The sequence below is a fragment of the Tachysurus fulvidraco genome, chromosome 1 (assembly GCF_022655615.1).
Source record: "Tachysurus fulvidraco isolate hzauxx_2018 chromosome 1, HZAU_PFXX_2.0, whole genome shotgun sequence".
NCBI lineage: Eukaryota > Metazoa > Chordata > Actinopteri > Siluriformes > Bagridae > Tachysurus > Tachysurus fulvidraco.
The window spans coordinates 13,670,077-13,814,255 of NC_062518.1; the positions used below are offsets into that span (position 1 = coordinate 13,670,077).

The 144,179-nt window shown below is 39.0% G+C and overlaps 9 protein-coding genes across 20 annotated transcripts in view; 5 read left to right on the top strand and 4 right to left on the bottom strand.

Moving 5' to 3' along the window:
• Positions 1–15,468: 15,468 nt before the first annotated feature.
• Positions 15,469–34,702, bottom strand: vegfd (vascular endothelial growth factor D). 2 transcript variants are annotated; one of them, XM_027168420.2, is made up of 7 exons: positions 33,798–34,702; positions 26,505–26,724; positions 25,489–25,679; positions 23,002–23,129; positions 22,420–22,526; positions 16,362–16,509; positions 15,469–16,143 (listed from the first exon to the last, which is right to left on the bottom strand). In XM_027168420.2, the coding sequence occupies exons 1-7, from the start codon at positions 33,888–33,890 to the stop codon at positions 16,128–16,130; spliced, it is 903 nt and encodes a 300-aa protein (XP_027024221.1). In that variant the 5' UTR covers positions 33,891–34,702; the 3' UTR covers positions 15,469–16,127. The 2 variants fall into 2 exon arrangements, with proteins under 2 accessions (XP_027024221.1, XP_027024222.1); XM_027168421.2 differs by having other exon boundaries at positions 16,362–16,506; positions 33,798–34,698.
• A 135-nt stretch (positions 34,703–34,837) lies between these two features.
• On the bottom strand, positions 34,838–48,517 carry pir (pirin). Its single transcript, XM_027168681.2, has 9 exons — positions 48,057–48,517; positions 47,867–47,959; positions 45,062–45,142; positions 43,931–44,137; positions 43,238–43,322; positions 37,724–37,768; positions 36,366–36,448; positions 36,170–36,236; positions 34,838–35,343 (listed from the first exon to the last, which is right to left on the bottom strand). Exons 1-9 carry the CDS (start codon positions 48,150–48,152, stop codon positions 35,225–35,227), a joined length of 876 nt encoding a protein of 291 aa, XP_027024482.1. The 5' UTR covers positions 48,153–48,517; the 3' UTR covers positions 34,838–35,224.
• A 187-nt stretch (positions 48,518–48,704) lies between these two features.
• On the bottom strand, positions 48,705–56,651 carry zgc:113276 (uncharacterized protein LOC553748 homolog). Of its 3 annotated transcripts, none has more exons than XM_027168680.2 (10): positions 56,524–56,651; positions 56,048–56,219; positions 55,224–55,396; positions 54,324–54,539; positions 53,684–53,978; positions 53,442–53,575; positions 51,435–51,674; positions 50,732–50,896; positions 49,720–49,809; positions 48,705–49,619 (listed from the first exon to the last, which is right to left on the bottom strand). In XM_027168680.2, the coding sequence occupies exons 2-10, from the start codon at positions 56,217–56,219 to the stop codon at positions 49,449–49,451; spliced, it is 1,656 nt and encodes a 551-aa protein (XP_027024481.2). In that variant the 5' UTR covers positions 56,524–56,651; the 3' UTR covers positions 48,705–49,448. The 3 variants fall into 3 exon arrangements, with proteins under 3 accessions (XP_027024481.2, XP_047674646.1, XP_047674652.1); XM_047818690.1 differs by having other exon boundaries at positions 53,684–53,941; positions 54,317–54,539; XM_047818696.1 differs by lacking the exon at positions 51,435–51,674.
• A 2,847-nt stretch (positions 56,652–59,498) lies between these two features.
• Positions 59,499–71,152, top strand: LOC113657152 (cytoplasmic tyrosine-protein kinase BMX). Of its 4 annotated transcripts, none has more exons than XR_003444091.2 (19): positions 59,499–59,656; positions 60,459–60,621; positions 60,892–60,996; positions 61,423–61,504; positions 61,602–61,721; positions 61,956–61,987; positions 62,096–62,277; positions 62,910–62,963; positions 63,681–63,719; positions 63,916–63,970; positions 64,423–64,502; positions 64,645–64,772; positions 65,033–65,095; positions 66,493–66,664; positions 67,775–67,991; positions 68,634–68,698; positions 68,818–68,925; positions 70,193–70,350; positions 70,603–71,152. XR_003444091.2 is itself a non-coding variant. In XM_027168732.2 (19 exons), the coding sequence occupies exons 2-19, from the start codon at positions 60,481–60,483 to the stop codon at positions 70,666–70,668; spliced, it is 1,878 nt and encodes a 625-aa protein (XP_027024533.2). In that variant the 5' UTR covers positions 59,499–59,656; positions 60,459–60,480; the 3' UTR covers positions 70,669–71,152. The 4 variants fall into 4 exon arrangements, 3 of the variants coding, with proteins under 3 accessions (XP_027024533.2, XP_027024534.2, XP_027024535.2); XM_027168732.2 differs by having other exon boundaries at positions 68,818–68,936; XM_027168733.2 differs by having other exon boundaries at positions 60,895–60,996; positions 68,818–68,936.
• Positions 71,153–71,300: 148 nt separating this feature from the next.
• Positions 71,301–77,481, top strand: LOC113657154. Its single transcript, XM_027168735.2, has 7 exons — positions 71,301–71,448; positions 71,623–71,735; positions 71,876–71,972; positions 73,482–73,845; positions 74,402–74,521; positions 75,001–75,140; positions 76,770–77,481. Exons 1-7 carry the CDS (start codon positions 71,440–71,442, stop codon positions 76,989–76,991), a joined length of 1,065 nt encoding a protein of 354 aa, XP_027024536.1. The 5' UTR covers positions 71,301–71,439; the 3' UTR covers positions 76,992–77,481.
• A 2,850-nt stretch (positions 77,482–80,331) lies between these two features.
• Positions 80,332–86,110, top strand: LOC113656971. Its single transcript, XM_027168456.2, has 5 exons — positions 80,332–80,448; positions 81,439–81,676; positions 83,463–83,552; positions 84,618–84,751; positions 84,939–86,110. Exons 1-5 carry the CDS (start codon positions 80,440–80,442, stop codon positions 85,152–85,154), a joined length of 687 nt encoding a protein of 228 aa, XP_027024257.1. The 5' UTR covers positions 80,332–80,439; the 3' UTR covers positions 85,155–86,110.
• A 12,184-nt stretch (positions 86,111–98,294) lies between these two features.
• LOC113657144 lies at positions 98,295–102,036 on the top strand. 3 transcript variants are annotated; one of them, XM_027168724.2, is made up of 5 exons: positions 98,295–98,447; positions 100,270–100,429; positions 101,026–101,151; positions 101,323–101,459; positions 101,724–102,036. In XM_027168724.2, the coding sequence occupies exons 1-5, from the start codon at positions 98,439–98,441 to the stop codon at positions 101,964–101,966; spliced, it is 675 nt and encodes a 224-aa protein (XP_027024525.1). In that variant the 5' UTR covers positions 98,295–98,438; the 3' UTR covers positions 101,967–102,036. The 3 variants fall into 3 exon arrangements, with proteins under 3 accessions (XP_027024525.1, XP_047656993.1, XP_047656996.1); XM_047801037.1 differs by having other exon boundaries at positions 98,337–98,447; positions 100,275–100,429; XM_047801040.1 differs by having other exon boundaries at positions 98,340–98,447; positions 100,275–100,429; positions 101,032–101,151.
• Positions 102,037–102,746: 710 nt separating this feature from the next.
• Positions 102,747–119,525, bottom strand: ace2 (angiotensin I converting enzyme 2). Its single transcript, XM_027168723.2, has 18 exons — positions 119,325–119,525; positions 118,835–118,993; positions 118,511–118,604; positions 117,935–118,078; positions 117,636–117,748; positions 117,363–117,468; positions 116,283–116,380; positions 115,973–116,145; positions 110,701–110,927; positions 109,308–109,452; positions 108,610–108,708; positions 108,301–108,423; positions 107,332–107,510; positions 105,241–105,299; positions 104,303–104,403; positions 104,090–104,206; positions 103,487–103,681; positions 102,747–103,105 (listed from the first exon to the last, which is right to left on the bottom strand). Exons 1-18 carry the CDS (start codon positions 119,508–119,510, stop codon positions 103,003–103,005), a joined length of 2,421 nt encoding a protein of 806 aa, XP_027024524.2. The 5' UTR covers positions 119,511–119,525; the 3' UTR covers positions 102,747–103,002.
• A 12,590-nt stretch (positions 119,526–132,115) lies between these two features.
• Positions 132,116–144,179, top strand: part of nhsb (Nance-Horan syndrome b (congenital cataracts and dental anomalies)) — a 51,946-nt gene continuing 39,882 nt past the window's right edge. For all 4 annotated transcript variants that reach the window (XM_027168413.2, XM_047801257.1, XM_047801255.1 and 1 more), the window contains exon 1: positions 132,116–132,698. In XM_027168413.2, coding sequence (XP_027024214.1) covers positions 132,290–132,698 — 409 coding nt within the window. In that variant the 5' untranslated portion in view covers positions 132,116–132,289. The remainder of the gene's footprint in view (positions 132,699–144,179) is intronic.

A 144,179-nucleotide genomic window follows, 5' to 3' on the forward strand; every position in this document is an offset into this window, starting at 1 on the left:
GAGTGCTTTAACATAGACATTCGTGCAACTCTAAGATGTAGGCAAAAGAAAACTTTTTAAGGGTAATAGTTATTTGTTGTTTCCTGGAGTCCGAAGCTTTTGCAGTGCACATTGTAGCTTGATATATGATTTCCCTTTTGTCATCAGGTAAATGAAGAATGTTGTCTGCCAGTCCTGAGCAGTGGTTCTGCAGATGTCTTCAAATGTCAGTACTTTGGTGCTTCTGTTGCCTTGGTTGTCGCAGTGCTTTTCAGTCCTTGTATCTGTAACACAAACATAAGAAGGCGAGCAAGAGAGAAGCAGGAGAGCAATATTTCCATACTACAGTTTATATTCAGAATCTATTGTAGGATCGTATAGTTTTTAGTTTTCAGAATCTCTGTGATCGTATAGTTTTTTTTTTTTGTTGTTGTTGTTGTTGTTTACTTTCCCTAATCTGCAGTGTTATGACACCTAAGGACCAGTTAGGTAGGGATAAGCTAATAAAAGGGGAATTCTATAAGGAAGTCTTCACCACCGGGTTGACCCCCGAGGCCTACTGCCTTCGGTTCCTCCCTGGGCTCCTTACTGGTCTGTGTGTCCTAGTCTATCCCTGCAGGTGATGAAATTACTTTACAGTATGAGACATGAATCCACCTTTTTCTTTTACATAGTAGCATTCTGGCAACTTTCTTCACTACTTCTCCTGTAAAATACGTCCTGTTTTCTCTCTCTACTCGACCTGACTCTGTTGGCATACAACACAGCGTTTAGCTGTCTCTGTGGCTATACCTCTACAAGCCGGATTCCAGGATTCCACCAGTGATTTGACAAAGGTTGAATCATTGCTGCTGGACTAATGTGACTTAAGTTAAGTAACTGCTGAGCCAAATATGGCAGAAGTGATTCTGTTCCCATATAATTTCCCCCTTTGGTCCAGCAGCCTGTTAAATCAACCATGGCTCCCTTATCTAACCATTTCCATGCTTCATACATTGGAACATCTTTGTAGAGGTCTGTTAGAGAGTCTGGAGGCATAATGACACTGCTTGTTGTCATTCTAGTACCAACATGCACTGTAACGTATGAACAGGCTTTTTTAGCAGCAACGTCTGCAAGAACTTTACCCTGAGATTCTGCAGTGTTAGGTTTGGAATCTCGGAGACGGTTAGAAGCTGCTACATCAGATACAGAGGTCATTGCATTTCCTGCTCTTCTATTCCCTCCAATGACCTGAGCTGAACCATCAACAAACAATTCAAAATCAGCATTATTTAGCGGACTCTCTGCAATAGCATTTGAAGATGAGTGTGTAAGCACAACACAATCATGAGTCATTTCTTCATCCTCTAAAGGAACATCAGTCATTGCAGACATCACACAAGAGGATGGGTTAGTGACAGGGGCATGGTCCAAAACCAAGTTGAGAGCTGTGAGAGTAGTTAACCAATTTCCCCAACAGGAGGAGGTGATTTTAGCTTGATTCTCTGATGTGGATACTGAATTTGGGCACCTGACTTTTATTGTTTGGTCTAAAACTGCATTTGTACAGGCCTGAACAAGCTGTCCTATGGTTTCACTAGAAAGAGGATGGACTACCTCTGGGTTATAAGCAGGCTGGGTGGGTTTTCTTCTGTTATCTTGCTGCTTTTTCCTACAATCTTTTACCCAGTGCCCTGATTTTCCACAATAGTTACATGTTCCCTCTCTCTTAGGGAATCCGGGTTCTTGCCTAGTCTCTGTATAGGAATTATTTAGCGATTCTGCGGCTGTTCTGACTTTTATCTTAACATCAGAATCCCTTTCCCAGATCGCTAACCTGTCCCAGTTGCTTTTCAGTGTTTGAATAGACCAAGTAAGGTCTAAGAAAGGAAGAGCATTCCTGTACTCTGATGAAAGGCCATCAAACCATGCCCTGACTAATGGTCCCTTATCATCTAACACATCATCTGGACTGTTGGCTATTCCACTGTATGCAACTGCAGATTGACAAAATCTTTCAGTGTATTCACTTACAGTTTCTTCCTTTTTCTGCACACAGCTAGTGACTCTGGCCCAGTCAATCTTTGGCCCAATAATATCCTTCAGTATCCTAAGGACTCCTTCTCGAAACTCATCTTTGCTGGCACGTTTAAAATCAGAAGTATACACCGTACTTTCAAAACACTTAAATTCTGATTCTGTTAACACCTGAGACATGAGTTGAGTGACTTCCACTAGAGACATGTCATAGAGACGCAGTTTTTTTGCTAATGCTCTCCTAAATTCAAAAAAATTTGAATGTGCTGATGGCAAACTTTGAGAAAGTCTCTCTATTGCTTCAGGCCCTAAAGCTTTAATGACAGTTTGCACTTGTAATACTGGAGCTGGGCAAGGAGAATTTTCTGCCTCTTCTATTCTACTTTGACCTCTTTTTCGAGCTCCACACACAAGGGCATTGACTGGCTGATCAGTAAGGTCACTAAAGGACACATTATCTCCCTCTTGGTTAGACAAGAAATGCAAGTCAGGATATACATTAGTGATGGAAGATACTCGTTCACGTAATTCTTTGTTTTGCTCTTCTAGCTCTGCAATACGTTGGGCATGCTCTTGTGCTGAGGTAACACAAAATTCCATGTGGCAACAGATAATTCCTTTGACATTTTTCTTTCTGATACAAGCACCTAGCACCTTTTTGCACTCTTCAATAGACCATACTTTGCCTGGATGAATGCCATATTTCTTTGTCAAATTCTGTTTGACTGAGTCTGTTACTATAACATTCATTTGCTCATCTAACAGTGATTTGAACTCTCCACTAGTCCACAAAGGGGTAGCTAATCCACCTTTTTCAGTAGTGGGGATCAGTCTTGCATTCTTTTGAAACATTTTGATTGCTAGGGATTTCTCTTTTTAGACAATCTACTGTTAGTTTCTCTAAAGTAGGGAATAACCCATAACTGTTTCTGATTTCTAGATGATAACACACAATTCTTCCCTGATGTACAGGGGATAAACCAAAACTCTTCCCCAATAAACAGAGGGTAAATCAAATTTCTTCCCTGATAAACAGAGGATACACCAAAGTTCTTCCCTGATCAACAGAGGATAAACCAAAATTTTTTTCTGATCAACAGAGGATAAACCACAAAATCTTCCCTGGTAAACAGAGGATAAACCAAAATTCTTCTCTGATCAACAGAGGATAAGCCAAAAAATTCTTCCCTGCCTAAACAGAGGATAACCCAAAATTCGTCCCTGCCTAAACAGAGGATAAACCAAAATTGTAGTTAAACCAAACCCTGCAGCTGTTTGTTAACTCTTCCCTGACAAAGCAGAGGATAACCACATGTATACTGGTCTGTAGGTTCTTTGGATAGAGTGACACTCACCAAACCAAAGTTGAGTTGGAAAAAATCTGAAGATTCTGGAGCTTGAAGTTTTGAAGAAGTTTAGTGAGATGAGAAGCTCTATCCGGGTCACGGCACCATCTGTTGTAAACTTTTTCCAGAGAAGACCAGGAGACTTGGATATCCTTGTGCAGTAGTCTTTATTGTAGATACACGATGAAATGAGTCTGCAAGTCAGAGCGTACTGGCACGGGCGCTGCAGTCATCAAGTCTGACTTAAAGTTGTAATACATGGTAAATATACACATTTTAGGGGGCAGTCCAATCAGATAGCGACAAAACACTCGGGTGACAATCAAAACATGAAAGGATGTAACAGCCCCCACACCAGATCCTGGACTTTCACCCTTAATCCCATTAACATAACAGTCTTTCTCAGACCCCTTCATTAACATAGAAACGAGTTCACCTCTAATGCTTAGCATTCCTTCTTGACTCGGACCTTGAATCAAATGGCCACCTTAAACAACGGGACAAATGGCACAAAGAGACAAATGATAACCTGAGTTACCTTGCCCCTTTTCCTTTCATATTAATGAAATACAGGAACCACAAGTCTAATGTAAAGTTTGAATTTAACTAGCATTGTAACTTGATTGGGCTTCTATATTATCCACAGACATATGCTAGAACTAAAAGGAAATAAAACAATGACTTAAAAATTATTTTCCCACAGGACTCAGCCTGGACGTGTGGCCATGTGCTTTAGTTTATGTTGTGTTCACATGTCTGCCCCGCCCTTGTTTACTCATCCCTCTGAACACCTCTTCCCTATTGTTAATTGCGTTGTGTATTGAACCTTGCCGCGTTGCAGATGGCGGCACAGAATCCTTGTCTCGTGTCAAGTCTGGTCATGGCATCTTACAGTATGTCATCTTGTGTCTAGTCTGTGTCCCTGTTTTGTGTTTTTTAGTTATTAAGCCTGTTTATTTTTACGCTATCCTGCATTTGGGTCTGTTTTTATCCCCGCATCCCTGACAGTGAAAGATATTTTAAACTGTTAATCAAACAGTGAAGAGGAAACTGAATTGGGAAAACACTTAAAACAAACTAATACTTAAAGTGACTGCTGTAAAAACCTGTTAAAACATCACATATAAAGAACCTAACAGTTTGATGTCAGAGAGTCACAAGCTTATTGCAAGCATTGAATTAATAACTTTAATTTACCATAAGTCTTATTTGTTTGTACACTATTGCTCACCTAACAATTGAGTAGTTTATTTGTTAAAACAACTGAAGATATAAACAATCTTGATTAAAGGAAATAATAGATGAATCCTAAATTCTCATCTAATATCAATCTTTTTAACCCAAACCTTAATGTCTTTGCTGTATAGCACAAACGAACAAATTTGTCTTATTTTTCCAGTAGTTTAAGAGGGGACTGTATATGTTACTAGTCATTATATTTAACAGCAGAGAATACCATGGGTGAAATCTCCATCTTTGTGGCCTATTCAACTCAAACCATGGCACCTTCATGCAAGCATGTCTGCCTGTATTATTTTTGCATGTGTGAAGCTAAGACTGTGTCTGTCCCAATGGGATTCTATGACACATACCCAGTTCATAGGCTATAAATAAATATCCTCAACACTTGTGATTATATGACTTACCAAGAAATCAGATACAGAGGAAGAAAAGAAAAGGACCCAGCATTAAACCTTATGGGACACCACTTCAAATCATGTGGATCTTGATTTGTCACCTGATTTGATTTAATTCCAAGCCTCATGAGGATGAATAGGAAAGTCTTGTTATTAACTGTTGTCAAAGCTGCTGAAAGGTCAAGGAGAATGAGCACTTATGACACTTTGGTTGATCAAGCAACATTAAGCTTCTCAGTAAACAAGGCAACAAGGGCTGTTTCTGTGGAGTGTGCCACTTTAAAGCCATAAGGGAACTTGGAAAAGATTCTGGGTAAGACTCTTGGTAGATTCTGGGTAAGAAACAACTGATAAAAAAAAATTGATACTGGTCAATTGTTGCTGATGACTTATGTACGTCGCTCTGGATAAGGGCGTCTGCCAAATTCTGTAAATATAAATGACTGAGGTATCTAGTTTGGACTGTACTGAAGGCAGTTGGTACATGACCACATAAACTAAGTAGTGGAGTATTGTTGCAGTGCATCCTTGTATAAATGTAAGCTACATTTTAAGCCTTCAATACTACTGTAGCTAGTAAATGCATTTGTGATAGATTTTTTGGAATTTTAAATATGTCCAGCTGAGATTCTCATTCTTACAAACAGATATCTCACAATATTTTGAGTACAAGTGTTACTAGGATTTATATAGATTTATCATTGTAACCAACAAATACTACTGATTAAATTTTGGAATTGATCCAAAAAGAGTCAAGGTCAAAGCAAGGTCAAATGTCTCAAAGGCACTTCGATGTAACTGCTGTTCATGTTCTTCTAGATTCTGGTGTCTCTTTGAACAGTGTAATCCATCCATAGCTTTTCACTAATCATACATTTGATAGTTCTTATCTAACCACATAAATGGTTTAATGTTGTAATTGACAGAGACTTTTCTGGGAAATCTTCTCTTTGTCCTTTTCTCGAAAAGCCCTCTATTAATGGCAGCATCTACTGTATGTTAAACTGAGTCTAGTAAAATATTTAGATATCTTCAGAATTATTTGAAAAATAAAAAAAATTCATAACTATTCCCAAATATTCAACCCTTCCTTTTCATTTAGCTGTAATAACAGAGCTATTAGCTGTTTTTACAGAGCTCATTGGCTAAAATAGAAGAACTCATGCAGACCTCAACCTTATCATCAGATCTTTACAAATCTGATTTGATAGGAAAGCAGCCAGAAGGAGGCCACTTCTAAGAAAGTCTAGCTATTTGGTCCCAAAAGGCAAAGCATTATGTTTGGTTCACATTCAAATACAATGCTCAGATTACTTTTACCCCGTTACTTTTTATCCTCTTTGGTGGTAGCATCATGTTGTATGGTTGCTGTAACTGCATCAGTGACTATTCCCACTACATGCCATCAGAAGAAGCCGTCACTCTAATTCTGAACACTTCTGGGTCCTAAGCTACCGTGCAAAGTATTGTTATTTGTTACTATTTACCATGCCATGCTATTGTTTTGTTTGTTTTCTTGTGTGTGGATTGTTTTCTGCTTCTCTGGATTATCTTTGTTTGGATCTGTGATTTAGATTTGTTTGCTCTGCAAACTGTTATTTCTGTGTTTTGGTTTACTCTGCCTGTTTTCTGAGCACACATCAATATGTGGTTCGTAAATTTCCGTGAGATTTATCAGGAACTACAGCACAGTGGCTGCTTCCTTAACGTCACTATTATGAGTAAACCCAAGAAACCATATTCCCCACCTTGTTATTGCTCACATTTGATGGGAATTATTGGAGGAATTCCAAAGACAAATCTCCACAATTTTAAATTCTAAAGACAACTCATCATAATGATGGGTACCTGAAGTTTTGGTGGACCTTCTTCAAACGCCTGGAGGTCAATGGGAATTAAACATCAGGATATCACACCCATATAGGGGTCAGGTGGAATGTTTCAACCAAGATCTGGGACATTACTTGAGAACATACTGTAGTAGGGAACAACTTAGATTTCGAGTGAGTTCCTCAGTGGATTATGGCCAAAATTCTTAACCTGCTAATCTACAGGCCTTGCACAGTTTCAGTGCATGCTGGGGTTCCAGCCACCATGTTTCCATGGTGATAGAAGTTTACAGCACCCAGTACCTCAGTCAATTGGGAAGTCAATTGGGAGGGCTGCGTACCTGGGAAGAGATCTTTGGTTCCGATCAACAACACATTGGACCCCTCTCTAATTGAAAAATTAATTCAGATTGGCACTGTAGGAGAACACCAGGTGGTGAACAATATGGAAACTTCTGAATTTAAAGCAATGATCAGAATCATTTTATTCATTATACTGTATATATTTATTATACACAAGTTACTATCCTAATATGGCACCTTATGGAGAAACAGAGGCATTTATAGTTTTACATGTTCATTTAATGTGTGATGTTTTATATTTTAATGTTTGGTACTGTAGTTCTAAGATAAAGAAATTGAAGCTGCCTGAATACTGTTTGCCTTTCTCACTCAAAAAAAAAAAAAACTGTAGAGATTTTCATGGGTATTTGACACATCTGTTGTTCTTGTGCACTCTAATCACATCATTTCTAGTAATAGAGAAAAATATAGCACAAAGGCTCTTTTGTTTCTGGATGAATGCCACTTATACTTCAAATAACAACTTGTGAAAAAAAGCTTTCTGGTTCACTTAACATTTGACATAAAGGAAGAACAAAAAGAAAGCTATTGTTTGTGACATGAGCTTGTGTGCATTTGATCTGTTTGAGACTGTGTGATGAGTCACAATATGTGGCATGATGCAGAATAAAATAAAAATAAGTTTCAAATCATTCACAATACTGAACACAGGTTGAACAAAAATCTCTGTAGGTAAATGTGCAAATATAGTCTACAAAATAGAATAACAAGACAATTTCAAGCTTGAAAGAAATTTCTTCTCCATTCAAATGTTTTCCAATATGTTTATTAGATTTCATACAATCGTAGATTTCAATCTTTAGCTGATTATAAAATTGTAGCCTTAGAAAATACTATACAAATTTCGCTATATTCAAGATAACTTCACCTGATATAATTTTTGCAGTGCATAGGTTTTGTACATGAAACAGACTATAAATAAATGCTTTGTGATATCATCATGAACCATTCTGCTTTTGTCATCAATTTTGATTTTGTTCTATGATGTTGGCATTGTGAGGAGCCAATGTCCCCTCACTAATCAGAACAGAGAGGATAAATGAAATGAATTGAATTCAGCTGCATAATTGCAATACATGCATGTGATTGCTTTTGGGGATCAACAATTCAAATTCAATTCATTGAAAAATATCAATTCAGAATTAAACTGTATAATTTTAATGTATTTCTTATGACCAAGCAGGAAGATTTAAGAAGCCTTGAGAGAATCTGGACTCAAACAGAAACAGCACTCTTTTACGTTTGTTTTTTTCATTTATTCATTGGTTTCTCTACAATAATTTTCATTCTTGGTTCAATTCTGTGACATACTTTGTTGGGATCTCTTTGTTAATGACCTCTGCAAGATTGCATTTCTTTTTTATGACATTAGAGGCTTCCATTATTATTTATTTTCATACATTTCTTCCTCCATATACTGTATTGGTACCTCACCAGACATGCAAATTGTCAATATGCCATAAATATAATAATGAACTGATTTAATAAACTTCAATTTATTTGTATAGCACTTTAAACAATAGACATTTTCGTAAAGCAGCTTTACAGTAATATAGAAACATAGAATGAAATTATAAAGTTTAAAAGGAATAAATATTTATCCCTAACATTTATCTCTAATGAGCAAGCCTGGGGTGTCAGTGACCAGGAAATCTCCCTGAGATGATATATGGAAGAAACCTTGAGAGGAACCAGACTCGACAGGAATTGGTCCTTAGTTGGGTGGCACTAAACAGTAAATAACTTAAACATAAGTCCTTTCTACAACTGTTTATAGCCAAGTGTAATTGTGCATCCAAAAGCTCCTGAGCAACTAATAGGTCAGCGTAATTTCTAAATTCATTATAGACTTAATACTAATTCCTTCCTGCAGTAGTCTTGCTTTAGACACAAATGATTTAGACTCTAATCAAACATTAATTCCCCTCTTAAAGACTACTTGAAGGAACTCCAGGATGTAATACAGGTAAATTCCTAAGCGAAAGCACAAAACCTAACCGTCACCCTAACAATAACCATTCACGACATCAGATCCAAGTGATTATGTGACACACTCACACATCCTGGAGTTTCAGAAGTGCACTGAAGCAGACTTTAGGGAAGAATAAAAGGACGGTAGAGCCAGGCACTTGGGCAGACACAGAGGGTCTGACCTTTTCTCTTTTGGTTTGCTGATTCGAGCTGAAGAGTATACAAAATATCAGCAAGTGCTGCCTAAAGTCACAAACACACACACACACACACACACACACACACACACACACACACACACACACACACACACACACACACACACACACACACACACACACACACACACACACACATGTGCAAGAGTGTGTTGCTATCCTCTGCCTCTACCCTCTGTTCCCAGCAGACAAGTAAATTGATTCAAATAAAAAACCTCTAAGGCAGAAAACATTCAAGGAGAAATAACAAAATGCTGGCAGAAATAAAAGAAAAGAAATGTTTCTCTGATGAACAATTCTGTCTCGCTAACATTTCTAACAAAGGCTAAAGGCAAACCGAGCGGCCTCGACTAATCTTTATCCGTGTTCTGTTTACACTCTGACAGCAAAGAATAGGTAACAACACAGCACAGACAAAGTCAAGCAGAGTGTAGTTCTGCTCCAACCAACGAGGTGCAGCCAAGTTTGAGAGTAATTCGTGGATGCAAACTATAAATTTAAAATTTATCTCTAATGAGCAAGCCAGAGTCGACCATGGTGAGAAAAATCTCCGAGATGCGATACCTTGATAGGAAACAGACTCAAAAGGGAACTCATCTCATGATAATATATTATTTTCCCTTCTATAACTGTATTAGTTGTATTAGTATTTTATTAGGTATTGAAAGAGATTTAGTGAATAACAAGAAAAATCTGCTAGAAATATCGGATGTCACACAATAATAAGATTCTGTCTTTGTAGCTCGATGTATTATAATTATGGAGTTTGTATTGTTTAAACTTTGCAAATAAATAGATTATGTTTCACAAATATACATCAATGCAAGATATAAATGAGATTTTAAAATGTTTTTATGTCACAAACACAGCTCATGGCATTCATATGTGGATTTTAATATTTCTAATGTCAAGACGTGCACACAAGTCCACAAATAGCTGGACTCCACCCACCGTTCACTCCAGCCAATCAGATAACGTCCACATTGTACTGACCAATCAGGTTTTGATTTACAGTTTACAGAATTTACTCGACTCATATATTCTTAGAGCTCATTTTATTTGTTTGTGGATTGTGGATATAGTTATTTGGAAATATTCGATTCAGTTCAAATTCATTTTATTTGTTTTTATCAGTTTATTTTGTATTTGCCGTTTAACAATAGATATTGTTGCAAGTTTTATATCTCCCATATTTGCTGGAATTATTCAGTCTCACTACTAGTTACAATGACAAGTAAAAGTCATGATGTCATGGTCTCATGGTATCTCCCGATGGATTCAATCGGCAGTGATGGTGCACCAATCCTTTTGACAATGTTTTCTAAAAAGCAAAGAGCTCCAGGATGAAGCAATGATGAGCAACTCGGTCTCATCAGAGAAAGGTCAGCCCCTGCATGATAGCTGATTTCCAATCACAGCAGAAGAATAAAAGAAAGCCCTGGCAGAGTTCAAGCTCACCTGCACATGTCACACAACAATCAGAATCAATTCAGTCACAAAAGGAAGAAACAAAGCACTTGATTGACCTAAGCGATTCGAAAAAACAAGAAAGAAGGGGGAAAAAAATCAGGCAGATTGTTTGGTGAATGGAAAAATGAGTATGGTTGAATTAAATTTAATGCATTTTTTTATTTTTTTGTTTTTTTTTTGGTTTTTCAAATAGTAAAGAGATTATAACTCTTAATCTACATCCCAGATAGTTGATATGTGTCCCACAATTCATCCAGAAGCCCTCCAGATTCAAGTAAAGAAAGTAAAAACCAAAAAAAAAAAAAAAACTCTGGGTCATGTAGCAGCTTAGTCAAACGGAATAACTCACATACTGTATATTCTATCATTTCCTCAAGATATAAATGTGACACAGATGTATACACCCAGTGTCACAAAAAAACTGGGGGTTAGGTTTTTTTTTTGTCTTCATCTTCCCCGAGAGACAATCAGTCAAGTCTCTGGATAGTGATGGATCTAATACAATGCTTCCTTTATCCAAAAACATGTCGAGTGTTAACCTTAATATAGTAATTTTCAGACACTATAAAGATACCTTGAGACGAACCAGACTCAAAAGAGAATCTTCATTTCTAGACTCCAGGAATCCTCATCCTCATCTGGGTGACACTGGAGAGTGTGATTAAAACTAATGTCTACAACTGTATAGTTAAGCGGAGTTGTGTAACCAGTAGCTTTTAAAAAATAAATAAGCCTGTTCAGAAAAATTAAGTTTTATATTTTATTTGTATGTAAGGAATTACTCCTAAGGTGCCCTCCTGGCAGCAGCAAGATTCTGTGCTCTCTTTGCCATGGCCAAGGGAGTCAACGAGCTAACTCTCACTGCTGTTCCAAAGCCTGAAAAAAATGGGATGGTTTTGTCAGGAAAGGCATTCCTGTGTAAAAGATGTGCCAATTCAAATATGTGGTGGTGACACTGTTGTGACCCTGAAAGTAGAGCAGCTAAAAGAACAACAACCAGAAGAAGTACTGTTGAGGTACTCCTCTCTGGAACATCATTTCCTAACTCAAAAAACTTCATCAGGTTTGTGGTAATTTCCAAAATCTGCGATCTGTTAACAACTGATGCCTGGTAGGGCTGACTTAGTGAGGCATAAGCTCCATTTCCAGAATATTTGAACTGACTGTCCAGCAAGTGTTGAAATGTACATCCTCAATTTGTACAGCAGACTCTGTCACCGTCTTTGACACTCTGATGTCTAAGGGTATTTTTAGGGCCTGGAGAAGTTTTGTCATACCCTGACATTGATCAAGCATTGCGTTAGTTCTGGCCACGTCATCAAGCGTGCATCAGCTGTTAATCAGCAGTCCACGACGCGCACCAATCCGGTTACGACATCGATATTACCCGACCATTTAAATTCCCATTCATAGAGCCATTCTAGCGTTTCGCTGCCGCCGCGATCTAAACTCCCTCCTCCAACCCCGACTCCACCATGCCGGATCCCGTGTTCACTGTACCAGTTTACGTCTTAAATCTCCACATATTTTTCTCTCTCTCTCCCTCTCTTTCTAATTATTTAATTATCTATCTATCCATTCATTTATTACTTTCCAAAAACGCATAAGCAAACCTATCAATACCATGCATGCTAGTGGTTCTGTTATACGGGGGTTATTGTTGGGGGTCTATTCTATTTTCTAGTCGCTGCGAGAAAACAGCGAATGTTTATACATGGTTAGTGAAAAATGAAACATTTTAAATCCCTTGAATAAGGCCATAAACAAAAAACCCTCCTCATTTATAAAAACTAACATTTAACACCAAAAAAAAAAAAAAGCTCTTACACTTCTACAATTTGCTCCTCTGGCACTCAGCTAAGAATCTTATGGTAGCATAACTTGCATTGTCCTCAGCTTTACTTGTATTTCCTCTTATGTAACTTGCTATAAATTGAAATATAAATTGTCTGCTATATGAATAATTGCTACAAACTTCACATTGCTAAACCAGACACTGATTAATGCTGTACTGTATATGTGAAGCACAGAGATTATGTTCTCTAAAATAGCAGGTGCAAATCTTACACCTTTCTGCCTCTAAGAACATGGTTATGTTGCCTTTTACAGGGAAATTGTTAAGCAATATACTGTATTTGGTCTAAAAGAGGAAATTACAGCATTCTACCTGAGCATATGAGGATTGAGTCCCGAGGATCAAGGTGATATATTCTAATAGTGAATCTTCAATTCATGAGACGGAAACTTCACTCTTTGGGTCAGACAATATTGAGAGGTAAACTGCACTCTGATCAGACAGTACTGGAGACCAGAATGCTGTTGTTGCCATGGCAGTAAGATGAGCTGACAGGCTTTAAGTAAATCTGACTATAATGGAAGAAATGGAAGTATGGCAAGAGGTCCTGACAATATGAACTGATTAATTCAAAGATGGGATTAACAATTACTTTCGGACGGGGATCTGGGTCAAGAAATACCAGAAGAAGCTTGGTTGGAAGTTTTGTAGCAGTATTGTACTAAAGCAAGGCTTTCTAAGACTTATGGCAATGTTTCCTCAGCGTGTGATAGGTGTCAACAGTCTCTTTTAGACCTCTTACAAACATTCTGGCTCTGTTTATTGTTATGCAAGGTTTTTATTTGAGTCTTTGACACCTTATCAGAATTAATTGGGGGAAGATAGAATTACCTTTCTTATTGCATTGTTTGGGGTCTTTTCCTTATTGGCCTTTAGCTGTTAGAAGTCTAATAATCATAAATTGGTAATGACTAAGATCACACTCTCTTTCTCATTGGATTGGAGATACAATTTTTGTTACAGTACATATGAAAAGATTAGACATACAATAAGCAGTTCTTCTAATGCATTTGTGAAAATATGGGGCTCTTTTTTCCAGCTACAGTAGCTAAGAGGATAGATGAGAAAATTACCCTTCTTAACATGACTCTCATGGTTTCACTAGGTGCTAATATCATGTTTGATACAGCAATGATGGTCTGCTTGTTTATCTGTCTATTAGAGAAACACATGAATGTGAGCTACTGTAATAGGGATTTCTTTTTACTTATTTTTTTATTATTTCTTTTTTCTTTCTTCTTCTTTTTCTTTTTATTTGATTTTATTTAATATATTTTTTATTTTTTTATTATAATAACAGAACAGAAGAAGCACACAACCAAGAAGCTGAGCTAGTTATTACTATCCTTGTCATAGATACGCTATAAAATAATTGTTTCAAAGACTTTATTCGTAGCAAAAACATTCTAACATCTCATTCCCATCATGATCGTTCTTTGTAATTCATCACATTAAAATGAATACATTTAGATGTGATATTTAGATTCGCTTGTGATTCTGATTTTGTGATCTTTTATTTTAATATATATTACATGCAGAATTGGTGTGTTTGTATATGTACTTCATTTTCTGTGTGGCGTATTCCACTCTATTGCTGCAAAATAATTGCATAATTTAATCATTTAAAGTTCATGTAAAATAAAATAATAGAAAAACAACTTTTATTAGAGGAGGAGGTTGATTGAGTATAGTGTATTACACATCAGCAGTTTTTGTGCAATCTTAGTTTCAGACCAAACACTGAGGATTGACCACAAATTCTCATTGGGATTAAGGCCTGGGAGTTTCCTGGCCCTGGACCCAAAATTTCGATGTTTTGTTTCCCAATCCAGTTAATTATTACTGTATGTATTATGGTAACTCTGTCCTTCTCTTCTCCAGACAAGACTTTAGCCCAGTCCTCAGCAGTCCAGTTTTCTACCTTTTACAGAATATCATTCAGTCCCTGATGTTTTTCATGGAGAGAAGTGGTTTCTTTGCTGCCCTTCTTGACACCAGGCCACCCTCCAAATTTCTTTACCTCACTGTGTATACAGATGTACTCACAGCTGCCTGCTTCACTCCTGAGCAAGCTCTGAACTGATGCCTTCTGGACTTTCTTGGGTGCCCTGAAGCCTTCTTCACAAGAACTGAACCACCTTGAAGTTCTTGATAATCCGATAAAAGTTTGATTTAGGTTCAATCTTACTGGCAGCAATATCCTTGCCTTTGAATCCCCTTTTTGTGCAATGCAATGATTAGCAATAAATGTCATTAAGGATGAATACTAATTTCAAGCACCACCCTCCTTTTAAAGCTTTTAATGTGTTATTCTAACTTAATCAGCATGACATGGTGATCTCCAGCCTTGTTCTTGTCAACACTCTCACTTGTGTTAACGATAGAATTACTGACATGATGTCAGCTGGTGCTTTGTTGGTATGGCTGAAATACAGTGGAAAAATTATGTGTGTGTGTGTGTGTGTGTGTGTGTGTGTGTGTGTGTGTGTGTGTGTGTGTGTGTGTGTGTGTGTGTGTATTCGGTATTAAGGTTATTTTTATGGCAAAGAGGGACTTCAGGTCACTCTTCAGAGTGATTAATCTGAACCTTTGGCCACGGCTGTACATATATTTAACTTTAAGTAGCTGTAAGGTACAGCCTACTGAAGCCTACTGCTACTTTAGTGCTGTATTCTTTGGGTAAGTAAACACCAGTGTCACTTTTCTAGCTTTATTAATTGAATTAAAAGTTGGGCTAAAAATACAGAGTGAGCTGTGTGAGCAGAAACAGTAAAATATATGTACTGTACATGAAGATCTTTATTATTCTGAAAATTCCACCAAGAAACATCAACATTAAACATAAAACCTCTACACATCTGTCACCGACAAATGCCGGTCCGTAACTCCCGAATTTTTCAGTCATAAATATGTCAGAGAAGGTCATTAAAAACAGCTCAATAAAAATATTTTCATTTCATTGGGCTAGGGTGATACATTGTTGTGATACATTGTTGTGTATTCTATGGTCATTTAATAATAGAATATTCCTTTTAGGTCTTTAATGACACTGGATAACATTTTCTGAATCGCATTCAATACATAAATGTATTAAATATACAAAATAATTTTGTGCGACTCGATATGAAAATGCTCACTGGTTACAGTATTGAAAAGGTCAATAGTTTAATGAATGATCTTGAAATATCATATACTGCACGAACCAATTTCAATCAATTTCAATATATTCAGTGCTCCGAAAACCAGTATATTATTTATATATTGTAACTGGAATTGCTCTGATTTAACACAGACGTGTGAAAAGCGAGGTTAAATGTTCCACTCGTGTGTATAAAGCTGTGTTATAAATAAGGATGTAAATAAATTATTGTGCATCTTCGACCGCAGCTCCGGCAGAAGCAGGTTGTCCGAGGCTTCGTGCCTGCTTTGAGCGAATGCATTTACTTTCTCTTGCAGCTGGAAAGAGGAAAATCAATTAAATGCTACAGTACATTCATTTGTCAGTTACTTAAAGAAATCAATATTTCGAGCAGTTAATCAACCTAAATGATGTCCTTTGGACGTAGTTTGTTACAGCAATTATTAGCAGTCTTTTCATGTCAAGGTTTACATGAATGTACAGCTTTTTCTTCATGAATAGAAAAATAGATATGAGGAAATGACTGCTACAGTACCTGCATGACGTATGGTTGAATTGCCTCCTCCTGGTTGAGCAGGGGCATGGAGGATATTTCCGGGTGGATGTCACCTCTTTGGGAATACATTCACAATTCTCAACATCAATCTCACAATCCTGTGCCTTGGTTTTGGAAGGAAATTCTGCTAAAAGAGAAGTGGAACAGAGTGTTAAATCTTCAACTAGGTCCCTTTGGCCTTGATTACCTCCTACTGATGTTAAAAAGAAAAAAGGAGCAGTTTAAAAAAAAAAAACTTTTATACCTTCTATCGCCATTGAGAGTTTAGTTTATTTCATTTAAAAGAAAATGCATAAAAAAAAACACTTGAATCCTAGCTGTGTGGTTCCATGTTATGAGCTTTCTTGAAGGATTTACAATGAATGAATCAAATAAGGTCTCAAACTACTGTATATGCACATAATCAAAAGCAATAGTAAACCAGAGACAAAGAGTGGTTTAAAAAAAACCTAAACCTAATTGTAACAATGATCACCAAATAAATGCTCCTTCAAGATTTTCCCCTAATTTATAATGCACTATTTTTCATTTACATCTTAAATGGTGTCTATAATACTGAAATTTACTGCTACAGTAAATACGGTCACTTATTTAACTCACTTGTCATATTTACATGATCGTTATTTGCACTTCTGTTCAGAAGTTAAGTGCATTTCCCTGCAGAGTGATAATGAAGTAAAGCGTTCATGATGGCTAGATCTGAATGAAGATGTAGGTTCCAGATGTAAACCATCATAATGAGTAAACAAACAAACAAGTACACAGCACTTGCCCTTAAGTTTAGAGTCACACATAATCCATATTACATAACTACAGTATATACGGTTATAGAAACAACATTATTTCCCTCTCAGGGTTTCTTCATCATGTTGTATCAGAAATGTTTTCTCACCACGGCAGTCATTTTTATTCTGATTTTTTTATATTTCTTTAAAGATTTTTGAGACAATGTCCATTGTTAAAATGCACTATACAAATAAAATAGAATTGATCTGAATGTAGAATAAGTCAAGCTTACAAAGTTAATCCTCTGTGCTTTCGAAACCTCCAATGAAATGATAGATGGATTAATGGATGGACTGATGATTTCAAAGCCTTGAGCTGAGCACGGTATGCATAGCTAATTGCAACCTGCAATAGGAAATATTCTTGTTGCTTTACCTTCACAAATTGATTGCTGAAATGTGATTTAAGTGGCTGAGTGCATTGGACTGTTGTGTCCCATTGAGCAGGTCTGTAGGTACTGAAGCAAAACCATGGAAAGAACAGAGTGTGGGGAGTGTCTATTGTTACTATCGACACAAGTTTGTCTGGTCAGTGAGGCTTATAAATAGACAGTCTGAACATGTGCATCATATTAAAACTGCCGTAACAAACAGGAACTTATTTTTTCCTAGATTTCCTTTTTTTAGAGTGCCCCCTATGACCATATGGCTCCGACGCAATTCTCTGAAGCATATACAGCCACTATACATGGTAATGAGGCATTCAGGGGTTTTTGAACGAGGGCACATGAGGGTAAATTGCTTCCTGAAGAGGCAGAAAGTGCTCTTTGCTTATTTGTTACACTTCAAGCCTTTAGATTTGCCCCAGTAACAGAGAGGTGAGTGAGAAATCTGTAAAGTGAAAATTGAAACTGGATCAGTAATTCAAAACCCAGCTCTGTGCATGATTTATGGTTGCAGTGGTTAGAATGGAGCTGAAGAAGGTTATGGGTTAGGTTTAAGGCTCAGGAAAAGCTAAGATCTGAAATATCTGACCTGAGAAAGGTGATTTGTTGCCTTGCTATGAAGCTACTGTATATAGGTTCATATAGGACCACAGTATAGGCTAAAATGAAGCACATTTCCCTCAAAAGCTGCAACTAGTTTGATTCCCACCTCTGTCTTATATGGCCCATGTGTGCGTGGAGTTTTCTCAGGTAACCCCAGTGTCCTCCCCAGGCCAAAGACATGAGCTGTAGGCTGACTGGCGTCTCTAAATTGTCTGTAGAGTGTGAACGGTGTGTGTGTGTGTGTGTGTGTGTGTGTGTGTGTGTGTGTGTGTGTGTGTGTGTGTGTGTGTGTGTGTGTGTGATAGTGTCCTGCAATAGACTGGCATCCTGTCCAGGGTCTACACTGCTTTGTGCTCCGAGTCACTTGGGTTAGACTCCAGGTTGCCTGCAACATAGTAAAAGCAGTGTAGAAGATGGATGGTAGGTACTGTAAGCTGCAGCTACTATTTGCACAACGAATGAGGTGTCTGTGACTGTACACAGCATGAGATATTAGGCACAGACTTATAACTTTCTGACTGGATGTCTGATGCAAAGCATCTAGCCGTGACATTCTAACACAGACTCGTTACACACTGGAGACATCTGGCAAACTGCAAAAGCACTGTTAACCCTGCTTCTAAATTACAAAGTGTGAAACATTCCTCTACCCAGGATTAAAAGTAGGGTTTAAATAGTAAATGGGGGCTTAATTCAGATTCTTGATATTACAACTGGTCATCTCAATCCTAGAGCGTTGTGAACATGCTTTATTTCAGCTTTAGGAATAAACAGATTTCTTCTGTGTTGAGGTCATTATAGTGCCCTGGCCATAGTCCACCCTGGTTTTATTTTTGTATGTTTTTATATGTTTTCTATATTATTTATTTTTCTATATGTTGAACAAATACACTGCCTGGCCAAAAAATCACTCACATGTGTTGCTGAACCACCTTTTTTGCACTGAACCAATCCCAGATATTATTGCCCTCACATGCTGCTTCGGTAGGCACTAGGCATGATATGTGCATGACTTTATCTGCTTTGTTTCTTACCCTGTTTCTTATCTGCCTTGTTTATTACCCTAAATCTGGACTCAACAGAACATAAAGCCTTTTTCTATTGCTCCAGAGTCCAATCTTTATGTTTTTTTAGCAAACTGAAGCCTTTTCCCTGATAAGTATTCCTGATAAGTGGTTTTCTTAGATCTACACAGATAGATAGATAGATAGATAGATAGATAGATAGATAGATAGATAGATAGATAGATAGATAGATAGATAGATAGATAGACAGACAGACAGACAGACAGACAGACAGACAGACAGACAGACAGACAGACAGACAGAGGTTTAGTCCGAATCCCTTGGGTTCTCTTTACATTGTGTGTGGAAATGCTTTAACTGTGAGTTTTAATGTTGATTTGAGCTCACTAAAGGTTTAAGTGATCTAAAACCATGATCGTTCAATATCATCAAAGATGATGGTTCACACCGATCCTTCCAGGTTTTGCTAATGCGTTGAACAGTTTCATTGATCTCCTTAGCTGTTTACTTTGCTTCCCTGCATCAGTTAGGGTTAAATAACTCGCTGCCAGCCGAAACATATTGATTAATGTAGTAATTACTACAAAATGCATAGAAGGTACAGTATAAGGGTCCAACATGTTGAGTGCATAGAAGGTATAAGGGTCTAAAGAGTTGAGCATATATCATGTTACAAATTGTAAAACAAAATGCATAGAATGTATAATGGTCTCACATGTTGAGTGTACAGAAGGCATAAGGGTCTAAAAGGTTGCACATAACATGTTATAAATAGTAACACAGAATGAGGTACATGTAGTTTTACTCTAATGGCTTCCTGGCCTTTCAGACACCCTGTGTATTCCCCTGGTGAGCAACATTATTTTATATTCAATGACTTGAGGTCATTAAGTGCTGCTGCCATAGACTATAGTCTTTTTTCCCCTTTCTTTAAAAAAAAGGCAGAAGATGGGTATATACAGTAGTAGCCTGACTAGCAGTGCTTAATTTTTGTATTTCCCCACTGGATAATATCTTGCGATCAATACACCAAACAATATAGTGTTCTGTTTTTAAGGGAAAGAATACAAGTCCAGGAGATCCAGATATCTAGATTCCTTTGTTGCCAGCCTTTTCTGAGCGATACAGAGGGAAGTGGTGTGGAACGGCACGGGGCATAATCCTACTTCTGACTAGAATAGAAATCTGCAGATTTGGCTGTATTAAATACCTCAGCAAGGTTATCATGAATAGATGATTTTATAATTATCAGGAATGTGACTAGTTAGTGTGACATTGATGGCTTGTGTACATTCTGTAATACTTTACGAAATACTGGGGGTTCATGTGAGGTCCACCATGGAAGACCTATATGATCAGGGGATTGTGTTACTAGAACAAAGAGTGATTTTTTAGGTAGCACAAATGTGTCATGTTCAGTGAATTGGTGTTTTCTGATGAGCGGTGTTGGAGGAATTCATATTTGCTTTGCCAATTTCTCAGCCAGGTGATCAATGGCCAGAAACTGAGGAAGCAGCTGCAATCAATTGAGTTAATAAGAGCTGGAAAACAGAAGGACAAAGACAAAAAGATGGCCACAGCATGTTCATTTTCCAACAGGGTCTGGATGCCACCTTGTTCTACGTGTGACATAATCTGCTCTCGTTGGATAAATAAGAAATTAAAGGAAAGTAATTCAACAAATCTCAAAAACATTCTCCTTGCTGTGATTCATAGAGTTAGGTCATTTTGGTTAGGCAGATCATAATAGCAGGTTCATTTCATCGGAGCTCCAGTCTGGTGTGGTAATTGGCTTGTTTTACAATTTGACATGATATATTTGGCTATTATGTTGGACTCATGAACAAGATGAAATTGCTCAGCAGCCGGCTTGCTCAGGATAAACAAGGTCAGACTGAGCGTTTTAGTTTAGCAGTTAATTAAATGATAATTGTAGGAAGATCACTGCACAAATATTTTATCAGTGTTTCTGGGGCTTGTTGAAAAGAACTTAAATACATTTTACATTGGAATTTTTTCTTTGAGGAAACTAAAGGTAACTGTTTATAATTGTATTAAAATGCACATTTGAACTTGAACTGTATATAAATGAGTAATTCAATTTGCATTATGACACTCTGTTTTAAATTCAGTACTTACATTACTCTAACCCCATCTAGCTATTCTAATCTAGAATAATCATGACAAGTAAATATGCGTAATTTGTACAAGTGTATGATGTCAAGGAACAAATCTCTACAGTAATAGGAATGATGTAGATGCATGATCAAATACATCACTTCATGTACCTAAAGGAAGGTTGCTGAATAATCACTGTCGTGGTGACGATGAGACGTAAAAAGAGATAAGTGCGGAAGAAACAATAAATAAAACTCATCATACATTTTTGGATGCTAGCCAATTGGTTCCATTCAGATGTCTTAGACACAATCCCATAATCTCCCATTAGGAAGCTGGATTTATTATTTAGGATGATGTACTGTATATTCCACATGGTTTTGGTAAGGGGTCATGTGGCATCAGATTTACACCGGTTTAGTAGTCCAGAGAGAGAGAAAAAAAACAGAACTTCCCCAGTACTACTGGAAATGCAGGTAAAGCAGTTGAAACCTTCTATAACTTCTATAAATGGTGATCATTAATTTTACAAAGAGACAGAATGATTACATAGTTGGTCGCAGATAAATAAAGAAGGGATAATGACGATGGTAATGGAAAAGCAAAGAATCAGCAAAAAATGGTGACCATTAACATTATTAAAACGTCTCTGCTGAGGAAATAGCTCAGAACATATTGAAACCTCTGTAAAAATGTACCAGAAAGGTGTATACTAGATAAGTACGTGTGACATGGACATGCAAATTTCTCTATTTGGATTAAAATGATCTGAAAACATTCATTCATTCATTTATTGTCAGTCACCGAGCTATGGATGAGATTTCAGTCTATCACAGAGCATCATAGGTTCCCCCATTCACAGCCAGTCTGCCTACATGTACAGTATGTTTTCAGATGGTGGCACATAACATAGTCTTTATAATAAAAACTAATTTATTAATTGTATTAATTTTAAAAAATTGCATTTTCTAACCCAAAACTGAGTGTGAGTATTTACTAAAGCTAAGCTATAATCTGAATGTCCTTTATTAACCAACACCTAAGTGAAATTCCTGCTGAATATAATTGATGCCCTATCTTAGTAAAATGCAAATAAAAATAAGCTGGATGTTTTTCTGACCTTGTTTGCTAGAGGGATACGGTACACACCGATCCTCCATACAGTCCCATATGAGCCCTCGGTCACATAGTCGTCTGGAGTCTTCTGACTGGCGTATTGGAAAACACCTGTAGGTTGATTGGTGAGCACACACACACACACACACACACACACACACACACACACACACACACACACACACACACACACACACACACACACACACACACACACACACACACACACACACACACACACACACACAGAAATGAGTTCAGTGAGTGATGAAGCTTGGCAGACCACACATGTGACCTTGCTGACGATAAAGGGCTGGGTTGTGGATGTTCACAGCCTTTATTGGTCTAGGAGACGTTTAGAAGATGTCTTCCAGAAACAGACTGTCTTTATGAGATTACTCTCTCCATTTACTATTACTTTGGCATGTGTATTTGTCAAATTAAGAAATGAATGTTAGGCCAAATATCAGACCATAGACCTATGTAAAATGTCTAGCATCTCTTATTGGACATTTATAATAAAAATCAATGACACCACTAATATAATGTGACACTGTTAATTTGAGATAATGAAGCCGGCACTAACCCGCTCTTCCTGTGGGTCAGAGCATGTCTGCGAATCATCTGCGGTTCCTGGCATTTGCACTCTGTATGGTTAGCTACTCTGATCAGCATCGGCTCAGGACCGTATTTAAACGGAACCACACTCAAAAGCTAAAAGGAACAAATTCAGCAACAATTATACAATCATACGATTATCCAATTAATTACCAATGACAACAGTATTATTGCTTATAATGCCAAGGTGGTCATAACATACAGTAAGAAAGTTTTATCAGTTTTATCTAAATATGCTGGTCACAAAGGATTTTCTCCATTCACACCTTATGAGAAATTTAGAATGGCCAATCCATCTACTGGAAGGTGTCAGGGAGGAAATCGAGGAACCACAAGGGAATGTATAGCCGAAAAAGAACACGGAAAAACTCCACACAGGTAGTTACCATAGCTCAGGATCACAACAGGGACCCAGATGGCAAAGCTCATACCTTTCATCTTCCTTACAAATACAAACTTGCTATTTATGATCTACAGTAATGTGCAGAATACTGAATACAACATGGTTTCTGCAACAATGAGAAAACATTTTAGATTTCCAAACACCACTTTTCCATTGAAAAATCCAGATGTTACAGAAAAAGGCTTGTGTGACAATAAGGAAAACAATATAGTACATTATAGTGACGCAGAAAGCAAAAAGCAAAGAAGGTGTGATTTCCAATTTTCTTATAAAACTGTACAAACTGTACCTGAGCCTACTGATGAATTCGTTAAAAGCAATATTTCACCCCGAATATTGACATTTATGTTTATTACTTTTTAGATCTTTATAGTATTTTTATTTAGATACTGTAGGTAATGTTTAATTTCATTAATTAATCTAATGAACAATTTGGTGAATGAAAGAATGAAAAATAAGAATGAGAGAATTTTGTATCCATTAAAATTGAAAAAATTTGTTTTGTACAAAATCTTATACATTTATTAACTGATGGAAAAACCCGATCTTGGACTTTAGTATGCAATTCAAATTCAAATTCAATTTATTTATATAACGCTTTTAACAATTATCATTGTCTCAAAGTAGCTTTACAGAAGTATGGAAACAGACGAGAGAGAGAGAGAGAGAGAGAGAGAGAGAGAGAGAGAGAGAGAGAGAGAGAGAGAGAGAGAGAGAGAGAGATAATAATTATAAGAAGGAAAAATAAGGATAAAAAGAAATAAATTAATACAAGTTTAAAATTTATTTAAAAATACTATATATCTATCCCTATCCCTAACGAACAAGCCAAAGGTGAGGGCGGCAAGGAAAAACTTCCTGAGATGACATGAGGAAGAAACCTTGAGAGGAATTCAACACGGACTTGTGCTTGATTCTTTCTATACTGTGCATACAAAGATGATCTAAAGTCAGGGCTGCTGAATAATCATGAGAAATTGGCCCAGGTGAGAGACATAAAAAAGAAGAATTATTGCATAAAATAATGCATTATCATACTTTTTTGGGTAATGCTAGCCAATTGGTTCCATTCAGATGTCTTATACACTATCCCAAAATCCCGCATTAGGAAGCTGGATTTATGATTTAGGATGATGTATATTTCACATGGTTTTTGTGTAAGGGGTCATGTGGCATCAGATGTACACCTGTTTCATAGTTCCACTTTCTCCTGGGAAAAAGAAAACATCAAAGTCCATCTAAATCCCCCCTAAACCATTTGACAAAATGTCTTATGGTCTAAAAAACAAGCTCAGATTTTTGGGCATAATGCCAAAATATATGTTAGGCACAAAAACGATGCTTCCCATGCCCACAGTGAAGCGTGGTGGTGGGAGCATCATGTTATGTGGCTGCTGCTCTTAAGCCACAAAAATATTTAGGCCTCTTTTAGACATCTGAAGATAAAGAAAATGTTCACCTTTTAGTAGGAATATTACCCAAAACACAAATCCAAGTCACCAAGAATGATTTCAGACAAAGAAGATTTTTAAAATATTCAATTAGAGATCCAAATACAGTATCTAGAACCCGTGACTGGAAGAGAGCTCTTCACAGGATTTATCTCCACTCACAATCTGATAGCCCATTTTTGCAAGAGAGATCGGAATAAAATTGCCAAACCATAATGAATAAATGTTAGTAGACTCTTAGAGTGCTGTATTACAAGTAAAAGGTGCTTCAACAAAGTGTAGTTAAGAAGTGTGCTTGTCTTGTTTTTCACTGAAATATGTATTTGTTTTCCAGCTTAATTTTTATGATTGCTATATTATTACTTTTTTATTGTTGCATAAAACAGGTGGGAAAAATTATCTTGGTTTCTTTTTTTCTTTCTTTATTTTACATTAAAATAAATTTCACCAGGGGACTGTGGACCTTTTAATATTCACTGTATATGCTGTTGACATAATCAAGGCTTTAACCCCATTGCAGAACTGTGTACAATGACATATTTGCCAAAATCCACAAAACTTGTTAAAAAGAAAGTGTTAAAAGAGAAATAGAGAGCAGTACTATTTTATCAACATAGGTGGTGCTAGTGTTGCGGCACGTGACCCCTTCTTTGTTGCAGCAGCCACTACATCTGAAGACTGAGACGCATGGAGGTTTGAAGAACATGTCATTGCTAGTGCTGAGCTCCTGAGCCACATCCACACAGGTCTCCCGGGGCATGCACTGCGTTTTCTGCCACTCTTCATCAATGGCTAGAACAAAGCACATAACACTTTATTAATAATGATACAGATTCTTTAAATAAAGAAAAACAAAGATTGTTTTTCTCTATTTGGAAGGGTTTCCAGTGTTAAATTGTAAACGTATAGCCTATATTGTTGAAATGAATATTACATGTAAAGGTATAATAATTGATTTATAATAAAAATAATTTATTTATTTATTTATTTATTTATTTATTTATTTATTTATTTATTTGCTACCTGTGTTCTGAAAGTGCTGAGAAATTGTTGAGTGATGCTATTTTTAACTTTGGGGTGTTTTTCATCATGCTGACTTCGTAAAGTCATTTCTTTCCTTTCATGTGGCTAAGTATGGTGCTCCGACAATTTCTTAACAGCACAGACTTAAATAAAATCTATAAATTACTATGACATCAAAGTGCAAACCATTTGGCAAAATGTCTTATGGTCTAAAGACCAAGCTCAGATTTTTGGCCATAATGCCAAAATATATGTTAGGCACAAAAACGATCCTGCCCATGCCCACAGTGAAGCGTGGTGGTGGAAGCATCATGTTATGTGGCTGCTGCTCTTAAGCCACATAAATAGCTGATTCAATTAACTAATTTTTATTCCTTCTTAGGTCCTTCAGTTAGACTACTGACTCCCTTCCCAGTACAGTACATTCATAACGTAAGTGTTTTTTTTGTTTTTTTTCAATTCCTTTTCATATGTAACTATACATACAAGTAATTACAGACAAATGTGTTTTGTTTAATCTGTGTTTGTGTGTGGCCTCAATTACATATGTGTGTGCATGTGTTTGTGGTTATATCTGTATATTTGTACTGCTACCTTTGAGTACCTCCAGGCTGTAAGAGTTAGCAGCAAAGCGTGTGAATCTGTGCGATCCGACTGAGGCCGAACGGATTTCTGGGAAGGAGGCCGAGTCAACATGCTTCAGCTTAAGACGACACCTCCACAGCTTCCAGTCTGGGAAGTCAGTCAACATGAGCAGCTCATCCAGGCTTGCTGCTGACCTGATGTCCTTCTCCCACTTCTCCTGGTTTATATCCTGCATAAAGATGATTATAATAACTAAGAAGAAGAACTAAGGTTTTAAAACTTATTACCATTAAATTCGAGAAGCGCATGCTCATTCTTACCACAAGAGGTCAGGAGAAGCGAATAGAATTGCTGTTATGTTGCTTTATCTTTTTTTTGCAGCAGAGCAGTAGGTTTGGAATGCAAAGATTATTATTATTTTTAATAGACCAAAATCACGTTTAATGTGTTCAAAAAAGGAGAACAAGCACAATTTCACCCACATTGAGGTTTTATAAATACAAACATTAAAAAGATGGCCTTTATTTTGAATAATGCAAGTAGGTTATGACAAATTAACGTACATAAAATAATTATTTTTGCTAATATTTCTGGAGAATACTTGTATGATTGTGTAATATATACACATACAATCTTTTTCCCCCACAATTCCAAAAAAGTGTGGCCATTTAATATTGTATTTGCACAATACACTGATTTCTTTCACCAGCATTCATCTCCTAGTGTTCCTGGGAGTGGCTTGGGATCCACCGCAACCCTGACCAAGATGAGTGAGTGAGTCAGCATTCAGATGCTAGACACTAATACTAGACAAATGCTCTTTTCCAGTTTGGGTTTGCAAACAAGATCCAAAACATTGCATATGAAATACTTCAGTATCTACAATCTGAGACCTTCTGCCTAGCCCTTAAAAAATACATTATTTTATTTTCAATCGCAAGTCACATCTGTATTGCAGCAAGCAATGACATGTTTCTGCATCTATTTTGTCATCAGTCATTAGTTAGACTTGCTCAAAACAGTTGTCTCCTTCTCTTTCCTATACAAACCAGCATCTGGAACAAGACTCAAACACACAGATCATCCTTTGAGAGCAGCCCACCCTAAACAGCTGGGACATGCAATCCATGCTGGAACATGAATCCATTAGCTCAGTGTGTGGAACAGATTTCCCTTCCCCTTGGACCTGTACAGATGTGCAGGGAAAAGTGGACTAACTCACTGACCAGCAGTTAAGAAATTAGCCAAACATTTAAGTAATAATAGAGTCGCAAAATCCCAGCTGACCACTGTCTGACGAATGCAGATATTCAAGAGCCAGAAAACAAGTAGCAACAGATTTTAAACATCTCCAGTCAGACAATCATGATTTCACATCTTTAGATCAACTCAGCAACTCATTAATATAGGTTTAAGGGTCTTAAACAGGCATGTTTAAGCTTTTTAAAACTGAATGAAGCATGCAGGAGAAGACCTGTGGTCGTTTAGAATATTGAATGAAAGCCCAAAGGAAAAAAGTATAATTAAAAACAGCCGATACAAAATTCTAAATGAGAGGATAAGGGTTAAAAAATGGATGGGCTGGCTGCAGAGCATGGGGTCAAAAACACTGCAGCCATATTGCCACTCCACAACATGACAAAATGTTACAGAAACTCTTACTAAAGAATAAATACGTTGCAAGGTTGGAATTAAAAAGGTCAACAACAAGACTAACCCTCAGCACAAAGCTACACTTAGCTTCCAATTAAAGTCTTGAAATGTGAGTGCCCCAGTGGCATGCCAAAAACAAAACACAGCACAATGACTGCCAATTCCAAACTGACAGCTGTGTCTAAAATACCATCAAGACCTCTACTGAATCTGACACCACCTGCAAAATCTCACCAAAACAAGCAGACCAAGCCCTCCTTCAATCATCAGTCAATACCATATCCTGCAAATGAAATAGCTTCAAAGCAAATAGCAATAATGGCCTGGCATCCGGCGTGTTTACTATATGCTGGGTGGATCTTACTTGGACGAGAACATCAAGCACAGAATCTTGTAATGCATCTGTGAGATCGGAAAGTCATGAGTGAAGCAGCTGTGTTTTGAGGGGTGGGAAAGAATAGAAGAGAAGGAAACAAATTGATCAAGAAAAAAGCATGAACAAAGAGAAGAAAAGAAAAGGGTGATATCCATATAATTCAATTTAGGTGGAGACCTGGCATTATCATATGGGAGTGTTTCAAACATTTCTGTTAGTACTCCATGTCATCTGTATTACATACATACTGTACACCTCACTGACAGAGCAGAGACACTAAGTAGATATGACATCTGGCTATATGTTACAGATTATACAAATAACTCTACAGTTTGGTTCAACACATATACATCTGCTTAATATATTTGTAAACATGCTAGCAAGCATTAAAACCATCTGGTTGAATAGTAGCGACTTGAATGTAATACAGTATACAGTATAGACAGATCAGCCATAATATTTTCAGATGGTTTTAATGCTGTGTGCTCAGAATAACTCTGACCCAACAGAGTATGAACTTCACAAGACCACCGAAGGTCTGCTGTGATATCTGGCACCAAGACCTTAGCAGATGATCTTTTAAGTCCTATAAGGCGTGAGGTGGAGCCTCCATGTATATGATATGTTTGTCCAGCGCATCCCACAGATTTACTCGGTCAGATCCAGATTAGGGGAATTACAGTAGAATTACAGTATATGTCATGTTGCTCAAAGCATGAACAATTTCGTTCAATGTGTCAGTGCATGTTATCCTGCTGGAAGAGGACACTGCCTTTAGGTAATATTGTTGCCACGACAGGGTGTACCTGGTCTTCACCAATGTAAAAGTAACAACCACTGTAATGCCAGGAAGTAAGGTTTGCCCAGTGCATACACTGGTTCATTTGCTTGTCTTCTTCCCATAGTCCATTCTGGTATTCCACATGATGTAAAAAAAAATATGATCATCAAACCAGGTCACCTACTTCCATTGCTCCTTAGTACAGATCTAACTCTCACATGCCCGTTATAAGCTCTTCTATAAGACAGACATGGCCATGCTGACCAGTTTGCGGCCACACATCCCTATACTGTACGCGAGGCATTGTATGTTCTGATACAACATAACCTAGCTCTTTTGTGGTATTGGAACAGACTGGGTATCCGTTGCTCCCCACATGCATCAGTGAGCCTTGGGCACCCCATGACCCAGGCTTACTGGTTGCCCTTTCTTGGAATACTTTTGGGAGGTACTAACAACAGCATACTGGAAACTCCCAACAAGACCTAATGCTTTGAAAATAACAAACCCAATTGTCTAGCCATCACATGCTTACCTACAGGTATCCAGCTTTCAATACAGGTACATACAGTTTTGAGAAATGATTGTTCAATTGCTGTATAATATATCCCACACCTTGTGTATCCCATTCTCCAGAATACGGTGATCTGTTAACAAAGACATTGGAGAAATACAATGTTTTCATTCCAGAAACAAAACCTAAAGTTTCCCTAGTTCACTACTACAGCATCCTTCACTGTGATGCCAACCTGCTTTGTGGTTTTTAACACCAAAATCTTTTCAGCTTGCACATGCCAGTTGTCAGAAGGGACATAATAGAGGATTCAGAAATAACATTAAGTGTCTTATTTCTTTTACAAGGCAGCCATTAGAAAACACCCTACCTGGCCAAAAAAGTCACCAAATGGATTTAACTAAGCAAATAGGTAAGAGCATTCCATTAGATAATTACTGCAGTGATTAATGTATTTCGGCTGGTACCAAGTTATTTAATCCTAACTGATACAGTGAGTAGATGTTCTTACTTTTAACAACCATGTTGGAAGACATATCCAGTGGTCATGGAAAAGGTGTTTCAGGTGGATCAAATTAAAAATAGGAGAGTGCACACAAGGATAGTGCTGAAAAATAAATCACTAAAATTGAGTTAAAAACTGTCCAATGCATTATTAAAAATAAGGTCAGCTGACTACCTGAGTATACTGAATGGCCAGGTTTTTCAATCAATGGATTATTATTATTTTTTTATCACTGATGGCACATGCATATTCCAAGTGGACGATGCCAGGATTCATTTTGTGAAGGAGTGAGACAGGGACACCCTGCATTGATTGCATTTGCGTAAATCAGGCAGAATTAAGAGCAGCGGAGAGAAGGTGGCAGAAATGAAAAATTGATATTCATACTGGTCTCTCCTGTCCAATTTCCCAGCTGCTAAAACCTCTTTATACAAGCTTAAGCATATTATCCAAGCTATAGGATTTATCTATCAGAAATTAGCAACTGTTCAATGATTGAAGCTTGAGTGTAAACTGTTCTTAGGAACTGCGGTCTATAGGCTATCCAAGGAAGAACATTCACATGTCCACATGGTACTATCCATAGTAATCCCTTGGTCGTCTTTAGGCCAGGGCACCAAGTAGGACACCAGAATGGATCAGGCAGGTCTGATCCTCTTCTCTGTGCACTCTCCACTGGTGTGCCACAAGCTACAGTGTTGGGTGCTCCCCCAATTCATGCTCTTTGGTGAGGTCACATCATCACATGAGCTTTGGTTCATGAGCTTATTTTTTGTTCCATCATTGTTACTCCTATTTCTAGGGACAGCATGTCTGATGACATCTCATGTATAAGAGCTACAATATAAGCTTAAATTTAAACTCTGCAAGACTAAGCTACAGTACTATACATCCCTGGAGATGCATTTCCATGCCAAGATCTTGTGATCTCCTGGGCAATTCTCAGATCTCACTATTTGTCACTGCACTCAAACTTGGGGTAATTGTGGACAACCAACAGTCCTACTTGCTTTATAACACATAACAGACACACTCTTGCAAGTTTCTTTACAGTGTCAGTAGCATCTAACCATTTCTTTCCAAATAAAGTATAGAGGATTTCATAAATTCAATCTTACTGTATAAGGGGTTGTTTCAAAGAAAGAGTGAAGACCATTCATTTAGATTTTTCACTTTTAATTGCCCATAGGCCCAAACAAATTTGGACCATTTACTACCAGTGAAAGGTGCTATGGCATACAAAGACATTCCAGATAATTGTGTGGTCATTCACATTTATTAACAGATAAGTAGTGAATAAAGTACTGAGTGACCTACAATACATGTACCTTTATGTAATGTCTAGCTTCAATTTACTTACTTTACTTCTGGAGATATAAAATATGAAGCCAATGGGCAAAATCAAGACAAATATATTATACAAATGGAGGACGTTCTGACAGGTAGTAAGCCCATCAATGTGGCCTGTGGCAAGATTTTTTTTAAGGTGTTTTGTGATCGTGATTTTGAAATACCTACAGTAACATTTGTGTTGGCACCTGTTTGCTGGGAGATGGTTTGCATAGATAACAGCATCCGTTAAAGAACACCCACTGCTCTGTAATAGCTACAGAAACTCTGTTATGCCGTCTACGGTAGTGGTATTGGTGGTGGGGGTAGTGGTTTAGGTAACCCTCAACCCAATTCTTGAGCCTTATCCTCCTTGCTGGTGGCTCCAGTATTAAACTAAAATAAAACAAAGCCTGAAGGTACATAGAAGGTGCAGATATGTGTTGTTAAGTAACATTTCTATTTTAGAAACTCAAAGTACTGGCAAAATACTCCTACTGAAAGTTTGCTAATATATGTAAACCATGAAGAAAAACTAGAGTTTATACAATGTTCTGATCTGGATGGGATCAGAGCACTTTTTTTACAAATTGGTGTAAAAAACAAAGAAATGCTACCCACCAAATTGTTTACTGTGAGCATGTGCAGTATGATTCCTGCCCCAATAGGCCTCTATTAGGGCTTATTGCACAAGTAGGTGCAGTTTTTATTTTGTGAATACAAATGCACCTTTGTTAAGCCTCCTAGTGGTCCAGCGACAGAATCCTGTGCTTATTGCCATTGTCCAAGTCCATTAGGCCGGGCAGAGGCCTAATTCAGCCAATGAAAGTGACGTGACATACGGCTAAGTATGGTGACCCATACTCAGAATTTGTTCTCTGCGTTTAACCCATCCAAAGTGCACACACACAGCAGTGAACACACACACCGTGAAGACACACCCGGAGCAGTGGGCAGCCAATTATGCTGCGGCGCCCGGGGAGCAGTTGGGGGTTTCGGTCCCTTTTTTCAGGCAAGGGACACAAACCCACAACCTTAGGGTTAGGAGTCAGACTCTCTAACCATTAGGCCATGACTTCCACACGACTTGAAGAGCTAAGTCTGAGTGACTCTACCAAGCCCGGATAAAATTAGGAGGATTGCGTCAAGAAAGGCATCCGTCGTAAAACCTGCGCCAAATCAAATATGTGGGCCAGATGATCCGCTGTTGAGACCCAGAATAAGGAGAAACCGAAAGACCAACAACAAATGCACCTTTGTTAGTGTGTATTTGCATATTCAAAGTGTATTTGCTTTGTTCATGGACATCTGCTGCAGGTTTGAATGGGCAATTTTTACTGTATGAAGCCAGTGTGAGGAAGATATGTTTGGATTTTATCTGGTGTTGTGGTTGTTTGAAACACTACCACTAACCGTATCGTGAATCCTGCATATTGTTCCAAATTTCCTGAGAACTCCACAGCCAAATCCCCTGGAAGGTTCTATGACAAGGTCTAAGGACTATTACTCAAAATGTTCTCTTTTGATCATCAAATGTCTCTGCACTTACTGTATATTAGCATTAAACTCTTAATTAGGCTAATTATATCTTTTAACTTTCACACAAATGAAAAGAGTCAATAATCTTACATAATTGAGATTTGACATACTGAGCAGTCTATTGTCAGACTCTGAGCCCCTGTAGACCACATGTGGCTGAAATGAATGAATTCTGTCTATTCTCCATCTGAGTAGCAGTGAATTATCCTGACAGATTTTCAGCACTCTTCAGTATGATTAGGCTATTATAAAACAAAATCCTACAAATGGTCTGGGTCTGAAATACATTAAATCCATCGCACTTGAAGGGAAATAAATAAGCCTTTTTTATGTATGTAAGTGTATGTATTACTTTTTCTTCTGCTATGCACTAATCTTGTTTACGGATCATGAGATCAATCGTCAGTTTTAATTTTGAGCTCAAATTGTCTGCATATACAAATATACTTATAATAAATCTATGAGAACTACTAAAACTAATATTTCGAACAAGATAAAAGAAAAGAGCCACTAAGTACTGTATTAATCGTCCATGCTGAGTGTAAGTATTAATTGTACACAATAGTTGGCTTAAGGCAAGAGAAAGAATTATAAACGTTACTCACTCTGATTGAAGCCAGGACATCCGTCGCTAGCAGCAGTAGTCTGACATGTGCAAGCAGCAGCACGTGAAGCCAAATGGAAAGCAGAGTCTGCATGTTGTATGTCTCTTGGTCTCTGGAGTCCAATCTACAGATACTGTAGCTTACTACAAAGTGCCAGTCCTTATACACATACAAAGGGAACGCCGAATGTTCTTTAAGGAGTTTTCCAAGGCCACACACAGAGGAAGAAAGAGAGAGAGATACACACACACACACACACACACACACACACACACACACACACACACACACACACACACACACACACACACACACACACACAAACACTCAAGGTCACTCTGTTTTAAACATACACACAGACAAGTCAGATGGTTCCACTGTTCAAAAGAGGAGAGTTGTTACAGAGAGGGCAGACTCCTCACGAGCCAAATGGAGTTTCCTCTCAAGTCAAAAAAAACAAGCCACACACATCTGGGAGAGCTTTGAATTTTCCTCCAGTCGTAGGAGAAATCCCTTTTTTTTTCCTCTTTTGCTTCAATGACTCAAGAACAATCTGGATATGGCATGGGTGTTCAGAGATGGCATCCCCGCTTTCTTCCGGATGGTACAGAACGATCAAACTCTAATGCGTGTGTGTGTGCGTGTACAGGAGACAGAACGATCAAGTATGTAGCTCAGATCTTCCAGTCTACAGCCATGTGCACACTGGTGGCAGACAGTCAAGGCTGGCATATCTGTCCTGTCCCGTCCCACTCGAGCCGCTGCTGCGCAAAGCTTCTCATTCGTTCCTCATGCACACACACATGCAGCAACATGTGGTTTTAAATGTGAACCAGACCATCAGGCAGGGTGTGCAGACAGAGGGAGGGGATGGGGTGATGGGGTGGAAGAGAGAGGCTGGAGCTTGTGTCCCATCCTAACAGCAATACTACGCAATAAGAGGCAGGGCAAAGCTGACTCACTTCTTCACATGATGTTCATGCGTGTCAACGTCATTCTGCGGCAGTCCTGAAAATGAGTCTGAAACACGAGACGACAGCTGGAGGTGCTTTCAGTACTCTTTAATGGTTTGTAAAAATTCAAGCAATTTGTGTCTACACAGCTAGTGTAGACCCCAAACCTTCATTCTAAACACTTTTACATTTACAGAATTTGGCAAACACCCTTATCCAGAGCGACGTACATAAGTGCTTAAATCTCTAACACTGGATACATTAATTCTGGCTCACTGGGTTACATACTTAAGATACCAAAAGTTTAAAACATTGTTCAAAGTTACAATGAAAAAGTGTCAAAGGTTGTATTTTTATTATTATTATTATTTATTAGCACTTTTATAAATGCAGCTTTAAATTGTGTTATATTTGAAGCTAATAGTGCTTTTGCGGTAGTGTGTAAAAATTCAACACATCTTTTTACACCAATGTTTACATCAGTCCACGTATTTTGGATTGCCAGTGTTTTGCTCTCTCAAATCCATTTGTGCACGTTCGGTAGTCTGTAATGGCTTGCTCTATCTCCTCATCAGTGTTCATGACAAATGGGCCTATAAAGGAAAGGCACAGATACACAATATTACACATTTGTCTATTAACAGGGCCAACAACAGCACACTGTATTTGAAATATAATGACTAAGTTTACATTTCATTTTGTTGAACCATTCAGGAACCAACGCTATTTGTGTACAGCTCCTTTAGGGAATTTGGTGTGTTCATGTACATAGCTGTCAATCTTTTGTGAGCCATTACACATATTTAATGAATCCACAAAATTGGAATTGTTAATGAACAGTGTAGTTTTGCCTTTATTCTCTATTTCTTTTGTTCTCTATTCCTCTGAAAGACTTATCCCCTCTGTAGTGTCCTTAGCATGCTTTAATTATTCATGACGCAAATGTTTATTGTGGTCTTTCTGTTTGGTTGTGCCTTTTCTATGTCCGTGTATGTGTTGTTTTGTTTGTGTGACTCAGAGAGCGACGGGAAAGCCGGAGTTGAATTCCGAATTGAATTGTGTGTCCAAATTAAAACTGACTCCGATTTTAGCTTTTTAATGTCAACTCCTTTTGGTAAAATGTCGACTTTTTTGCTATTCACAGGTTCTGCAGGACATGAACTAAAAATGTAATGACACACAATGTAATCAACTATCGTTTATATAGAAAACATAACATAGAAACAATATGGTGTTAGAACGTTACAGCTACTGTTGGTGCTTAACAGGCACCCAATCAGTGCCTGATATCCTACACGTAGCAACACTGAACAAAAACTTTTCAATAACTGTTAAATTGATTAAGGTGATTTTGTGATTTGACAAATCCACAGCTTATATGTTTAATGGTTTATTGTTACTTTAATTAAAAGACTGTACCATGCTTCACCACATGTTCCTTGATAGGCTCTCCGGCAATCAGCACAAAGTGTGCGTTCTCAACAGCCTGGCAACAACATGAAAAAGACAAAGAAATAAATAAAACAAATCAGATGTAAAAAAAAAAAAAAATTATTATTTATGAACATGATGTGAACAACAGTGTAGACATAATGACATTTTATTGCATTTTTACCTTGTTTTCCACTTTGATACAGTCTCCACCCTCAAAAACCACAGTGTGGTGAGGTTCAATTTTCCTCTGATCATCTTGTGGCCCTAATAAACGTAAGAATAACATTGAAACAATGCATTTAAACAAACAGCTTTGTATTACATAACTCGTCTCCATTAACTGGCACTGATGACCAGCAATTTCTTCGGAAATGTGTCTTCCATGAACAACACTGTGAATTAGAAAAATGTCTGGGCTGGAAAAAAAATAGTGTGCCCTGTCCTCACTTTGATTCATGCCTTTGTTCATTTTTTAGATGCTGAACGGTTATACTGGATGCCTTTATCGAACACAGCTGCTCGACTTGTTTGCACTGAATGGGAATGTGGTGGTTTCGTGAAACAACCTCAAACCTCATGTCAAAGCAGTTTTTTTTTTCCCAGTCCAAATCTTCTGTTAACAATTATGTCAATTATACAGTCAACAATGTATACTCAAAGGACCAGACATATAATCTTATTTTTTATATCGGTCAAAGCTGACCTACCAGATTTGATAAGAATGGTATAAAACACTTGAAATGTGATATTTGTTATCAGATTGTTTTTAACTGGAAGACCTCCTGTGCTTGTCAGTGATCCAATAGAATGTTTTTATACTGTACTTTGTTTTTAAACCCAAGCTGATAATAGAAGCATAAACACGTCCTCACTGTAGTCAAAAACTGAGCTCGGGATACATTTAAACAAGATTCATCTCAGAGATTAAAATAATACAAGGTTTACAATTTTATTTCCCTATATAGATTTCAACTGTTATACATAAACCAGTACAACCAGTTCTTTCAACTAGTTGATTAAAGCCTGACAGTGAGATCGTTAGAATAAAAAATAGTTATTTTGGGACTAATGGAAATTGAACAATAAAGAAGAAATTCAGATATTCGTTATGCAATATATTAATGTGCTACAAACCCTGGCCTGAGCTCAAGTGAACAGTTGTTTTTACAAAAGTCTTCACACACTAGCCAGGTTGGAAAATTCATCAACTAATGACTAAATATCCGGCTGCAACCTGGAAATCATCAGAACCACCTCAATAAATCAACACTTCAAACAGTGCTATAGTAACTGTTCCTCAGGCCAGGGGTGTGCGCTGTTGCGGTTGGAGTGAGATCACAGAGGCAACCTCATGGGTCAGTGTCACATCCAAGACCGGGAGAGAAAGTGGAAATCGAGATGTACTCAAAACTCGAAGGGAAAACAAGAAGACCCTCATACCGGAATTGAGGGAGGAAAAAAAAAGCTTTGACTCTTTATATCAAGGATTTTGCACAAAAGCTTTTTTGTGTCTGCATGAAAAAGGAAGTTTGTACTTACCAGCATGCACAACTCCCGAGATTGTGTAGATAAAAGAGGTCCAGTCTATTCAGCAGAAAAAAAAACAAACATTCTTACTACATTTCATACATTATATAAATGATATGAATAAAAAAAAGACCTGTGGCTGGGGTCATGAGTGTGAATAAGTCAAGTCAAGTAGCTTTTATTGTCATTTTAAACTTATAACATATAGCTGTTGCAGTACACACTGAACTGAGACAACCTTTCTTCAGGACCATGGTGCTAAATAAAACATAGACAGAGCTAAGGACTTAGTAAGTAGTCTTAGCCACATAAAGTGCATCTGTGCAACCTGATGTAAACAGTGCAAGACAAAAAGACAGTACAGGACAAAAAACAGTGCAAACCAAAAAGTACAAGTCATTACACAAAAGACAATACACAGAAGAGAATACACAAAAACAGAGTCAACCAGTGTAAATACTGTATGTTCGAACAGTACTGCATGTGCAGAAATACTGGAATGAAAGTACAGTATTATAGCAGCAGTTACATGAGGTATTGTAAAGTATTGTGCAAAACAGCAATCAACTGAAATGTGAGACAGCATGTGCAAAGAGCAAAAACAGTGTGAAAACAGCATGTAAACAGTTTGATGGATATGTATATTGGAAGAGTGTGCATTTGGTGTAGGGTTGTGCAGTCCATACAGTTGAGTGTGCATGTGTGTGTTGTGCTCAGTACAGTTCAGTTCAGTTATTACGGAGTCTGATGCCTTGTGGAAAGAAACTGTTACACAGTCTGGTGGTGACGGCCCAAATGCTTCGGTACCTTTTTCCAGACAGCAGGAGGGTGAAGAGTGTGTGTGTGAGGGGTGTGTGGGGTCATCCACAATGCTGTTGACTTTGCGGATGCAGTGTGTGGTGTAAATGTCCATAATAGAGGGAGGAGAGACTCCAATGATATACTCAGCTGTCCTCACTATCCCCTGCAGGGTCTTGCGATCCGAGATGGTAATGCAGCTGCTCAGAATGTTCTCAATAGTCCCTCTGTAGAACTTAGTCAGGATGGGGGGAGGGAGATGGGCTTTTCTCAGCCTTCGTAAGAAGTAAGAGACGCTGTTGAGCTTTCTTGGTAATGGAGCTGGTGTTGAGTGACCAGGTGAAGTTCTCCGCTAGATGAACACCAAGAAATTTGGTGCTCTGTACGATCTCTACAGATGATGTTTAGCGGACAGTGGTCTCTCTGTGCTCTCCTGAAGTTAACAACCATCTCTTTAGTTTTATCAACATTCAGAGACAGGTTGGATCTACACCAGGCAGTTAGCTGTTGCACTTACTCTTTGTATGCTGACTCATCATTCTTGCTGAAGAGACCCACCATGGTCGTGTCATCGGCGAACTTAATGATATGGTTCGACCTGTGGATTGCTGCACAGGTCGAGTCAGCAAAGTGAACAGCAGTAAGCTAAGCATGCAGCCCTCCAGTGCTCAGTGTGGTGGTGCTGGAGATGCTGTTCACTCCCGATCCGGATGCACTCCCGATCCGGAGTGACTGAGGACTCCCAGTCAGGAAATTCAGGATCCAGTTGGAGAGGGAGGTGTTCAGTTCCAGCAGGCTCAGCTTCTCAAACAGGTGCTGAGGGATGATTGTGTTGAATGCTGAACTAAAGTCTATGAACAGCATTTGTATGTGAGTGTCTTTATTGTCCAGGTGGTTGAGGGCTAAATGAAGGGCTGTGGCAAAAGCATCGCCTGTGTAGCGGTTTGGACAATACACAAACTGTAGGGAGTCCAGTGAGGGTGGTAACTGTGTCTCGATGTGCCTCATGACGAGCTTCTCAAAGCACTTCATAATGATGGGTGTGAGTGCAGCATAACAGCAGTCATTGAGGCAGGACACTGTAGACTTCTTTGGGATGAGGACGATGGTGGTTGTCTTGATGCACCTAGGCACAACAGCGCTGCTCGGGGAAATTTTGAAGATGCCAGTGAAGCGGTTCTCTGCATTACCTGAGCACCCTGCCAGGAATGTTGTCTAGTCCAGCAGACTTCTGTGGGTTAACTCTGCATAGAGTTCACCTCACGTCGATGGTGGATAGACAGAGTACCTGATTGTTGGGGGGAAAGGATGGTCTTCCTTGCCACTACGTTGTTCTGCACCTCAAACCGAGCGTGGAATTCATTCAGCGAATCTGGGAGGGAGGCATCACTATTACAGGCAGGTGAAGCTGTCTTGTAGTTTGTGATTGCCTGTATGCCCTGCCACATGTGTCAGGTGTCTCTGCTGTCCTGGATGTGGCTGTGGATTGTCTGGGCATGTGAGCACTTTACTTTTCTGATGGCTCGGGATAGTTTGGCCCTTGCTGTCCTTAGTTTGGCCCTGTCCCGTTCTGAAGGAAAGGTCTCTAGCCTTCAGCAGCGCACACACTTTAGCAGTCATCCATGGCTTCTGGTTGGAGCTTGTGGTGATGTCTTGGAGACGATCCTGGACGGTGAAACTGGTCACTGATGCCATGTACTCCTCCAAGTTGACAGTCATTGTTGGTTGCAGCCTCCCTGAAATAGCATAACAGAGATGTAATCTGAGTAGCTGAGGTGGGGCCGGCGCTCCGCAGGATACGCGCCGGGAATATTTGTGTAAACAAGATCCAGCGTGTTTTCCCCTCTTGTTTCAAAGTCCACATACTGAAGGAATTTAGGGAGCACTGACTTGAGAATTGCATGATTGAAATCTCCAGTGATGATAAACAGTTCGTCGGGGTGAACATACTGCAGATCGCTAATAGCCCCATACTGTAGAGTTCACACAGAGCCTCTTTAGCATTAGCGCTGAGGAGTATGTACACTCCGACAATGAAAACCGGGGTGAATCCCCATGGTAAATAGAATGGCCTGCATCTAACGGTCACAAACTCCACTAGCGATGAACAGTGACTAGGAATAAGCAGAGTTCTTGCACCATTCCGTGTTTATGCAAACACACACACCATCGTGAGCCTTATCGCACAGAGCTGCATTTCTGTCTGCGCGAAACAAAGTGAGCCCATCTAGCTGAATGGCCCATCCAGAAATCTGTTACTGAGACTCGTCTCTGTGAAAAAGACGCAGCAGTTTCTAAACTCTCGCCGTGTAGTGCATTGGAGTCGGATGTAGTCCAGTTTATTGTACAGGGAGCAAACATTGGAAAGTAGAATGGACGGGAGAGCCGGCCAGCTAGGGTTTGTTTTTAGCCTAGCTCGGACACCCGCCCGTTTACCACACTTCTGCTTCCTTAAGCATCGCTTTAGGTGTCCTCTCCCGGTCCGAGAACCGGAGACACCGGAGGCAGGCAACACCGAGGACTGGAGGCCTGGTCTCTGCAGGAAGCCGAGGTCGCAAAGCCTTTCCAAAAACAACATCGTGCAGGTTGGTTGTTGCACGATTTCTGTATTGTAGTAACTTCTGGAGGTTGTATACATGAGCACCACTGTCTCTGGTGTCCATGTACTAGCAAAAGTTGGGCTAAAAAATTTAAATAGCACCATATTGTATTCGAGAGGCCTCTGCGCACTACTGCCACACCACCAACTATTATAACATATTAACATGAATGCAGCTCGCTCTGATGAATAATTGAAAAGCTTCTGAGGTCTATACTCTGTGTGCATGTGAGAAATTCATTTGCCACAAACACATGCATAACTTAACATGGACATATGGCTTATCTCATTAATGCATAGTCAAATCTTGAGCATGCTGGATGCCCTATGCACTTCTTCAAGGTTTAACTGTGCATGTGTGCTTAAAATTGACATGACATGAATACTTCTAATTGACATCATGAAAGCATGCTTGGAAGCTGTAAAATAGTTCTCTTTCTACATACTGTAATTGCCAGCTCTGTGTCTATTGTCTGAGGAATTATCCTGTAGGCTGTAGGTGTTAATAAGGGTAGTGACAGGGTAGTGAAAGCACAGCAACATTAACATGACAGAAGCTCGCAGGCAAATAAGTGAAAGTTTTCTGCGGTCGTTCTTTAAAGACTGAGACGCGTTAATTTCTGACATGGTCTTGCATATAGGTATAAAGTTCTTCTGAGGTCTCTTTGTGCAGACCAGCCAAATGTCCCCTTTGAAGGTCAAAGCAATCCTATCCAGGTGGTGGAACACACACTCACAAGTGGGTAAATTCACACACACAAAAACAATCACCGGCCACTTTATTAGCAACACTTATGCAGCTTTCCATTTAGCCAATCATGTGGCAGTAGCACAATCCATAAAACCATGCGGGTCAAGACCTTCAGGAAAATGTTTTCATCGAATATCACAATGAGGTATAATTGTGATCTCTGTGACTTGAACTGTTGCATGGTGGTTGGTAGCAGTTTTTACAGTTAATAAAGAATGATGTAAAAAAAAAAAACTGCAACATTTAATGAGCGACAGTACTCTGGGTGTCAACACCTTGTCAGTAAGAGAGGAAAGACATAGTAACTCAAATCACACTTTTTCACCATGGTAAGCTGAAAAGCATCTCAGTATTTACAGTACAAGCATCAAACCTTGAGGTAGATGGACTCCATTAGTAATAACAGTCCACATTGTGCACTCCTGAAAGCCAAAAACAGGAATTTGAGACTATTGTGAGCACAAACTCACTCTAACTCGAGAGTTTAAGATTATAAAAAGAACAGTGGTTTCATTGCATCCCCTCAGATTTCTTTTCTTGGACAGGAGTGGTACCTGATATGGGCACCAACAACAATATTAAAATCAGAGAGATTTTCTCCATTCTTTCATATCTGATCAACTAAATCTATTTACCTTTTGAAATCTATTGACATTTTACATCGTGTTACTGGCACGTGATTGTCTGAATGACTGCATGAATATCCAGGTGTTCCTAATAAAATGGACTGTGTGTGTTTGCATTTGTGTGTCGAGAATCTGTACATGAATCATTTACCAGATTTTCATGAACAGTCCCTTTAGAACGAGCTTTAGGTTGGAGAGTGAGTACGCTGGAACTTCCAAAGAAAAGAAAACAAAACCACAAAATAAGACAACCGCTCATTTCCCCTACATCTGTTTTTGTCTAAATGTAGATGTTGTCGTGCAGAACAGTAGTTTTTGGGAAGAAGGTCTGTGCAGACGTATAGCCAGTAAGCGAGCTCTCCTAAAGACTGGAAAACAGTCGCATAACTGAGACATAACTCAGAGTCATAACTGTAAGATGCATTATGAACCAATGGTCTCTGTTTGAGAAAATGCTGTTTAGAGAGCGTCCATGATATTGGACAGATGTTTATGTGGACTATTCACAGAGAAAGTTTAAGTGTATGAAGCATGTTGGACACCAGGGTTTATGTGGTTACGATGTTCATCAAGTACAAGAGTGAGTAAGACTAAGGCGTTTTGAGAGCTTCCTCGTGTCTACGTTTTCATCCCATTGCTCTGAATAGACATCTGTGAACAGCTGGACAGACCTGGATTTAGCACCAGGGCATGATGGGTATATTAGGCCACAGTTGCTATTCACTGAATTCCATTAATACACTGATTCTTACCCACAGGAATAGGCTGCACGTGTTTTGCCCCCTCACTGAGGTGGAAGTCGAGATAAATCGTTGGAGTTCTGGTGTAGATTTTTGACTAAGAATAAGAGAAAACAGTAAGATGTTATTCAACCGTAGAATAAGTCTAAAAAAAAATCATATCCATGGCCGGTCTCCAAGATCTATATAATGCACTGTTTTATTGTTCTTGTATGTAAACTTTATATAAAACATTTTTTAAAATTACTTGGATTTTATTCCAAATTCTATTCATTTTCATGCCATACAAATTCTTTTCATGCTCTCTGAGACTGAAGATTTAAAACTATGTGCTTTTTTTTTTTTAACAGATATGATAACAGAGTAGAAGACTAACAGTCAGCGTCTGGTTTCAGGCAACACTTGGCTGCTAATTTAGCTTGAGTCCTGGGTCACTTGCACTCGTGTCTGCCCAGAGGGAATTTACATTTATATAAAAAAACTTTTTTCCACCTCCCCTAAAATCCATTCCAGATTTCCTGCTTTTGTCTGATAAAAACGAAGGGCTGGCTGCTGACATCCTTACGTCTGCGATTTCTAGTTAAACCTAATGAAAATGAGACATTATTGAGATTGCGCTTTTCATCCTGACCCTACATTAGGGCTAGCAAGTAGTCACATAGTTCAAGGGACAAAACAGTTATTTTTTTCTTATCTTATCTTCACCTTCACCCCGAGGGCTTCTCCAGAAATCACGGCGACAGTCACGCCGTCTTTGCTAGGCTTGGGAACCTCTCTGCTCTTCAGTTCCTGGTACTGAGGCTCCACCATTTTATCTGCTTTTTTAAGGTTCACCCAAAGCTGAAGGCCCTGCATAGGTTCATCTGATAGAGGCATCTCTGCGTGAACCACACCTCGTCCTGCAGTCATCCACTGCCACCAAACACACACACAAAAAGAAAACAACTTTCTTGATGTTGAAAATGAAAATGATTCATCTTTCTGGTTCATTCCTGAATTGGTTTAGGATGAACTTTGTTTCATTTGACCAGGTCCCAAAAAAACAACCCGTTTCTTACGGTATACCACAAAGTTCTGTACTGCAGCCAGTTCTTTTCTGTTTAATGCTAGAGTAAAGCTCCAAAGTGAGTGATTTTGTCTAATGATCACACAGAAAATAAATTATACTGAACGATAAAAAGCAGTGGTTAAATATTAATTTAGCGGCACATAATGTTACAATATGAAATAAATAGTGTGACCAAAAGTCCTAGGAGTGCTATTACTCTTAAAGTTATCTCCAATAAAAGGCTGTCTGCTTTGACCTTTTTGTTCCTATGAAGCAGAGAATGCAATCTTTATGCCAAACAAAGTGCGGGAAACTTGATTCGCTGTTAAACAAACTGCCTCTCTGATATTCTCTTATGTTTTCATTATGGAAATTTCCATCCTTGCTTTCAGATGTAAAGTTTTACTCTGTGGTTTGACTTGTGGTCAGCAGCTTTCAGAACTCTCTGGTCGTGCAACTGGCTCGAGTGCTGCTGCTAAGCTGATGAATGAGTACATTGGCCTCTGTGAGCTATAGATACTTCACAAGTCTATTTCCTCACTAATCCCTGAAACAGAAAGACAGCTTTACAACAATAGAATTATGGGAGTTGCTCCACAGGGTCTGATCTCAGTGTACGTGTCAGTGGTTTCACTGACAATATTTTATAGAAATCAGACTTTTATTAATAAACATTTTATTTTATTTCCATTTTACACACTAGAACTAGCACGACTAAACTGTGCTCCAGATTTTAGATCTATTGACGACTGTGTAGATCTTAAACCAGGTCCTGTTGTGTGGTCTACCTGCAGATCCCCAGCCTCCAGTTTTCCAGAATGTCCACAAAAATCCTCATGAGCTGATGCACCACTTAGAAGGTATGTTACCTGTAGAGAAAATAAATGCAGGTCAACTAAAACAGAATCTGAATTGCTCACAAGGAGGGAAAAATGTTCTGTTGTTGAGCTTCTAAATAAAGGGGCTTGTGCTATAAATACTGGAAATTGAGAATAAACATGACTTAAACATGACTTAATTTCTTGTTTCCCGAAAAGCAGAGTTTTTTCCATAATTAAGATTGAGCACGGATCAATCTATGATATCAAGAAACGTAAACTTTGTTAAATAAAGAAATAATAGGGAAATAAAATATAAAGCCTGTGTCAGGAAGAAATCAGTGAAACCTGTGGGAGGCAGGAACAAAGATCAAGGTCTCTTCCCCTTGGACGCCTGCTGGCCGAAAAGGTTCAGCCTGTGATCTCTGAACACAGCTGTGAGTTAGTCTTCCTGTGTCTGCTCTGCTCGTGAGAAAACACACCTGTTCTACTGAGGCATTATGGGAATATTGCCAAATAACTGGCTTATCGAGCCTCAAAGTATTAAGCTTGTCCTCCTGAAAGCTTTTTGCAGAACCCTAAAAACTACTCTCATTTACAAAACTAAAAACTATGTCAAAGACCCTTAAAAAATTTTTTGCAAAATTTAGAACAAACAAAACCTCACAGATTAAGAGATGTAAAAAAAAATGAATAAAATTATATCGGAAAACTATTTCAGAACCATTAATCTTAGCATTCCAAGCACCCTTTATTGTTATAGGTTCCTAATCTTATGGGAGGAAGGGAGAAGGTGACTGCACCTGATGGCCTTCTGACAAAAGCCAACAAGGAACAGTTTCTCTCTTGATTTCATGTCCAGCACCAAGACATCAGCAAGACTAGATTTCACTTGACTAAAACTTGTTCATCTTTGAGCTCTTATTCGGATCAAATAAGCTGTCTAACATGACACTTTATGATGTGTGCAAGCAGGCTCAACTCAACACGAAACTGAGCATCTGGACTTTATTATCTCTAGGAAATTTAGTTGCTGAAGCAGTCTAGCAGATGGGGTACACACTTTCATGACAGCAGTATTCTCTAGGCTAGTGAGTCGGTTCTTCTTTCAGCAGGATAATGCTCCCAGACTCGCTGACAGAAACTTTTCAGGTCTGAGGAACATGAATTTAATTTGACTTGGCCTCTAAATTCCTCAGATCTGTATCTGATCAAGTGTCAGTGGGATGTGATGGACAAACAAGACTGTTCCATGGAAGCTCCAACTCACAACTTACTGTACAGGACATAAAGGATCTGCTGGTGCCAGATGCCACAGCATACATAAAAATATCAGGCAGGTGCTTTTAACATTAAGGCTAATCTTTGTATAATGAAGAGACCTGATTCCTTTGGTTTACTGAATATCTGTACATTCTATCTTGCGGATATTTAAATACTAGAATTAGACAGAAGGAGCATCCCAATGAGAACCAATAAAACAGCTACAAACGAAACTAGTTAAAAAAAAAAAACTCAGTGCATGTTGGTTATGCGTATAAATATTAATATAATAAAATTATTACAAAATGATAATAAACTCAGTCAGATGATGCACTTGATTCCTGCTTGGTCTGAGATTTTGGCACCAAAACCTTCATACCAGCCATAGTCTATAATAATTACAGTACAAGCCACAACATGGAAGATGGAAGGCTTGCTGCACTCAGTCTTACCAGAAACCGTATAAGGTGAGTGAGGCCTTAAACATGTGTAGAAAATGATATCGGTGTTGTGCTGTCTGGCAAATCTAAAATACAAAAAACATCCTATTGTTGCATTCCTTTCACTGGAAATGCTGCATCCGATTTAAAACACAGACGCCTTATGAAGCCAGACACAGCGTCCCTCACAATGCACCAGGAAGACGTGTTTCAAGACTGTTGAGGTGGTCTAACGGTTGTCTGAACAGCTCAGTCAACTAAAGATCTACTGCTTCACCAAACAATTGAACTTAAATCGATTTTAAAACCCCTGGTCTTGTTATGCTGTACCAACTCCACAGCAGGGTTTTAGCCGGTAGTTGTTAAAAATTGTTAAAAAAAAAATGAACAGAAAAAGAGTACAAGATAGAATGAAAATAACAAGGGGGTATAAATAAAACCTTTGGAGAATTGAAAACTTTATTAGGGTGAGAAAAGGAAAAGAGGAATGATTCATCTTATTGTGGATACTGTTTAATACATTATAGGTTTTTAGTGGTTAGACATTGCCACTTGCCAAATATTTTTTTTCCCAAGTGATAGATGATGCTGATACACCTGTAGCAGTTACCATGTTGTTATCTTGTCCTCGTGCTGTGGCACCACATTGCAGATATGCCTGATAAAGTGGCCATTTAGGGTGTTTTCACATGTAGAATAGGAACCTTTAGCATTGATGAGATGTTATATACTAATTATTGTTTCTGTCACTCAAAGAGTACTAATATTACTGCAGCCTGTAGCAAAATTGGTGGTACTGCACTGACTTTATTAGTTTACTGTTGGCCTTACTGTGAGTTTTCACGACCTCACGGAAAGAAATTTAACTCTCAAGTCTGAGGCGCACAAAAATGATGAGTCATGGATCTGAGACCACTTTAAAAAACACCCTAATAAAACGTTGTGTAAGACTGACCTCTAGTGGCCAAACAAAGACGCGCACGCTGTGTCAATGCTGAGTCACGGTGAGAAATTAAAAACTCCACCTCTTGGTTGTTTTTAACATGTTAAAACGAATAGAATATTGCGTTACTGTCTCAAAGCCTCGGTGAGGATGATCAGGAAAACCAGCAGGCTTCCTCACACAGAACTCATCCAACATCAGAAACGGATCCAGGTTACTTAGCTAAGAAGAGCACACACAAATCATTTTAGTTTTACACACTAAATATCATCATGGTTTTAAATGATCACTTACTTCACTGAAGTCTGAATAAACCTACTTCATTTCTCCCGATGCTTCTGCGCACTCTTGCTCCGACTCCCTCCGACTGCTCGACACTTAAAACAACTTTACTCACTTTTCTTGGTTTCGTCATGTTTAATCCGTTGTCTTTCTAAAATACGTTCAACAACCCTGTGCCGAATGACGCAATGCTCCAAATTCTGTGCCAATCAGCTGTAATAGCATCAAGTGCTCCAGCGATGGAACCTGTAATCACAGGTGTGACGATCTAACAGGTGCTAAGATTCGACTCAGAGTCGATTCCACACCTTGATACTGTACTGACTCTTTTGACAGCTTATAGAATGCTCGTATTGGAAACGTTTCACTCCAAATTTAAACAAATTTAAAAAATATTGTACTGCTGTAGTCGTAAGGTATCTTAAGGCTATATACTTGAAGGAGCTATGGTAATAAATTGTGTTTGGAACTGGAAACCGCACAATTATGTCTAACAGCCAGCCATATTGTTTACATTCCACAGATAAGTCTCTGTTTTTGCACATGCGTACACCGGATAGGCTGCTGAAAGCGTCACGTGAGAAGCATTCCTTAAATAGATATAACATATTTCCGGTTTTTCAACCATATTATTGATTTGGAATTTGATTCAAAAGAAGCCCAAACTCTTGAGAAAATTTTAGTGGTAGTTTAGTTAAACAGTTATTGATAAAAATATAATCTGTAGTTATGAAACCAACCATAAAACTTTCTGAAGCTGGGAAAATTCATATCATATATTTGTTTATGACATTTGTATTATTATTATTATTATTATTATTATTATTATTATTATTATTGTGTTATATGTAAGGCCTTTGATTTGCCTATACCATGAAATACTATACACAGGGAGTTCTTATGCTTTATTAAGTAATGCACAGCATTGCTTCTTGTTATCATGCATTTAATACTTCAATAGATAATCCTTTATCCCTTTGACCACCAGGTGTCACTAGTGGACAATGTGTTTAAATGAACCTTTTTCTGATGCATTTAAGAGGCTTTGCTATCATTACACACAGCTTGATATGTATTTGCGTAACTTTAAGCATTGTGATGCTGCGATATGAGTGGCTCAAAGTTAATTCCATTATGTTCAATACTAGTTTAACTAGTACACTACATCTGTCTGGAAGGCGAGTCAATGCAGGATGCTACTATAAGACAAGGACTGAACAAACTTATTAATTGCATGTACATACCATCGAAATATGAATATTGGCACAGTGTCCAAGCATGGCCATGGTACATAATTCTGGCCAGATATTACAATCATGTACAGTGCAAACTTGCCTTGAATTTTTTTTTTTCTTCTTTTTTTTTTTTTAACTTGCCTTGAAATGAAATGCCAGCATGTTTTCTAGTGCAAAAACATGTGAAAGAAGCATCATAGCCACATAAGGCCATGCATGTGGGAAATGTACTCCTCAGTTTGTGTCTTTTCAACTTTGTTGTTTTCTGTGTTCTTTTTTTTCCTGCTATGTTCATCTATGATATCCTTGGCAATGCGGAAAGCTGCTGCCTGACCCCCTGCAAGGTTCACAGCATGGGGACCGACCTGGCCAAATAAAATATTGAAGTAATAAAACATAAATATTTTCTTCAAGATCAGCATGACAAGTTTTCAAAGAGGAAAATATTGCCACACTATCTATTACCTGAAGTGCTGCATATTGCCCCATCAAGTAAACTGGACATGCAGGAGCCCACTGGAGAGTCTCTGAGATACATGGCCATCCTTCAAGCACCTGCAAAACAAACAGGACCATTAACTTCAGTAGGACACAGTCATAATATATTACTACTCAAAAGCCCTTGGTTACAGGAGAGAGTTATGTCTAAAGCGAGTTGGTTCAGTTTTATTGAACTTAGAAGAGAACTTTATTGAGTTAGAAGAAAACCTCTAATTATTTTTTCTCAAAGCTAAATGGTAACAAATACATTTATAGAAAAACAAAATATAAATACTGATTAAGAATGCGGGTAGAGAAATTAAGCAAAGTACCACAAAATTGAAGGCAGTCTAGTCAAATTCTTGTTCTAATTCCAAGTCAGTGCTTCAATTGTGAGATCTTTAAAATAAACTTTGTAGGAAATCTAACAAAAATTTTGATAGAAAAGTAAAGCAGAATACTACAAACTCTGGTACTTTAGAGACAAAGAAACCACTATATCAGAAGAGCTGATGGGAAAGAACATATATTTCATATATACAGTATTTGCCAGTAATTGTAAATTATGGAAGTGAATCTGCTGTGGCACATCATTTCAAATATTGATGTATAGTGGGGAAAACAATGAAACAACAACAATTTGAAAACAACTGACGACTGATAAAAAGATACAGAAAGCATGACTCAGGTTCATGTTGTAATGGAAGACTGATGGTATTAACTGTAATCATGTAACAAATGATTAGCAGAATATTTAAATGGAAGTTGTTGTTTACCTGTTAGCTAACCTAATAATGTTACTATTGTGGCTCCAATGCAATGGTCATGATGCAAATTTCTAAAGTGGAATTGAATACACAGAAAAACTAAGGCTTTAAACAAAACTTTCTTGAGTGGCCTACAATGCTGTCTGTTCTGTGTGTAAAGATTGGTTCTTTTGTCAGCAATTACAGAGAAAAAAAACTTTTTTAGTAGCCTAAGTTAAAGTATGGTTAACCTGAACTGGGAAATGCTTCTTGATGTCTGAGAGTAAGGGGTCTTGATTAACATCTAGCTTGCAGCCAGTTGCAAGCCAAATCCTGTCACCAGTCCATTTTTCACCATTATCATCCAGGAAAACCTTCCACTTCTGAGTTTCATAGCACCAAACTGCTTCAGTCACCTACACACAGAAATTCAAAAATGTTCTGCTGATAAAAAATGATAACAAAGCTCAGCAGTATTCCTCGTATTAGGCAATATAATTGTTTTCCATCTAGCTATTCATACCACTTTCAGTATAAAATACAGGGTCACAGGAAACCAGTTCCTATTCCAAAGTACTTGGGCACAAAGCAGAAATGGGGTGCCAACTTTTTGCAGATAACCCATCACATTCACCCATTTCAACAATTTAGAAATTCCAATCATCCTTTAACACAGTTGTAGAACAATTTAAACATAGGACAATTTGAAGATTATGCTTTCTAGACTGTTTGGAATAGTGGAGGAAACCAGAGTTCCCAAAGTACCTCTAATCCACAAGGTGCAAGGCAAATGTACTAACCAATAAGGTGCCTTACCCCAAAAAATGTTTTCAAGTTTTGTCAATAATTGCTTTGTAATAGGAAGGTGGGCAAGTCAGATATTTAACTAATCTAAGGCTTAAATAAATGAAAACAATAAGCATTAAAAACAGCAAATGGGGTAAATGGGGATACCTGGCAATACGCCTTGACAAGCAGCTGCCCTGACTGAATGAAAGGCTGCAGCTGTGCATAAGCCTCTGGAGTCACAGCTCCCCCTTTACGTGCCTGTTTAATCATTGCTAGCCTCCTGTGTAGGCTCCTTTCTCCATAGAACTGCCGCAGGTAGGCCAGGCCATCCAGCTTGATGCCATGCTCAATGTGTGAGTAACGGCCAATCAGACTCTCTACATCTCCAACATCGAACTGCTTAAGCTGCATTGACAGATAATGGTGTATTATCAGTACCTTTTATGAAACATTGAAAGTACACTCACAAGTTTCTATAATAGGAATACATGTACTCCTCAGTTTAATTACCCAATCAGCCAGTCAGGTGACAGTAGCAGAGTCCATACAGATACTTGTCAAGGGCTTCAGTTTACATTCTTTAGAGCTAGGGTGTATCTTATTTGCAGAGGGCCAGAGTAAGTGCTGGTTTCATTGCAATCATGCAGGACCCATACCTGATTTCACCTGTTTCAGTAGACTCGGGTGAGTAATCAGTAGACTCAGATGAGGTTCCTGCTTGGTTAAAATAAAAAACAGCACACACACCAGGACTTTCCGGATAAGATTGGACACCTCTGCTCTAGAGTTTACACAGAGTTGTGCAAACAAATGAGCTAGTTCCACAGTGCTTGCTGATGAGGAAGGTCATAAAAGAAAGGCGAGAGGCCGGATTGAGCTATAGAAACACTTTACATCCATGATAACCAGAAAATCATCTCAGAAGGCATAATGTGTCACAGAAACAGATGGGCTACAATAGCAGGAAACCACAGTGGTTTTTACTCTTTCAGCCAAGTTGAGGAACTGAGGCCATGCTGGGAATGGGCTCATTGAAACTGGTTAGCTAAAGATTAGGAAAACATCATCTGGTCTTTTGGTGATATTTACGTATCATAGATCTATGTATCTGGGGTTTCGTGTTTTTTGTTTAGTAGGGTCTAGCCCATTGTATTTAAGGGAAACCAGTCTGCTTAGCACCTGACACCCCCACACCAAATTCCCCCAAGAATAAATTGTGCAAAAAAATGAGAAATGATTAAGTATGTTGTCTTTAACACAATATTGGACCTTTTCACTATGTATGCATAACATGCCCTGAGAATTCACATGTGAAGATAACGTACTGGCATTGACATTTGGGTGAAAACACTGCATTTAGCTAATTAACAAACCTTGACAAAACAGAAATTATTTATATTCCAGGAAGCTAGAAATTTCCCTTGCTTGCACAGCATTGCTGGCATTTGTATCTACTATGTGTAACAACAGGATTGAGAATAGCCAGCCAAGCAAAAATATGTAAAGCAGACCTGTGGTTATAATATGATTCCTGAATTAGGTCTAAAGGTTAACACAAAACTAACAGCATACTTACAAATTGCACAAGCAAGGCAGATGTGTATACAGATGTTGCCAATATTGACAAATTGCAACACTTACTAACTTGAAGCAACTAAAATTGGTTATGTGGTGTGAAGGATTCTATTCTATTCTATTACTAATGGATAGCTAAATGCCCATAGTGTCCTTACAGCCTAACCCTTTTTAGACTATGATGGGCTGGAAGTAAGCACAAAATGGAACCTGTGGTCCTAATTCTCCACATTCACTGCTCTGTCCCAGCTCATTAGTAGATGGTAGTAATGATAGTGGTGGATATTTACATGTTGCTCTATCAAAACATTTCTGAGGTCTGTGATTGGTTGTATATCCTTTTCACCAATCACATACCTCAGAAATTTTGTCATAGAGCATCATGTAAATATCCACCACTATCATTACTACCATCTCCACATTCACTGCTCTGTCCCAGCTCAGTAGTAGATGGTAGTAATGATAGTGGTGGATATTTACAGGTTGCTCTATGACAAAATTTCTGAGGTCTGTGATTGGTGAAAAGGATATATCATGAAAATTGGTTTGCTCGTTTACAGTATATTAAACATCTTCCTGTAGCTCTAGTCAGATTACCTGTACATGTTTCCGCAAGACCCAGGTCACTTCATTTGCACCTTGTTGCAGAGCCATGGAGATAATGTGGGCACTGCTCAGACCTCCACCAATCACCATGACCCTCTGGTTCCTGTGGCATACAGCAGGTGGACCTGGGATAGTACAGAATTGAATCCAAAATTATACAGAATGGCACTTTATACAGTCACAAAGGAAATGGTGATGGCAAGTAAATGAGGAAATGTTGAAACCAGGCTTACCTGTAAAGCGACTGCCTTCAGATTTATGTTGAGCGAGGTGGTGCATCAGTTCCACTGTGTGCTGCAACCTCTCTTCAGGGTAGCTCTCTGTGATTGCTCTTACCCATGGAGGGATATTTGCCATCTGTTCTCTGGTGGGTCCTGTGGCTAACACCACTCTTTTGGCCTCAAGAGTGTCCCCGGTGTCCAGAGTCACTTGAAAGAATTCTACCTTCTTTTCTTTTCCAGAAAGTAATGGAGTAATTCTGTCCACAGTGCCTTTGATAAGGACATGGTCCAGGTTGTAACGGCACACCTGTTTGAGGTAGTTCTGTACAATGTTTCACTGGATAACCTTAAAGAATTGCTAGATGCTGCCATGTGCAGAACTAGTATTCTAATACAAGCTTAGCCATATTAAAATGTCAACTGATGCCATAGAAACTTTCTTCCAGATGCAATGGTACTTCCCAGCAATATTTGATTAATTGTTTAAACATTATGGTTTAATTCCATGCTTTATGTGTACTTTTATAAGTCATTAGTCATTCAGCAAAGTTAGTGAAACCATATATCTCCCTATGCCACACATGTCTGTTTAGTATCATACTGTAAGTACATCCATGGTTTTGATCCATGCTACAGTACACTGACCCCAGACCTGATCCTTGAAGAAGTCCACACTGAGCTGAGTCCCCGGCAAACTAAAATATAAGTTTTTCTGCAGGCCTTTAGCAGCACTGAGAAGCTTGCTGTTTTGCTTTCCAAGGCGTCCATCATTAAAGAATGCATTCTTGTCCTGAATGTAGACCTTCTCAGGGAGCGAGTGAAGTTCAGCTAGACGATCCTCTGCCAGCACAAACTCTTGTAAGGCTTTCTGGGATTAGCAAAAATAATATTTTTAGGATTTTTAATTTTAAAGCAAGTCAAGTCATGTCAAGAAGATTTTATTGTCACTTCAAGAATATATAGCTGTTGCAGTACACAGTGAAATGAGACAACGTTTCTCCAGGATCATAGTGCTACATAAAACAAAGACAGGGCTAAGGACAAAGTAGTCCTAGCCACATAAAAGTGCAACTGTGCATCCTGGTGCAAACAGTGCAGGACAAGACAAACGAGACAGACAAGACATTCTAATGTATATAATTGTGCAAAAACAGTAAACAACTGAAATATTTTACAGTATGTGCAAAACGACCGAAATGTTGGACAGTTTGTGCAAAGAGCAAAAAAGTGTGCAAACCAGAACTGACATTTCGAATTAAAATTTCATTTGTTACATACATAACCATACACAGTATGACATGTAGCGAAATGCTTGTACAACTGTCTTCCCATCAGGATTTAAATTGTAGCACAGAGTTACAGAAATGTATTAAGGGAAGTAAATAAAATAAATAAAGTAACTAAAGTAACTAAAATTATATAATTATTACACAAGCGAGTTATATGTATCAAGATGGCACCGTTGAGACTGGTTGCCTTCACGACTGTGCTGACATTTAGAACTTAGTTTCTATTGCATTTAACCAGTCAGATGATTCACTTTGTTTTTTACCTTATTAAGAGGGTTAGTGTGCACCAGCATGTGTGAGCGAAGGTGAGGGATGTTGAGTGTTGTGAACTGGCTCTCCCACAGGGAAGCCCATTCTCCATAAGAATCCACCACCTTGAAAATCAAAGGAGGACATGCTGGACATTTTGGGTCTTTGTGTAGTTCAGACAGTGTATCTGTGGAAACACAAGGTTTTGTTAACACAGAAGTGTCACTCTCTCACATGGTGAGGTTTTCAGGAATCTCTTTGGAGTACTGATCAGCCATAACATTAAAACCACCTGACTAACATTGGTAGGTCCTCCTACTGCCACTGAAACATTTCTGATATGATGTAGGCTGTGAGTCTCTATGTGTTCTGCCACCTTGTAATCAGAGCTAGCTTTGTCTTTTTCATCAATTTATGTTAAAGTAGCTCTTATGTTAGATCAGACCAGAAAGGCTTTCTTTCATTTTGTTTGCATGTCTGGGCCTTGAATGCCCATAACCCTGATGCCAGTTCACCAGTTTTCCTTCCCTGAACCAGTTTTTGAGGATATGAACCACTGCATACTAGAAACACTTCATAAGATATGCTGTTTTAGAGATGCTCTGATCCAGTCTAGTCATCACAATTTGGCCAATGATCAATGTCGATCATATCCCCAATACGTCAGCTTCGACCTGTGTTAACTTGCTGCGTAATATATTCCACCCACTGACAGGTGTCACTGTAAAAAGATAATCAATGTAATTTACTTCAGCCCTCAGTGCGTTTAATGTTGTGATTGATCCCTGAATAAACAAATGCATTATATCGATATAAAAGTGTTTAGTATTAAACATGCCAACAGATCTATTCTTGCTCTTGGTCTGTCCAGTCTTGGGATTTGTCTTGCTCAGCTGTACCCCCTGGAGGATTTCTGGACTGGAGGTGTTGACATGTTGATTGGGGTTCATAAGCAGGGTAGCCAATATGAGAGCATGAGGTCCTGCTCCAACTATCAGCACATCCAACATCTCAGAAAGACAGACAGAGACATACTGTATATACAGAGAATGACCTAGAATGTAAGGTACTTTTTTAATTAGAAAATAACAATGTAAAATATTCCAATGACTCTATTTTAAATTAGGAATCATATACAAGAGAATATCCATGCAATTTTAAGTAAATTAGCTGTTACCGCTAGCCAGCTGTGCAGCCAGAGAAAATGCATCTACACCTTCTAACTAGTCAAATCAGAAAATTCAGCACTACTGTGGTATTAAATAGTATAAACTGAACCGTCATGAGTGAAATGAATTAGTAGGAGGAATCTACCTGATGAAGCGTTTTCAAGGTCAGAAACAGACAAACAGTGAGAAAGAAAAACAGAGAGAGCTGCTGTGCAAAGTAAAGTTTGCAGACAGTCTGTGTGAGACTCCTGTAACTTTAGCCGTTGTTTCTTTAGATAAACTGGACTCTGATTGGTTTTAAGTGTTGAGTGGCAGTAGTAAAAATAACTGTGCCATACAACAGAGAGTCAAAAAATGGCAGACACAATTTGCTGTTAACTGTTAACTAACCAGAGGTCCAAGACTATTTTATTTTGTATTTAAGAATATGTAAAAAAAAAATAATAATAATAATAATTGCCTAGCACATGTTTGTTACAAAACTAAAAGATCATACTGTACATTGATCATGGTAGCCAGTAACTTAAATAATGTTAATCCTAAATAGCCAGTAAGCCAGAAGACTTCTAGGAAAACAAATAGAAAGCACTAATTTTATGTCCCAATGTTGAGCGTTTTATTTCTCTTATACCACAGCTATTTGCCAACCATCTTCCATGTTATCCATTAATAGTTCACTTTAAGGTTAAACATATTTTATAACTCACGTTAGAGTTGTGCTCAAAAGTTTGCATACCCTTAAACACTGACTGATAATGCAATTTTTTTCTTTTTTAAGGATAGTAGTCACATGAAGTCATTACTTATCACATCGTTTAACTCCTTTTTAAAACTTAATGATAACTGAAAATGCCTAAACAACCCTGATCAAAAGTTTACATATCCTTTTTATTAGTATCTATGCATAAATAATCAGTGTGTTTCCCAGCCCATGAGGTGACTTGACTGCCAATGGACCTGCATAATAAGCTAGTTGAACTTTATAAAGCAGGAAAAGGATATAAAAATATCTTAACACTTGAAAATGCCAGTCAGTACTTTTCAAACTCTGATAAAGAGGTGGAAAATAAGAGGTTTCTTTTTAAGATGCTAAGCCACAGTTAGGTGGAGCAAGAAAGATTTCACCCACTGATTGTTCAGGACGCAAAGTAAAAAACAGCTTTGAGAGAAATACAGGCTGCTCTGGAAAAAAGTGTTGTTGTTGTTGCAAGGAGCACAATAAGGAGGGATTTGAACACATATGACCTGCATGGTTGAGTTGTCAGGAGAAAGACGTTACTGTGCCCATGCCACAAACCGGCCCACCTTCAGTACTCCAGACAGCACCTAGACACGCCTCACAGCTTCTGGACCAGTCATTTGGAGTACACCATCTCCATTGTAAAGCATAGGTGCTGGATCTCTTATGTTTGGGGCTGTGTGAGCTCCAGTGGCACAAGTTAATAAAAAATGATGGCAAGATGATTTTCATTCTACTGCAGGAAAGCTACGCATGGGATGATCCAACATGACACTTGGATGTTCCAACATGACAATGACCCTCCAATGGCCACAGCAGAAATGGTGAAGGTTCTGGAGCGGCCATCACAGTCTCCTGACCTCAATATCATTGAACCACTTTGGGGAGATTTCAAACGAGCAGTTTGTGCAAGACAATCAAAAATATTACAGGAGCTGAAGAATGAGCAGCTACACAAAATGAGAGAATTAAGGACCTCATGCACAATTATTACAAAATCCTACATGCCACCATGCCATTCTGTTATGCCTTACATATTAACTTGAGTCCTATAAAAAATAAAATACATTTGTATATGCTATATACAACTGTATGCTGCCTACATGAAAATATACCTCATACCTTATAGTCAAATCTATCTAGCGTTTCTTACAGTAAGATTACAATAAGACAAATAATTAGGATTATTAAGTCTATTTTTAAACAATTTTACTCAAGCTTGAACTGATTTGAGATTTCTCATTTTAAGAATTTTTTTTTTTGAAGGATTCAAAACAGAATGAGAGACTTGTAAATATTAGATACATGGACTACAATCCCTAGCACCTCTTCTCACCAGTGTGTTTGCCTGAATACTGGTGAAACTCATCTGTTCCCAATCACACAAACTAACCCTGTATAAACAAAGGACTCAGTGCTCACTGTACGTTTACCTGACTAAAGAAGCCGTTTTTCACATATGCATAGATATTCATCTCACTTTGCTTCCTGTTTTTTTTTTTTTTTTTGTATTTTGCCTGTGATTCACTGTCATCTGATTGCCTCACTTTCTGCCCATCCCTGTTAATGATATCGCTATATGTTTTTACACTTGTTTTCCAGCATTGCATTGAAACCGCATTTGCATCGGCCTCTAATCTTTTTCCCACCGTGTAGCAACATGAAACAGTTGTGTAAAAAAGTAAATAATATGAAAAAGTACTGCAGATTTATATGAGCAAGAACCTCATAAACCTGAGGACGTTCCTGTGTTGGAGAACTACCAGAAATTATGAATATTGAGACCTGAGGCAAAACAGGGTGATGTTATCTCTTTGAAATAGATAATTATCTTTCATTCATTAATCAGTGACATATTACACATTCAGGGTTGTTTTTTTTTTTTTTTTTGGAATGTTCATGAGACAAGATAGTTCCTGTCATACCTTACAAACAGTAAGTATTCTGTACAAACAGTATTCTGTGTCAATTGGACAAAATAATCATCTTACAGTAGCTCATCAGTTTACAGAGAAACTACAGAGAACATACATTTCTCTGTCCTGAAGATTTTCCCATGCTGGGAAAATTTACAAAGTGTTACAAAGCACTGACACATGAGCATGTGCTTTGTGCCATAAAAGTTGGAGCATGTGCCATAAAAATTTCTATAGAAACAATGTATTAGAGCGAACCAATTATCTTTATAATGTGCAAAAATAGGGAAATCTGTAATGAGTTGAAAAACAGACAGCATGCAAGGTTTGCTTTTTTGTTGTTGTTCGTGAAAGCCTCATCTTACTCATTTACCTGAATCGACATTGGCGTGCCACCAATGTAGGATGTTCAACTACTGCAGTGTGCAGGTGAAACAGGTAGGTATGAGCTTCAGACAAAGCCCAGACTGTTTCCTTTGAGAGGTGTCAGGGCCATGCAAATAGGTTAGGCAAACACGGAAGCCTTTGTGACTCTGCACCATCTCTGAGCAGTTATCAGTAAAACTTATCCACATTGAATTCACTGCTGAGAAGCCAGACGGATCATTTTTCTGCCTGTAAAGGTAGCTCTATATATAATTTTTTATTAATGATAACTGTTATGATATTAAAGTGGCAGGATCTAAATAGTGTGGCTAAGCAGTGTTAGATGCTCTAGGTCAATATAAGAGGAAAAAAGATTATGCCAAACGCTAAATATCTAAATTTAGTCCAGTTTTACTGTCTAGTCGACTTTTTCCTGATAATGAGGTTATGATAAACAAATTATATGAGTATAATTGATGTTTTTAAAAAAAATTATAATAATCAGCTTGAAATTGTCTTCTTTATGTTGTATGTGTTTATGGCTGAATTTTATATACTGTATATTTTTATTTTTCTCTAATGAAATATTTCAATTACTCTAAAGAAATCAGCCAAAGAAAGAAAAAAAATACTTCCAGCTTGAATAGATATATAAATAAGAATAAAGTCTACAGATGGGGTTAATAATCTTATACAGAAAATGTAAAATATTAGATATATAAATGTGGTTTTTATATTGTAAATTAAATAATTGATATTTTTCTTAAAATAAAGTTTTGGTTAATAGTGATGAAGTGATAAACATGAAGTTAATATTATGTGTTATGTAATTAGTTTATTGCATCCTGTCATGATTCTTTTTATGGTTATGAAAATTGAATGATTAAAATAGATTTTTAATTTGATTATATGTTGGGTTTGCGTTTGAGTGTTCCATGCAGCAGACATCATTCCCTTATCTGTTTAAAGCTGTGTGTGTGTGTGTGTGTGTGTGTGTGTGTGTGTGTGTGTGTGTGTGTGTGTGTGTGTGTGTGTGTGTGTGTGTGTGTGTGTGTGTAGTGCCTGTGCCAAAGTGGCTCAGATGGGTGAAGCCAAAATCATTAAGGAAGGCGTCCTACTGAAGATGTCCCAGCAGAAAAAGAAAATATTTCCTAGGAACTATAAAGAGCGCCTCTTTGTCCTGACCACCCAGACCCTGATTTACTATGAACAGGAAAAAGGGGTAGGCCTTTTCCCCTGCAGGTTTACATACAAGACACTAATTTCCATTCAGCGTTTACTGTTTACTGCAACATACAATATTGTCTGTATATTATTCAGTGTAGAATCTTTTGCATGGTAAAATGATGAACAGTAAACCTTTACTTCTTAATTAATCATTAGTAATTATTAATAGTGACGTTTGTTTATGTTAACTAAAGAAGTAAATAGTGTTGGTTTATGGAAAGTTAGTGTTGTTGTTTTGTATACATTCAAATTTAATTTTTCTCAGAAGAAAAAGAGAAAAAAAGGATCAATTCTGACAGAAAGAATCTGCTGCGTGGAAAAAGTTGACCCGGAGCAGAACGCGCCTGAAGAAAAAAAGTTCCCCTTTCAGGTTCCATTTAACACACCACACACACACACACACACACACACACACACACACACACACACACACACACACACACACAGGAGAGAAATGAAATAAAAGTAGGTTGTTTACTTCAAATTTTGACTAGAGTTCTTGCAAGTGACCGTAAGTGATTACATCCTGACTTCTTTTGCACATGTTCAGCGTTTTCAGTTCCTTTTAATACCAACATAAGACATATACTACATATACACATATCAGCCTGGGAAAACCCTTCATCACTGTAGTGAAATTTCTGTGAAATACTTTGGCATGCTATTTTAATAAACCCTACATATATGCAATATTTCACCAAAACAACCTGAAAGCAAGTTTATTACAGATTAATGGTATCTAGACTGGAAACATTAAAGTTATTAAAGGAAGCAGTAACTAATCCTTTTCCATCAGGTTGTGTATGATGAAAGCATCCTGTACATGTTCGCAAAGGATGATGTTGATAGGATGGACTGGTTAGAGTCTGTGATGAAAGGCAAGATGTTATTATATTATTTTTGCTTATGTTACATGTGACTATGAATATACTCAGATTTCTCATATACATATGAAGTGTGTGTGTTTATACACAGCAATACAGGGTAATTATAAGCTCTCTGCAAAGTACCACAAAGGATTGTGGGTAGACGGAGTATTCCTGTGCTGTGGCCAGGCCATAAAAAATGCTCCAGGCTGCTGTGACTGGCACCAAGGTGTGTGGGTTTTTTTGTTTGTTTGTTTGTTTGTTTGTTTGTTTGTTTTTTGCCATTAGGTGTGTGGCAATTGATATTGTTGTAAATAAGGCTCAGTGTCCTCAGCTTTCAGGTGTTTCTTTATAGGAAAATAAATCTCATGTCAAAAGTATATGGTCAGATAAAAATAAACTAAAAAATGTTATGTCACTGAATAAAAAGTAAAGTAGCTGATGCTGAATTGGTGAATTGCAGAATCACTGAAACTAAGAGCATCTTCTCAAAAGGTAAGCAGAAATTTATATGATGATGATGATGATGATGATGATGATGATGATGATGATGATGATGAGTTTATGGTTGATTTGGTTCAGCGTAACAGTGCTTTTTTACAGCTCAGAGACAGAACTCATCTTCCTCCCATACCAGAAGATGAAAGCAGTGCTTGTGTGGAGGTTGTAGCTCTGTATGACTACACTGCCAGGAAGACTGGTGAGCTTAGTGTGGTAAAGGGGAACCGATATGTCTGTCTGGAAAAGAGGTCGGGTGACTGGTGGAAAATCAGAGACACTGCTGGGTAAAGGATTGCAATTCTCTCAGTTGGTAATAAGAAGAGAATCATCATTATGCAATGCTGTGAAATGATACTGCTGAAGCAAACATAATTCACTCAGCATAGACAAAAATATATACAGTATAGGATGGGATGAAATTTTTTCTCATCTCAAATATCTGGTTTAGCCAAACTGAATAAGTTAGGCTGCTAGCATAGAAAATATAAGCAAGAGTCAAAATAAAACAACATAATCTGAAGAAGCAATTGTACACAACAGCGAGTCTTATAGCTGGTTTGTTTTTCTAACTGGTATGTTTGTTTAAGAACTGCTAAAAACTGCAGAAGCTTGTCTTTAAGCTAGCTAGTTAGCAAACATTAGCCAGCTACCTTGATAGCTCCATTTATTTTGTAGTGAAGAGAAAACTCACAGCTGTATGATTACTCCATTCTGCAAAATGGCAGTAATTCTAATCATGATAATGTTTCTTTTGACCTGTGATTAAGAGGATCAGATATAGGAGTCCTAAACATCTGCTTATTTATTTTCTAAAAGTGTTGCTAAAGCCTACAGCTGTAAAATCTATATTTATTTATTTATTTATTTATTTATTTATTTATTTATTTATTTATTTATTATCATCCGGTCTGTCTAGATCAGAAGGACTCGTCCCTTCTAATTTCATAGAGGAAGTGGATACAGACAACAGGTAAAGCAATTACTTCATTCATGTTTTTATAAACGCCTCACAAGAAATCGTATATATTTTATGCTCGTAATTTACTTAAACTTTTTGGATTTCTAAAACATGTTATTGTTGTTATTGCCTCATATCAAAACCTTTATTTGCAGTCATCTATCCCTGTCAGTCTGCTCTAATAATGCAATAGTAGAATCATTGATTTTTTTTTTTTACATCATGTTAGAATTTATTCCTCATTATGAAATGAGGCATAAAATAAAATAAAAAATAAATTAAATAAAACCAATGAATATATGTTGGTTTGAGACTATATATATGTCTCAAATGACCAAACAGGCTGTTTACAAGGCAGTCTTTTTTTTTTTCTAGAAAATTTGTTTCATTTTACAAGGGGTAAAATATTGTGCCTTGTTCTATAAAAAAATTTACATGTATAAAATATTACAGAGAGAAGCATGAAACAACAAAAGCTTCCAAGGAGAGGTCCAGCACATTAAAATCGAAGTGTCTTTGAGAATTTTTTTTTTGTCCATGTTTTTATTATCTTGTCCATCAGAGGGAGACAAATTTCGTTTGTTAAGCTTTTTTATTTTTTTTTTAAGCACACTACATATGTTTTCAGAAATAGTTTCAGTTGGACATGGTTTTTTTTTTGTATTTATTAAAGAAAGCTGATATAAACAAGATGAAAAACACACCATTTTTTTTTTTAAATATTTCCAGTTTGAGACACTCTGCTGAAAACGACATAGAGATCTATACGTGAGTTTCATTTCCTGTTTTATTCACTGATTTTCAATATTCACTCAATATTGCATGTAAAATGACAAATTGTACTTCTAGTACCCATCTATTACTATTGTATACTGCACTCTGACACTCAAGGGAAAATGCAGTAGATTAATGTTCTTTCAGCTAATTTGCCTTTCACTTGGTTTATTGACTTGAACTCATCCAGCTGGTATGTGGGCAACATGTCCAGAGTGAAGACTGAGCAGCTGCTACGGGAGAAGGTGCGTCAAAGGGTTCATATATTTTCTTACCTTTATCACTTGTCTCTCATGAGCATTTACCAGCCACTATAATAGGAACAAGGGTTAAGGTGCTAGATTACCAAATGGAAGGTTGTGAGTTCGAGTCCCATGTCCAACAGGCTGCCACTGCTGGGCCCCTGAGCAAGGCCCTTAACCCACAATTGCTCAGTTGATAAAATGAGATAAAAATGTAAGTCCCTGGATAAAGGTGTCTGCTAAATGCTAGAAATGTGACAGATGAGCGGATTTTAGTTAATGCTCTAGAGGTCAGAGAAGACTAGTCTGGTTTGAGGTTACATGATTACTATTTTTTTTCCATTCTGCATGACTTTATCAAAGCACTGCATTGACTGACCAGAAGTACACAGTACAGTTTGTTCCTATTAAAGTCTTTTCACTGCTTCTGTTCATCTCATGTTCTTTTCTTACAGGGTAAAGAAGGTTCCTTTGTGGTCAGAGATTCCAGTCAAAAAGGAGTATACACAGTGTCGCTGTTTAGTCGAGCACTAGAGTGAGTACAAATGACTTTTTTATTTTAGCTCCTACTTACTTGGGAGCTAAAAACTCCCACATGTAGACATAAAGCTTTGACCACATCCTGTCATCATACCTCATCCTGAGGTCATACCTGCAAATGTGTGCTGTGTTTCCAGTGAGGTGAATGGAACTGTACGCCATTATCTCATTAATGTCAGCACAGAAGGGCTATATTACTTAGCAGAGAACCACCTTTTTGAGTCCATCCCCCAGATGATAGAGTATCATCAGCACAATGGAGCAGGTGTGGGACGTTTCTTGTATTATTACCTCAGATATCCACTACGGAAATTCCATATAACTTTATGGTCACAGAAAGTTTCACTACTTCACATTATTCATTGTAAACTGAATCATGTTAGATGAGTAAATTCTTTACAACTGTAAACTGTTGTGTTTAGTCTGCAAACTGTTGCATAGTCGATATTTCATGTCACTCACTCACACAGGCAAGTCTTGATTGTGCGTCGGTGTGTGAGTACTGTATGTATGTGCTTTTTTTAGGCCTGCTGACAAGACTGCGGCTTCCTGCTACAGAAACCGATCTCACACCACAGACTGCACAGGGTGAGGCGAGCACATGAAACACACATACGTTATAGTCCAAGATTTTATCACACATCATTATAAAGACAACCATAGGGCTGATGAACCAGGATCATGGCTCAGCTTTTACACCAAGTCTGTATCTTGGCTGTTTTTTTTTTTTTAATACAACATGTCTGGGTTGTGATGTTGTGAAACCCAGCTAATTAGAACAGTATATTCCCAAGTTCTCTTTCTTTACTGGATGACATCACCGGCATGCTGTAGATTTGAGCTGCTGCTGAAATCATAAAGATCATATTCATGTTCGGTGCTTATCTCAGGACCAATGAGAACTCAATACTCGAGTAAAAGTACAAGTATCGCACTAGAAAAAGTAGAAGTGAAAGTCACCTTTTAGAATATTACTCAAGTAAAAGTCTTAAAGTATCTGATTTTTACTGTACTTAAGTATCAAAAGTCATTTTCTGATATTTAATGTACTTACGTATTTGAAATAAAAGTAAAAAGTTAAATTTCAGTGATTTTCGGTAGGCATAAGAGCAGGGGCGGTTCTAGGGTTTCATCTTTAGGGGGTTTAGAACTCAGTGAGAATTTAAAACAAGACGAGTTTTATATTATATATTATATGACTACATAGTAAGCCAAAAGTTATGGTATTATTAAATGCCAAAAGTGGACACCAAAATTTTATGCATGATGTAATGAGGCCAGTCTTGAATCAAATCAGTTCATGTATGTGTGCATTCTCTACAAACAGTGTGTCCAATGAATGCACTCACTAATAAACAAATATTCACAAGACAAAGACCAAATCAGTAAATGTTATTTTTATTTAGTATTGAATGGATTGTTTGCATTAATATTTTGTTTGTGCTACCAGCTCTGGTAATAAGAATAGTGAAATTTCACTGCTTTTGTCTAGGAAATGTAGTGGAGTAAAAGTGAAAGTTGACATAAATTTAAATAGCGAAGTAAAGTACAGATACATGACATTTCTACTTAAGTACGGTAACGAAGTATTTGTACTCTCTTACATTACAACACTGTGAACAAATACAGTATGGAGCGACTCTGCGCATCCAACTGGGAGTGACAGTAGAGCGCACACTGCTTCCCATACAGTATATGATGCAGATATACACTGCTGAATTTAACACACAAACACCGAATGCCCCTCTAGAATGCTTCATTTTAGCAGCAAGGCAAACATTATTACTATAGCAAACAGTAATAGGAACTCTATAATATAGCAAGTAACAATGAATTGAATTAAAAGAAGCTGCACATGTATTTCTAACGCTAATCAACAGAATAAAAGAGGAATATTATTAAAACGCAAAAACATCCCTCTTTCCGATTTCCGAAGAGCTGTTTCGTTTCATTTGTGTGTTTGTGTGTGTTCTGATTGCATACAGGCGTGTGGGAGCTGAGTCGGAAAGATGTGCGTTTGGTAAAAGAGCTCGGCAGCGGCCAGTTCGGAGTGGTCCAGCTCGGTGTGTGGAAGGACGATCGCCGAGTAGCTATTAAGATGGTGAAAGAGGGCTGCATGTCTTCTGATGAATTTATAGAAGAAGCCCAGATTATGATGTAGGTTTCTCTCATGTTTGTTCGTCTTCGTTCACCTTCCTTTTTAAATGCTGACTGACATTAAGCCAGCATAGAACATTAAGCACATTTCCTGAACCACATGTGACGTTACAGTAGTATCACACGATTGTGGTTCAGGAAATGTTCTTAATCACCATTAAATATCATTTTCTTAAATTTTTGGGAATTTCATTGTTAAAAAACAAAAACACACAAAATCATTTACTAATAGCTCTTGTTGTACAGCGGTTACTGTCAGGTTTCATTAGCAGGACATTTTTCACAAATCTTTGGTGCTTACACTACAAAGCGATATAGAAGTCATAAAGTCATCAAATGAGGGACTGTACCAACAGAAATAGGGAACATGGCTGTAAATAACACCTTCATTAGATTTCACCTCCACTAGTGTTTCATAGATTCCAGGAAAATATGAAATTTCTGGTGTGATTTAAGGCCCTTTTATTTTTATCTCAACCAACAACCCGCGTGTGGGAAACAGATGCAAGCAGTCAGATCACGACCCTAAAAAAAGGTTACTGTTAAAAGGTTCACACAAACAGTAAATAAAAACAGTCAAGGATTTTCTTCTTCCTTTTTTTTAACCCCCGGACCAGATCACATGTTGTGTGAGAAAAACAAAAATGACGGACAGAGTGATGGTTTGTCTTGTGAGTATATACATATATATATATATATATATATATATATATATATATTAAAAAAAACAAGAGATTTACGACATGATGAAAATATTTCACTGCTTCTATTCCAATATTGCAATATAACTTAAAATCCCAACATGACTATTGTTGGGACATTCGCTTGTGCATGACGCGATGTCCTAGATGAGTGACGTACTGTAGCTGCAACTGGTCAAGTCACGCAAACTGCTTCTTTGTGTTTATTTTTTTTTTCTGACACTAATGTAGTAATTGACAGGCATATATTAGTGAATTGTTGTGAAAGGTTGAGTCATGGTAATAATCTGACATTCCTTCTGATATGTGTGTGTGTGTGTGTGTGTGTGTGTGTGTGTGTGTGTGTGTGTGTGTGTGTGTGTGTGTGTGTGTGTGTGTGTGTGTGTGTGTGATTCACTCTGCTCTGAAGGAAACTCAGGCATCCTAAGCTTGTGAGGCTCTACGGGGTGTGTACCGAGTGCTTTCCCATCTACATTGTGACAGAGTTCATGAGTAACGGCTGCCTGCAGGAATACCTGAGGCATCATGGGAAAGAGCTGCAGCCTCAGCGTCTCCTCAGCATGTGCCTGGATGTGTGCGAAGCTATGGCATACCTGGAGGATCAACAGTTCATTCACAGAGATCTAGTAAGAGCACAAAGGACAACCTAATGCAAGTCCCTACTGATGTTTTAAATCTACGGCTACAAACATTTCTCTCTTTTCTCACCACTCAGAGAAACAACAATATTAAACAAAAATGTTGACTTATAGCTGCCGTAGCATGAATGATAAAAGGGAGCTAACTTGCTAAAGATCCACAACAATAAATGCAACCATAAGTACAACCTGACATTCGGTACATCATGACATGCCACATCATACCACCCTGTGATCATTTGATTATTTTCTGTATAATAGCACACCACTTGTCCTATCTAGGGTCTCAGAGACTCTAGAGTCAATCTCAGGTGACTTTGGGGATACCATGTACAGTATGTCAGTCTGTCACAGGTCACACTCACACACATTCACACGCTACAGGCAATTTAGAGATTTCTGCAGGAGGAACCGGAGTACTGTATAAAGAGGAAGCCTGCGAAGCACAGGAACCGTCAACCTCTGAGGGTGTTAGGCAAACCTGCTAACTCCCAAGTCTCCAAGCCCCCTTTTTATTTAATGTTAATATTTTTTTTAACCTTGCACTTAAAGCTATGTTGTTGTTATAGAAATACAATCATCATGTTCAGAAGGAAGATCTTTTACGAAGTTTCACTTTTTTTATTACAGGCTGCAAGGAACTGTTTGGTAGACAAAGACCTATCTGTCAAAGTGTCTGACTTTGGAATGGCAAGGTGACAATAGCATACAGAACACACACCACCACACATTTACAGACACAAACTCAGCTTTGTATGTATATTTGTGTGCTTTAATGTATTTCCTGTGTTTTCTTCCTCATTGCATGCTGTAGATATGTCCTGGATGATCAGTACACCAGTTCTGTAGGTACAAAATTTCCAGTCAAGTGGTCGGCCCCTGAGGTTCTGAACTACACCAGGTTTAGCAGCAAGTCTGATGTGTGGGCATTTGGTTTGTTTTTCAACCTACTTTTTTTACATTAGACATTTTTTTCTTGTGCCTCACCAAGAATTTACCACAAGGTTACAAGTTTGTGTGTGCAGAATGATTCACAGTTAATGGTTTATCAGAAAGAGCCAACAAAGTGCACTTGAGTCACCCATGTAAACCATAAATGTCACTGTTACTATTAGGAATGATTATCTAAACCGCTATACTGTAATATTGCTAAAATTGAAGGGGAAAGTAAAATAGTTTCAGCCAGGGCTATTTCTGAAACTTTAAGTGACTTTGTGATGGCTCAGTTTTTTTTTTTGTTTGTTTGTTTGTTTGTTTTTGTATGGAAGCTTGAGAACTTTTATATCCAGAAATGTTTTCTTTTTTTGTCTTACCCTTTAGGATTCCTTTTATGACATTGTTTTTCTAGGCTCATTCATTAATAATTTATTGAGCAATTTCTTGTTAGATTTATAGAAAGTATAATCATGCAAAAATAGAAAACATTGCAATACACAATACATTTATTTTATTTTATTTATTGATTTATTTGTTTATTTATTTATTTATTACTAATTACAGAATACAGCACATACAACACAATAAAATTTATTTATTTCTTTATTTATTTATTAAAGAATACAGCACATAATAATTCAAATACATACATTTCAATACAATTTAATTCAATACAACCCTATGTTTTAATGTAGAACCCCAATGAACCTTTTGGCTCAGAATATACAGTAACACAACCCCACAGTTTAAATTCTAGTTCCCCCAAAACTGAAAAAAATCGCATGTAAACAAAAGTAGGAAATGACTTCTCATCAGCCTGAGTTAGTCAAGTGTTAAACACATTAACATACCCAAAGCAGAACAAACTCTTACAACTATCCCAGGATAATTGAAAAAAAGAGAGAGTGTGAGACTAACAAACAGGCTGCAGTACTACACCTTTAGTGGTGAAACAGGATCTCTGTTTGTTGATGAAACTCTATGAGGTTACAACATAACCTAAATGTAGAAGTTGTGCGATGAATGCAGAAGTACTTCTTCAGCAAACAGCTTAATCCCATATCTTACAGGTGCCTTTATACTTTCAGGAAGTTTTTTTAAGTGACTCTTTATACTGTATACAAATTAATGCTAGAAACACTTTATATGCAAATGTTTTCTGCACTGCATTGATATTCAATGATGATGATGATGATGATGATGATGATGATGATGATGATGAGGATGATAACAAAGCTGATTTTCTTGTGTAGGGGTGCTGATGTGGGAGGTGTACAGTCTGGGCAAGCAGCCTTATGAGCACTATGATAACGCACGTGTAGCTGAGAGAGTGATGCAGGGTCATCGCCTGTATAGACCCCAACTGGCTACAGATCAGATCTACCAAGTTATGAAATCATGCTGGCATGAGGTAAAACTTTTTCCATAATACATCTTTCTCTTTTTCTTTCTCTCTAAAAACATTCTAAAAACACTCAAACCAAAGATATTGCTCATTTATGACATTATGACAGCTCTTATCTCCTACTTTCACTTTCCTAATTCCTTTTTTCCTCAATGATCAGTATTCACTCTGTCTCACTTTCTCTCCAAATAAGAACTGAAAAAATCATGCAAACCTAAATGCCATAACACGTGTCATTCTCTCATTCTCTTTTGACAGCTTCCAGAGGAGAGGCCCAACTTTCAGCTGCTTTTTAACGACATCACTGCTTATTGTAGAGGATGAACAATGATGTCACTATATAAACTCTGCTCTGCTGACACTGCTGTAATGTAACTGGTATTTGTATATTGTTGTAATTAAAAAAATCCTATTCACACACTTCACAATGAGAAGTAGAGAAGAGTTAATAGTTAATATTGTAACAGAGTTACAGACTTAATTGTAGTAGATCACACCATCATATCCTCAACCGCAGGGGTAGTATTTTTTCTAGAGCCCACAGAATAATTGGGTCAGTGACAGTGACATATTCTTTCCTGTTTGCACAGAACAACCTGCCTGCTCTGTTCACCAGAATTTCTGACTAAAATTAGCTTGTGTGGTCGCATTTCACATACATGCTTTTCTCTGGCAAATGCGACAGCAGTGTTTCCGTTCGTAAAAATGATTATATTAGTATCATTTATGTTTTTATTTTAAAAAATGTACTGTAATAAATTCAGAATAAAATCCTAATAAAAAGTGCCCGCATACATTTTAATCAATACATCCTTATTTTGTGTGCCTCCTTTTTTATTGAAGTCTTTAACCCTCTCCTCTCCCTGAGCTTGGATTCTTCCTTTTATGTGACTTACCATATTGTTTCATGGCTGCTTCTTCCCCATGTGGCTTTGTGTTACTTCCTTCTTTTGTTATTGAGTGTAATCTTTATCCAGTGAGATCATACGTTACAATTAGTGTGTCATCACTGATGCCCAACCTTACATACATGCTTTATAACTCAAAAAAACACCTTACTTGCTGCCAGAGTTGTAACCTTCTGGAGGTAGCAACATGGAACAGGTATGTACTGTATCTCTGTCTATGTAACTATCTAGCTCATTATGATGATCAGAAAGTTATTCCTATGGAGCAAGACTTTGGGATGATGTCAATCATTTTAAAAAGATAAAAAAGATATTTCAGTCTGATTAAATTGATAAAGGTTATTCCAATGGTTTATTTTAATTTACCTAGTTTAAGGAGAGTTTTCTGTCTGGTGGCGTTTCCTTTCTTCATACTGTGGTCGATGGCAAGCACTCTTATGAAGTGGGTAAGGTATTGACGAGTAAGCCAAGCGATTTTGGAAGGTAATAAAGACCATTTTATTGTCTTTTTAATGCAATTATGGCATGTCAAGCAAACAAAGTGTGTCTTCTTCTCATTACCGATTAACAGTCCAGCATAGAAATGAATGAATAGTGTTTTTTTGTCATTTTTTTTTCTTTAGAAAAGGAGACAAGCTGCTGAAGATAAACAATGTTGAAACTCAGCATTTGACTCCGAAGAAGGTTGCCAGTATGCTAACCTCAGGGTCGCCAATGCTGGTGAGTAGCTTCTCTCTTTCACACACCACACACACACACACACACACACACACACACACACACACACACACACACACACACACGCACACACACACTCGCACAGCCCTAAGGCTGTAACGTTTCATTCGGGCGTTTATATATCTGTGCAGATTTCTAGAACTATTTCACACAGGTACACACACCCAGTCACACCCACTCATACACCCACACACTCCTAACAATCTGATTCGTTCGATTATTGTATGACATCAAAATAAAGCCGTGATTCAAACCAATTTTATGAATCAGCTCTCTGTCCACTAATCCATATTTACACATAATTTTGATTCAGTGCCAAGTTGATGCAGTCCATTTTCTTTTATTTTTTTCTAATTGTTTATAGTCAAGGTAAGGTACTGTAGAAATAAACAGATTCTAACTTTTGCCATAGGTTTTTTTGGAAGTGAGCCATGAATACTCTCACTCACTCACTCACTCACTCACTCACTCACTCACTCACTCACTCACTCACTCACTCACTCACTCACTCATTTTCTACCGCTTATCCAAGTCATGAACAAATGAACACTAAAAGAGAATGACTCAAATTAAGACTCCAGATAATGATTCCAAATAAAATTTCCTGTACAATGTGTTCATGTTGTGCATTTGTTATTATTAACATTACATTATATTTTATATAATGTTTTATTTATACTAATTCCTGGAAACACTTCAACATACACTCAGATGAGGAAATGCACTTTTTTATTTGCTTGACTTGAGTCAATGCATGAAGTTAGCAAGGAATTGACTACTGTATTACTGGGCTAAATCTTAGCTTACTCGTTAAAACAATAATTTAAGCTCAATCAAGAATTTTTACAGCTTCTATGGGAAAGGACAGAGGAAATGAAAGAAGCATTTGTTTGTGGCAGCGGTAGCAACATTTGGACTTTGTGTCAATTAAAAACAAGAAGTGGGCCTAACTGATGAGATTTGTTTCCCCATATGTCTCCCTGTTTGTGCTTGTGCTGAGGACGATTTGGGTCTGGTTCCATTTAATTTTTGATGTACATTTTTACAATATGACTTCTGATATGTATTTTGGGTTTCTGAGGTGAGGAGTTTGACGTAGGCAGTATGATGGGGATGATTGTGATCAAGTCATTGCGCATTGGTTTCTGTGGTACAGTATTACTGTTCCTATTGCATTTGGGGGACATCCTTTCAGGTTAATCATGTAACTACTGCATTCTCTCGTCTTTCCTTATCTGAGAGAATGTTGTGAAATCTTGTGAGGACACTTGTCTAGAGACAATCAGTGAACTTTCTTTGAACTTTAGTGAACTGCTTTGTAGCTTTTTGCATTCGAGTGTTGTTTTATAATGTTGTTTCTGAGAATTTTAGGGAGAAAGCGTTCACTTACTGTATACCATGAATGATAGTAATTGTGAAATGGCATCTTTATATCTTTGACTGCATTTTTGAAAATGATTTATTCCCATGTAAACTTCCTGATTTATGCAGATGATGCACCAGGCAAGTATTGATAGTGATGAAAAGAAGAAATACCCAGGGTTTGATAGCATGAGACCCTTCCACAAGGAAACTAGCACTTTAAACTTCACTCTGGCCATGGTTCGCGAAACATGTCTGAATGAAGAGGAAGAAAATCCACAGGTGCCTGAAGATTCTGAATGGAAGTGTAAGGAGAACAAATACGATACTTTCTCTGACGAAGAAATGCTGCTTGTGTCTATGACTAACACAAGTGTAGCAATTGTGCAAGCAAGAGGATGCAGTGAGCAAGACCCCTGCAGCAGTTGTGGTGGTAAAGGATGCACCTTCAATGATGTTGTCATGGCTAGTGTGCAGAGCACAGTCTCATCTGGTGAGGACTAAAGAAAAGACTCTTGCAGTCAATTTTTTTTGTTGTTTTAGTAAAATGATTCAGTGCTTCATTTAGTTCTGTTTAGGATGTGTATTGGAGGGGATGTGGTAGCCTAGTGGTTAAAGTGTTGGACTACTGATTGGAAAGGTCATGAGTTAAAATTCCAGGTCCACCAACCTGCCACTGCTGGGTCCCTGAGCAAGGCCCTTAACCTTCAATTGCTCAGTTGTATAAACTGAAATAAAATGTAAGTCACTCTGTATAAGGGTGTCTGCTAAATGCCAGAAATGTAAATGTATTACACCAGTGGCCTTTTAACTATTACTACTAAAACAAGAATAACCAACAACAGCCATTCCACACTTCTGTAAAAGTTCTTTAAAATATTCACTTCAACAAAACCTTAACACATCTGCACTTTTGTAAATTTGCCAAAACAATTCTGCAACCGTATGATGTACTAACACAGTTCATATCCCAGTCAGTATCCCTCTCAGACTAGTCCTCTAGTGTACAGTATGTATGCATGTTGCTCATCCATCTTCTTTTTCTTCAGTTTGCACAGAATATGTAAAAAAAAATTTTGATTGTCAAGTGTTGATCCAGAGTTTACTGCAGAAAAATATCTGTGCCGAAAATATTCGTCCAGGAAAAGCGATGAGTAATTCCACCAAAGGTGAGTACAGGATCGAGTTCCAAATAACATGCATGGCTGATAAGTATAAAAAATGCACTATACTGCAAAAAAAGTATTGAGAACTCCACTGTGGGAAATCCACTCATTTTTTCTTTATCGAACTTGCTTTGTATACAATAACATTGTCATATCTGGGAGGCATTTCCAGTAAAGTGCAACTCTTAATGCTACAGCATACAAAGACTTTCTTATGTGCTATTTGGCAACACTTTGGTAAAGGCCCACAAAAAGGGTGCATTGGCCAGGTGTCCACATACATTTGGTCATATATGAAAATGTGTTACAGTACATTCAAGGCTTCACTGTAGAAGAAAAACTGCCAGGACTAACAATGCAAAATCATGCCAAGCTAGTTTGAATCTATTCCTATTAATTACTGTAGCTATTAACTGTTGTGGTTATATTTTCTACTGTATAGTGTATGAAATCATATTTAAAGCATGTGTATTGTCTCACAGCAAACATCACAATCTACTACTATTTATCTAATGCACAAGACGATTTCGATAAAGGTGTTCCTGTTGTTTTGAACTTCAGCGACTCAGCAACCTTTCTTAAATGCATATGCAAGAATGGCAGACCAGTTTTGACTTTGGAGGTAAGAAAGAATCTAATCCAAAATGTAGTAAAACAAGGAAATTCATAAATAATGCCTTATAAGTCCAATATCAAATGTGTAAAATGCACAGGGAGTCGTGTATTACAAATACTGTACAGTGGTGATCCTGAGAGCAGCGGACTATCATTGTTTAAGATTTGCACTACGTCTTGGAAGTTCAATAATGTCTGTGAAAATGGGAGAAATTGTTTAAAAGTGTCTGAAGAAGCGGTATGCGTGTTTGCAGGAGTGGGTGAGATTGGTCAAGTGTCTGCGCAAGTGGGCGGATTAGTCAGGATTGTCTTCAGCATTATGCAGAACTGGTCATGTGAAACCAGCATACAGTATAGACACCTAGGAGACTACTAAAACTGTTCAAGAGTGGGCAGGATTGATCATAAGTGTTTGCTAGATAGTGATGGGAAGTTTGGTTCTTTTCCGCTATCCGGTTCTTTTGGACAGTTCGTTTTAATGAACCTGTTCAATAATCCAGTTCACCAGTTCTTTTACGTCCTGACATAATGACGTAATTCACAATGACATCATGACGTGAATTCCTTCATCCCGCCGCTGCCGGCAGATATTATTACAATCAATTTAACACATTTGAAATGTTCATTGTAATCATAACTTTAAGTTGAATGCGTTTCTTACAACTTTTAGTTTCTTTTGCGACTAAAACACCCAGAACAGGCATTGATGTGCAAACGTGGGTGTTTTACGTGTCTTAAAGATATAAAGTTAATAAACTAATCTTCATCAACTTACAAAAACTTACAAAAAAGCATAATTTTGAAATGTTTCTTTTGCCCCACCAGTTGTTTCAAAAACTAATGTAACCGAGTTAAACACTTATACGTTAATAAGACATTAAATCGTAACCATTTCCATTTGTTGCTGTATCAGATCAATGATTTACGTATGTGCAGTAACAACAGCTCATCGGTTCTCAGTATGTCGGACGTGTCCGAAAGAAACAGGTCTCAGTTCAGTGTACTGATGATTCACTGTATCGGTTCAGTGTTTCACGCATACGCAGTATCAACAGCACGAGCTCACAGTTCTTTCAGCACAACATGTCTCAGTTCAGTGTACAGGAGTTACATATACTCCGGGATATTAGTTTATTTAGAGACGGAGGGGCTGTCAGGCATGACCGATAGTGAGTAACTTTAGTAACTTGTGGATCAGCGCTGACTCAAGACGCAAACTGTTTAGAACGAATCAGTCCGATTTGGTGAATTGGTTCATCCAGTTCACTAAAAAGACCCGGTTCAAAAGAACGATGCGTTCACGAACCGGCCATCACTACTGCTAGAATGGGTGAGATTCATCAAAAGTGTCTACAGAGGGTGGTTGGATTAATCAAGGGGGTCTGTAGCAAAGGGCAGAATTATTCCAGAGTGTCTCTGAGAGTGGGCAGTACTGGCTATAGAGGGTGGGGGGTTAGTTAAAAGTGCCTGGAAGAATGAGCGTAATTTATGCTGGATGTACTGCAATGGGCAGGATTGGTCATTAGTCTGTAGATTTGGGAAGAAGTTCATCAAATGTGACTTGTTCAACATTAACACAAGTTTGAGATTGAACCAATGGACTACAAAATTCAGTTGTGTTGGCTGTCTGTTTCAGTGCTGTGAGAATAGCAAGCTGCAGTCTATCTATAAGAATGACCCGAGCACATGGCCTTTTGTCTTCTACCTGAAAACTACAAAGGAAAATCATCGTCGCTTTGAGTCAGCCGCATACAGTGGTTGGTTCATCCACACAAAACCTTCTGGCATGGTGAACATGGACACAGGAACAAATTACAGCGAAAGTAACTTCTATGTCATCATACACTTAGGAAATTAATAAAAACATTTTAAAAAATTGAACCCATAAATCCGCATAAATATAGAGTTACCATCTTTCCTATCACATTATCAACCGAGTTATCCTTGCTTTTGTAATTATTAGTCATATATAGCATTTTTTTTATCAAAAGTAAATGGCTATTTTTACTTCAAGCTGATGTGCAACTTTTAACTGCATTTGCAGCATCAAGTAAATATGCATCATATCACAATTTCTGATTTTTCATGTTTTTTTTTTTTGAGATTCTTTGCTATATCCTCAGCAACAAATGTACCCAAAAATGTTTTATATAAAGTTTCGAAATGTTGCTTTTGTGCTAATGTGCTAATGTGTCTTTTTTTTTTAAGATAATGTTTTTATACCATTATGTATAATAGTATGGAATATTTACATCTGCTCAATTCTGTCATTATTTCATTTAGCCTATTCTATACTAATATTCTATGTTGTTGTTAATGACTTCCACAATAAAAGGATTGGAGGAGGATTTTCAGTGTTTTTCCACTTGAATGAAAAAATTCAGTTCAATTCAATTCAAGTTTATTTGTATAGCACTTTTTACAATTGACATTGTCTCAAAGCAGCTTTACAGAACATAAACATAGAACAAAAGGTTAATATAAAGAATAATATAAAGATTAATAGAGTGCAAAATTTAAGATTAATATTAGATATATTTAGTTCACAATGTGCATGTATTTATCCACTATGAGCAAGTCTGAGGTGACTCATGCAGCCTTGGCAAGGAAAAACTAGTTAGATACATGGGAGCTAAACCATTAAGAGCCTTGTATGTAAGCAACAGCAGTTTGTAATCAATTCTAAACTTAACAGGTAGCCAGTGTAGAGATGATAAAATTGGGGATATATGGTCATACTTTCTTGTCCTAGTGAGAACTCTGGCAGCTGCATTTTGGAATAACTGTAGCCTATTTATTAAAGATGCAGGACAACCACCTAGTCACGCAGTACAATAGTCCAGTCTAGACGTCATGAACGCATGAACTAGCTTTTCAGAATCAGATACAGACAGGATGTTTCTCAGCTTGGCAATATTTCTAAGGTGGAAGAAGGCTGTTTTTGTTGTATGGGCGATACGATTTTCAAAAGACAGGTTGCTGTCTAATATGTCACCCAGGTCTTTCACTGTCGAGCTACTAGTAACAGTACATCCCTCTAAATGGAAGTTGAATTGTGAGACTTTCTGTGTACTGGTTTTTGGACCAATATGTAGTATTTCTGTCTTATCGGAGTTTAAAAACAGAAAATTACAGCTCATCCAATCTTTTATCTCTGCGTTTTATAACGCACTGAATTAATTTGGACAATTTAGCTATTTCATCTGGTTTTGATGAGATGTATAACTATGTATCGTTAGCATAACAGTGGAAATTAATCCTTCTAATATAATATAATGTCTTCTAATAATGTTCCCTAACGGAACCATGTATATCAAGAAAAGCAGAGGTCCTAGGACTGATCCTTGAGGGACCCCATAATTAACTGGCAATGAACTGGAGGAGTCACCATTTAATTCTAGAACATGGTATCGATCAGACAGGTACTGTAGGACCTAAACCAACTTAAAGCCTGTCCATGAATACCTGCGTAATTTTGTAAGCAATCTACAAGTATGTTGTGATCTATAGTGTTGAATGCAGCACTAAGGTCAAGTAGAACTAATAGGGACATACAGTCTTGGTCCGAAGCTATGAACAAGTCATTTGTAACTTTTACAAGTGCAGTTTCTGTGCTATGGTGGGGCCTGAAACCTGACTGAAACTTTTAAAATATATTGTTCTCCTGTAAGAAAGAGCTCAATTGAACAGACACAACCTTTCCTAGTATTTTAGACATAAACGGAAGATGTGAAATAGGTCTGTAATTTGATAGTTCATTAGGATCTAAATTAGGTTTCTTAATGAGGGGCCTAATAACTGCCAACTTGAAAGATTTAGGGACATAACCTAAAAATAGAGAGGAGTTAATAATATTATGAAGAGACTCACCAGCTTTATGTAAGACTTTCAGTAATTTATTTGGAATGGGGTCTAGTGAACATGTTGTAGGTTTTAGCTGAAGTAATAAGCTTATCTAACTCTTCCTGTCCTGTACTTGTAAAGCACTGTAGCTATGAGTGTAGAGCTTTAGGTGAGACTGGGTCACAAGGTGCTCTCACCTGTTTGAACATCACCTATTTTGTTCCTGATGCTTTCAATTTTATCAGTGAATAATCTCATAAAATCCTCACTATTATATTATTAGTTTTTTTTAAGAACTGTGAAGAACTTTATGACAGCTAACTAGAGCAGAATTTGTTGTGATAGACTTAATGTTTATGAGCTCATATAACATAATAAGACTAACTGGAAAATTTCATCCAAATAAACCCACAAAGGAAAAAAAAACGAATCTTACATCTGTAACTTCAATACTTTCAATGTTCCATGTAATTTTCACTTCCCTTGTTTCCCTTTACATTCCTCACTGAGAAGTGTAGGCACGTTGTCACTGAAGTATTACTGCTTACATTTCTAGTTTCTATACAAGCTTCTGTGAAAACACCATTACTGAACCATCAAAATTTTTTAACATTGAATAAAAACATCTTAATGGGCTGTGCTAAGAGCACAGAAGAGAAAAAAAAGAGCAACTCTCTATCAACTATCCCTCTCCTTATTGATCTGTGGTTGACAGTTACATGCTTACATATTTGACCCCAAACGTTCTTATAACTATATGTTTTACATTCTGGCTTTTTTAAATTCAATTCAATTTCAATTTATTTGTATAGCACTTTTAACAATTTCCCGTTGTCCCAACGCAGCTTTACAGAAATATGGAAACAGAAAAGAGAGCGAGAGAAAAAGAAATAAATATATAATAATAAGAAGGAAAAATAAGAATAAAAATAAATAAGTGAATATATATATATATACATTTAAAGTTTAAAATTATTTTTTTAAAAATGATTAACTTAAAATTTAAAATACTATATATCTATCCCTATCCCTAATGAGCAAGCCGGAGGCGAGAAACTCCCTGAGATGATAAGAGGAAGAAACCTTGAGAGAAACCAGTCTCAGAAGGGAACCCATCCTCATTTGACACTCAACAGTAAATAGTGTAAATATAAATAATGTCCTTGCTACAACAGTTTATAATTGTGCAACCGAGAGCTCCTGAGGAACTAATTGGTCAACGTAAACTCTGAGTTCAGCACAGACCTAATTGCTGATAAAAGACCAGACTATACAGCTGACTGACACAAGATTGGATCAAAAATAGGCATGACAGTCTCCAGACGGCTTCATTCAATAAAGACTTCCTTTTTTTTAATAGTAAGCACAACTCTGGAATGAAATCGTATCACATGATATCACCCTATAAAACCAGAAGACTCTGAACTCTTGGCATAGCTGTTACAGTCTGCCTGAAGAACAACATGGAACAGGTAGAGTGCTGACTATCAGGGTCTATCTGTCTGTCTGTCTGTCTGTCTATCTATCTGTGTCTTTCTGTCTGTTGAGGTTAATCAAATGGTCTAAGGAAATGCTTACTTTATTTACTTTAATTAATTGGAACATTAGCAACAGCAAGGTTGTTATTAATTATTCGATTTTGTGTCTTTGAATTTTAGGAAAGTTCTGTAATTCTGTAAGATGATAGAACTGCACCTGATGATAGATGTTGTTGTAGAAATTACGTTATTTTCATTTACTTTATTTACCATCCAGTATCACCTAAATGAGGATTCCCTTCTGAGTCAGGTTTCTCTCAAGGTTTCTACTGTATCTCATATCATCTCAGGGAGTTTTTCCTGACCATCACCTCATAAATGTTAGAGATATATAGTATTTTAAATTTAAAATTAATATTTTTATTCTTTTTCTACACTTTTGTAAAGCTGCTTTTAGACAATTTGTACTGTTAAAAGCTGAATTGAATTGAATAAAATTGAATGATAAACCAAACCGGAACGCTAAGCTTAGGATCTCTAATGTTATTATGTCATTTAGATCCATTTAACACTTTGAATCACTAAAACAATTGAATTTAGTATAATCCCTGCACATATAATTCAGGTACACATATAATTTGTATTTAATTTGGTAACATTTGGAAATGAGAGCATGGTTTGTCTGGCAGCTGAGAGGTAATTTGCTACCTTTGATGTGGGAGTGTGACATGACCTGATATTTGTGCAGTTTCAATCTCATTCTGATTCTGAAATCACCAAAACTAGTTGAAATGTGATCTGTTACAGTAGAAATGACCCACAATTTTTTTAAGATTTATCTTTATGATTTCCATTTACATGTACAATTATTCACTACAACAAGATTTCAGTGCTAGATGTGCTAAAGAATATGACTTATAACTGCAATCGCAGATTGAACCTGATATCAGCCTAAATCCGTGAATTTCTTTTTCATGTTTGCAGATTATGCAGCAGAGTGTGAATGAAAAAAATAATGAATGTCTGGAGTCATACAAAAAGGAAAACATCTTCTTAGACTTCTGCTTCCTCGTGGATAGAGATGAAAAAGAAGAATATCCACTGAAACCAGAAGAATGTAGTACAGAAGGCAGCAGAGATGGCGAATGTTCTGTGGAAAGAGTGTGGTGTGAAAGCAGGAACTCTAGCATGACTTACACCATACAGTGTGGGATTACGTCAGGTGAGGCCTAAAGCTAAGGGTCCCATACATTTTTTTTGTTTGCTTAGCCAGCAGTACAGTGTTACAGTACCATTGTTGAACAAATAAATGAGGCTAAGAACCATCTGGAGAACCAATTGTAGAACAAAGCTTTATACTAAATACATCTGAAATAACTAAAACGTATGAACATACATAACCACCAAAATTCATTCTGCCCAAGGTCTGGAGGAGCTTTGTCTAATATTTATACTACCTTTAATATTTGTCTACTACCTCAAAAAACATACCTTCATTAACATGATAACAGTCAGATTTATTTGATTAGTTTCTCATGTCACCTTGTGATAGGTATTTTATAAATGTCATACCTGTTATCTGGACATTATCATCAACCCATGTGACCAAAGTTATCTTCTTTCTCAAACCCAAAAATGGAAATAATATAAATGTGACATGTAACTTAAAAAAATGATATTGTTCTCTACTGAACAATACTGAATTCTACTGAAGTTCCTCTATTCTACTGAATATATCTGTCAATCAAACTCATCTTAGGATATTTAGTCTATGAATTCATGTGGTCATAGAAACCTTTATTGTTGCCACATATACACAAATTAAAAAACATACATGCCACAATTCTTGTCTTTGCATATCCCAGCTGAGGAGGTTGGGTCAGAGCACAGGGAGAGCTATGATTTGGAGCAGTTAGGGTTATAGGGTCTTGTTCAATCGTAGCACCCAGCAACCCAGAGCCTTAACCACTGCCCCACCTTTTCATTGTTCAGTAGGGAAACAAAGGGTGAAGGGTGACTTCTCGCTTTTCTAAAGAATGAGCATGAGATTTACACAACTCTCAGAGTTCCAGCATAACAAAGACACTCACTCATCTTCTTCTGCTGGTGCCAGACAGCAAAGCACTTTTCCTTGCCTTTTGGAGCATTCGACAACTTCAGCTTCTGCAACCACACAGTGTCAGAGAAAGGACAATGAATAGACAGCACGAACCGTATAGTCAGTGAGCTTAATACAGTATGCTGCAGTCACCAATAAAATTTGGGCACTCATCATTGTGTGTCATCCGGCATGCAAGACTGAAAATTATTTCTGCATAGAAATTCAAATTTAAATTATATTTGTCACATTCACAACAGACGATGAATTTAACTGATCAAGAATTTGATTCATTCATAAGACCTTTCTGTGATATGAGGACTTTCACACTTGTCACACTTTCTTTCTCATGGGGAACTACATTTTATTTTTTTATTTGTGACACTTCCTCAACTTCTCAGAAAAAAAAATCAATGGGGAATTATTGTGATGTATTCTTTTTTTAGGCTTCCCACATTAGGGGTTAGGATCATATGATTACGCCTCCACTTATACACAGTGAGAATAGAGTACACAGAAATCTCCAGCTGGCCACGATAAATAAAAAAGCTTACCCCTTATTCCTAGTCAGATATGGTAGATCTCATACGGCATATATCAAAACATCACAAAAAATTCTGGGACTATTTAGGTTATTAGGTATTAAGATTATTTAGGTATTTTTATTTTATTTTATTTAGGTATTGTTGCAAACAATACCATTTTCTAAAGTGGTTTAAGAAGACTACATTACTATGATACTTTCTAAAGTCTGAACAGTTAGAATACAATACATTATATTCAAGGAAGATATTTGTGTTTAATACAGTATTCATGTTGAATTAACCAGCTACGCACTGCTTGAATGAGTTTACATTGCAAGTGAATATGTGTGCAGTGACATTTTTTATGGGATTTTTTTCCCTTCCAGTTGATAGACGTCAGGTTCTGATCCAGAGTTTAGGCCAGACAATCATCCGTCCTGATTTTTTCCAGGCTTGCGTGAATAAATCCAAATCTGGTAAGATAGTAAATCTTCTTCTTCCTCTACTTTCGGATTTTCCCATTAGGGGTCGCCACTGTGAATCATTTGTTTCCTCCTAATTCTATGCTCAGCATCCTCTACTCTCGCACCAATAACCTTCATATTCTCTTTTAACACATCCATATATCTCCTCTTTGGCCTTCCTCTTGACCTCATACCTGGCAGCTCCATCTCCAACATCATTCTACCAATATAACCATCTTTCTCCTCTGTACATGTCCAAACCATGTCAATCTAGTCTCTCTGACCTTGTCCCCAAACAGCCAACCTGAGCTGTCCCTTTGATGTGCTTGTTCCTAATTCTGTCCATCCTCATCACTCTTAAAGAGGACCTTAACATCCTCATCTCTGCTATCTCAATCTCTGCCTCATGTCTTTTCCTCGCTGCTACAGTAGTCTCTAACCCATACAGCAGAGCTGATCTCACTACTGTCTTGTACACCTTCCCTTTGATTCTTGCTGACATATTTCTGTCATACAACACTCCTGACACTTTTCTCCACCCTCTCCACCCTTCCTGCACTCGCCTCTTTTCCACACTCCCCGTCACACTGGATGTTTTACCCCAAATATTTAATCTCCTGCACCTTCTTGACCTCAAGTACCTGTATTGTTCTTATTATTGTTCTACTTCCCTCCCTGTTCATAGTAGTAGTAAATCGTTATCAAAATTTTGAATGACACATGGCCAGATGTATTATGTTGTTTGTGTGTTAATTTTCAAAATTAAACGCAGCGCATATGTAAGCGTCATGTCACTATGACACCAGTAAATAATAGAAGTCACAGCTGACCAAGAAAAATGTAATACATTGATGTAAAGTATTCTGTACACAAGCATCTTTTCGATTTATATCAGTGAGAAATTAATGGACATGCAGTACATCTATCTGGTCTTCAGGTTTGTCTTAATAGTGCCACAAAATGATTTGGTATTGAACTGAATAGAACTGCTATATTTAATGTGCATTGTCCTTTGTTACTGTGTTTTTCCTGTTATTTATAATGCAATTTAAGTTTTGCATGTTGTCTGTGTTTTAGAGAGGATGACAATATTCTACTACAAGTCAGAGATAGAAGGCCTGAACGGCCTACCTGTCGTGTTAAAATTTAGCGACTCAAATCATTTTCTTAAGTGCACAGAGCAGAACAGCAAAGCAGTTCTCACCATTGAGGTAAGGTTCAAAATTGTTTAGATGTTTACCTCAATGATTTTTGTTTAGCAGGTTTACCTCACACCTCTGTAGTTGAGAGTTCAGGGGTTTTCTTGGAGTACTCTGGTTTCCTTTCCCTAACTGTTTACAAAAATCATAAGTTGCAGGTCAACCAAACTGACCTATTGTGTTGAATATTATGTTTCAGTGCTCGGAGCATGACAGACTGAAGACTATCTGTAAGAATGACAAAACCACATGGCCTTTTGTCTTCCTATTCTCAACTACGAAGGAGAACTTTTGTCGCTTTGAGTCAGCTGCCTGCAGTGGCTGGTTCATCCATACAAGGCTAAATAGGGTGTATGTAGGTTCTAGCCAAGACACACAATGGGAAGAAAATACTTTTCAAATTATCAATGTATAATAAGTCTTCAACCCTAGTAAATAGACTTTACTATTCAGAGTTCATGTGAAGAGCTGTGTTGAAAACAGTATGAGATCAGTATGTATACATCCTTATACCTCAGCTTCTTAATTCTCAGTATATTGTTATTTCATTCTCATGAGTGTATCTTCACTTTTGTTTCATCAACCCTGAGATATGTTTTCAGAATTATTTTCAGTTACAGAAACTGATTCTGTATGTTTTGAAAGTATTAAAATATAATTTTCCAGATATTGATATCTATTCAATTTACTATAAATTATATAATTCTAAAATAACGTAGTGCTTCCAGTCATGGACCTAATTAAACCTTGCCAAGATTGCTTTATGGCCTATTTAAAACCCTATGTAAATAAATGTTTAAATACAGCAAATCACAGGGTACAGTATCTAGTGTTGATGTCACTAGGGCAAAATTTTAAGGTCATAAAAATGTATGTTTATTTTTTGTTTGTACAAGTGTAGGTTAAGTCATAAAAAGTAATGTTGTTAATTTTTTACACAGGTGTAAGTTCTTAAGGAATAATGTTCTAGATGTTAATAGTCTTATGTGACACAAACACAGAGTCTCAGGTAATAAATGTTAATAAGACTACACGTTAATTACTTTCTCCACATACACACATAGACAGAGGTTCATTAAGAGCAGTGTTCTTTTTTTCGTCCTACATGTTTAAGTTAAGTTGCATACGGAAGGGTTATTAAGTGTTTTATTCTCATTTGTTTATACAGGTGTATGTTAAAAGTTCAATAATGTTCTAGATGTTTAACATTTCTTATGTGACAAACACACACAATAAGGAAATAAATGGAAATAAAACTATATGTTAATTACTTCCCTGCGCACACAGAAACACATAGTTATTTATACTCACAACTTAACATAATGCTCTATATAATTGTGTATGTGACAAATAAAAATCTTGAATCTTGAATCTTAACACAGGTCTCTGTCCAGAGCGTCATACAAATTGCTTTGAAGTCTTTATTAAAGAATTCTCTGATTCACCAGGTTACAAACTTAGGATTTCAACTTAAAACTCTGTTCAGGGTTTTAGTTTTTCAAAATATAAACATGAAATAAACAGTGAAAATAATAAGTGCTAGCTTACACACACACACACACACACACACACACACACACACACACACACACACACACACACACACACACACACACACACACACACACACACACCAATACACAAAAGAAAATTTTCTAACTTTCCTTAAAATATTAATTTGTGTAAAGATAAACAACACTAATGAATGAATGTAGGCAAATGATAATATCCACAAATCGGTGAATGTGGAGAGAGGAAAACACAAATAAGCAAATTCTTGTCTGGTTATATGAAACAATTCCTTATTCATCATTGCAAATTTAAAGAACAAAAATTGTTTGTGTCTGTTTCTTTTGATAATCACTTAATTTAAGATACCTAGTTTGTAAACCCCCGCTATAACTAAGACAACCCAACCAAATGAAATAATAAGTAGATTTAATTTTTGTTTCTTTTGAACGGATTAATAGCACTCCCCCCATTTTCCCTGCCTGGCTTTCATAATCTCAATCAACATGCAAATATAGAATTTTGTATACATGTCGGTAATGTACAGTATGGTGAGTAAAAATCTCCTAATTACCCTGAACATTATTCATCTTTCCTTTATAAACACTGGGTTCTTGAGGTATCTCTCGGTTATCATATTCAGATCAATTTCAATCTCAAAATCAAGCCCTCTCAAAGCTGCACGGTACATGTGATATACAATACTTATGATTCTGTTCTATATCTATGCCATTATTATGAAACTATCACCACAGTCATTTATTTACTTTCTAACTATATGTTGATCTAATTTAGGAGATGCTTTTGTCCCATGCATCTGAAATATTGCTGATATCCTATAAAGAGAAAGTAATTAAGTACTGTGGTGACAAGGATTCAAAGAGCCACAGTCATGCAGGAAAAAGTCCTATTTTCATACCTGGCACTAAACTAAAGCTCTCACCTCTTACTACTGAAGTGAACCAAGGGCCCACCCTATACGTGGGCTACTTTGCATTTCCCATGGCTAAAGGTAATAAGTAACTAAATGAGTAAAGATAATAATTAAACGTACCCCAAAAATTCCATCAATTTAATATAACAAATATAATGGAAATTTGATATATGTTTATCTTTAATTGAGAAACTAAAAATAATTATTGTAATATCCCAATAATTTCACTTGTAATATCACTTCCTGTAACTGATTTAAATCTAATTTCATATGACAATGCAATTGAATATGATAAGTGGTGGGATTGTGTTCATACAGATGAAGATGAGTGTTCTGTTTTGAGTTAAGGCGATCATCCCTGCACTCAGATCTGCTACAACACCATAATGGGCTAACCTTAGTGCATGCCTTCATGGCTTCAAGCGTGTATGCTGAACAGCACATGTGTTTGTGAATTTTACGTTGAACAAGATTTTAAAACAAGTGATCCTGGTCATGACACGACATCTTTTAATAATTCTGTATTTATCCTGACTTTCCCGCATGATGACTACGCATGTCATTTTGCACTCTCTCTCTAAGCAAAATGACTCATTGCTTCCACTGAACAAAATTATACATGCTTCACTAAATGTAAAGATTTAATTAGAAGTTAAATATATATAATCATTTCTTTCAAAAATGTAAAAAAAAACCTAATTAATAACAAAAAACCTTAATAAAAATACTTTGTACATATAAATGGGACCAAAGCACTTTTTATTATTGTCTAAAGTTTCCTGTTCTGTTGTTTTCCTAAATATTTTAATCTCTGGCAAACTGGAATTGACTACACTTCCCACTACATCCCGCTCAACCTAATCATGGCGCCAGCTGTTCTCCATCAGCTGACGCGCTTAAATAAGGAAAAGATTCATTCCGATTACAGGGCCTACTGTAGAAAGAGACCTGTATCGTTATTTTCGTCACTACCTCCCCGTGTCGGGAATGGGTAATTTGCGCGCCTGCTGCCTTCCTTGGATGCGACTTGCTTCTGCAGTCATTCCGAGCGTTTCCCGATTGTCTGTTCTGATTGTTTTTGATCCTGTTTCTGTTATTTGTTTCTCTGATTCTCTGCTGCCTGCCCTGACCTCCCGCCTGTTCTTCGATTCCGATCTGCCTGTCTCTGACATTGTGTTTGCCGTGCTTGACCCTGCCTGTCTGTTCTGCCTATTTAAATAAACGCTGCAAATGGATCCTTACCACTCCACCTCGTTACAGCCAGCTCTTGCCTCCCTATTTTTAAGTTCAATTTCAAGTTCAAGTTCAAGTTATCTTTATTGTCATTCCGCTACATGGTGAGACATGCAGTGGAACAAGGTGTCATGTCTCACAGCTCAACAGTGCAACATACATACAGACATAAACAACAACGAAGCAGGGGGCAGGTACGGACTATGCCATCAGTACAATAAATACACTCAAGAAATAAATATAAATATGTAGACTAAACAATGCTTCCCTTGATATTGTACATGTGCAACAGGAGGCATTCAATGTCAAGTAGCTGGTAGCGGGCTAGTGCAAGATGCAATGTGCAACACAGGCATGCAAACATGTGTATTGTCTGTCCGTTTTAGTTTTTGATGTGCCAGAGTGCTGATGCTGTGGTGAGTGCGACTGGTGGCGGTGACTGGTGGGTCACGTCACAGGAGGGAGGCCTGTGTATTTTCAGGGGTGGCAGTGGAGGTTTGAATTCAGGGCTCTCACACCTTGGGAGAAGAAACTGCACGATATACGATATGCATATTATTTGATAGGGGTTTGCTCACCTGTTCTGATGTAATGTTTAACTAGTTGACATTTCCCAGCATTCTGCTCGGAGAAGCTGAAGATGTCATTGTATTCCAACAGCGATGCTGAGAGTATCTGATCCTGAAATAGGTGACTCATCCATCGGCACAGGAGGTATTACTCTGGAAGTGGTTGCTGCAGCTATGTCAACAAACTTGATTCAATAAAATTGAATAGCAATTAATCCTAGTTAATGGCATTTTGCTCTGAGCACAGGATCCAGACCAGCCAAGAAACTATGAAACTTTTTCTCCTTTTGGGCCTTATCACCGTACTCTAGAAAAGCCTCGTCCACCAGATATCTAGTTAAACCTGCAAAACTGCAGCACTAAAAGCTTTGCTTACCAAAACTGCCCTACAATCACCCTGATTGCCTGAATATATACTGTATATGAATACCCTGAATATATAAATTCATATTGCACAAAAGCATTATATTGCATAATATTGTTATTTGCACTACCATGCACTTCTCACACTATATGTACATAACTGATCTGTCATATACTCTGTATTCATATTTACTATTCATACTGTCTATATTGTATCACATCGTCTGCATTGTCTTGTATGGTCTGTATTATCTTGTCTTGTATAGTAAGTATAGTGCTATTTATGCCTGTACTTCAAACAGCTAGAACCAATTTCCTTGTGTGTGATTCTGATTCTAATGTCGTTGGTACATTTTCAGGCAAATACTTCCACTTGCACGGCCTGTGCGGGTGATCAGCACTAACATGCCACACGTGTGCACACCGCTATTTAAACCCCAGAGTTTTGTCATACAGCGGAGTGGTATAGGCACTGAGATGTCATTTCCCTAGATACAATACCCCTACGCCATAGTGCCTGATATTCATTTGTTTGGTGCAGGCTTTAGAGAAGTTTTATTGAGGTCCAGGTTTAGCTGTAGGGTTATTTTCTCCACACTTGAAAGCATCATAAAACACTCAAATACTAATGGTCTTAGTATAGAGAGTAATTATCCTCACTTGACCAATTAAATTAGCCGTGATGATAGGGGCATTTCTTGTTGTGTCCAACCCATGCATTTTAACCAGGGAGTCTTTTAAGCTAAGATTGTTCTTTGTGTCGGGTAGGAAATAATGATGAGTATGGTGAATTTATCAGTGTTTTTGCTAGTCTAGTCAGTTTCTGTGCACTTTCGCTTTTACCCCAGATAGAGAAGTGGTAGTATCCGGTTGCGCCAAGCTCGATTATCGAAGCGAAATCTTTTCACCCTATTTATCCATATCTGCACAGTACTATTCTCCTTTCTGCCTATCCCTCAACAGAGACAGCACTAGTTAAAGTACTAAATGAGCTCCAGCTGACCTTTCATAAAGGTTGTTTCTCTTTGTTTATGTTCCTTGACCTTAGAGCAGCTTTTCACACTAATGATCATATTATACTCTTTGATGGACCAGAAAATGATGATGGAATTATAAAACAGCCCTCTTCTAGATCATAGGCTATTGATTATGATCAGTAAGATGTAAATAGAAACTTCACTGTGTAATAAATAAGGTTTGATATTTTACAAGGTTCTGCTTTCAGCTCAATGATTTTTGTTTCTTTCTATATGTGTAAAATTATTCATAAACATTGTATTAGCTTAGCTTCCACTGTTTTGCTGATGACACAGATCAAATCCAGTTGTGAGGCATCATAAAGAAATTATAGAGGAATGTGTAAAGGATATCAGTCATTCTGGGTGGCCTTTAAATATCATGTGCTACAACACAAGCTCCAGTTAGTCCTGCAGCTTAGGTCCTTACTAGAACTAGAAGATATAACCACATCACCCCTATCTTATCCATGATTTATTGGTTCCCACTAAAGAAGAAACTTCTATAACGAGTTCTTATTCGTATATTTTTGTAGTATGTTAATTGTAGTTGACTTCATGCTTTTATAGCATCAAATGTTTTAACTTGGTTGATTTAATTCAGGGGGGCACGGTGGCTTAGTGGGTAGCACGTTTGCCTCACACCTTCAGGGTCAGGGTTCGATTCCCGCCTCCGCCTTGTGTGTGCGGAGTTTGCATGTTCTCCCCGTGCCTCGGGGGTTTCCTCCGGGTACTCCAGTTTCCTCCCCCGGTCCAAAGACATGCATGGTAGGTTGATTGGCATCTCTGGAAAATTGTCTGTTGTGTGTGTGTGTGTGTGAGTGAATGAGAGTGTGTGTGTGTGCCCTGCAATGGGTTGGCACTCCGTCCAGGGTGTATCATGCCTTGTTGCCAGATGATGCCTGAGATAGGCACAGGCTCCCTGTGACCCGAGGTAGTTCGGATAAAGCGGTAGAATATGAGTGAGTGATTTAATTCATTTATTTAAACAGTACAAGCTCCTTATTTGTAAATGCTTTCTATACACTTATACATTCTGTCAAATGTTCTATGTAAGCATTTTCAGAAAAAGCAGCTGACTACTAACCACAGTTCTATGAGGGTTGATGGTAAGCTTGTGGCCTTGATTCTCTTTTGCTGAACTATTTTTAGTTTTATATACAGACACTTATTGCACATACAACACATTAAAATACTGTAAAGTCACATGTTTGTAATGTAAAAAGAAATACACTCATTTAAAATAAGTCTCTCTTCAAGTATTTGGGTTGCTAAATCATTAAGGATTGTCAATAAAATTTGCTACTGCCCACAAAGCTGAAAAATGTGGAAATAATAAGAACAATGACTGTAAATGTTGTTCATGTTGTTCATGATCTGGCCAAATCATGTGAGTGTATTTTCTTCACCATGGAAATAGTTCTTCTCTAATACATTGCAGGTGTCTTCCAGGACTTCAGTACGGTGGCCAAGAAGTGCAAAACACATTAACAAATCCGAAAACAAAACAACAAATCCGAAAACACTTTAACAAATATTAACGTGTTTTCGGATTTGTTGATGTGTTTTTTGATTTGTTAATTTGTTTTCAGATTTGTTAATGTGTTTCTTCTGTGTAAAAGGTTTCATATATAAATGGCACACTGAAAATCAACTTAAAATTAAAAGTACTGAAGGAATAACACACACACACACACACACACACACACACACACACACACACACACACACACACACACACACACACACATACATAGCCATGGAACAACTGAGCAACAACATACAGAAAATAAAATCTGGATGTGAATAACCTGAAATAAAGCTGATAAAATGAAATGCTGATGAAATTAAATGACGAAATCTGATACTCGTGTTTTGCATTTAATGGGGTGTTTGTGTTCTTGAGCAGCTTCATGCATTTAATCATGCAGTCCTCGAGCGATGGTGACTCATGCAGTCATTATTTTTCTCATTGCTGCATTTGAAATCTTTTTTTTTGTTTGAACGTTTTTTTGTTTTTTTTTAGAACGCTTTACCTCAATAATATCATTGCATTAGAACTGGCATGGTAATGAGTTAAAAAGCACTGTAAAGCTAATGCCAAAAAGATTGACTGGTCACCAAAGATTCACTAAGACAGAGATCTAAAACTAGTCTCAAATGTTTGATTGGCTGGGGGAGACGAGGTCAGAATTAGTTTTTCATACACTGTCTACACTTAGACTTTCCATTCATTTGCCACAGATTATGGACTAGCAACTTTGTTTAAAATCTAGACTAGTGTAGCATTGGAACGGTAGGTAAAATAATAATAATAATAATAATAATAATAATAATAATAATAATAATAATAATAATAATAGTTATTATTATTATTATTATTATTATTATTATTATTATTATTATTATTATTATTATTATTATTATTATTATTATGGATGCACCAATGTAATAATAATAATTAGGGATGCACCGATATAATAATAATAATAATAATAATAATAATAATAATAATAATAATAATAATAATAATAATACATCGGTGCATCCATAATAATAATAATAATAATAATAATAATAATAATAATAATAATAATAATAATACATCGGTGCATCCATAATAATAATAACAATTATTATTATTATTATTATTATTATTATTATTATTATTATTATTATTATTATTATTATTATTAGGGATGCACCAATCCGATATTTCGGATCGGTATCGACGCCGATCCAAGCATTTTGAGTGGATCGGGTATCGGTGGTGCGTGACAAATCCGATGCCCGTGGTGGTTGATTACTCTCTCATCACTCACTCATTTTCTACCGCTTATCCGAACTACCTCAGGCGTCATCGCTCATCAAGGCAGGATACACCCTGAACGGAGTGCCAACCCATCGCAGGGCACAGACACACGCTCATTCACTCACTGGTTGATTAATGAACAGCAAACATAGACTATTGCTTGAACTTCTAAGAAAAATACACTTATATATTAAATTGCATTAATGAAAATAAATATAATAAATTTTATAGGAAATATGCGGCAGACAGGCACGTTTAGCAGGCACCCTTTCCAAGTATTTTACGCTTGATTCAGCAGAGAGTAGCACTGCAAATTGTAATGTCTGTGAAGCCAAAGTTTGAGAGGTGGACCGTGGATGTAGTATTTCGATTTCCAATATGACAAATGTAATCAAGCATCTTCAGAAGCATCATGCAAAATAACACATGGAGTTCGCGCAAGTTAAGCGGAAAACGGATGATCCGTCAAAGCAGATGACACTGACGGATACCCCGTCTCCGCCCACCAAACCCCCGACTAGCCCCAGGAAAATTTCCCCGAGAGGGCGCGGAGGTGAGTGTCGGTGAGTGTCGCCTGCGGCACGGAAGGTAAGCGGAGAATCCTGAAACAGGTTTATGTCATTGGTGACGTCTATATACTTAGACATGGTTGTTCCGTTGGTTGTTGTAATGTTGCATTGCGCTTTTTTTTTTTTTTTTTGATGAGTGCAAGGTTTACTGTTTAATACATTTTGTTTGCTACTGCATTAATACTTTTTTTTAAGGTTTCTCGTGTTTTCATTTTTCATCCAGTAATGCATATTTTTGTATTTGTTTACCAGAAACAAATAAATTTAAATGAGTTGTATAACTAAATGAGTTGTATAGCTAATGAGTTGTATAACTAAATGAGTTGTATAGCATAACTAAATGAGTTGTATAGATTCTTTAGTTTTAAAGGTAGAAAAGAACACCGATGTTGGATACTGGTATACTCTGGTATCGGAATCGGATCGGAGAGAAAAAGTGGTATCGGTGCAATCCCTAATAATAATAATAATAATAATAATAATAATAATAATAATAATAATAATAATAATAATAATAATAATAATAATAATAATAATAATAATAATAATAATCATTATAATAATAATAATAATGATTATTATTATTATTATTATTAGTAGTAGTAGTAGTAGTAGTAGTAGTAGTAGTAGTAGTATTATAGAGATGATCCATCCATCCATTTTCTACCGCTTATCCGGGGCCGGGTCGCGGGGGCAGCAGTCTAAGCAGGGATGCCCAGACTTCCCTCTCCCCAGACACTTCCTCCAGCTCTTCCGGGGAATACCGAGGCGTTCCCAGGCCAGCCGAGAGACATAGTCCCTCAAGCGTGTCCTAGGTCTTCCCCGTGGCCTCCTCCCGGTTGGACATGCCCTGAACACCTCCCCAGGGAGGCGTCCAGGAGGCATCCGAAACAGATGCCTGAGCCATCTCCGCTGACCCCTCTAAATGTGGAGGAGCAGCGGCTCTACTCTGAGCTCCTCCCGAGTGACTGAGCTCCTCACCCTAACTCTAAGGGTGCGCCCAGCCACCCTGCGGAGGAAACTCATTTCGGCCGCCTGTATGCGGGATCTTGTCCTTTCGGTCATGACCCAAAGCTCATGACCATAGGTGAGGGTAGGAACGTAGATCGACTGGTAAATAGAGAGCTTTGCCTTGCGGCTCAGCTCTTTCTTCACCACAACAGATCGGTATATCGACCGCATAACTGAAGATACACCGATCCGCCTGTTGATCTCCCGCTCCATCCTTCCCTCACTCGTGAACAGGACCCCAAGATACTTAAACTCCTCCACTTGAGGCAGGAACTCTCCACCAACCTGAAGAGGGCAAGCCACCCTTTTCCGGCTGAGAACCATGGCCTCGGACTTGGAGGTGCTAATTCTCATCCCCGCCGCTTCACACTCGGCTGCAAACCGTCCCAGTGCATGCTGAAGGTCCTGATTTGAGGAAGCCAACAGGACAACATCATCTGCAAAAAGCAGAGACGAAATCCTGTGGTAGCCAAACCTGACTCCCTCCGGCCCCCGACTGCGCCTAGAAATCCTGTCCATATAAATAATGAACAGGACCGGTGACAAAGGGCAGCCCTGCTGGAGTCCAACATGCACCGGGAACAAGTCTGACTTACTGCCGGCAATGCGAACCAAACTCCTGCTCCGGTCATATAGGGACCGGACAGCCCTTAACAGAGGGCCCCGGACCCCATACTCCCAGAGCACCCCCCACAGGTCATCACGAGGGACACAGTCAAATGACTTCTTCAGATCCACAAAACACATGTGGACTGGTTGGGCAAACTCCCATGAACCCTCCAGCAACCTGGTGAGGGTATAGAGATGGTCCAGTGTTCCACGACCAGGACGAAACCCGCATTGTTCCTCCTGAATCCGAGGTTCGACTATCGGCTGAATTCTCCTCTCCAGTACCCTGGCATAGACTTTTCCGGGGAGGCTGAGGAGTGTGATCCCCCTATAGTTGGAACACACCCTCCGGTCCCCCTTCTTAAACAGAGGGACCACCACCCCAGTCTGCCAGTCCAGAGGCACTGTCCCCAACCGCCACGCGATGTTGCAGAGGCGTGTCAGCCAAGACAGCCCCACAACATCCAGAGACTTAAGGTACTCAGGGCGGATCTCATCCACGCCCGGTGCCTTGCCACTGAGGAGCTTCTCAACTACCTCAGTGACCTCAGCTTGGGGGATCGACGAGTCCACAACCGAGCCCTCCGCCTCTGCTTCCTCAATGGAAGACATGTTGGTGGGGTTGAGGAGATCCTCGAAGTACTCCTTCCACCGTCCAAGGATGTCACCAGTCGAAGTCAGCAGATTCCCATTCCCACTGTAAACAGTGTGAGCAGGGCACTGCTTCCCCCTCCTGAGACGCCGGACGGTTTGCCAGAATTTCTTCGAGGCCAACCGATAGTCCTTCTCCATGGCCTCACCGAACTCCTCCCAGACCCGATTTTTTGCCTCTGCAACCACCCGGGCTGAAGCTCGCTTGGCCCTCCGGTAACTATCAGCTGCCTCCGGAGTCCCCGGAGCCAACCAGGCTCGATAGGACTCCTTCTTCAGCTTGACGGCATCCCTTACTTCCGGGGTCCACCACCGGGTTCGGGGATTGCCGCCACGACAGGCACCGGAGACCTTACGGCCACAGCTCCGTGCGGCTGCATCGACAATGGAGGTGAAGAACATGGTCCACTCGGACTCAATGTCTCCATCCTCCCTCGGGATCTGGTTGAAGCTCTGCCGGAGGTGAGAGTTGAAGATCTCTCTGACAGGAGACTCTGCCAAACGTTCCCAGCGGACCCTCACAGTACGTTTGGGTCTGTCAAGTCTGTCCAACTTCCTCCCCTGCCATCGGACCCAACTCACCACCAGGTGGTGATCAGTTGACAGCTCCGCCCCTCTCTTTACCCGTGTGTCCAAGACATACAGCCGGAGGTCAGATGAAACAACCACAAAGTCGATCATCGACTTCCGACCTAGGGTGTCCTGTTGCCATGTGTACTGATGGACACCCTTTTGCTTGAACATGGTGTTTGTTATGGACAAACTGTGACTAGCACAGAAGTCCAATAACAGAACACCACTTGGGTTCAGTTCGGGGGGGGGGCGTTCCTTCCAATCACGCCCCTCCAGGTGTCACTGTCGCTGCCCACGTGAGCGTTGAAGTCCCCCAGTAGAACGACGGAGTCCCTGGTCGGGGCACTTTCTAGCACCCCTCCCAGAGACGGCAAGAAGGTCGGGTACTCTACACTGCCATTTGGCCCATAAGCACAAATAACAGTGAGAGACCTCTCCCCGACCCGAAGGCGCAGGGAAACGACCCTCTCGTTCACTGGGGTGAACTCCAACACATGGCTGCTGAGCTGGGGGGCTATGAGCAAGCCCACACCAGCCCGCCACCTCTCACCGCGGGCAACTCCAGAGTAGTAGAGAGTCCAGCCTCTCTCGAGGAGTTGGGTTCCAGAGCCCAAGCTGTGCGTGGAGGCAAGCCCAACTATCTCTAGTCGGTATCTCTCAACCTCCCGCACCAGCTCAGGCTCCTTCCCCCCCAGCGAGGTGACATTCCATGTCCCTAGAGTCAGATTCCGTGTCCGGAGATTGGGTCGCCGAGGCTCCCGCCTTCGACTGCCACCCAATCCACATTGCACCAGCCCCTTACGGTTTCTCCTGCAGGTGGTGGGCCCATAGGAGATCGGCCCCACGTGCTCCTTCTGGCTGAGCCCGGCCGGGCCCCGTGGGGTAAGACCCGGCCACCAGGCGCTCGCATGCGAGCCCCAACCCCGGGCCTGGCTCCAGGGTGGGGCCCCGGTTGCGCCATACCGGGCGATGTCACGGACCTTGCTTTAATTTTCTTCATAAGAGTTTTTGAACCGCTCTTTGTCTGGCCTGTCACCTAGGACCTGTTTGCCTTGGGAGACCCTACCAGGGGCAGAAAGCCCCAGACAACATAGCTCCTAGGATCATTCAGGCACGCAAACCCCTCCACTACAATAAGGTGGCGGTTCAAGGAGGGGATATAGAGATGATCATCTTTATTTATGTCCAGTTTACATTTACATCTTCTTAAAAAAAAAAAAATAATAATTAAAAAAAAAAACTTGATTTATTTATTTTTATTTTTATTTTTTTCCCCCCAACTTAAACACTGTGGTTCACACCTGCTTCTGCTGTATATGTCAATCAGAATACTAGGAACGCTAAATAAATACAGTAGATAGTGGCTATGCATTTCTTTTAAACCCCTAGAACACACAATGGTGAAAACACGTCATTGTTCCGCAAGTGCAAGTGAGCCGCAGTCTGCCTGAACCTCACATCATGTTTTCAGATCATTAAATTGAACAAGCTGCACACTGAGAATCACTGCACACTACATTCACACTGAAAAATATGTGATCCTTACTCATGCAATAGAAGCTGCTTTTAAGTTTATCAAGTGGATGAATATCATCTGTGGAAAAAAATAGATGGGGAAAAGTAGTAGTAAATCGGAGAGTGCAAGTAGAAGAGCCCATTAGGGGATTTCCCACAAAAATCAGAAATGGTGAGACAAAACTAGACGTATTTCCCATAACTGCGGCTTCCTCTTTGATTACACTTCTTCATTTTTTTAAAAATGACCTCATAAAGATGATAGTCCAACCCACTCTTAAAAAAACCAAGCCCTACGTGCTGTCACAGTCGTTGCTGACTTTCACGAGAGCAACATGGCACAGGTAGGGTCCGGTCATATTTTCTTCTTAAACTATCAGGCTCTATGTACAGGCATGTATTATTATGTGCTATTTGAAAGGGGCTCGGTTAGATGAAGGAAAACATTATTTGACAATATAAGTTGTTGGATTTGTTTGTGTGCTTTTCAAATCGCAGCATGTGTTACATTCTATTTTTAATAAAAAAAAATTTCAATAGAGTAGAATCGCAGGTTTTGACTCAGGCTTAGCTTGGTTACTACTGTAGTATGCATTCTATATCATACACACACTCACATGGTTTTGGTCTGTGGTCTTACTGTGCAGCAGTCACACAGAATCAAGCTGAACCCATTTTCTCTCATGCAACCTTTATTCATGCGAAATTATCTAGAAAGGATCTTCGACTGAAAGTACAACTGTACAAACCAGACATGCCACTTTGTACAACTATGTAGCAGAAATCTTCTGCCTTAAACAAAAATGTAGTAGGCATTAAGTTATTTATTGCTGTGCTTATTATAATATAACATGAATGAATGAATGACACAAGATTGGCACGGTTAACTAGCAGAGCCTGAATTTCATGTGCGATTGAATTTTCTCTCTTTCATACACTCATCTGCCTATACACATACAAGACAGATGACTCTTCCACTCACGCTTTTACTTTCCATAAATCTACAAGGTTGAGTCAAATGAGATTCTTTAATCTGCCATGAAAACAGGCTTCACAATATGTGAAACTTTTTCTACTGTTTTGTTCAATGCAAATGTTCCAGCACATGCAAACTGCCATATTCCTCCAAAATAGATAGATTCGTCCTCTTTTGTTTCATCCAGGAAATGTTTCCACCCTATTGCTTCTTTGGCTAGTCCAAAAATATCTGCACAGGATGTTGCCCAAGTCATAATCTATTTGAATACGGAAAAAGTACTTTATTGCTGTATTTCAGGTTCGGAAAAATGTAGATACGTAGAAGTGTCTGGAACCGCTCTGTACTCTATGTTCTGTGGTCTAACTCGCAATTTGCACTTATTTCTCATTCATTCTCTTTGCCAAACAATCTCTCCCTTGGTTTTCAACTGAGTGATTCTTCCTGTATCGCAATTGAACAAGTGTGACTCATTCAACCCTTGTATGTTGTTCATACAATTTTGTTACTCATCCAGTGTTCGTGGGTCTGGTCTGGTGAAAAAAAAAATCAAATTTAATCAAGTTATGAGTGGGGGGAAAAAATCGACAAATTTACAAGGAAGCAAAGTTTTTCAAAACTATTGATGTTTATGAATATGGGTCCCACAGACCCGACCACCATACAAGGGTTAACTCTAATTTCTATGTGTAGCAAACCTTATATTTTCAGTTATATAAGTGATCTGCCAAATAAAGGATAGCGGGCACAGTCGATCATATTACTCTTGAACTTTTGACAGCTGCATGACATCAGTGTTTATGGGAATTAAAACTAGGTCACTGATGACCTCAAGATTTCTAAAACCACAGCTAGGTTCGTACTTGAACAAAAGCAAAAAGAAATATTTCACTTCAGGATAGATATTTTCATACTTAAATTTATATCTAATGTGCAGGACTGAGGGAAAATTCTACTTTTATCCTTTTAATCTTTGAATCTGTATTTTGTTCTTTTTACATTGTGTTACTTGTAAAATATGACTGTTTAATCTGTCTAAGTAGGAGAGTAAAGCATGAAAATTTATGATTAGAGTTGACAAAACAGGACTGAAAACTGTGCGGAAAGTATCTGTGTCTAAGAAACAATTGTCTCTGTCAGAAAGTCAAAAAGTCTAAATAGATGTATTTTGTTTGTATTTCATTCTCCAGAGCAGCACCACCAAATACCTGTTGCCTGACAACAAAAACAATATGATCTTATACTTGGAAATGGTTTTAGAGAATGCGGGAGAGTCAGAAGGCTCAGACTCCGAGAGCATCAATAGCCACGGGAAATGTGTCATTGATGGAGCACGTGATGAGCTGAGAGGTGAGAGGTCATTAAAGCTGCTGTGGCCACAATGATCACTAACATCTCAGTTTTGAAATTTTTTTTTTTTGAAATTTTGCTAAAAAACAAATGAAAAATGTCTTTTCAAAGTTCAAATCCCATTAGCACCAAACTACAGGTCCTTGAGCAAAGCCCTAAACCCACAACTGATCAGTTGTGTAAATGGAAGTCATTCTGGATAAATGAAAATGTCATAAATAGAATTGCAAGTAATGAAACAGAAGAGAATTTGTAGACTGCAAGATAACACAGATATCCACAGCTGGCAGTCCAAGAGAGACAACATGGCTGCATTCTCTGGGTCTGGGCCACATGATGTCACTATATATAAAAATGCATTTACATTTATATCAATGCCAGAGACCTTTATCCAGAGCAACTTAATTTATGGTAATGGGTCTTGCTCAGGAGCCCAGCAGTGGCAGCTCGGTGGACCTGGGATTCAAACTCACAACTTTACAATTGGTTGGCCAACGCTTTAACCACAGCTATGCAAAATGCCACTATCCAATTAGTGATCTAGTTCTCTGCTAGTAAATATTTGTGTAGTAACCATCCCATTTTATTTTTCTGAGGCATAGGATCTTTAATAAAAGTTCACGAAAGTCAAGTGCTGATCCAAAGTTTACATAACACAACTATAGAATCTGACAACATCAAACCAAGAAGAAGAGGAGCTTGCATGCATAAATCCACCTCAGGTCAGTACGGAAACCTTCAGCTCTAAGAACCTAAGAGTTTCCCGCTTCCTGTACTTCCATGAATCCAAAACTAAGTTTAAGTGTTGATGGGAATTCTTTTCATATTTTTTAGCACCACAATAAGATGAAGGGGTTCATGTTTGCTGTCTTTTTTTATTTTTATTTTTTTAGACATCACTATCTTCTACTACAAATCAAGCATCCTGGTAGATCTGGAAAAAGGTGTTCCTGTTGTATTGAACATCACCAACTCCAACCAGTTTCTGAAATGCACATTCATAAATGACAAGGCAGTTCTGAGTGTTGAAGTGAGTGTGAACAGCCTATACAGCATACTATACAGTATTGCGAGACAAGAATATACAATTTATGACTGGGCCTGTGATTTGATTGAGATTCTTTTAACTCATCTGGTTTCATTAGTTCTAAATGATGACTGATATTTAGGGAAAGACAAAACACAAATCCAGTTTACAACAAACATTTGTTTAGACTTAACACGTTGAACAATATATTCACCTACAGACCAACCAACCCAAATGTTTATATTAATTTTTTATTTTATTTTTCAGTGCTCAGAAAAGGAAAAACTGGAATCTATCTATAAAAACGATCCTCTCACGTGGCCTTTTGTCTTCTACCTCTCGCGCACAAAGGACGACTGCTGTCGCTTCGAGTCGGCCAAGTACAGCGGTTGGTTCATCCGCACCGAGTCTGGCTCTGTGTGCGTGGATGAGAAAAAGGATCCAGATAAAGATCCTGAGAAATATTCCTTTTTCGTCATACGCACACCAAATACAACAAAGTCAAAGTGAATTATTGAGAAAAAAAATCTTCACTTTGCATAATTACATTGGAAATGGGGCCCAGCAGTGGCAGCTTGGTGGACGTAGAAATCAAAAGCTTCTGATTGGTAGCCCAACACATTAACCACTAGGCTACCACATCCCTACAGTTACAGAAGTTGTTTATTTTAACACTTTTATGATAAAGCTAATTTTAAAGCTGATTTTTTTGTATATATCTGATGCACTTATAAATATAGCAATATAGCACTTATGCTGAAAATATACTTTGCTGCTATTATAATATTACTTAAAATATTAATACCAGTCCTGTTAGTTGAGTTATCATTGTATTCACTTTTTTGTTCAGAAGTGTATAGATGTTGTTGTGCATCCTTTAACTGCCATTGCAGTAGTCAGTAATATGAATCATATCACAATTTATTGATATTTTTAAATGTTTCTTTTTTATATATGTGTGAATTAAAATTATTGTTTGCATTATTGTTCTAAATTTATCTTTCTCCATTCTTATAAGCATAGATGAGAAAAATTGGAGGAAAAAAGAAAACGCTTATTGTGGGTAGATTTTGTTCATTGACATAGATTTGGTCAATTCGGAGTCTAAATACACGTCTAGTGCGCATTGTCTCATGGACAGAAAAGTTGACTGTTGTGTCTTAAACACTTTTCCTTTCCTTTTTAATTTCATTTGTTACTCATGGGAAACAATTTTGATGATTTTAATGTGGTTTCATTAAGATTTTTTATTTTTTGATAATAACATTAAAATAAATGTTTAAAAAGTAAAACAGTGCTTTTTTTGTTTTATTTAAATACCTGTAATGCTTTATAAATGTTTACATATCAGAAGAATATTTTAGAATGTTTCTCTCTTCCATTGTCATACTATACAAAAAATCACATTACAGCAAAGCAGATGCTCTAACATGTCAATAAAATGTTTGAGCGTGTTAGCAAAAAACATTTCTCCAAAAATATCTCTCACGGTCGTCTTAATTGTGGTGAACACTTCTTTGCTTTTGTCTCAAGTAAAATTTGCAGATTAAAATCCTGTTTGTTCGCTTTCATTTTCATAAGCATTGTTCACCATCCCGTTAGCAGGTTCCTCATACGGGTTCCCAGGACTGTCCATATTCTTGGCTTTCCTATAAATCAAAACAGATGATTTAAACATACAGGTTTTGATAAAATGTGCTAAATTTATTAAACTATCATGAATGAGGAAGGGAAAATATTCAGGCCTAAATGTCACCACAAGATGTTGTCATTGGAAAGAAACAAAGGCATTATTTTTTCCTTATGCTGCAAAAATTAATATCAGAATATTCCTAAAAGTTAGGTTAGAATTTGTGTCAGGTTTATGAGTCGGCTGGTTTTAAATATGTGTTAACATTGAAGATGAAGCAGTTGATTTCAGTTCACCTCGCCTGGATTAGCAAGCCACCAGTTTTGTAACTATTATTTTTCTCTCTTCCGTGCTTTGCATGTTCTGTGGTGCTGGTGGGTGTTTTCCCTAATGGGGTTACCTCCTCCTGTTCAAGGCCCCTGTGATGATGATGTAAAGGCCTATGCAAACCACCAATCCCATCACCACTCCGAAAGCAATCAGCCATACTTGAACCGGTGGCTCTGTGAGAGGAGCCAGTGTAGCACGTAGGCCTAAAAACTCCAGTGTGTCATCCGTCAGCTGAAAAACCCCATTGATGCGATCTCTAGAAAGCCTAAAATGGGGAGAAGGAGGGGGATTTCACACTCTTTAGGACAGATCAATGAATAAATTGTTGTTTTATCATTCTGTCACCTTTTGGGGATTACCTACATTTCTACAGATTCATACAGTAAACAGAACTGGAGTATGAAATATTCATATCATTAATAAATGCATGTACAAGTTTAATGAGGCATAGTGGTTCTATAAAGGTAGCTTAAAATGTGAAAACAGGGTTTGCTACCAAGTCCTCGTTCTAAGACGTTAAAGAGGTAGAGAAATGTGACTCATCGATGGCAGCTGTTTAGTTAAGATGACTAAAGGAGACTACAGTGACAGCTGTGTGTTACAGGCAGAGCTTTGGAAAATAATTTACACCACCCTGTTTATTATTCCCATATAACATATTTCATGCTCTCACCAGATAGCAGCCTCCACTTCTGTTTTGGGAATAATCCTAGTTGCATTAGTCGGATCGGTCACCAGAAAGTAAAAAGAAATCCTTGGTGTTTCTTTGTATGTGTAGATGTTGTCTACCCTGCAAATAGAGAAATAATATGAATTTGGACTTTTAACTCAATCCAAATACTTCGAACCACACAAAAGTGTTTCAGTCAAATTGTTTGATACTGACGTGAAACTGATATCTTCAGCCTTGGTTTGTAAATAGTACCGTCGCATGGCAAAGGCCACGGAGGCCTTAAAAAGGTACATCTCATTGTCATTCCACTGGTACTGAAAAAAAAAAAGTAAAAACGAAATAAAAATCAGTGCCTTATGTTTGGTGAATATGTTTATCTAAAATATACAGAAATACAAAGAACAAATAAAATATACTAGCTGTGTGTGGGGGTGTCCATTTAAAAATGCCTAAACACTGAGTTGACACTGTGTCTATGCTGTGTGATGATCCTGGTTCCTGTGGAGTCTAACCCGTGTGGACCTGTGTGAGTGCAGGTTTTCATTCCAATCAAGCAGGATAAAAATCTTTGTCCACACCGGGCCTCAATCTGTGTAAGGCTTTTCAGAATGTCAACGAACACCAATAGTCTATATTTCAGCATCACATCTAGTACAGCTAGCTTCACATCAGCATATCACCACAGGACCCTTACAAAAAAAAATCCTAGAGATATAAATGAGAATTTGCCTACAGAAGCTACTTTTGTTTGGAAGGAGTGGAAATCCCAGGCTGAAGGGAACTCAAATTCTGATTCAACCAATGTGACGAACAAGCCAGGGTTACAGTCCAACATCTCACTGATGTCTTGATGACTACGGTTGAGAGCTGCGTTGAACCACAAAGATTTAGTAAATGGAGAGAGTGACCTAAACGGACCTCAGATGGGTCAGTTTAGTGTACATCTTGCAATGACATTTGAGATTTAGGTCCATATACTCACGAAAGGCTTTTTATCAAACCTGCTGTCATGGACGGCTTGGACCATAATAATAATGTTCGTACAGAATAATGTCCTGTGCTATGTTTATTTTTATGAAGAAAAAACAGCTATTATTTGTTCACAAATCGCAATTAGAATATAAACATAAATTTAATTAAACAATACATACTGCATTATCTCCCAGGGCAGCCTTTAGACTCACTCTCACTTTAAGAGCATTTTCAGAATCTGTTCACAAGAAAAGTTATTATTGACATAAAGTTTGAAATCCAGTAAAACCTGACATGTACACTCCTGAACAAAATCCAGGGAAAATATTACAAGTATTCACACTTCTTCAAAATACCAAAAGAAGAAACAAGAGCAAGAGACAGGGGGACTACTGGGGGACTTCAACGCTCACGTGGGCAGCGAAAGTGATACCTGGAAGGGCGTGATTGGGAGGAACGGCCCCCCCCGAACCTGAACCCGAGTGGTGTTCTGTTTTTGGACGTCTGTGCTAGTCACAGTTTGTCCATAACGAACACCATGTTCAAGCATAAGGGTGTCCATCAGTATATGTGGCACCAGGACACCCTAGGTCGGAGGTCGATGATCGACTTTTGGTTGTTTCATCTGGCCTCCGGCCGTATGTCTTGGACACTCGGGTAAAGAGAGGGGCGGAGCTGTCAACTGGATCCAATGGCGGGGGAGGAAGTTGGACAGACTTGGCAGACACAAACGCACTGTGAGGGTCTGCTGGGAACGTTTGGCAGAGTCTCCGGTCAGAGAGATCTTCAACTCCCACCTCTAGCAGAGCTTCAACCAGATCCCGAGGGAGGTTGGAGACATTCAGTCTGAGTGGACCATGTTCTCCACCTCCATTGTCGACTGCTTGGAGCTGTGGCCGTAAGATCTCTGGTGCCTGTAATGGCGGCAATCCCCGTACCCGGTGGTGGACCCCGGAAGTAAGGGATGCCGTCAAGCTGAAGGAGTCCTATCGAGCCTTGTTGGCTCGGGGGACTCCGGAGGCAGCTGATAGGTACCGGAGGGCCAAGCAAGCTTCAGCCCTGGTGGTTGCGGAGGCGAAAACTCTGGTCTGGGAGGAGTTTGGTGAGGCTATGGAGAAGGACTATCGGTTGGCCTCGAAAAAATTCTGGCAAACCGTCCGGCGCCTCAGGAGGGGGAAGCAGTGCCCTGCACACACTGTTTACACAGTGGGAGTGGGAATCTGCTGACTTCGACTTGAATCCGCCCCGAGTACCACAAGTCTCTGGATGTTGTTTGGCTGTCTTGGTTGACACGCCTCTGCAACATCACGTGGCGGCTGGGGCCAGACTGGGGTGGTGGTATGTGGACTGGCAGACTGGGGTGGTGGTCCCTCTGTTTAAGAAGGGGGACTGGAGGGTGTGTTCCAACTACAGGGGTTCACACTCCTCAGCCTCCATGGAAAAGTCTATGCCAGGGTACTGGAGAAAAGAATTCGGCCGATAGTTGAACCTCGGATTCAGGAGGAACAATGCGGGTTTCGTCCCGGTCTTGGAACACTGGACCATCTCTATACCCTCGCCAGGTTGCTGCAGGTTGCACGGGAGTTTGCCCAACCTGTCCACATGTGCTTTGTGGATTTGGAGAAGGCATTCAACTGTGTCCCTCGTGGTGACCTGTGGTGGGTGCTCTGGGAATATGGGGTCCGGGGCCCTCTGCTAAGGGCTGTCCGGTCCCTATATGACCGGAGCAGGAGTTTGGTTTGCATAGCCGGCAGTAAGTCAGACTTGTTCTCAATGCATGTTGGACTCCGACAGGGCTGCCCTTTGTCACCGGTCCTGTTCATTATTTATATGGGCAGGATTTCTAGGCACAGTCAGGGGCCGGAGGGAGTCCGTTTTGGGGACCACAGGATTTCATCTCTGCTCTTTGCAGATGATGTTGTCCTGTTGGCTTCCTCAAATCAGGACCTTCAGTGTGCACTGGGACGGTTCTGTTGTGGGTATTTTTGGATGATGGTTTTAAGCTTTTGATCATCTGATGAACAGTCTGTTTGAGTTTAAATGCAGTTTTCACTATATTGCCAAAATTTGTCTGTGGTCTCTTCTTCTGTTTTTGTGCTTTGACATTTTGAAGCATTTCTTACAACCTGGTTATGATCCACCAGTGCGAAATGCAAATACTTGGATTGTTTCCCCTGGTATTAAGTTTTTTTTTAAGGTTGAGGAGTGTATTTATTGTTAACAACTTAACACCAAAGAGTCTTATTATTTTCTTGCCATTAAGCACTTACATGGATCTATAGCAGCATCCCAGCCTGGTTGTCTGTTGTTCATCTGGTTTTGCACCTTAAGCCATTCGTACAATGTACTGAAGTAGTTCAGCAGAGGTTTGGAGTCCATCCTGGTGTTGCCTGAGATATCCTCCAAAGCCCGTGTCCAAGATTTTGATCGGCCCAACTCAAGCATTTGCCTGTCATTAGACACGTGATAAAGTTTGATGTCATTCCTACTTTTCCATACTATTTTTTTTAAACAATTTGGTGGAATCAAGTCTCACACTGATGCTGAAATCTTCTGGAACATGTGCAGTTTATCCAATAGTGACTAAATAAGTAAAACATTATACATTTGTCCAGGTGATATTTATTTTTATTTTATTTAACTTGAACACTTGATCATTTTCTAGCATTTTACTTAAATTTTACTTTATTTATTTACGTTTAGTTACACTTTTTAAAGCTCTTAACAGCCTTGTCAGCCTCTTTATTTCTAGCTTGAAATGAATTTTTAAAAATGCAGCTTGATATTTTAGTAAGAAACCACAAAGCCCTTCATCTGTCCAACTGTCCTGTATTGAAAAATGTACAGCTTTACTTCTAACTGTTTATTTGTCTGTATGATATATAACACCCGGTATATCTATGTCTATATCACCCAACCTGTATATCTTTTCCATACTGTACATATTGCACTTGCTGCTTAAGGCACTTCTGGTAAGATGCCAAACTGCATTTCCTTGCCTTGTACTTGTACATGTGTGATTACAATGAAGTTAATCTAATCTAAACTAATCTAATCTACTCTAATCTAATCTAACTGTTATAAAGTGCTGATGCTGGAGACATAAATGAAACATAGTTCTCAATCTGTCTAAGCACTATTGAAACAATAACATGTTTTCATATAAACCTGCGATTAGTCTCAGAGAGCAAACGACTCCCCCTCTGACTAATTAGATTCGAGAGTGTGACAGAGCGTACCTAAGTTTGTTTCCGGCATTGGTGGAGTTGGTGATGTCACATTTGTAAAGAGGGCCACTGTGGCCTGCTTCCTTGCAAAGTGCAGCCTGAAACTGGAACTGGTAGATAGTTCGTGTGAAGTATCTGCATAAGAGACAAACAGGAAGTGGCTGTGCTTCATCAGAAGGGTTACCACTATGAACTAAATGGGTTCTTTTAGTCTATTTTTAATGAACTTTTCTGGTATTTTCCATTTGTAATGTCTTCTGAACTTAAAATCACTAACGTGTTTTTATGTTTCAATATGTTTTTTAATTAATAAGCGATTACCGGATAAATGAATAATCCCCAGACACATGGAAAAGAGCAGGTGGGTCACAGTACGTCTCATCTCTAGGTAAAGGTTCCACCACACCAACCAGCTCTCGTCTGTAATGGACAGAGCAATAAAAAAGTGTTAGTCCTAGTGTACTCATGTTAGAAGAATGAAATGTTTCTCCAAATTGACAATTCCACTTTACACATTACTGGTAATTAAATAAGGAAAATCTGTGTGTGTGTGTGTGTGTGTGTGTGTGTGTGTGTGTGTGTGTGTGTGTGTGTGTGTGTGTGTGTGTGTGTGTGTGTGTGTGTGTGTGTGTAAATCTTTGTAATTATGGATTGTTCAATCCAATCTCTGACTGTACCATTTATAGTCTATACCAATAGATAAGGCTGGATAGATCTACACTTTACACCCATTTCTTTAACATTCTTTTGAATACAGCATGTTTGTACAGAGGAACAATGCATCATCTTCATCAGTAGTTATTAACTATAGGTTGCAGTCTTTCAGCTTAATTAAATGCAATAACATTTGCACTCGCACTTTTCAGGCTGTCTAAAACATTACATCAGACAGGAATCTCTAGCAATGTGACATTTATGCAATATATGGAAATCATGATTCAGAGAGTTTCATCGTAAAGGAATGTCATAAAAGGAAGTCTAATACATGGTGAAATACCAGTGATGGTTTTGACACTTACTTCATCTCCCACCAGCGGAGCATCCACTGCTCTTTAGGGATAGTCCCCTGGAACACCTGCCAACGCCATTCCTCCAGCATGTAGGTGAACGGCAAAGTTGCCACAATGGTAAGGGCCTGTTTCAGCAGGAAGTTAATGTCTGTCTCTGAAAAAAGCAAAGTAAGCCATTTTAATCAGTGTTATTACTGTTTCACTTAAACTCTGTTTACCAAAGGCCAAAAAATGTCTACATTCAGCATTGAATGTCTTTGTCATATCTCACTCCACAGTGGTGGTTAATATGAAGCTCAAATGAAAGTGGACACTCAGGACTTTAAGAATTTAAAATAAAAACCCATTTGAATGCATTCGAATCACTCAGGTGATTTGTGATTTTGTTTTTGTTATTATTGCCTGAGAATACAGTTAATAATACAATAAACACATTTGTTTAGCAATGTTGTTGAGGAGGGAAGGTGAACTATTGCTTCCTCATCATTACTGTAAACCCTGAAAATATGCACATTCCGCTTTCTTTGTTTGAATGCAGCTGCGAGGAGCATAACAGGTAACAAAGTGTTTTTTAAAACACTTTTTTTTTATTATCATGAAGTCATATGATGTGACTCATGTTCAATTGTTTACTTTTTTACCTTCTCTTTTTTTTCTCACCTGTACAATAGACATGATCACGAAGCGGCTTAACAAAAATCTATTAAATACAATATTTCCCTTCTGTAACTGTATACACCTGCACGTGGTCAAAACGTGCATTTGTGTAACCAGGAAATTTGTTCTAGTTTACATCTTGTTGACGTTGTCAACTTTTTGCAGCAAAATTTATCTCTAATAAATAGACAGTGTTAGTAACTATTTTGAACTATCTACTTATCGAATGTCGTACACTGATTGATTTACATTTATATACAAGACTGGACATGCATCATTCAAAAATAATGAGGAGAAGGTCAGTTATCACTGAAGGTCACTGTCAATCATTCCTGATTCTCTGAATTTTTTAATACGCTTAATTTGCTCAGGATCTGAAGACCAATGGCGCCAACACTGGACATGCAGGAACACACTGGAAAACAAAAACTAGTCCTACCCCAGACAAACATTCTTCAAGCTTCAATCTAAATTGCAGACATTTCCTATCTAGTTTTGTTAATTACTCTGATTCACTGTAGTTGCTGAATAAAATGCTCTAATATTATTATCTAAAATAAAAATCAATATTTCCACCACTGGGATTGCATTCAGTAGCCTAGAAATGCCACAAACCAAAGCAAGCCATAGATCTCACCAAGATTAAGAATCTATTTGAATGACAATGTGCTGTATATTCAATTTCTTGTTTGCTCATTGATAAAAGTGTCAGACTTCTTATGTATCTCCAATGCAGTCTTCATACCCGTGTCTTCTATAAAGTCAGAGGGCAGAAGCCCGAGGGACTGCAGATGTGACGGGGTTGCGGCCGATAGGCTCATGATCTCGCCTACAGCTTCATGAAAGCCCTCGTTAGCTCCGTCTCGGAGAAGGTAAGACAGGTTTCGATAAGCCATCTGGTACTGGTTATGTCCCATCTCATGATGCGCGGTAAGAAAATGGTCCATGCTCACTGTAGTGCACATCTTGATTCTGGAGAAGAATGTAAGAATGTAGATGTAAGGATATTCAGTGCTTGCTGTAATTGTATAGCATTCCTTTAGACAAATTTACTTCCATTAGTTAACATTCACTTTAATTCATTTAATTACATTTTTACTGCTGAATTATGTATCCAGTGGTCATACCGAATAATGTAGTGAGGTTAAGTTCTACAAACAAAACTACACCAAAATGCAAAGAATGTACTAAATAAAATGGCAGAGGAATAAAAACTACACCAGGTTACGTATGTAACCCGGGTCCCTGAGAAGGGAACGAGACGCTGCGTCAGTGCTGACGCTATGGGAATGCTTCTTTGAGGAAGTTGTGTCTGAAGCTCTGTGTGCACACACGCCATTTAATGGCTCGGAAAGGACACGTGACGGAGTAATTACTCGCCAGTAAGTCCATATAAGGGCATCTACGTCACGCTGCTCCAGCTCTCTTTGTCTGAAGGAAGCGCGAACGGATGCCTGGGGCGTGGCCAGCAACGCAGCATCTCATTCCCTTCTCAGGGAACCGGGTTACATACGTAACCTGGTGTAGTTCCCTTTCGAGGGAACTCGACGCTGCATCAGTGCTGACGCTATGGGAATGCCAATACCCACGCCGCCACGCACCGGTCGATGACTGCGCCAGAGGCCGTGAGAGAGCACGAGCAGACTGGGAACAGCACATCATAGGCCCCGCAGTACCTGGGACCCTGGAGTGGGGTCCAAGTCCAGGTCATAGAATCTGATAAAGGTGTGCGGAGAGGACCATCCTGCCGCAGCACAAATATCTTCAATGGGCACACCCCTGGCCAAGGCACTGGATGAGGCGATACCCCTAGTGGAGTGGGCCCTGATGCCAAGAGGTGAGGCATGACCGCGCACCTCATAGGCCTGAGTAATGGCCTCCACCACCCAGTGCGCCAGGCGCTGTTTGGAAACCGGATTACCCCTATTCCGGCCCCCAAAACAGACAAAAAGTGCGGAGGAGTTACGCCACGAGCTAGAGCGGTGAACGTAAGTCCTCAGGGCCCTTACCGGGCAAAGCAAGTGCAGCCTCTCCTGTTCCGCCGACTCATGGGGCGGGGGACAGTAGGCCTGCAGGATGATTGGACATCCCGCCATCCTGGGTACCTTAGGAGGGATATATCCTGGCCTGGAGTGCAGGATAGCCTTGAACATGCCGGGGGCAAATTCTAGGCAGGCGGGGGCGATTGATAAAGCCTGCAAATCCCCGACTCTGCTAAGAGAGGCTAAGGCAAGAAGCAGAGCCGACTTCAGGGTCAGAAACTTCTCAGAGGCTGACTCCAAGGGCTCAAAGGGGGCTTCCAGCAGCCCCTCCAGGACCACAGAATGGTCCCAGGAAGGAAGGCGTGGCCTAGAGGAAGGCCTCAGCCGCCTGACACCACGCAGAAAGCGAGAGACCAAAGGGTGCCTACCCAAGGAGGCCCCAAGGACAGGTTCATGGTTCACGGCAACTGCGGCCACGTACACCTTTAGAGTAGACAGGGACAGGCCCCGAGAAAAGCAAGACTGCAGGAAATCCAGCACTGTATCAACCGTGCAGTGAACTGGATCCTGAGAGTGCTCGTCACACCAGAGGCGAAAAAGCCTCCACTTCAGAGCATACAGTTTTCTAGTGGAGGAAGCCCTAGCATTCAGCAGAGTCTCTGTCACCTCAGTTGAGAGGCCTGCGTCTAGGAGCTGGTCCCCCTCAGGGGCCAGTCCCAAAGCTTCCACATCTCGGGGCGGGGTGAAGAATTGCCCCCTGCGCCTGAGAGAGGAGATCCCTCCTGACGGGAACCTCCCATGGAGTGCCGTCCAGGAGGGAGACTAGGTCCGCGAACCAAACTCAAGAGGGCCAACGGGGGGCAACTAGGAGAAGGTTGACCCGGTCATGGCACACTCTGGCTAGGACTTGCGGGAGCAGAGCTACCGGGGGAAAGGCGTAAAGACGGAGCCTTAGCCAGGTCCATACCAGGGCATCCAGGCCCAACGGGGCCGGGTGAGAGAGGGAGAACCACAGCGGACAGTGGGTCGACTCCTCTGAGGCTAACAAATCCACTTCCGCCCGGCTGAAAATCTGCCAGATTTGCTCCACCATGTGGGGGTGAAGACGCCACTCCCCGGGCCTCAGCACCTGCCTCAACAGGAAGTCTGCCTCCCGAATTTACACGCCCTGGGGTAAAGACCGCTCTTAGCGAAAGAAACCTGGTCTCTGCCCAGAGCAGAATCTGCCACGCCAACCTGAACAGGGGGCGTGAACGCAGACTGCCCTGATGGTTGATATAGGACACCACCACGGTGCTGTCTGTTCGCACTAGGACATGACAGCCCTTGAGGTGCGGGAGAAAGTGTTGCAATGCTAGAAACACAGCCCTCATCTCCAGGCAATTTATGTGCCATGAGAGACAGGGGCCCTCCCATAGACCCTGGGCTGGGCGGCCATCTAAGGCTGCGCCCCAGCCCGAGAGCGAGGCGTTCGTTGAAAGAGTCCTGCGACAGTGACACGCCCCTAGAATGGGACCCAAGGCCAAGAACCTGGAGACGCAATGGTGCCAGGGCAGCATCCATGCACTTCGTGAACGTGCATGGTGAAAGGGCTAGGCCAAAAGGAAGGACACGATACTGGTACGTTTCGCCCCCGAAAGTGAACCTGAGGAACTTCCTTTGCTCCGGCAGAATGCTTATGTGGAAATAAGCATCCTTGAGGTCGATCGTGACAAACCAGTCCTCGGATCTGATCTGGGACACGATCATCTTGAGCGTGAGCATCTTGAACTTGTAAGTCTTCAGAGTACAGTTCAGAGCCCGCAGGTCCATAATCGGACGCAGCCCCCCGTCCTTCTTGGGAACAACAAAATATTGGCTGTAAAAGCCGGAGTCCCGCTCTGGGAGGGGAACATGCTCTATGGCCCCTTTCTCCAGAAGTGAGAGGAGTTCCTCCCGGAGGAACACCGCCTGGTGCCCGCCCACATTTGTGGGCAACACACCCTGGAAACACGGAGGACGGGAGGAAAACTGGATCCTGTACCCCCTTTCTACAGTATTCAGGACCCACTGAGACACCCCTGGCAGAAGTTTCCATGCTGCCAGGCTGCCTGACAGTGGTGTCAAACTTGTGCAGACCTCCCGGGCGCCCTGAAACAGCGCACCGGCAGGCGCGAACCCGGGAAGATCCGCACAAGAAAGGGGAGCCGACACAGGCCCCACTGCCCCCCAAAACGACAAAGGCGGTGGGGCTGGCAGTAGAGGGAGCATCTCTGAATAGGGCACTCCCAGGAGCCCCTGCCCTCAGGCATCAGGACCCCTTCGTGGCCCGCTTTGCTGAGAGGACAGACCTAAGGTCCTCTCTCACCGGACGGGTCCGGGCCCGGGCATGTGAACCGGCCTCCCTAGTTTTAGGGAGGGCACGGGACGCCACACTAGCTCTTCTCACTGCCCTGAGTGAGCTAGAAAGGGGGGGCTAGATGATGGCCCAGGCTGCTCCCCGCGGCGAGGGAGAAACTCCTTGAACGCCGCTGACTGGCGTTTCACCTCCTGATGCCTGTCGACGACAGTACTAACTGCGTCGCCGAACAAGCCCTGAGGTGAAACTGGGGAGTCCAGGAGAAAGGACTTATCCTTCTCCCTTATGCCCGTCAAGTTAAGCCACAAGTGCCTCTCCGTGGCAACCAGCGCAGCCATAGTACGGCCTATAGAGTGAGCCGTCTGCTTCGTGGCACGGAGCGCGAGATCAGTGGCACAGCGGAGCTCAGACACCGCCTGAGGTCCCAGCCCTTCACCGCCATCCAGCTCTGCTAGCAGATCAGCCAGGTAGGCCTGCAAGACCGCCATGGTGTGCAGTGCTGCACCCGCTTGACCCGCTGCCTCATAGGCCTTACCTACAATGGCTGAAGTGGTCCTACATGGCTTGGATGGAAGGGCAGGTTTTCTCCATGCCGGCGATGCAGGGGAGAGATAACTGGCCAGCAGCGTCTCTTCAACCCTCGGCATCGTTCTATACCCATGGTCTTCAAGCCCCATAATGGCTGAATAGTCTGACATGGCTAGAGAAAATACACGCGCCGAAAAGGGATTTTTCCAAGACCTCGATACCTCAGTATGGAGGTCTGGAAGAAATGACAGACGCCTGCGTGCAGGTGGCTGACGGCCTGAAGTGAGAAAGCGGTCGTCCAGCTTAGAATGGACGACACCAACTGCCTCCTCAGGCCAATCTAATTTCAGCTTCTCAACAGCCCGAGTTATTACCTCAAGGAGCTCCTCGAACGCGACTGATTGCGTCGGCCGTTCTGAGGTGGAAAGCCCCTCCCCTTCGACATCGAGCTCCTCAGAGCCGGACGCGGAAAGCAGCATACTCTCTTTCGGGTTGGGAGAAATCGCAGTGCGAGCTCCCGAACGCGAAACCGAGCGATCAGAGGCAGGGGAGAGGGCAAGAGAAAGGGGAACACCCGTCTCTTGCTCCGCCTCCGCTAACTCAACCTGGGAACCCCATGATTGAAGCCGCCGCGCTGCCTCGGCAGACGCAGGACCCGAACCACGAGGCGCAGCCGAAGCTGAAAATACAGCCAGGCGGGATCGGAGCGTGCGGAGAGGGAATCCCTCCCAATGCACGCAGCCGGCTCCCTCGAGAGCCGACCGGGCATGCTCCTCTCCCAAACACACCACACAAAGAGAATGCACGTCGTGATAAAGCGGGGGCACGGATGCACGCATCTCTTAAAGTGCTTAGACTGCAACATTTTGCCTAGTCTTTCCCTATTTTTTTTTCTTTCCCTGCACTTGATAGGCAGACAAACAACACACATACACAGAGCGCTTCCTGAAGACAAAGAAAGCTGGAGCAGCGTGACGTAGATGCCCTTATATGGACTTACTGGCGAGTAATTACTCCGTCACATGTCCTTTCCGAGCCATTAAATGGCTTGTGTGCACACAGAGCTTCAGACACAACTTCCTCAAAGAAGCATTCCCATAGCGTCAGCACTGACGCAGCGTCAAGTTCCCTCGAAAGGGAACTAGTATGTGAAGTATTCTGTAGCGTACCTGTAGTCCTCTCGGTTGCCCATGTCCCACGCTGTGGCATGACACACCACTTTCCTGCCATCATCCGGCTTTACAAACATTGAGTTGTTCCAGAAGTTAGGAAACATGGTCGACATGTTCACCGATTCAAAGAACTTTTCTGCTTCCCAGAACAGCCGCCGTTCTTGCCAGCCCTGAAATCAGCCATAAATCTTTTCCTAATCTTCAATACAGATAGTACATGGAATCTGATTTGAAACGGACCTTTGAACTGAGATAAAAACCAGCTTCTGATTGCTGATTACGTAGGCAGCCATTAAAAACGTCTGACCTGTTCTATCATTGCTGAGGTCACGTCAATATCAGGCTTGTCTTGATAAGGAACACAAAGTGAGTAAAGGTTGGTCCAAAACCGTCCCCACATGTCACCTGAAGAAAAACAAGAAAGACAAGAGGAAAATTTTGTGACACATTTATTCTGTTTTCTGTTAAGCTGGATTTATGATTCTGCAGTAGACTATGTTTATGCAATGTGGAAGATGTACTACTTCTACTTCAAAATTACAGTAATAGCTAACACCAAGTGTAGCATTGCATTTTCCCTAGCATATACCAGTGAATGAAACTTCTAGATCAAAAACTATAGGGTTTTACATAAAATCACAAAAAAAGAGCAGAATTTTGGAATGTTTGTGAGAATTAACTGTCCAAGTTTGTTAGCACATTGATCGATGGGTTCTGATACTTACGGCGAGAGATTATGCTGTCATTAAATTCAATTTGTGCTAATTTGTGTACAAATTACCATTTTAAATTAATCTAGTATTGGAACAATCATTAGTTTGTATGATGTGTGATTGAATGAAAGTCAGTAATTAATTCTATTTAATAATATTTTTTTATAATAATAAAAAAAAAAAAACCATTAATGTGCAGCCAACGCATAATTAAAGCATGGCGCTTTTTTAACACCACAAATAAGGTGGTCCAGCATTAAAGTACATTCAAATAATGACATAATGCTCACAGGCTAAACAAAGACCACACCTCTAAACAATTTCATGCATTCATTCATTCATCCTGAGTATCTGCCTGGTCAGGGTCAGATTACCTCAAACTGCTAGTTTACACTTTGGCTTAAATTTTTTATACAGTATTTAAAAGCAGGATCAAGTGCATTCAGTTCCTTACGTAACTCGTAACTAACTTTGTGGTGGTTTAGTTTTCATTAGTACTAGTAAATATCATCTTTCCAAAATGTCTTGAACGTACAATTACCTCTACTATTCTCAGCTTAATTTGTAGACTACAAATTGGGTCACTGTGAGCTTTATAGTATGTGTAATAAATTGATTTTCAATTCATACATGTGTTTTTTGTTGTTTTTTTTATTTTGTTATTTTAGCCTTACCCAGCAAATGGGCTGGAAGACCTCCATTAGAGGTGACGTGGCCAGGATATGTATCCTGCAACTTGGCTCTCACGTAAGCATGAAGCTCGTTGTACAAAGGCAGAATCTAAACATGAGTTCAATATCAGTTAGAAATACAACTAATCATTTTATTGAATTTCATTTGTATAGCGCTTTTAACAACTGTCACATATGCAGAAATCCAAATAAGAATTAACTTGCAGTTCAGCTAGCTCTTTAACCCATGTGGCATGCGTAATAAAACAGACATACCTCATTATATATGCGTCTGACATCCGTCATCAGTTCATCTCGGGTGTAGCTGTATTTTGGCTCATCAATTGTTTCATAATTAGCCCTCCAGTAGTCTCCATGGTCTTTATAATCTTTAATAAAAGCACAGAGAATTAGCACAAGCTAAGCTAAATCTAGACTCAAAATGTGGTTCTTGGCTGTTCACTGTGTCAAGTCTTAGTTTTTGCCCTTTAGCTATTTATGATACCGATAATTAGCAAGCAAATAAATGAAAGCTTGCAGTGCTTTAAGTTTATATTTTTAGAGATTTGTCATACTGTTTAGCCTTGCAGCTTCGTTCTTCAAGTCCACATAATCTTCATAGAGTCTCCTCATCTTCTTGCCCACCTGAACCCTCCAGCCTTCCCACACATGCAGCCGCTCGTAGTAGTCCCTGCTGTCAGCCATTATTGCTTCCAGGCCTGAGAAGTCAAAAAACAGATTCCATTCTTATCAAAATGAAATGCCTCTAAAATGTGTTTTATCCTAATTAGTGACTTCTTAACAACGTAGGAAAATAGGAGTTAGTTTATTGTTCTGCAGCAGCATGTCCTTTATAGAGATATGGAAATCTATTTTCTTTTCCCTTATTAAGCATTGTATAAATGTATCCTTACTAAAACACCATATCCACAATTCTATATTTTTCTTTATTGTAAATGATTTCTTTTAATGATCCCTGATAATTTATTAGAATTGCTACAGTATCGACCTGTGATGTCAGTGCTGTTGTAGAAATTTAATCAACACCTTCTGACCAATCAGAATTCAACAGCACTGTGGATTAAATAAAATGAAATTAAAAAATCAACCCCATTGGGTTATGACTTGTGTTATCTATACAATGTCAGTACCTGGTTCCAAAGTTTCACAGTCGAAGGGGTCATCGATTTTACACACGGTCCCCGTGCCATAAATTGTACTCATCTCATTCATGACTTTACCTAGCTGCAATACAAACAGACAATTTTGAAGCAACACAACTATTTCCTAAGGTTAGTCTGAAATACTGCTAACATAGACTGATTTCAATGACATGTTGAAATAAAAGATATTTAAATCATACATTTTTAAGTCACACAGAAAGGTTAACAAAAAAAGGTGCTTAATTTTCACACATAGAAAGAAATTTCTAGAAATGGCATTGATGCGGAACAGTGTTGATGTGCCATACTTACATGGCTTGCTTTATCGGGTGACAGCGCACCTGATCCTTTATCCTGGAGAGATCGGAGCTGGAGTTTAGTCTCTGGGTCAGAAATCTGATCGATAGGAAAAGCATTGGACTCCTCTGATGCTTTAGAGTAAAACTCACCCCAGATTGCTCCCTGTGCTGCCTTTGGAAAGATTGGACAGTTTCCCAATTTAGCATCAAAACTCTTTGAATAAAATCAATAATATAGGTTGACACTACACCCATGAAATAAATAAAGTGTATACAGTAATTAAGGTTGTTTGCTTTTGAGGACAAAGCTCATATTTTTTAAATTTGAACTCAGAGTCTGTTACGAAAGCAGATATTAGTAATAAGGGAGTAGCTATTGCATTCTATATTCATTTAATTGTTATATTTTTATTTTGTTTTCAGGAAGGAAAGGAAGGAAGCATTGAATCTAAAATCTTTTGGTTACAATGAAAATGAGACAGAGACCGTTTGTTTTTGCTCACCAGTTTGTCAGAGTTCTCTGTGGTGATGTTCGTGTTGTAGTTCCAAGACGCAAGACTATGCTGATACATGATGCGGGATGCATCCTCATCAAATTTTTTCAGGAACTCTTTGGCTCTGTCCTCAACTGTCTGAGCCAGGACTGTAGAGGTCCCAAAGACCAAAACCAAGATGCACAGGACAGCCATAATCCACGATCACTGACAGCATCTCAGCAAAGTCAATGTCTTATCAAGAGTGTTCTCCGGGTGCAGCCTTTGAACTGAGCTATAAAAATCAAAATAAACACACATCATTTAGTGCTTATTCATTGCGCAAAGTACAAGTGAACACCAATGGTTTTAACTTCCATTTACAGCACAGTGGGGGACATTTCAAGATATTTGGCTTAAATGACAAAGAAGTCTACTGAAGATGACAATGTACACATTACGGTTGGTTTAAAAGGGTGAAAGGTTGCTTTGTGTTTCTTTTTTTGCAGAAGAATACAACTATATTTAAGAAGGTTTTGTAAAAACCTTACACACACACAAACACACAAACATACACACAAATACACACACACATATATATATATATATATATATATATATATATATTTATATATATATATATATATATATATATATATATATAGTTTTGCCCAGCCTGGATAGGACTTCATAAGATAAGATGTACCTTTATTCATCCCACAATGGGGAAATTTACAGCAATGTTACTCTGTCTGTCCAAATTTGGGTTTTGCCCACCCAAAGTTTGATATTTTTATTTTAGAGAAAAGGCAAAAAATAACAGAAAATACCAGCATAATTTCTAACTTCTGATTGGGTGGGTAGCCTACAGCCAATGGACAATGAGCTTCCTGCAGCAGCCACACAACAAAGAATAGTTTTTCAACGTTAGCCTCATGCTACTTTCTGTTCGACATGCTTACAGGCCCTAAAACCAAAAGAAAATGCATTTCTGTTCCACATACTATTTTTTTTTCTTCACTTTACCTATTTCTCTCAATTTGTGATTGCTGGATCATTGATGTATAATTTTTATGCCTATAAAGTAAATCTACAGTAATGCTGCCTGTGTCTCTGCTACTACTGTAGCAAATCAGAGGTTACAGCTAATTCCGGTTTACCCTCCACAAGCACTACTCTTCCCCAGTTCTCAATAAGCACCCCAAAGCAGACCTATCTCTTGGCTAATTCAGCCCCAGTCCAGGCAGTTAGCATTTTGAATAGGAATTTAGTAAATATTGGTTATGAGGAGAACTGGATAAGGTGTTGGTGCCACTAACGTTGATTGTCCACCTATTATCTGTAGCAGCCCACCCTAATGTAATTGGCTGGAACTGGTGCTTCCATAGATGTTTACCATTTTGTTTGAACAATCACAAATCTTATTTTATTATTTGCTTCCTCAAAATTTTCGTGGTTCCATCCTGAGCCCGGCTTCCTTTCTGTTTTTGCATGTGTGCATGTGGATCTTCCATCAATTTACTTGTGTATGGGAAGAAAGATGGTCTGGGTGTAAACAATACAATACAGCACATTATACATGTTTTAGGACACCAGGGAAGAAATTGTTTTGAAATCTTCAGTTTAAGTTGTGACCATTTTAGGGGTTGTAACAATGTTCTAAAAGGTAAAATAGGCCACAGGTGTGTGTGTGTGTGTGTGTGTGTGTGTGTGTGTGTGTGTGTGTGTGTGTGTGTGTGTGTGTGTGTGTGTGTAACAAAATACTACATCAAGCATCAAATCAGAAGTTGACACAAAAATACAGAGTTTTGTACAGGTTTGAGTCACCAGTTAGCAGAAAAAACAAAAGGGTGGTTTCCACGTGCTTTCATTTTTAGTGTCTTGTGGTATTTTCCTTACATCATCTTCTTTGCAGATATTACATCAGCAGAGGTGAGAACTAATAAAACCTTCTGTATTCTATTTTCACTCTCACTCACTCACTCACTCACTCATTTTCTACAGCTTATCCGAACTACCTCGGGTCACGGGGGGCCTGTGCCTATCTCAGGCGTCATCGGACATCAAGGCAGGATACACCCTGGACGGAGTGTCAACCCGTCGCATGGCACACACACAGAAGTTATTTCAGTGACATAATATTTATGGAAATAATATTAGCAGTGGTCCCAACCCCCGGGCCGCGGACCGGTACCGGTCCGTGGACCAAATGGTACCGGGCCGCTCAAAGAACATTAAATTATTTCCATTTAATTTAATGGGGTGTATTTCTCTCGGGTTTGTGTGACTTTCCATGGACGAGAGGTTAACCGGGAACTGAGAGACGTCACCTAAAGCCGCACCAATACCGCGCATGCGCAAAATATCATAATATCGGGCCGGGTTTAGGTGACGTCTGGAGCTGAGCGGCTGCAAGCGGCGGTGGCGTTGTAGCTTTGGTGGAGAGAAGGTGTGTATCGCTCTTCTCTCTGTTCACCGGTACTTTCTAATGTTTAACAGTGCTTGGTGTACGTGTATATTGTGTTTGCACAAATTTAATCCACAAATTTGTAAAAATGAGTACAAAACAGACGTCGTTAGAAAGTTAGAAACTCTGCCGGTGTTCTGGATTAAAGTCATGGCAAAATACACTGAGATTGCCACCACAGCACTTATTGCCATATCCCTATTGCCATTTCCGACATGTTATCTGTGTGAAGTGGGGTTTTCTGCAGTGACGGCAACCAAAACAAAACAACGGAATAAACTGGACATAAGCAACACACTTCGGGTGTCATTGTCTACTATTACCCCAGATGGAACCGTCTCGTTGCAAAGAAACTAGCTCAGAGTTCTCATTGATTTTAGCGTTGTAGTGAGTTAAAAAGGCATGATTAAATACAATTGAATTAAAATGATTAATTTTAATTCAATTGTATAGCCGCCACCCCCCACACCCAGCGGGCCGCGGTAAAATGATCAAACATTGACCGGTCCGTGGCGAAAAAAAGGTTAGGGACCACTGATATTAGTAATAAAAGTGCACTTTGCATTAGTCAAGTCAAGAAGCATTTTATTGTCATTTCAACCATATATAGCTATTACAGTGAAAATTTTCTATTTTTGGCTATTTATAAGCGGCGGTTGTAGACCTACTTATTCAGGAAACACTTCAACTAGCACTTCTTTCCTTATCTTTTGCACTAAAAAAAAAACCTTTGACACTTTTTCATTGTAACTTTGATGGTATCTTAAGTATGTAACCTAGTGAACCAGCATTAATGTATTCAATGTTAGAGATTTAAGCACTTATGTACGTCGCTCTGGATAAAGGCGCTGCCAAATGCTGTAAATGTAATGTAAATGTAAATGAGACAACGTTTCTCCAGGACCATGGTGCTACATAAAACACAGACAGAGCTAAGGAATTAGTACAGTACGTAGTCCTATAGCCACATAAAGTGCATCTGTGCAAACAGTGCAAAACAAAATGCAAAAAGACATGTCATTACACAAAAGTCATTACACAAAAGTCAATGCACAAAAAACAATATACTAAAAACAGCACCGACTAGTGTAAATACATGTGCAAAAACACACGAATGAATACGTTAGTACTATAGCAGCAGTTACATGAGGTATTGTAAAGTATTGGGCAAAACAGCAATCGATTGAAATGTGAGACAGCAAGTTAAAACAGTTTGATGTTGGTGGTGCTGTAGACATGGATGTAAACATGCAGAGGAGAGTGTGTATTTGGTGTGGGTCACTGCGGTCCATACAGTTGATTTTGTGTGTGTGTGTGTGTGTGTGTGTGTGTGTGTGTGTGTGTGTTGCGCTTAGTACAGTTCAGTTCAGTTATTAATGAGTCTGATGGCTTGTGGAAAGAAACTGTTACACAGTCTGGTCGTGAGGGCCCAAATGCTTCGGTACCTTTTTCAAGATAGCAGGAAGGTGAAGAGTGTGTGTGAGGGGACATCCACAATGCTGTTGGGCTTGTGGATGCAGCGTTTGGTGTAAATGTCCACGATAGAGGAAAGAAAGACTCCAATGATCTTCTCAGCTGTCCTCACAATCTGCTGCAGGGATATCAATGGTCCCTCTGTAAAATGTAGTCAGAATGGAAGGAAAGAGATGGGCTTTTCTCAGCCTTCATAAGAAGTAGAGATGCTGCTGGGCTTTCTTGGTGATTCAGCTGGTGTTGAGTGATCAGGTGAAGTTCTCTGCTAGATGAACACTGGAAATTTGGTGCTCTTGATAATCTCTATAGGTGATCAGTCGATGAGTGGTCGCTTTGTGCTATCCTGAAGTCAACAAACATCTCTTTAGCTTTATCATTATTCAGAAACAGGTTGTTGGCCTCTCTGTTTGCTGACTCGTCGTTCTTGCTGATGAGACCCACCAGGTCATATTATTTGGCGAACTTGATGATATGGTTTGATCTGTGCATTGCTGCACAGTTGTGAGTCAGGAAGGTGAACAGCATTGGGCTGAGCACGTAGCCCTGAGTGGCTCCAGTACACAGTGTGGTGGTGCTGGAGACGCTGTTCCCGATCCGGACTGACTGGGGTGTCACAGTCAGGAAGTCCAGGATTCATTTGCAGAGGGAGGTGTTCAGTGCCAGCAGGCTCAGCTTCTCAATCAGGTGCTGACTGATAATTGTGTTGTATGCTGAACTAAAGTCTAAACAGCATTCATATATAAGTGTCTTTATTGTCCAAGTCAGTGAAGGCTAAATGAAGGGTCGTGGCAATGGCATCGTTCGTGGAGCAGTTTGGATGATACGCAAACTGTTGGGGGGCTGGTGAGGGTGAAAAGTCGGTCTTGATGAGCCTCATAATGAGCTTCTCGAGGCACTTCATTACAATGGGTCTGAGTGCAATGGGACAATAATCATTGAGGCAGGACACTGTAGACTTCTTTGGGTTGGGGACAATGGTGGTTGTCTTGAGGCATGTAGGAATGACAGCACTGCTCAGGGAAATGTTGAAGATGATGAAGAAGTCTTCAGCAGCGAAAGCACTTTAGCAGTCATCCACGGTTTCTTGTTGAAGCTGATGTAGCTGGTCACTGATGTCGCTTACTCCTTCAAGTTGACGGAGTTACCATTGGTTGCAGCCTCCCTGAAGATGTTCCAGTCAGTGCACTCAAAGCAGTCCTGAAGAGCAGAGGTGGTTCCTGCTGGCCTCAGAACCGGTTCAGCACATCCAACAGATGATCGATCAGAGTGAGATATTTGGTCAAGTCAACACTTTGAACTCCTTAAACCATTCCTGAGTAATATCCACATGAATGCCAAGATCCAAGGTTTCCCAGCAGAACATGACCCATTACCGTACTCCCAGGTCCCTGGTTGTCCTTACTAGGACCACTTTTTTTAGTCTCTACACTAAAAACACTGCATCTCAGGAACACCCATTTACATTACATCCACATTTATGGCATTTGGCGTACATCCTTATCCAGTGCAATGTACAAAACTGCTTTTAAGTCTCTATCAATGAATATACATTGCTCAAAAAAATTAAGGGAACACTTAAGCAACACATCCTAGATCTCAATGAATGAAATAGTCTTATTCAATACTTTGTTCTTTATATAGTTGAATGTGCTGACAACAAAATCACACAAAAATTATCAATGAAAATCAAATTTATTAACCCATGGAGGTCTGGATTTGGAGTCACACTCAAAATTGAAGTGGAAAAACACACTACAGGGTGATTCAACTTTGATGTAATTGTCCTTAAAACAAGTCAAAATGAGGCTCAGTAGTGTGTGTGGCCTCCACATGCCTGTATGACCTCCCTACAATGCCTGGGCATGCTCCTGATGAGGTGGTGGATGGTCTCCTGAGTGATCTCCTCCCAGACCTGGACTAAAGCATCTGCCAACTCCTGGACAGTCTGTGGTGCAACGTGGCGTTGGTGGATGGAGCAAGACATAATGTCCCAGATGTGCTCAATTGGATTCAGGTTTGGGGAACTGGCGGGCCAGTCCATAGCATCAATGCCTTCATCTTGCAGGAACTGCTGACACACTCCAGCCACATGAGGTCTAGCATTGTCTTGCATTAGGAGGAACCCAGGGCCATCTGCACCGGCATATGGTCTCACAAGGGGTCTGAGGAGCTCATATAGGTACCTAATGGCAGTCAGTCTACCTCTGGTGAGCACATGAAGGGCAGTGCGGCCCTCCAAAGAAATGCCACTCTACACCATTACTGACCCACTGCAGAACCGGTCATGCCGGAGGATGTTGTAGGCAGCAGAATGTTCTCCACTGTGTCTCCAGACTCTGTCCTGTCTGTCACATGTGCTCAGTGTGAACCTGCTTTCATATGTGAAGAGCATGGGTGCCAGTGGTGAATTTGCCAATCTTGGTGTTCTCTGGCAAATGCCAAACATCCTGCCCAGTGTTGGGCTGTAAGCAAAACCCCCACCTGTGGACGTCAGGCCCTCATAGCACCCTCATGGAGTCTGTTTCTGACCATTTGAGCAGATACATGCATATTTGTGGCCTGCTGGAGGTCATTTTGCAGGGCTCTTCCTCCTCCTGTTCCTCCTTGCTTCTGGGTTGTTGCACTCCTATGGCCTCCTCCACGTCTCCTGGTGTACTGGCCTGTCTCCTGTTAGCGCCTCCATGCTCTGGACACTACGCTGACAGACACAGCAAACCTTCTTGCCACAGCTCGCATTGATGTGCCATCCTGGTTGAGCTGAACTACCAGAGCCACTTGTGTGGGTTGTAGACTCCGTCTCATGCTACCACTAGAGTGAAAGCACCACCAGCATTCAAAAGTGACCAAAACTTCAGCCAGAAAGCATAGGAACTGAGAAGTGGTCTGTGGTCACCAACTGCAGAACCACTCCTTTATTTGGAGTGTCTTGCTAATTGCCTATAATTTCCACCCAATGTCCATTCCATTTGTACAACAGCATGTGAAATTGATTGTCAGTCAGTGTTGCTTCCTAAGTGGGCAGTTTGTTTTCACAGAAGTGTGATTGACTTGGAGTTACATTGTGTTGTTTAAGTGTTATCTTTATTTTTTTGAGCAGTGTATTAACACTGGGTTACTAGGTTACAGACTTAGGATACCATCAACCTAAAACTATTTTTTTTAATGTGCAGATAAAACAAACCGATAAAATAAGAGCTCGTGTTTCAGGAAGAGGTAGGTCTACAGCCGTTTTTTTGAAGATAGCCGGTGACTCAGCTGTTCGGACATCTAGGAGAAGTTCATTCCACCACCTCGGTGCCAAAACAGAAAAGAGTCTTGCTGTATACCTACCTCTTACAGTACCTTGAGGGATGGTCGGAACAGTCGAGCAGTGCTAGTACAAGACCTCATAAGACCTGCTGTTTTGGAGATGCTCTGATCCAGTCATCTAGCCATCACAATTTGTCCTTGGCACAATTTGTCCTCCAACACTTCAACCATAATACACATATGTAGTTCAAACTGACGAGCAATTTGTGAGTGTCTGTCTACTGTTTACATAGATTTGAAGACAAAAGAATTAGCATGCAGTTTTTGCAGATAATGTCCTAAAAAATGTATGAAAATGGCTAATTAATGTATGAACAGTATGTATGAGTCGGTGCCTTGCTCAAGGGCACCTCAGTCGTGGCCGGCACAAGACTCGAACCCACAACCTTCGGGTTACAAGTCAGACTCTCTAACCATTAGGCCATGAATGTTTTTATTTTTTTTAAAAAAAAAAAAAAAAAAAAGGTTTGTAGTCATGTAAATGAAAATAATGCTGAAGTTAAAGAACAAAAGCTTCAGAAAAAATGCATCTACAACTAACAGCACAGAACTTCTCAAAAGACTTGGGTGCATTGTGTAAAATCATGATGTAGCCTTGACAGAAAATCTGCTAACACGCTATTCTACATGAAGATTATGAAAAAGACATTACAATATTCAAAAAAATTAAATAATTCCCCTTTTATGTCTCTCATATGCAATAGAAAGCGTAGAAAGAGGAACTGACATTCTTTACTACTAAAGCCTGTTTTCACAGGTTCCTTTTCTTTTGCGCTACAAGAAGTGGAAAAAAATGTGATCTTACTGACCTTGATGACGGAGTGGAAAATATTGCTTATCATTAACTGGTCAGTTTCGGTAGCAACACTAGACACAGATTTATTGGAGGACAGAAGCAGAACTTCAGCCACTGCAATGTTCCACATAGTATTTTTTTCATTTTGCTTACCTCAGTTTATTAGAAGCAAATATTTTATTCAATATTTCTGTTCTAAATAAAGCCCTGAGTTTCTGTTCTTGGGCAATAGAAATTTTACTTACCAAAGGTGGTTCTTTTGCCAAAGAAAATAACTCTTTAATTCCAAAAATTCGTAAGGTGAAATCTGTAACATTTCTGTTTGGTAATTTTATCTCAATGTAGATAATGTTGTAATGTTGTGAGATGTTTTTGGAATGACGTTTATGAATTTTAGAAAAGATCAGATATTTTTTAATTACATTTGTGAAATAATTAAAACTGAAATGATATAGAATATTCAATTCAAGTTTATTTGTATAGCGCTTTTTACAATAGACATTGTCTCAAAGCAGCTTTACAGAACATAAACACAGAGCAGAAGGTAAACATAATTAATGATAAAGGATTTAACGAATAATAAAAGAAATAAGAATTAACAGAATAAAAATTCTAGATTATTATTAGATGTATATAGTTCACAGTGTGTATGTATTTATTCCCCTATGAGCAAGTCTGAGATGACTCAGGCAGCAGTGGCAAGGAAAAACTCCCTTGAATTGGTAAAGGAAGAAACCTTGAGAGGAACCGGACTCAAGGGGGAACCCATCCTCATATGGGTGACACTGGGGGTGTGATTGTAATATACAGTCAGTTAAATGTTGTATTGGTGTGAGGTTCAAGGACTTCTGATCTCCTGAGTACCACAGAGTCTAACTGGAGATGTCTCAGGATTCTTAGAGTCGGCCTCGGCTCAGTGGACGTCCAAAGGCTTCGTCCCACAGAGGACGTTGGGAGCTGGTACAATGTCTGGATGCCTCGGGATAGGTACAAAGAGAGAAGCAGTGGAAAGGGATTAACATATCTGCTGTTCATAAAAATGTGCTGGTCTGATGTACTGGTGCATGATATTATGGGATGTATTATGTGTACGCCTGACTAAAGAGATGAGTTTTTAATCTACATTTAAACTGGGAAAGTGTGTCTGCGCCCCGAACACTATCAGGAAGACTATTCCAAAGTTTGGGAGCTAAATAAGAAAACGCTCTACCACCTTTAGTAGACTTAGATATTCTGGGAACTACCAAAAGTCCTGAGTTTTGTGATCTCAGAGAGCGTGAAGGATTGTAACGTGTTAAAATATCACCGTCCGAATATTCATAGTGTTTTCAATACTATATACAAATTTTCAAAACACATTCTGTTTTTCTTGAAATAAATAAATTTGCTGTATTTCTTGTCTAAATTTGCATCTTTAGATTTGCATCTAAATTTGCATCGAATCTCAAAAAAAAAATTGTACTACTTAATACTATTAATGGACCGCAGATTATAAAAGAAATACAACTGTGTATTTACTGTACATGTGTAATGAGTTTGTCTGTGTTTCTGCCCTGTTTCTGTCTGCTGTCTTGCCCTGCTGTTAATTGTTTGCTCCGCCCACTCATTGGTTACCATGGACACTAACATACTGAAGCTTTCCTCCAGGTGTGTTGTCTTTGTCTCTGATTGTCTCCGCTTTGTGATTGGTTCCTGTTTCCTATATCTACTGTTTGTTCACTTCCCGGGTGTTAGTCATTGTTGGTATGTTGTGTGTCCATGTCCCCTGTGTGCTCTGTGTTCTGCCTTGTGTTGCCTGCCTGTTTATCTGTGTTTTGAATTTAAACTTTAAACTGCACTTGGATCCTCACTCGCCTTTGTCTTATCGTGACAACATGAGCTAGGAGACACTTAATATTGCTCGAAATAATCCATAGCAATCGCAATTACAGCTCTATAAAGGTGATACTTTACTCTCAACATGTTGCTGATAAAAAAAATTTTTATAACCTTAGTAAAGATTATCCTCGATCTGGATACAATTTCATTCTGTGACACCTGGATACTTGGAAGTATAATTGAAAGCTGATACAAGTATTAAAAGTAAATATTTTATTCAACATTTCTGGTGTGTTTATTCCTTTTTTTACTTTCTGACTAAGATTTTGTGTTGTAATTCAAAAGTTATGAGTTATAAAAAAAAATGCTGCAGCAAAATCAAGCTTCAAAAAAGCTGCAGCAAAATCAAGCATGTGTTGTGTTTTTTCTGTGGGGGGAAAAATAGAAAATAGGAAAAAACATGATTTTAAAATTTCAAACCCAAAAAAGATTCAGATTTTATGTAAATTAAGCAAAACTTTAAAATATGAGATGAGATTCAAGAAAAGTAGACATTTTGAGGTTAATCTCAGGAAACCGGGGTATCTGGAGGAAACCCCCAAAGCAAAGTGGGAATACAGTATGCAAACTCAATGCATGCACTGTGGCGGAAGTTCGTAGTGTGAGGCATTTGTGTAAACCACTAAACTACCATACCATATACTCCAGTTATACCATAGAAATTACAATTACCTCATTTAAGATTGTGGAATATCCTATAAAACGTGGCATTTTCCTAACGTTCAGTCACTTTTGCCGTCTGTTGTAGAAGGATCCTAGACCTGCAGTACTGGCGATATGCAAATAAATGGCAGTGGAAGTAGAATTTGTGACAACGTGCACAGTAACTGGGCCACATATCTGAGGTGCGTTCAACTAACACTGGTGTGTCATTTTAAAATGTTGACCTGTAATGTAGATGTTTCATCTCTTAATTAGTGAATGCAAGTGTTTATATATACGCACTTGTAGTGATTGTATTTTTATCCCTACAATCCCCTAGGACTGTGTGCTTCTCTCTCTTTCTCTCACACCCACACATACACTTCTTTACACTTCCGTGTTCAGGCTTATCTGGAAAGGGTAATACCAAGGATCTGATTTGACCAAATTACACAGTTATTGCACTCAGGCTGTCATGACTATTGTCAGAAGATTCCAGCCTCAGCACTGCCAAAGTGTCCCTTGAGCCTAAGGGCCAGTGACACTTTCTGAGCCCTAACAAGCTGGAATATGCGAGAAAAAGCATTTCACTGTGCTGAAATGTATATGTGACAAATAATGGCTTCTTTCTTCTTTTTTTATGAATTCAAATTGCAGTTACATTTGCCGCTGTTTGTCCACCAGATGTCGCTGTTTTTCGACACATCAGCTTAAAATGCATGCGTTTACACACTTTAGGTTTTGTGTCAGTGTCATATATTTTTGTAAAAGCTCCATTTAGCTTCACTTGCACTTTTAAATGCAGGTCTTACCCTAAACACAGACAAGCTACTCCACAAAATACACTAAAAAACCTACTAAACAAATATGTAAACTACATTTTAAAATAAGCCTGTGCTTTAAATCTAACATATTTGTGATTGTTATCTTCTATGGGTCCCATTTTGATGCCTCATTGTACACTTGGATGGTTATCTAAGAAGGGAATAAAACTCTTGGGAGCATGATGTTATAGGAAAATAATCAATGCCGTTATGCATGATGAGAAATGGAGTTGCTAACTTTACCAGGCTAGTGTTGGTTATTTTAAAATCAGTTAGAACTGAAAAATTAATGTACTTGTGTAAAGGGACATTATAAACCTTTACAGGCCCAGCTTATTATTCTGTTGTTCACCTTAAAGCACATTATTCAGTAATTTCTACAAATGCAGCTTTTTGTTCCATCACTGAACAACCAAAGCCAGGCACAAAAATACATTAATGCACACTCCCACCATCCACCTGAACAGGGCTATCAAGTATCACACATTGAGCATGACAGTCACTCATTTGGGTCTTTTGTCATGCTCTCCTGCCACAAATTGTATTTCTCGCGCAGAAAAACTTACTATTACACCAAAATGTACGGCTCTCTCTATGGAACTGGGCAGGAATCAAGCACGTCTCCCCTGGAGATCTTAGTCGAGCCTGCTCAGAACAAGTAGTCTAGGCCTGTGGTTCATCTGAGAAAACATCTGAGTAATAGAGGCCCCTGCTTCCTTTTTGGACTGGATTGAACCAATATGGGAGGCTATCAATGATCGCAGCCTTGGTTTTAGTGCTTCCACATTCTAATGCTGATGCCCAGAGGGTATTTTTTGATGGTCAGTTTGAACAGAAGCTCAACACGAAACAGCTTGTCTATGGATGGGACATTGTCCTCAGTCATGACCCTAAAAATGGCTGGGCTTTAGCCAAACTGTTTTAAATGGGAGCCAACATTACAAATGATAAAGGAGTCCAAAAAGGCAACAAACACTTACAATAAACAACGCCAGTCATAATCTTTCTCTCTCTCACACACAATCACAAACACACACACACACACACACACACACACATACACACACACACAAATTAATAATTGGAAATTGAACAAATACTTTGTATCTGGTTAAAATGCGGTCAGTGATCCTGGTGAAATCCTGATCCTGAGAGAGAGAGAGAGAGAGAGAGAGAGAGAGAGAGAGAGAGAGAGAGACCCTACATAAATGACTAAAAGCATTTCAATACACCGTTTTTCTGCTTAATTATGTAGCCAAACCAAACAGCAAACAAACAAACAAAAAGTATTACTTTTGAGTAGACTAATGATTGTGAACAATTGTGTCTGAAGTATGATTAATTAGCTGTGTACTATAGCGCGGGTCTGTGCAGTGCACATTCTCTCCCACAGACTCCATCCCGCGTTTTCACTCTCTCCTTTAAAACCCCTCCAAAGCGTTGGATGAAAAAAAGGGAAAAGGTAGCAGCTCAGCGAAAGGCGTGCAGGAATCAGGAGGAGGAGAGAGGAGACTTTCATTGGGGGGAAACCGCCGCCTCCAGCGCACTCCATCCCGATGTGATGAAGTGAGATGGAAGAAGCCATGGAGGTCTGGATGGTGGATCCATGGAGCTTGGCTTAAATTTTCAAGGTTGTTTTTTAACATTTCCCCTTCGGATTAGTTTGCAGCGGCTGCTGGTGGTGGTGGTGGTGGTGGTGGGAAGGAGTACAGAGCGGTTTTGGGTTTGCAAAAAAATGCCTTTCGCCAAACGGATCGTGGAGCCGCAGCTGCTGTGCAGGCACACCGTTCCCAACGATGAGGGCTTGCTCTTCGAGGACCTGCGCTCCATCAGCAACGTGGCGCTCGCGCGCAGTCTCCGCCAACTCGCCGACCTGGCCAGACACGCGTGCTCCATCTTCCAGGAGCTCGAAGACGACGTCGTCGCCACGAGCCAGCGCGTGCGCCTGCTGCAAGGCAAAATAGGCCAAATGCAGCAGACCGCCGCCGCGCTTGATCCCAAACTGGAAGCTGTGCGTAAGTAGACGCGCGCTTGATTTCTCATGCGTATCGATTCTGATACATTGCAATATGTTTAATAAGTCCTTAAGGTATCTGGTGAGCTTTTGATACCCCTCCCCTTTCTTTATCCTTCCACATTATCATGTATCACACGCCTGCATGCGTAACCAGCACCTGCGTCGCGCCCCGGTTGCGCTTTCGCCTCCCAATGATCTAAACTGCCACTAAACACTCGAGCTCTAATGGATTTGTCGATTTTAACACGTTGAGGTGGTCACGAGTAAGTGGTGCTGATCATTCTCGGCGGTTTCTGTGCTGTTTCGGAGGAGGAAGGTGCGCCATGGCTTCTCTGCGCTTATTAACATGGAAAATGCATCCACTGCATACACATGCCAGGCATCGTTACTGTTTTTTATAGCCGTTTCTTTCGAATTGGATGAAGACCAATAATGTAGGAAGCGTACTGTATATGCATGACGATGGCGTTATGGATGGTAATGAAGTGCATCGCTGTAACACATGGGCACGTTCATGCATCTTTAATTAACATCTGCCAGTCTGATATGAAGGGGTTGTGAGAGAATGCTGTGTTGTTTTCAGTTCCAAGATGATGTTCAGGTGCAGCCGGAGATGCAGTGAACCAAGTGCTCCAGTTCCTGCCTTCAAACCAAATGCACTGTGGTGCTGTGATATGTGACCATGGCTTTCATTTTCACAGATGTGTTATGACCTGTTTCGAAGCATTCTCTGAGCGACAACACAAACTGATTTGAACATGGAAAGATTAACCATGTAGGTCAAACGACAGAATGATTTTTTTTCTTACTGTAGGTAGGGTCTGATCAAGAGAGAACCTTTTTCTTGCTCCATCCACTCTCTTAGACTGACACTTCATCACTTGCAGGACTGCTAGTCAAACCAAGAAAGCACTTGAAATAAAAAAAAATCTGTTAGCACTAATAATGAGCAATAATGGACTTAGACATTTCCTGAATGTCGTTCTGAGGTATCTAGAAACTTAAAGTACAGGTTTACTATGTAACCTTAAACCTTAATGAACAGGTTTATTATGTGTGGCCTGGCTGGCTCGCCATCTTTGCTTCGAGAGTGTGTCTGCTTTTGTTATGTATCAAAGTCCCAGTGTGGGTTCTCTTTGTTGAAAGTCCCCCAGAGAGCTTTGACAGGACTATGATAGCACCAACAGACTGGCTGGCCTTATAGTTCCACCCCTCCCCAAGCCCCCTTTGGCTAGTGAGTCTGAAAGTCCCTCCATAAGGACAAAGGTCATGTCAGCCACGAGCTTTAATGTAATGGTTGTTCTTAGTTCAGGTAGCCAAACAGTCTCTGAAAGATTGCCTCCAAGTTTATAATTGCACTTCCAGAGCCAACTTTGAACACATGGGTCAAATCTTAGGAAGATTAAGAATGCTGAATGTGAAGCTGTCAGTTTGAGGTAAGGAAGTGATTTCAAACTGGACTTGAAGTTCGTTTTCTCACTGAACTTGTTGTAAGCTCAAACAGATTGTGTTAAGATCAAGCTTGCACTCAAAAGGTGCATCCAAAATCACATACTTACGTGACCCGAGGTAGTTCGGATAAGCGGTAGAAAATGAATGAATGAATGAATGAATGAACATATTTATCGTTCTGTAGTCTTTATGTTTATGCTGAAAATTTAAAAAAAAAAAGTGAACTTCAAGTACCCAGATGATGTGTTTATCCATTCTTAAAAAAAAACAAAAAACAAGTGTGGAACGTTGGACACTTGGACTCAACAGCTTTGCTTCCACAGTGGAAGTGGCAGAGCTCCAAGGTGCTGGGGCTTGATGAGAAAAAAAATTCAAGATGGCTGACAACACTCTTGTAGACAAGATGTCTAACAAATGACACTTAAATTCTGCTAAAACTAGCTTATATCAGTGTTTCATTTGACGATACAACCCTTCTAGAATCCCTACACTAGACAGTAGAGTAAATAGTCCATAGTGTCAGCGCAAAATCATGTAGGATGCAGCTAATTAATACACTTGGACTTTTGGTACGGAATCCTTATATGAATAATGCAGAAAAAAACAAACTGGCCAAAATTGTCACATCTCATTTTTTTTGTGTGTGTGTGTGAAGCAGTATCTGATGGATTAGAAAGTGTAAAAAAATTGTACTCTTCAATATGGAATAGAAGAATTCTGATTTGGAATGAGACTCCAAGGCAGGATCTTTGTAGCTTTTCCACCAGGGAAAAGTCTTTAAAGACAGAGGACTTTTTCTTTGTAACACAAGCTGCATTTATTTGTATTCATAACTTTAAGAGAGGAACTTGAGGAAAGGAACAACTTATTTATTTCCACAGTATTCAGTGGATAAGATAAACATGAAGTGTTGGTAAACACTTTGGGATGTTCCACTCCATTGTGTTTTATTCCTAAAATCTCCCTACCATAACAGAGATGTGAAAAGTACCATTCAGCTTAGTGTGTTGACATGACAAGTGTGTTGACATGTTCAAGGTGTGGGGTCGGCCTGACCTGAGCTGGTGTGATTAATTGCTAATGAAACTCTGACACAAGCTTGTGTAAACATGCTAAATAAAAAAAAAAAAAAACAAGAGCAAGTGTGTGGTCCCGGGAAGTGTGTGTGTCTGTTTGTTTTTATGTGGGTTGGTGTATAATATCCCATGCAAACATCTAATAAGAGGAGACAAACTAAGCCGTTTTGCGAAGCCTGCTGCGTTTTTCAGTCAAAATAAACAAGCTAAAGTGTACGGTCTCAGTCTGAGACTGAGCTTAAAAAAGCCTTGGCTTTAGTAAGGCTGTAATTTCTGTGGCAGACACTTTATTCCCAGTCAAAGAGTCAAACATAGAAATTAGGTTAATGCTACAATCAGAAATTGTTGATGCAAACACTTCTAATTTCTGCTCAATCTAAGTTAGCATTACACAAACACACTAGCGAGAAACAAATCGAGTTGGTCAGTGGACGAGAAAAAATGGTCAAAACATAATGCAGGGCAAGAGATATTTCATATTATATGAAACTCCATAAGGAATAAAACTCATTGTTCCTGTGTCAGTGAACATAATATAACTAGCTTATAATAGCTAATAATTGCTTTCCTCTCTGATACTGGAGACCCATCTCAACATAGTTACACGTGTTTCGAAATGCAGAGTGGTCATACTAGTCGTAGCAAACAAGTTGCTATGGAAATGATAAACCATTTGTGGAAATGCATTACTTCTACTGCATCTTGAAGTTTTATGTTAGAACTACTATCAGTGCTGCTGCTGTTTTTAACCACTAATCAACACCTGCTGAGCAATCAGAATCAGATCAGGAATTCTACTGCCGTGTGGTATAAATCAGACATGGATTCATCTATCATTCCCAAAGCCATTACAGTCCTGCTGATGGTCCTGTACAGAAGGGAGGAAATTACAAAGGTGTGTGAGTGCTCAGGATGTGTGGTTTAGCTTGAGGCTATGGAGTGTTTGAAGCAAAGATGATTACGGTACTTTGGAAATATATGACGAAGCAGAAATATAGACTTGTACCTTCCCATGGCTGCTTTTTTTTTATCTTTTCCAGTTAACAAGCTAGGCGTCATTGTATTGGTTGGTTTGTTTTTCTGATCATGATGAATTGTTTTTCAAGAAGAAGTCCTGCTCCAGGTTTCAGCTAATTTGTTTTTTGTTTTTTTTTGTAACTGTAATTTGTAGGAATTCAAAGCAGTTCTACTGAAATCAGGATGTTTGAGCTTGGCTGAAATGGATAAAATACAGAAGAACATGTTTGATACTGGAGATTCAGTACACCAGCAGAATTCCAGGGATTCCACAGTGTGCGGTATTTTACAAAGGGTCTGGATCAGCAGCTTGTGCGCTGCTTTTGCCATGTAAAAGCTGCGAGGCAGCCATGTCCTCAACTCTGTGTCTGCTTAGTAACAGAAACCTGAGGGAGATGTGACCAAACCTTTTACCAGGCTTCACTGCTGCAACTCTTCTTCCTCATTTTTTTCCTTAAAACCCCACTTCCTCTTTCTCTCTCACTCTTGCTCAGCTTAGAGTGGCCTTGCAGCCAAATTCATTGTCCTTTTTGTTTATTAGGTCAGTGAATATAGAGGCACACATTGGTGCTTGTGGACAGGCAAACAGAACTGAATGCACACATTACGCTTCTTACTTCGAGTAATAGCTAAAAGAATAGCAGTGTGCCATTCTGATGTTGGATATCATCCACAGGCCTCCAGTGACCTGGAAGCGAAGGAGCTACAGAAAAAACATCACCCTTGTTGCTTCGGACAGCATTGCCGAGAGCTGAGCTCTGATTGTTCAGCCTCTGGTCTTACAGCATAAGTGCTTTTACAGTTTTACACACAGACACACACACACAGACTCAAAAAAGCACAGAAATATAGTGGAGCATACTTCTCGAGGAATGCTTTAATTAGTTCTACAACCAGAGCACTTTAATATTATGTTATTTTCCTGTTGTACATTTAAATGGTGACTCATAAGAGGTTTTCTTTTTTTTTTTTCTATCAAGACTAAACCCTTCATATTGTGGACCAAATCATGGTATTATTGATCATTCTCATCTGCTAGGTTTATGTGGAAAAATAAATTTTATAATCCACATTATTAACTTATACAACAGTGCTGTTGAACATTAAAAAATCTTTAATTTCATTGGTCAGATCTTGATTACTATTCTTCAACAATGTAAGGCCGGTTCTGATACTTTATCATTTCTATAGTCAAACAGTTCTAGACTTATAGACTTATTAGTCTTGCATTGCCAGAGGGTCTTGACTATATAGCAGGTTTTATTGGCCACGGATTGCCCAAGAGAAATCTGACTGACTGACATGTGAAGCGAACAGATTGGGTTTTTTTCAGCGCCATGTTTAGGCAGATGAAAATGTAAAGAAAATGGGCTAAATGTTGTTGTGCAACCACATATTTATTTAAGTGAAAAATCAAATTCGTGAAAATGAATGAGTCTATACCATGGAAGTCACATCTTTTGGAATATCCACCATTTAGCAAATCCCCATAAGTGCCCATTATCACAGTTATAAACAAAATTTCCATAAGGAAAGTAGAGGAAAGTCATATCGGGTGTATTGTTAAAGGCAGAACACATGACTCCTAGAAATCCTGCAAAATCCATCCAATCAGATGATGACTTCAAACCTCCTAAAGTGGGTGTGACGTCTGAGGCTAAGACTGTAGACAAATATAGACTTGAATGGCACATATGTGAGTTTTTTTGTTTAGGATGCATATATTTAACATTTACAAAGTTGTTGGGATTTGTCAATAAGGGAGCCTTTTGCATCTTGTACTTTCTCAGTTGTCTCAATGACAATCTGCATTTTTCTGTCTTTATTAACCTCAAGGAAATAAAATAAGGTGAATAAATGTTTTTTATAGGTGCTATAAGGTGTATAGTGCTAAACAGGAATGAACTGTAGTTTGGTGGACGTTCCATAACGTTCATCCTAGCTAGAAATGAATATAAAGTCTTGAATATATGTTAAAATATTTATAATCGCTGTGACTAAGAGGAATAAAATGTTTCAGGAAATTAAAGAATTTTTAATTAATTTTAATTTAAATCCATTTCATGTCTGCATCGCATCACTCTCTTGTTTTTACTTACATACAGTAAATAGTGTTCTAGTGTATTTAAATACGTTTGGGTGGCATTTAGAAATCCTTAGTACCATTTTATCCTGGAATTCTATTCATGTAAATTGGAACCAAAATCTCTGGCTGTTGCAGAGAGAGTTTGCTAAATTGAATTAGAAATAGTCAGGATTGAGCTTCGGACCAACAAATGTGCTCCCCATTTGTATGTCTAAATTGTGCAAATGGTGCCACATTCCAATTTCACCCCAAGACATTTCTCTTGAAAGCTTGTAGACTTGTAATTACAGACTCATTGTGAGTAACTCCTGAGACACGCTGTTGATGTTAGGGCATCCTTTTTTTTTTTTATTACTGTCTCTGACACCGCCAGATGGATTAGTTCAAAGGGTCAAGAAGAGATTTTCACTGCAATGTTTGCCCTGAGGTGCACTTGCCCTAACAACGGGGTTAACATAACATGGTGGAAAGAAGTGTTAAACAACTTCCTCTCAAGCCATCCATCACGACACATCACAGGAAGGGCTGAGAGGCTACTCTTAAAGTCTGACGAATTGAAAATTTCAACCTGTATTTCTGCCTGATTAATCACGCGATCACGGTCTTCGCATGCCTGTTTATTATTAAACATGATGTGGTTCACTGAGTGTAGATAAATAGCTTTGCCTTGGCTAGATATTTTGCCAGGATGTATACATTTAAATTTGTAACCTCATTATACACTATATGACATAGACTATATGGCCAAGAACAGAAACCATGTTCTTCTTCCCCAAATTGTTTCAACAAAGTTGGAAGCACACAATTGTATACGATGTCTTTGTAATCTTTTTCACTGGATCTGTAACTAAGCAAGCTCCATAACAGCATGGTTTGCCAAGGTTGTCATAAAAGAACTTGGGTATCCCCAGTGAACACCAGATTTACCGCAGACCTCCTCCAGACCTTCTCAGTGTTTGATCTCACTGAAGGAACCCAAATCACATACACAGTAGATTTTAGCAGCAGCGGAGTAATTCTGGAATGAGATGCTCAAACATCAAATATGAGTCTAGCAATAGGATGTCCACAAACCATATACTATAAAACAAATCAGACAATTTGGTGGGATTTCACTTTTACCAACACTGTGTGTATATTATCAGCCTCTTCCACTCACATCTCAATCTCATCTGCTGCTGATTCACTTATAAATGGCTGCATCCTGCACTCACGTCTCATTCATTTGCCGAGCAACTTCATTATGTTTGTCTAAAAGCCTTAACATCGATATAATTTTTAAACCAGTCTAAGTACGACTCCTGACATTTTTTTAGGCTGTAGGATTTTTTCTACAAATCAGCCTCCTACAAAGGGCTTTTTGTTCTTGACTTTGCACACATCACCTCCCAGTTATTTCCTGAGAATCCAACCCCAATCACAATAAAGCTCTATCCAATTAATTGCCAATATATTTTCATATAAGTGCTTTGAAATGGGGTTATGAAAACCAATAAATTTGGTCTGGGTATTTAGCCGCTGTCACTCAAACATCTTACTGATGATGGAGAGTTGAAGATCCAAGCACATGTATAATCAGCATGGGCGTAAATTTCATTTAACAGTAGGGGGGGACAATAAATACAGTATAAAGTTTCTAATGAGCAATTTTTGAAGGGGGGACACAAATAATAGTCTAATTGTACTTATAAAGATATGTCCCCACAGTGAAAAAATTGGCTTTTATCATTATTATTGTGGCATGGAGACTGCATCATCATGGTTATTTTCAAAGTTTTTCTTCAAAGAAAATAAAACTATCATAAAAATAATCACAACAATAAAAACAAGGAATTAGGTTTAAAAAAGGTTTAAAATGTAAAAGGTGTTATTATTTAAACAGTTTAATTTTTTTCTTTTTTCTTTATTTTTTTTCTTTGTTTTAAATTACTGTATTGTTAAGCATTTAACTCTATGTTTCTATTTAGTAATTAAGAATATATGTCAATTTTTATTGAAATCATTAAAAAAACATTTATTGATTTAAATTGTTTTTATTGGAGTTTAGGTGTAACATTTAATGTAAAATATCTAATATAAATCTCTCAGAGAAAAAAAAAACACCTAGGTGGGATTGTAAAAAAAATCACACTTTTAAAGGTAATGTGAAGTAAAATCTGCATTTTAAAAATTATTTGCAAACAATATTACTTTAAATGTTTTATATTCTGTATTATTCACTTTTCACTATTACTCTCATCAGAACAGTCTAAACGTAGTTTTTTGCTTTATAGATATGTTATTTTAGGCATTAATGTCTATCAGAAGTATGAGTAAAAGTCTTTGAAACGTCACAGTGGGAAAAATGTCATGTTTTATTAAATGAATAACAATCAAAGAGAACATAACATTTAGATGTTTGGCAAAATAAAGTATGATATATTTTGGCTGTTTTGCCCATCAAACAAGGTCACACACACACAAGCGCACAGTGCCCTAGTGTTTTGACTGGCTCTAAACAAAGATAAACAAATGGATCTGGTAGAACACTCAAGCCCACAGTGACGACCCACCTTTCATCATTTATCAGTGTGAGAGCTCAAGGGAAGCCCTAAAAGCCCTCATCCTAAAAACATGACTCTAAAACTTCCCAGCATGCCTGCTTGGTGACTTGATGTGTGATTTGGGGGTTAGTGACAGGTGTTGTCTCACCCCTGAGGAATATGACTTGCTATGCTGACTTTCCATTACTTTATCTTTCACTCTGGAGCCTCACTGGCTCTTTGGTCTCTGAAGGTTTCACCTTTTCTGCCATTTTAAAATTATTCTCTCATTACCTTGAACTTAAAATGTGTCTGGACCAGACACACTTTAAGCAGACTTGCAAAGAGATTTAATAATCTTTTTTTTCCTAGTGGACATAAGCATGAATCTTTGAACACGCATGTACAGTAATTTACATATTTAATACCTCCCTGAATAAAAGAGCAGAGAGCCAAGAGAGGAACGTCGACAGTTTTTCTGCCTCTTAGCAGTCTCCGTGCCCTACTTTCAACCGGCTTCTGGGTTCGACAGTACTTTTAATGTTTAATGCCCTTTGATTTGCACTGGAGACACATCAAGGTTCTCAACAAGGCTTGTCATAGAGATGCTTGCTTGTATGATGGAGAGGTCTCATACACGCCCTAGAAAGAGAAGGTCGAATGGAGACGAAGATTTACGCCAGAGAGAAGAAGATATATCTTCATCCACAGGGAGTCAATGATGCCACCATTTTGATCAGTGCACACAAAGATGTGGCACTTTTTTTAATCAGCTATTTAAAAAATGAAAAATATACATACAAATTCTTAAATTAGGTAAAAAAATCTTAAACAGTCCTTCTAGGATTTCATTAATTTGTGAAACTACACATGTTTAGCCACAGCACTCTTTGATTCACATGCTTCAAATATAGACTACAGCTCTAATAGAAAGTCAACACATATGTGTCTTCACTGCCATTTCACCAACTTGATTAGTTTCACTCAAAAAAACACCAAAGTCAAATAAAAAAAAAAATCATGGATTTTTGGTTGCAACAATTGAGAGATTCAGATTTAAAATAGAAAAAATGGTACATAGAAGGCATCTCTAGAAAATTGTCCGTAGTGTGTGAGTGAATGAGAGTGTGTGTGTGTACCCTGCGATGGGTTGGCACTCCGTCCAGGATGTATCCTGCCTTGATGCCCGATGACGCCTGAGATAGGCACAGGCTCCCCATGACCCGAGGTAGTTTCGGATAAGCGGTAGAAAATGAGTGAGTGAGAGTGAGTGGTACATACACTCACTGCTTTTCTTTTCTTGTATTTCATATGTTTAAAGTTTGGCCTAAATAGTTGAAATTTGGACTTAAGCTTCTGAATCTTGTGGTTGTTCTTGAAGCTGTCTGATGCTAAAAAAATTTTAAGTATGCTAAACGTAAGTAGAAAACTTTCCATATTATTACAATATTTCCATTGATTTATTTCGTCTAGATTTTTTCATTTACTGAAAAATTTCCTGAATCCCAAATTGTCAAAGACTACAATGATTTTCCTTAAAGCTTTTTGTTCTACTATGGTTTATTAAATGCTTTGAAAAAGACCAGCATATTAGTTATGCAGGGAACATGTTTGCAACTGCGTGTCACCACAGGTTTCTGTGACTGATGAGAGGAATTCCGTTATCCATGCAGTCGGGGATGTGGGACCTGCTTCCTCTGGGCCTGTTGAAACCTGAAAGAATTCCCAGGTTGACTAAGACTAGTTTTTGGTTTGGAATTAGAGGGTAGGGGAAATAGTTGGTGGTCTAAGACTTGTTTCTTTAAGTTTAAGGTTCTTGACTGTGTCTATGAGGCGGCCAATATAATACATGGAGAATAATTACAGTAAATAATAAGGCAGCATTTTTTATCTTTAGGATTCATATTTCAGACTCTAGAATTGTAACACCTCATAGTGAAAAGAAATAAAATTCAGAAGCCTGTATTCATTTCTTCAGGTCTCCAGTGAAAACTTTATTTCCTACCTGCATTTTATTGTTTGATACCGTAGGAACAGTTTATGAAATAGCAGAGATGCTCAGTGCCTCTGGTGAGCGGACGTTAATAAACGAGTTAGCAGGCTTATACAAAGCCTAGCATCAGACAACCAATTTCCAAACTGATTAGTGGGTTGTCTTTAATTACTAGCATTAACATTAGTGCTACAAAGTTGCTAGACCTCCACAGGAGACAAATTACAAGTGTCACAAGACAAGAGAGTTCTTTGTTTGCTAGTGTAATCAGCTAGGAATGCCAACAAGTGCTAAGTAATCACAGCTCTGGTCGTAAATAACTGTAAAGACACAAAGGTCTGTAGTTTCTGAGTTTTTTGCTAGGATTTTCTTTAGCTTTCTTGGCCCTATATGGAAAGATTTAACCCAGTAAAATGGCTTGAATGATGGAAGTATGAGAGATTAGCCAGAGATTTAAAAGTAGCACAGGTTGTAACACATTTATGAAAAATGTGGGTCACACTACTTTTGCTGCAGCGTGGACCTCAATGAAATATTAATGCTGCTTATGGGTCTGATCACAGTGACTTTCATATTTGATCTGGTTTTCCTTCAGTAATGAGGATGTTATCAAAGATATCATGCAAATACTGTAAAGTTATTTTTATTTTAGGTTACCCTACGATACATAACAGACAATACAGAATTAGTGTAAATAGAAGTTTCCCACTTGGACACTGTGTAAGAACAAGCAGTCGCAATTACCACTGGGAGTAAATTTTTCAAGTGTGAAAATGGTCTATTTAAAAAAAATTACGGTATCTTCAACTGTGTAAGATGCTATCAATATAAAATCCACGACATCTTCATATTTATCACTTGAAGGTAGGATCACATGAAGGCTGTGTAGTGTATTTTTGGGCTTATCTAAGCCCACATACAGTATGGCCTCAGCTACAATTGTATATGTGTAACAAATGAGAAGACAACATGGGTGAGATCAAGGCACCAAAATTTGATGTATATTGGATTTAAATCATAAACAATTTTTTTATTGGACAATAAAGTCAAAATTTAAATCATAAAACACAATTAGTTAAGGATAGTTAAAGACTGGAGGAAGTAGAATCTCCATCATGCCATACGCCACCTTGCGGCCCTTGCAGCCTGGCAAGCCTACTGCCAGAAGATCTCATTGGCCTGATTGTGTAAGGTTAATACGTCAAAATGGACAAATTAGTCTGATGCTTGCATTGATCCTCTGAGACTGTTTGAGTATCACCATCAACCATACTGGGAGGTTCAATAGCAGGACTCTCTAAATGAGTGGCAGCATCATCAGCCACACTGGAAG

Coding starts and splice junctions, on each gene's coding strand:
- vegfd (XM_027168420.2), bottom strand. CDS start 33,890: ATGCAGACTCTGCTTTCCATTTGGCTTCACGTGCTGCTGCTTGCACAT. Junction 25,680..26,504: donor CAGCCTGGAGGTACTCAAAG/GTAGCAGTACAA, acceptor GCTTTGTTCTAG/CCATTGATGAAGAGTGGCAG. Junction 22,527..23,001: donor CTGACCCACAGGAAGAGCGG/GTTAGTGCCGGC, acceptor ATCAACCTACAG/GTGTTTTCCAATACGCCAGT.
- pir (XM_027168681.2), bottom strand. CDS start 48,152: ATGACGAAACCAAGAAAAGTGAGTAAAGTTGTTTTAAGTGTCGAGCAG. Junction 45,143..47,866: donor CTCACCGAGGCTTTGAGACA/GTAACGCAATAT, acceptor TTTTCTCTACAG/GTAACATACCTTCTAAGTGG. Junction 36,449..37,723: donor CTCGGGAGTTGTGCATGCTG/GTAAGTACAAAC, acceptor TACGTTTATTAG/GGCCACAAGATGATCAGAGG.
- zgc:113276 (XM_027168680.2), bottom strand. CDS start 56,219: ATGTTGGATGTGCTGATAGTTGGAGCAGGACCTCATGCTCTCATATTG. Junction 55,397..56,047: donor GAGCAAGAATAGATCTGTTG/GCATGTTTAATA, acceptor GTGTTTCCACAG/ATACACTGTCTGAACTACAC. Junction 49,810..50,731: donor AGAAGCATTTCCCAGTTCAG/GTTAACCATACT, acceptor TTTGTTTTGCAG/GTGCTTGAAGGATGGCCATG.
- LOC113657152 (XM_027168732.2), top strand. CDS start 60,481: ATGGGTGAAGCCAAAATCATTAAGGAAGGCGTCCTACTGAAGATGTCC. Junction 63,720..63,915: donor AACGACATAGAGATCTATAC/GTGAGTTTCATT, acceptor GAACTCATCCAG/CTGGTATGTGGGCAACATGT. Junction 65,096..66,492: donor CACACCACAGACTGCACAGG/GTGAGGCGAGCA, acceptor GATTGCATACAG/GCGTGTGGGAGCTGAGTCGG.
- LOC113657154 (XM_027168735.2), top strand. Junction 71,736..71,875: donor AAGCCAAGCGATTTTGGAAG/GTAATAAAGACC, acceptor TTTTTTCTTTAG/AAAAGGAGACAAGCTGCTGA. Junction 71,973..73,481: donor CCTCAGGGTCGCCAATGCTG/GTGAGTAGCTTC, acceptor TGATTTATGCAG/ATGATGCACCAGGCAAGTAT.
- LOC113656971 (XM_027168456.2), top strand. Junction 81,677..83,462: donor ACAGTGTGGGATTACGTCAG/GTGAGGCCTAAA, acceptor TTTCCCTTCCAG/TTGATAGACGTCAGGTTCTG. Junction 84,752..84,938: donor AAGCAGTTCTCACCATTGAG/GTAAGGTTCAAA, acceptor ATTATGTTTCAG/TGCTCGGAGCATGACAGACT.
- LOC113657144 (XM_047801037.1), top strand. CDS start 98,362: ATGATAGTCCAACCCACTCTTAAAAAAACCAAGCCCTACGTGCTGTCA. Junction 100,430..101,025: donor AGCACGTGATGAGCTGAGAG/GTGAGAGGTCAT, acceptor TATTTTTCTGAG/GCATAGGATCTTTAATAAAA. Junction 101,152..101,322: donor CATGCATAAATCCACCTCAG/GTCAGTACGGAA, acceptor TTATTTTTTTAG/ACATCACTATCTTCTACTAC.
- ace2 (XM_027168723.2), bottom strand. CDS start 119,510: ATGGCTGTCCTGTGCATCTTGGTTTTGGTCTTTGGGACCTCTACAGTC. Junction 110,928..115,972: donor GGCAACCGAGAGGACTACAG/GTACGCTACAGA, acceptor ATTCTTCTCCAG/AATCAAGATGTGCACTACAG. Junction 105,300..107,331: donor GGATGCTGCTATAGATCCAT/GTAAGTGCTTAA, acceptor TCTTGTGAACAG/ATTCTGAAAATGCTCTTAAA.